Here is a 118103-nt window from a genome sequence, read left to right on the forward strand (position 1 = left end):
AAGAAAGTCAGTGAAAGTTTTTTTGAAGAAACAGAAAAAAAATCTAAATTGGCATCCATGAATAAAGTTATTATCTCTAAATTTTGACTTAATATCTCAAAATTAGAGTAAGGGGCTTGAAAATGTGTCCTACGGATGGCAAATTTTTATCTATTTTTTTCCAGTCCCATGAAAATCAAAACATTCCCACAGGCAGAAAAAGCTTCCATAGACAGTCACATCAAGTGAAAGAGTCAAATGTTTCTGATGTTTGCCGAAAATTATGAATGTAGAGGTGATGCAAACAGTGAAAATCAGAGCATTTCAACTACACTACTTTTTTGATGAGTTCATACTCCGATATGACTGACAGCTGCCAGCAGGTAGATCCAGTCTTGCAACAAGCAAGCAAAGGTTGGTCACCTGTAATAAACAGCACTTGTGATTTTTAGCCCAGTCTGTTCTTTAAAAAATAATGTGTGTGTGACCGAAATATCTATGAACGTCACCTCTCTGAGATGAGATACACAGATTAAAGGAAAAAAAGAGCTTAAACTAATTTAACCCCTTTAAAATTTTAAGCGCAGTCTAGATCAGCAAACCATTTCCCAGGGTCCCTCAATGTTGAGTTTTCACGCACCAACATCAGTAATTATAAATAATTAAACAATCGCACACCACAGCAGGCAAGCATGCATTAGTATGCACCACCATGATGATCTTATGTTTTCCATTTCCTCTGATATTGCCTTGATGACGCTCTTTTATATATATATATATATATATATATATATATATATATATATATATATATATATGTATATGTAAAAATGAAATTGAAAACAAAATAAAATCTATCATAAGAAGAAAAATGTAAGTGTGCTTTATTTAACAAAAAGTAATAGATTGTAACAGCACCAGCAGTCTGTAACATACTGAAGAATCTGAAGTACTCGGAGCATTGCAGTGCCTCGTACACGAACACTGTGTCTTTGTATAGCTGGCTGTGGCTTCTTTTACTGAGGTAAGAAATGTCCAAGTTTGTTACGGATCCGAGGAACCAAGTGAACAAGACACAGCTGAATCCTTTCTTCAAGGTTAAGCAGCCTGATTGGGGTCAGAGTTGGTGAATACATCAAATGCTGACAAGCAGCTGGTTAATAGAGGACATGGCTAGCTAAAAAGGCCTGTTAGTTGACTTTACAACCCCATCACTAGACGGAGGCTTTGTTTGCTTTAAAATCACATCTAAATATACACAGTTTTACATCTCTACGTTTACACATGCATGTAAATCTGGCAGGTCTTGATGCATGCACAATCATCCAGCTCCGTAAATCCCAAAAGGTTGATTCAGTTCATGTGGACGTAACGTTTTCACGTATCCAGTGACTACAGTCCGAGACAGATTAAGTCACACTTGAACGAGTACCGAAATCTTTCTCCCACTGAAAACGCTACGGCCACATGAACTCAATCAACCTTTTGGGAAAAATCTGGCATGTTTTTATGTGGGCTCAAATATTTCATTTAAACTGTGCAAAAGTTTGACTTTTTCCTATACGTCTATCTACCTAAATGTCTCATTTCTATGGGATTATTGTCCATCTCTCAGGTTAGAGATGACTCTAGGTTATTCTCAGTAAATCATCTTATTCAATTCTAACATGAAACTAGTTTTCCAAGTCTTTAAACTCTGCTCAGAAAACCTATTTGTCAAATTTAAAATGATTGTTACTTTTTTGGCTTTAAGCTGCCAACTTTCCTTTAAATTTAAGTTTACGGGGCAGTTAATTGAACCGTTTGCTTGTGTAGACAAGTTGAAACATGAATCACTACTGTTCGTTAACATTTTACCTATTTAAGTTAACCTTTAAATGTCTCATGTTAGGCCATCCCTCTCCCCGAGGCATCCCCACCAAACTCTAAACTGATCTAAACTGTGCTTTCAACTGCATCAACATATGGAAAGTAGGTCTTTACTTAAAAGCAGTCGTGAGGCGTCTGTGTAGCCTTTTTTTTTTTTTTTTTTTTTTTTGCAGGGATGCTGTTTTCATCACGCTCTGATGGCCGTCAAATGTTTAGACTTGCAGTGACAGCTTCGCCCTGAGACCAGCGTGACCTCTGACCTTTGAGGAATGGACAAGCCTGGTAACAAAAACAGAAGCCTTTTGTGTGGGTCAAAGGGAAAACATCTGCTGTGCTGAAGACACAGAGAGAAGGAGGGGAGGGGGATTAACTCCCAGGTATTCATCATTTGGTCTTTTCAGTCACCTCAGATGAGAGGTGCTTGGTGGGAACGTGCAGAAAGCCACTGTACATTCCATCATTACAAGCGAAACCCCCCCCTTCCTCCCGATAATTTCCCGTCTGCCTCATGGCTCAGCAGGAAAAAAGTGATTAAAAAACATAGATAAATACAATATATATGAGGGGGAAATTTCTTTGATATGAATGCTCCAGTCTTTCTTATCACATAACCGCAGGAGGTGCTGGCCACAGCTATTCTTTCATTTTTTATTTTTTTTTCTAAATTAAATTTGAGCCAGAATAAATGATCTGAGAGGATGGCACATCACAGGGCCTGTTGAGAAAATTCATTTCAGCAATTCTGTCTTTGATATCATCGCGCATTGTCGTGATAAATGAACGTCTGAATTTTTTAACCCCGCCGACGCGGTGCAGTGCCATTTAAATTCAGCTCAAGCTGGAGCGCAGACAACAAGAGCAGGTATTTCCACTTTCTTTGTGCACAAACTCTGCACATGCCGTTATTTAGCACCACCTTGTTTATTTGCCTTTCCGCGGTCTGATGATTGACGAAGGCATGTACCACCTCTTTCCTTAAGTAAGCCACCCAATACTGCACATGTTCAACATAACTGCGCAATGTGCACATGAAACATCTCAAATCCTATGGTGTGATTCTGGGTGTCATCCAGGAGTTTTTATTAGGAAATAAGTTTGGGGTTTTTTTGGGGTTTTTTTTTGTTGGGGCAGATAAAACAGTATGCCAGGTAGGTGGTCCAGGAAGCACTGGAGTAAAAAAGAAACATGTAAATTAGATGCCTTTCCAAATATTTGGTATTAAAGTGAAAGCTGGACATTTTAGGGAATTATCGAGCAGTTGCCAGGCAACCAGCGGAGCCTCCAGGAAGTTAGTGCTCCCAGCCGACACATAACACAAACCCCCTCCTGGTAAAACTGCAAATTGTTTATACACTTTGGTGTGTATGCATTAGAAAAATGAGATGTAGCAATTTAATTTGTGACTGTTGAGAGCTGAGATGAGAACAGCCGTCGAAGTTTCATATCTGTCACATGAAGGCACAGACAGGGCAATGTTAGCCTAGCTTAGCATAAAAGCTGAAATCAGATCTGGATGTTCACAGGGACCAGCACGAAGACAGGAAGCTACTTCAGAAGTAGCTTTGTTTACATTTTTACATTTTATCTTTATCACATCTCTTCACTGGGCAGAAGAAAATCCATCAACACAATTAAAAAGAAAATTAACCGCTCGTACACTGAACCCACTTTATTTCTGTGGCATTTAAGTAGAAAGTAGATTATGTTGAAAGTGAGCCTTTTTTGCTATTGGCTGGATTATGTTACCTGTGGTCATAAGCAAGCCAACTTGTATCAAGACTATATGCTACACAAGAAAGCAAATCAGATTATTTTTCAGATTTTGCCTTGAACTTAAGAAAGTGTGAGGGAACAAGCATTTGCAACATTAAAACTATCTGCCTAAAGTTGTGCACATTTTTCCTGTGCTACAAGATGGTTCTGACACACGTGAACATGGACACGGGACCTCTTGGGGTGTTCTGTGGTGTGTGGATCCTCTGTGTTTGCGCTGGGAATTCCAGTCTGCTCTCAAGTGAAACTGGAGATGGAAATTTTGATTTGGGTGGGATATGGAGAATGTGGAGGCCAGCTCATCATCACAGACAGAATAAAAGATGACATAGCTTCTAGGTTTGAAAAAAAAGTCAGTGTGCCTTAAAAGCCTTAAACCTGCATTCTCTCCAATGGCCAGCAGGAGGCGATTCCTTTGGATGCAAGTCAAATTCCGCTTGTATAAGAGTCTTTGGCCCTCACCTTTTTTTGGTCTATGACATTATTAAACATTTCCTTGATGGGTTATGAGCTGAATATTCTATTCAACATGATGTCAAACTAACAGTTAAGTCAATTTTGTGAATTTGGATCATTCTACGAGTCAGAATGAATGATAATCAGAGCACTTTGAATCATAAGCATAGAGTGTCCTCAGTCTGTATTTCAAATCACATTCAGTTTCAAAACACTGACAACAAAAATCCCCAGCTTGAGGCTTAATAACAGTACTTCACACATCAGCTGGTAACATCAGGACAGCAGTCATAAAACCATTTTTAGACAGGTGCTATGAAACTAAGTAACATCTCCATCAGTGATACACACAGCTGCTACACATTCAGATGTTCACATTTTTTTGGAGCACATTTTAAAAATTCAGCAGCACGTGCTGTATGAAAGAGTCAGTCCATCAAATATTAACTAAAAATCTGATCTAAATAACAAAAGCTGTTAATTAGTAAAACACAAATTTGTCCACAGCATTACAAAGAATTTATAATTCTGTGTTCAGCTCTTTAAATTGTCCTCATGTGTTGCAGTATTTTCACTGCTTTACTGTTCACGTCTGTTTTCTTCTCATCCACCTCTGATTTTGTGGCTAAATTTTGGACATATGTTTTGCTGTGAAATTGCAGCTTTTCAAATACTTTTTTTTTGTATATATGGAATGCTTTTTAAGAAATATCCATCCATTCGCTTCCGCTTATCCTTCTCAAGGTCACGGGGGGTGCTGGAGCCGATCCCAGCTGTCATAGGGCGAGATGCACCCTGGACAGGTCGCCAGTCTGTTGCAGGGCTAACACTGCAATCAATTAATCAATTAACCTATCCTTGCATGTCTTTGGATGGTGGGAGAAAGCCGGAGTACCCCACGCAAACACAGGGAGAACATGCAAACTCCACACAGAAAGACCCCATGCCTGATGGTGGAATTGAACACAGGACCTTCTTGCTGTGCGGCAACAGTGCGAACCACCGTGCCACCGTGCTGCCCTTTATAAGAAATATATCTTTTTATAAGCAGCCAGTCTGCCCACTTTCAGAATTATTTTTTTTTGCACGTTAAAATCTGCAGCAATATTTGAACATGAATATCTCAAAACCTATTAAAGATAAAAGACTGAAATTTTTATTGTCCGTTCTTACCATAAAAATGACTCAGGACCTGTAATCTGGAATAGACAAAAGAATATCTGTGTTTGGGCAAAGTAAATATAAAATAAATAAATAAATAAATCAAGCCATCCTGTAAAATCCCATATTTGAGCACACATTGATATAAAAAAAAAAATCACTAGTGTCAACTTCAGGACGTTATATTGTTGTATGTCACAAAAATACTGAAGGAAACATGCAGAATACTTTTAAACATGTTAGTCAAAAAATGAAAAAACATGCAATTTTTATCAAAATGTTAGGCTATATTGAGCAAATATGACAAGTTGTGACAAGATAGTCCTGCCTGGACAGAACAACATTCTCAAAGTTTTCTATTGGCACTCCAATTACAGCCAAGAAAATAATTTTGTTAAATAGGTGCATATTTTTCATTCATGCACATTGCCTTAGAGGAGTATAATAATCCAGGCAAAGCTTAAAAAGACTTTCCTGACGCTTGGAGCTGCTACACACACATGCATTCAGCCACTACATTTCCAAGTAGATCTGTGGCTGTAGTAGTGTTTATGTTCCTCTAAGTGGCAGTGTGTCCCATGACGATTACTGTATGTGACTGTCTTCTTGCTGCGCCATCAGGACAAACGTTACCTAAATGATTATCTCTTAAGATATGTCATTACTGATTACCAGCCTGCTGCAGGTAAATGTATTAGAAATCTGTCAGTTTTGGTACATTGTACACTGTAGAGGCCTGTGCTTAATGTTACTGTTTAATACATGAGCTGATTTCTTGACTTGACAAATTTGATATGTTTTAAAAATATGTAGGAAACTATAAAAGAATCCCATAATGGTAAACTGTGTGTAATATTTCACCCACACTAAAACGAAACTTTCACATTCATAAGATCTAAAGAATGTTTTCTTTATATATGTGTAAGAATTATTTATATGTGCTCATATTGTAGCACCAAGGTTTACTTTAACCACTTCCAAATGTTTTGTTGCTCATTTGCAGAAGCAGTAATTCTGCATTTTAAGCGAACATGCAAGCAGCCCTCAGTGGATTTTGTGTGGGTGTATGCCCTCTCCAGTTTCAAGAAACACGAGCATAATGGAGGTCTTCGAGTTTCAAGGAAAATAAAAAGCACAATGCAATACCTTCTCTTTGGTCTCTCCAAACACCCCCTCCTGCCACATCAATTTGAAAGAAAAAACCGCTGGTGAATGACAGCGTGCAGCTTTTTTATAGTGTCTGGCTGAATTCTGATATTTTTATTTTTCAATAAAATAACTAAAAAATCCTGTTGAAGGGAAATATTTTCTTCCCGCCACAAGCCTGAAGTGTAATCTGGCACAAACATTTCAAGCTCTGTGTTTCTGTTAAAGGTGCTTAACCTCAGCTGCAGGAGCAGATGCTGCACACCTACATTAGCTGCTGCTGTGTGGGAGGGGTACACATTTGGCTTGTTCTCACATGAGGTGCTAGAAATTGCGGCTGTTTCACACTCACATGGGCAGCTGTTGATGACAGTTTTGAGGCTGAGAAATAAACAGAATTTGGTTTAAATAAACTGTTTTTGCAGTAACGTCTGCATTTTCTAACAAAAAGACCTTAAGTGGCCTCTTAAAATCATCGTTAATCATGACTTTAAACTTTTTTTTTTAAATCATGCAGTCAAGTGAAATATAATTGTTATGCTTAGATGGCAGGTCTCTCTTGGAAAATGAGGAAATGAGAATTTTTAATCTCAATGAGATTTTTTACCTGTATAAACAAAAGACTAATAATAATTTTAAAAAAAGATTGCTCAGTTATGTCAAAAAGGTTTTTCTTGGTTGTTGTTATTTTTACAACTGCATGAAGATCCAAATGTCTACCATGTTCTGAGACAATTCAATTAAAATACTTCTTTTTTAAATTACCAATATTAATGGCATAAAATCTCTCAGATAGATAAGGACTTTATTAAGTGCACACTGCAGATAAAATGGTCTTTATTATAAATATAACATTATCTACAAGAAATATTTTCTTGATTGTTAACGGTCAACTCAAACACTTAATATTTGATTTATAGTCTTTGTGATGGGAGTCCTGCTGGGAAAGACGCACCCAAAGCAAAGAAATCACACAAAACTGGACCCTATGAGCCCTTCCTGTTATTTATGTCACAAAGGAACCTGAAATTCACATGCAAGGAGATTTGCTCATGTTCAGTGGCAAAAAATGGTGTTGAACCACATTTTAGTGGCTCATCACCATCACCACTGGAGTCCGACTTCACTCCGGGCTTCACGTGTTTAGCGTACGCTGGAAGTAAGATAAGATAAGATAAGATAGAACTTTATTAATCCCTCGGGTGGGTTCCTCTGGGAAATTCGATTTCCAAAAAAGCACAGCACCGACAGAAGTTACAGAGTTATACACACACACATATATATAAATACAGAGACAATATAAATAAAATATACGAAGGGGATAAATAGAATAAATAGGAATAAAAATAAAAATACAAGTGAATTGCACATTTCAAGTATTGAGTCTATTGCACCGTTGACTATTTACAAAAGTATTGCACAAGGTATTGTACAGTGAGGTGAAGAGGCACTACAGCTTAGTTGTTCCCCCCTCCTTTGTCCTCCTGTTTCCCCTCCCTCTCCCCTCCAGAGAGGAGTTAAACAGTCTGATGGTGTGTGGGACAAAGGAGTTTTTAAGTCTGTTAGTTCTTGTCTTTGGGAGAAGCAACCTGTCACTGAACAGACTCTTCTGGTTGTTAATGGCCGTGTGCAGAGGATGCCTGGCATTGTCCATAATGTCCATAAAACATAGCTCTCTGTGCTGCTCGACCAGGTCGGCATCACCATGATTCCAAAAATAAAAATAAAATGGAAACCGGACCCACCATCTAGATATTACAAAAAACAAGCAAACCACTTCAACCTCAATTAAAACACCCTTATTATTTGTGTAATCTGTATCCTGTGTTTGTTGAGTCTTTTCTGTAGATTCTTGGCAGCTTTGGACATCAGCAATTCCTCTGCAGTGTGCCACTTCCTGTCAACCATGTCAACAATAGCGTTCAGGACAAAAGTTGGGATTCTCACTCTTACATTTCATTTTAAATCGCGCGTGTGTGTGTGCCTTAGTGCATGTTTGTGTTATGACAGAGGGAAGTGTGCTGACGTCATTGTGTTGGACTGAGACTCGAAGCATCAAAGAGCCACAGAATAAGACTCTTAGAGGAGCATCAGGAGCCATTGTCCTCCTTGTCAGCTGCGTGATGGAAATCACTGTTTATGATCCCATGAAAGATGGATTTGGCAGATTTACAGGGAAGCTCCACACATTCAGTCCAGTGAGGTCCTCGGAGCCCATTGGTATTTGGGGTTTTTCAGCAGGCCTTAAATTCTGACTCAACCAATTGCAATGAGGTGCAGTTCGCAAATTACAGTAAGAGAATTTATTTAGTTTTTCCCAAGAAAACATCTGGCTCATAAAGCATGCAGAGAGGTCATCGTGTGTTTGATAAACTCTGCATAGGTGTGGGCGGCCAACGGAGGGAGGAGACTGGGAACAGGACCATTCCCATTATAGGAAATGTGTGGCCAAAGGTGTTTATAAACCCTTGCCCAAGTTTACAACCAGCACACAATCGTTTCTATTCTCTTGTAGCACAACTGCAAAGAGGAATCTGGTCAGGATCTGCAGCATATTGGGCTTCACTGGAAGACTTTACAAGAAATGGGGTGTGAAATCAGCCGGACAGTCTGAAATAATTCAGCATTATCATCTGTCTCCTGGTAACTCTCAGATCTTGGACTTGCTTTAAGCCCTTCGTTTTGTTTTGTTTTTGGTTTTTGTTTTGATTTTTTTTACTCTGTTTTAGAGCACCCATGTACAGCAGCGGCTATTCCCAGGTCTCCAAGCACAGCCCACAGGCTAAAAAAAAGATGCAGTACCGCTCCAGCAGCAAGAGTTGCGGCTACTACATGCGCATCGTCTTCTTCTTCTCCTCGCTCATTCAGTCTCTTATCATAGTTAGCCTCGTGCTCTTTCTTGTCTATGGTAAGACGCAGGACTCTACATGCCAAGAACGCACGCAGGACCTTGAGGAGCGCTTCAGTCAGATATCCTTGGAGAATGTGGCTCTCAAGAAGCAGAGGACAAACTTGACCAATTTCCTCAATGTCACCCTGACTGCGAAGGCTCGGCTCGACTCTGACCTGACAATACTGCGTCAGTACACCAATATGTCAATTCTGTATTTCCACGAATGCGATCAGAAGCAGGTGAGGAACTGAGCTTTTTACAATACCGATATCTTTCTTCTATGTCTACCTTCTTATGTGTTATCTAATTTAATTTATGAAGCTTTCATCTTTTTAATAAGTAAAATTACAGATGACAGGAAAAGATGATCAATACGCCTGCAATACTTTAGCCAAGTTGATGCAAAATAATAATATACTTAATAATATTTCATTTGTGCTTCACAGCTTGATGAACTGCACATTAACAATAAATCCACAGGTTCAAACATACAAACTGTCAAATATACGGTCTTACATTCACTCCTGCATGCATGCTTACGCACACACATCAGAAAAACAAGAATAAAAAAAGCTATAAAAATGAGCTTTCATCATTCATTCAAAGCAAACCACATATTCAGCCAGGCTGAGGATGGCTGTTCCAGAGTCTAGGAGCCACAACTTCGAATGGCTTTGTACCAGCTGAGCATTGTTTAAATGCAACAGCTTACCTAAGTATTGCTGACCATTTCCATCTCTTTATGGCCAAGCTGTACCTATCTTCTGATGGTCAAATCAGAGCTCTACATTGATATTAATGAAATTTGAAAATTAATTCTGAATTTCTCAGTGAATGGCAGCAAGATTAAATGTAATATTTGAGTGCTGGCGAGTTTTTTGTTTGCACCAGTTGGAGACAGGCTAAGGAGGACACAGAGGTGTACATTCAGTGATTTACGATAATCTGGACAGGGGGCGGCACGACAGAATGACTGACCTCCTCAGAGAAGCTGTCAGGTCCAAACACCAGAACCTCAATTTTGCTGGCATTAGGATGCAAGAAATCGAAAGATATCAAATTAGTAATGGCAGTGAGGTATTTACCCAAGGTGGTTATACACGTTAAAAGGTGAAAGTCTATGATAGTTGTACCTGTATTTGAGTTTATGGGCCATGCTGAGGGTTAGATAAATGTTTGTAGATAAATTATATGAACCCCAGTGGTTAGGGTGAAGATGGTCCTGGTAAAAAAAAGCTCCAAGAAGTTACGCATAAATTTGTCCACAAAGGGAATGTGTCCATTCCTGCTGTATAAAAGTTGGCAGAGACCGCTGAACTTCACACCACCAAAACTGGAGATGAATCAAAATGATCATAGATCCATAGAACTTTAGCTCAAATATTTCTTGCGACTGGCAAACCTGAAGTTTTAAAAATGTGTTTTTTCACTCTGTTTTAGAACAAATCCCTAACACTCTGTTTTGTTTTGTTTGTATTAATGTCAACAGCTACAGCTCAATACTGAGCTGCTCTCATGCAGACTCTTACGATCCTCCCCATGCCCCATGTCAAGAGGTAAATATGATACGTCTTCAGTGCAAGCCCCAAAATAAATACATTAATGCATTTCATGCAGCTGTGACTTACTTTGTATGTTGTTTTTCTTTTCTATTTTTTTAAAGCTACAGATTTTAATACTTGTAACTGTGGGGTGATGGTCGAAGAACTGAAAGCTAGGTTTCAGCTTGTGAGTTCCAACTTCACCCAGTCAGTGCAAGCCATGAAGATGGAAATGGAGGAGATTGCCAAAGAAAGGGACAACCTCAACTTGGAGACCATCAAGCTGAGGAGGGATATCGCCACAAAAGAAAAGCAGCTGCAGATCTACGAGAAAACATCCAAAGATGAGTTTTCCCAGTCCTTGGGTTCGGTCTACAATGTTTCCAGGGCTTTTCTGCACAAGATCGATTCGCTCTTCCCTGCACACATTGCCTTCCAGATCACCTGTCCGAAACAGAGGGAACACCTGGAACAGATCCGCTCCAACTGCACCAACCTGTCCAGAGAGGTGGAAGACAAGCTCCAGCGTTACATGAACACCGTGGGAAATCATGTGGCAGGCATCCAGCATGAGAACATCCGCTTGAAGGCTGAAAACTGGCGATTCTCTGAAGACTACCGCTCGTGCAGCAAGGAGCGCGCAGGCATGGTTGAGCAACACAAACAGAACCTAGACAAACTTCAGCAGAAGCACGATCAGGACCAGGAGAGACTCCTGAGGGAAAAGAAGAGGCTAAGCGGAGAGAAAGAGGTCTTAGAAAGCACCGTCAATTATAAAACTAAAGAGATTGAGAGCCTTATGCAGCAAATCGAAATTCTCAACAAGTCCAAGGTAAGAAAAAACACTCAAGACTGATCGATATGCTACACAAGCCCCGCATTTTGAGCTTTTTTGTGTTCTTAAATATCCAAGTTATGTAAAAACTTGGATATTTCAGGAAAAAAAAAACCCACTTAGTCATCAAAAACCTAATTTAATTTTCAACTGAGTCCTTCATCCTTCCAAAGCTTTTCTCAGGGGTACTCAATGACAACTGCAGACAGAGATTCATGCTATTATGAAAAGTGATCCCATGCAATTTGTCTTTGTCTGTATATTTTGTTGTAGATTTTCCTATAAAACTATTGATAAGTGCAATGATCTGCATTTATTGATACAGCAACTAGCTGATTTTGTGCAAAAACGTTAGCACTGCTGTTAATGACAGCCTCTGCAGTACAGAGCAAGTGCAGGAATGCTAACATAGAAAAAAGCCCATGCCTCACCTCTTTGAGATAATGAGGTGTTATATAAGGTGGATGAGATCAAAGCAGCATGACTGGTTGTTGGAAATGATCCAGCCTCAACTCCAGCAAGTGCAGAAGATGAGGGGGGAGCAGGGTATTGTCCGCCAGTAAAAAACTAGAGGGCAAAGAGGTGAAAGCAGGCAAATGTTTCTGCCTTTCGTGTTAAGTGTCTGCTATGGTCTGAGGAGAAAATTTGAACCTAGATGTGAAGCTTAGTGCAGTTTTGTGATTACTGAGGAAAAATTGAGTTTTTTCTTAAAGCAGAACTTGATTTCATTGTTTTGATATTTTCTCTTGATTCACGTGTTTTGTTGTGTTATACATGAATGAAAATTGAAGGCTCTATTTTCTCTCATGTTTAAACGGACCATTTTTTATTTTTCAGACAGGGTTTGGATTTCCAGTACAGAATCGCTGGGGTGTCGGCTCTAATTCTCCAAGCTCTACCAGTTTCGGTCAGCAGGGTAAGACAGGGTCAACTGGACTGTTAGGCCAAGGTTCTAGCTCACTTGGATCATTCAATAAACCTGCATCAACTCTACTGGGTGCAACTGGAGCAAGCTCCTCAAATACACCCTTGTCCACTGGGTCAAGAGTCAGCTCTCCTGGGTCAGGACTTAACAATCCAAATCTTAGCTCAGGTGGAATAGGCTCAAATAACCCATTATTGAGTGGGAGAGGCTCTTCTTCCATCGGGTCTTCCTCTGGGTCATCAGTGTCTACTCCTAACCTCAGCTCAAATTCGTTTTCCTTGAATAAGCAAACTTCAAATACAAGAAGCTCTGGCTTAGGATTAGGTTCATCATCCTCCTCTTCCTCCTCCTCCTCCTCCTCATCATCATCAACAAGTAAAACTACCTTTGGGCTTCCTTGGTTTGGGAGCAGTAACTCAGGTCAAAGTAAAACACCAAGTATACCAGGGAAAGGAACATCAAGTGGTACCAGTACTGGAGCTGGATCGCCATTTGGTGCAGGAAAACCCAATGGAATGACAGGTACACCCCTTGAGCATAAATAAATACATTTGTTTTACTCTTATTTATTATTCTCACTGTCAAACATCTAAATTTATATGATTAATAACTCATGGCGAGGTCATGATAAATCACTATTTTCTTATCTTTTAACAAATAGGCAACATCGCTCAGCACATACAAAATCTACAACGCCTGATCAACCCGCCTGGCCCACAGTAAGTATTGTATTTATTCTCTGAGGATTATGAATTATTGCAAGTGTTGTAAGTTGCTGATTGCTGAGTCCTCCTACATGACCAGGAGGTGAGCAACCAAGATGGCGCACGGGTTCATCTTGAGCCCCTGAAGGTTCTTACCGATGTTGCTAAGTGAACGCCTAGCAACAGGCTAAAATGACCTCATTTAAGCATTTCTCCACCTATCTATCTGCGTCTGCATCCACAAAAGCTGAATGGCACATGATATATTATTGCATCATCGTGTTACCTAGCAACCACGTAGAAATAGGTTAAAATGACCCTTTTTATGCATTTATAAACATTATAAAAGCATTGCATCATTTTCCTTTCACGGTCAGCAGGCCAAATAATACTGTAGAATAGGCATGTACTGGTATTGTTATTATACTAATGTTCAAAAAAAAGAAAAGTGCAGGTTCTTAAAGAAAGGCGCAGGGCAATAAAATATGACACTAAATGATGTAAATGACCATTATTAATGCAGGATTATTTAAAAAAAATAGTTAAAATCAACATCAGCCATCACTTATGTTTTACTTAATGCTGAAAAGTGTGCTGATTAAAGAAGCAATGACTTTGACTAGTTGAATGTCAGCCTTTTGGGTTTGATTATAGAATCATAAAGACATACAACAGGGTATAATACTCTGTTCACAAACCTGTCTAGCTCTTACTAAATTAAGTTGCCAGCTGAAGACCTGCAAGTCACGTGCGTGAATGAGGCAACAACCTGTGTGGGTTTAAGTCTGCTAAAATAGCCAAGGTAGAGCATTTTTTTAAGCAAATGTGCTGCTTCTTTAATCAGCATGACAGATTTCAGCCTCTGCTAATGTGATTAATTGGCCTTTTTAGACAAACCAGTTTTTTTTAGGTAACACAATGTTCGATGGAACACCTTACCAAAAAAATTGGATTTTGGTAAGCGGTGGGGTAAATACATAAATGTTTTAAAATAGCTTTATAGGTTATTTCTAAATAGTTTATATCAAAATTTTCTAGAAGACCCTTGTGTATTACACAGATTATCACCAAAGTTATCCTTTAACAAAATGTTGCAGGTTTGATGCACTTCCACTTTATATACAATTACCAAATTTTTGTCTTTCTTTCTTTCTTTCTTTCTTTCTTTCTTTCTTTCTTTCTTTCTTTCTTTCTTTCTTTCTTTCTTTCTTTCTTTCTTTCTTTCTTTCTTTCTTTCTTTCTTTCTTTCTTTCAACAGAGAGAAACAAGAAGTCTCCAGAATGCTGGGTTAACCATATCATTTTTATAATCTGTTGTTATCTGTTACACATGGCTTCTCATATTGAGTTCTCACATTGTCTATACATAAAAGTACTGTATAATACGCTCTGCTTACGACAGGTAATGTTTCAGTATGCATGTATGAAATACATTCCAATAACTTGCACTTTTACATTTAAAATGTGAAGCTTTGTCATGCGTGTATGAATAATGGCATCTAGTATTTAGTATATAGTATTTTTACACTGTAAATACAAAGATAAAAATAAAGGTTTTGTTTAAGCCTAAGCATGTAAACTGTGCCTCTAGTCTCCATTTCTCTGTCTCCTTGTCTTGTTCTTTATAAACAAAGCTATTTAAAATATTATCCCATTCAGATCCGGAAAGAACTGTTTGTTTCTGTGTGCGTCACCTATTGTGTAACTAATTGTCTGCAGCTGACTCCCAAGCCCCTCCTGTGACAGCTTATTGGCAACACGGTTTAATCCTTCCAACATGTTTATGTTTACCTGCCAACTTGTTAGTATGGAGGCAGAGAAAAATGGTAGGAATCTTTTGACAAGCACTTAAAAACAGTGCGTAACCTCCTTACGGCAGAGAACACGGATATCCATAATCTAAATAAGATCTTAAAATACCTCTCATTGAAAAAGAAAAAAAACAGGTGGGAAAAGACGGAGCAATCGCTACATGATGAGTGGTCTGACCACACCTTAAACAACCTTAGACATAGCAATCAGATTTTATCTTCTTTCTCCGATCACAGCCTGAATATTAATACAACAGCTTTAATACAGACAAAAAGATAAACAAAGCTACTGGTCTTGGATTCGTTTCATACAAAGGTTCATTTTATTTGGACCCCAACAGTGTGGAGCCAACATGGTCCAGTGGGGAAAAAACATCTTGAGAACAGACAAACATCCTGTTCAAAGAACTGTGAAAGGATGGGGACATGCTGTTAATTCAAGAATCAAAAGGGTATTTGTATTGGTGCCAATTAAATACAGCACTTAGGCTTGGGCGAGAGGGATAGGATATCCTTTGTTTAACAGTAGTGTTTTCCACATTTAGGATGTGAAATGCAGGAGCGCCAATCAGGGTATTAAAGGTCAGATGGTTGGATGCTACTGGGAGTCTCTTTATTGGATGCGATGGGACACAGGATGTGTTAAAACTACTTACTGGAAAATTATCTTGATGATGCTGGTCTGAGCAAGTCTGTTTCCTGTCATGTCATCTCATTTTCCTGCCCCGTACATCATTTGTGTATTCTATGTGCACAGTTCACCACTGAGCATTGTCTGACTGACACAGTGGTCAATAACAACAATTGTTATGCACTTTCTATAATTTCTCATCCAGTTCAGGCTTGTCATAGGGCAAGATGTGGGGCAGACTCTGAACAGACTACGAGGCTACAGGCATAGTTTGAACTTTCCCACCTTACATTCTTTAAATTTAATTTATGCTCGAACAACTCCCTGAAGGTTATTGTATTTATATCATTCCTTTTAACAGAGCTCAAAACAAAGTATTATAAATATGTTAACATGTCATAAAGTGAACAGACCAATAGGACATACGAGATATACTTACATTCGAGCAATGCATGTCACTTTTTTTTCAAGTTTTCTGTCACTTTGCCAAAACTGGACACAGTTTGAAATAAAGTGTAAGCAGCCTATCCATACATGTCCTGTTTTTTTTGTTTGTTCTTTTCAGTTGTTTAGGTTTTTAAAAATCTTTTAAAGCCTGAAACATGACATAGTTGCCAGGAAAGTTTTAGTGAACCATCTGACCATTTGTTTAAAAAAAGAATTACATTTAATGCTACATCTGGCAATTTTTTAATTGCTTGTCTCAAAAAGTCACAAAAGACATGTATCAAATACGATACACTGGGTGTTTAAGCAGGTCATTATTAAGGCCAGATGTACGTCTGGGTAAAAGCTAATCCAGCACATGGTCAGGTTAAGACTAGATAACATTCACACACTCAGTGCTGGCTGTTGACTGAGGATCTTGACCCTAAGAACTCTGGTCATTACTTACAAAAATATGAGGCATTTGTGGCACAGTCTGAAGGACCACCTCCCTCTACTTCCTAAAAGGCAGGAAATTGTAAGGGTGGTTATGATTACGACCTCCTTCCTCACCTGGGGCTTCAGGACTGTGACTCTTTTGTCTGTGCATGCTAATGTCCCCTTTTTTACTGTGACTTCTAATTGCATTTCCTGTCTGTTGGGCTGTAGCTGCCGTCACACGGCTGCCCAGGATGGAAAAGACATCATGAAGCAAAACCCCTTTTTTTGTCCATCAACACTGCAGAGACTAGAGGGGATTATGAGGCTTTTTCTTTTTCTTTTTTTTTTACATCCTTCAGAGCAACCCTGACCTTCACCTTGACTTCTTTCAGCAGAAATGTTATTGGAAGAAAGGCGAAGATTGTTTTGTTGTTAAAGACAACAGTTTGCTTTCATATAATCTTTGTTTTAACAGCTAGACCTTTATGTTTTTTGAAGAAACATGAAGTTCAAATGGTAACGTCAATATAATAAAATGTTCCACCTACAACTTTCCTTTAATTTACTGCCCCAACACAAAGAGCACAATAATACCTTACATTAAACTTTATATAGTAAATTATGTACAGACGTGTCTGTGTGTGTCTCTTAATTTAATGAAAGTACTAAGGCTGTCAGATTGTAAGTTCTGTATTTTTGTTTAATGTCATAGGCCTGTCATAAATCTGTAGTCTTCTACTAATTGGCAGGTTGATGGTTTGATCCCTTGTTTCTTCAGTCTGCATCCAAAACTATCCTTGGGCAAGATACTAAACCCCGAGTTTCTCTGTGATGTTAGATACAAAGCACTAAGGCATAGAAAGAAGAGTTTGTATCAACAGATGAATTTTTTTTTTATTTACTGGCTTTTGTTATCCAGTTGAAAAGCTCATGGTCAGGTTCAGCTTGAATTGCTGGACAGATGGAATTTCATCATGACTGATATCACTGAACTAACTGCTGAATCAATCGTTACCAAATGTTTGAAGCAAAACCGTAGCAGTTTCACTACTCTACATCCCAGAGATTGATTTCTCTGTCGAGTGCATATCAATTTAAACACATGTACAGTAGTTTTGCTCTAATGTTCTTTACGAACACCCTGGAAGTCAAATTTGTGCAGTTATTCACAGGCAGACTTCGACACTTTGTACTTTCAGAACAACACTTACCTCAAGATCCTGTGATGACATCTCCTTTTTTCCATCAAACAGTCTTATAATAACTGTTAGTTTCCAAAATCTATTTGGGTTAATGAATTGCACTGAAACTAAAATTAAAACGTTGCAAGTTGCAGTCTGAATTGTCCTAAAAGTGAATGGCAGCAAATCACATATGGCCCAAGGTAAAAGCTAACATCAATTTGCAAAAATGCTCAACATGGAAAAGCTAAAGATTTTGTAGCTGAGATTAATGAAAAAAACATTTATCCTGCATTTGATTGGCTAATGAATCAAAGTGAAACGTAGACTTGATGATAATAAAATAACAATATATCAATGTGTAGTGAAAACGTGAAGCAGTTTGTTGACTGTCTTGTTGAGAGGCAAAATAACTCAACAGAAAGTGCTGCATAGCAGAAACATTTAATGTTGTCGGCTAGTGCATCTGCAATATGTAACAAAGGGAAGCCGTACAAACAAGAAACAAAAAGCAGGCCCACTCAAACCTGTTTACAAGAGGGTGCTGTTGATCTAATCAATTATCCCTCACATCCTGAGAACTCTATTCTACAGCAGGGAATATAGAGAAGGTTATTGATCATCCAGTCTGCTAAGGGTAACAGTAGGTGCTGTATACATTACACACCTTAGAGAGGACATCACTCATCACACAAAGCTCTTGAAGTTATCATATCTGTTTAGTTTGAGCAAAGCAGAAAATAATTAAGAAAAATTGGTGAACGCTGGGAAAAATACCCTCTTTCAGATGTCACCGATAATATCTTAAATTCATATGGGTACTTTTCAAAGGTCATGTCACTCCTGGAGTTCCCCATTTAAATCATAAAAAGTTATGACAGAGGTCTAGTGCTACAACCCGGTGCAACACGCTGATAACAAAATTGGTCTGATAAGAAACTCTGCCTCTCAGTCCGTGACAATGACAGCCCCTTCCTTACTTTTGCTTAATAAGTAAGGAAGTGCTTTTGTTTATCTCAGTGTGTCATAGACCTGTAGTGTCTTTCTTTCAATGCGATAAAAGGGTTACAGGTTCACATATTAACTTTGCAGCAGAGCCATCCTTCATGACGCTAACCTGTGTACTGCTTCCATCTAGTGTCTATGCCAGTGTATTGCTATACTACAGGGTGGGCCATTTATATGGATACACCGTATAACATGGGAATGGTTGGTGATATTAAAGTCCTGTTTGTGGCACATTAGTATATGTGAGGGGGAAACTCCTCAAGATGGGTGGTGACCATGGTGGCTATTTAGAAGTCGGCCATCTTGGATACAACTTTTGTTTTTTCAATAGGAAGAGGGCCATGTGACACATCAAACTTATTGGTAATGTCACAAGAAAAACAATGGTGTGCTTGGTTTCAACGTAACTTTATTCTTTCATGAGTTATTTACAAGTTTCTCTTTGTTCACAGCCATTGACATGTCGAAGAGGTTAACACGTGAGGAGCGAATCGAAATCGCAGTAACCGGGTCATTGCAGCAGATTTCAATGCAAGACACCCTACGAAACCACCCATCTCCCATGCTACAGTTAGCAAACTGCTTGCTAAGTTTCGTGAAACTGGTTCAGTGTTGGATTTGCCAAAATTTGGACACAAGAAAACTGTCACTGATGAAGAAACATCAGTTTCAACAAATAACTCATGAAAGAATAAAGTTACGTTGAAACCAAGCACACCATTGTTTTTCTTGTGACATTACCAATAAGTTTGATGTGTCACATGGCCCTCTTCCTGTTGGAAAAACAAAAGTTGTATCCAAGATGGCCGACTTCTAAATGGCCACCATGGTCACCACCCATCTTGAGGAGTTTGCCCCCTCACATATACTAATGTGCCACAAACAGGACTTTAATATCACCAACCATTCCCATGTTATTACGGTGTATCCATATAAATGGTCCACCCTGTAGAACACAAGGGTGTCATGAATGCCCGTTTATCTTTCTTTTGATTGTTTCATTTTTACCTGCCTGGAGGGTACACCAATTTACAAAGCAGGAAGTTAATGCAATTTATAAAACCTGAGGTTTGGTTTATTTTTTACCAAGTAGTAGCCTATACTGGCATACAAAGTCAAGAACAGAAAAATAATCAACAGTACTCCATTTTTATCTCTAAATTCAACTTACTTTGTCAGCGCTCAGCCGTGCTTACCTTTCGCTGCTGCTCACGTTGCACAGCCTGCTGAAAGGCAGACACAAGATCTCTTTCTGAGCTGAGGGACAATTTGTCAGGTCCATGTGCTGACATGACAGTGAAAACTGTGGTAGGCAAACAGCTGTGCCTTTGTGTGACAACAAAAGCAGAAGGTGTAAATGAATAATAGATTCAAATAGCTCTAATTATTGTATCGCTATCCGGCTGAATGCTTTCTTTTATACTGCTCGTGAAAAACGATGCACACATATTTAAATACAACGCCATATGCTATTATTAAAACCTTAATTATGACATTATTAATGCTTCATATTGTTTTTCTTCATAAAAAAAATAAGAACATTTACTGGGCTTGTTGATTGACTCACCATAAACCTTATAAGTTACGCCTTTATTCTATGCTATTATTGCCTTAATTCTTTGTGGTTTGGGTTCAACAAGGAGCTGGAAACTTTTCTCAGAGGATTTTGCTCCATATTGACATGATAGTGTTACACAGTTGCTGCAGATTCATCGGCTGCACATCCATGATGCAAATCTCTTCTTCCAACCACATTCCAAAGACACTCTGTTAGACTGAGATCAGGTGACAGTGGGACGGTTTGAGTTTAGATAACTCGTTGTCATGTTCGAGATGATCTCAGCTTTGTGACACTGTGCGTTATCATACTGAATGCAACCATCAGGAGAGGGCTACACTGCCGTCATAAAGGCCTGAACATGGTCAGCGATAGTACTCGGGCAAACTGTGGTGCTTAACTGATCCTCAAAACAGGCTCAAAGCGTGCCAGGAAAATATCCCCATGCATTTACACCCAGAGTTGTTACACCACCATCATCCTGAACTGCTGACACAAGGCAGGTAGATCCATGCTTTTGTACTGTTTATGTTAAATTCTGACCAAACCTTCAGGGGCACATATGCATGACTCTTTGTGGGCCCTCTTCCATTCTTGATCCATATCTTACATGATTTTATTTCATTTTATTTCAACAAATAATTTAGTTCATAACTGTACACAATAATCTGTAGTGTAGCCATTCATGAGCTGCCTTTAAAAACACATAAGACCAAAAGTCTGTTTAGTTTGAAATATCCCCACATTTCTACAATTATATTAGGTTTCAATGAGTTTAGCTTGGAGTATCCAACTTAGGGGTGTATTATTTTCTTCATTTATATTTCAGTATTTATTATTTTCTTGGCATAAAAAAGCTTAAAGTGCAATCTTAGCTTTCTAACATGCTCTGTCCTCTCCGCGTCCTTCCCATCACCCCAGGGTAACCTTCATTTTGCTCTCTCTTTTCACTTCCATCATCTTTTATCGCATTCAGGACTGATTGCAGCCCCTTAACCTTACAGCATCATGCTGCTTTCAACCTGTTTGGCACAAAGGCACATCAGAGGTCAAACCAGATCATCACGGCAAACCAGAATAACTATAAATGTACTTGTCTTGATCATTGTGTGTAAAAAGTGTAAATAAGTATCCATATTTACTTGTTTCCATGAAAGTCTAATGACAGTATTGTACAGGTCTAACAGCAGTGTGTTTACGATATGTGCGATGATGTAACAGCCGCCATCTGTTAGTGTTCCTTTGATGCTATCAAACATAAAAGTTATACAGCAGTTTTTTGGTCCTGACTGGATGATTTAGCAGAACATGAAACTGTGAGCGTCTACGTGGATATGTTGGTGCTTCATAAGAACTAACCAAAGGTAAATAAATGCGTCCATCGCCATATAAGTGACTACTTACATACTTTTTTTTAATATTAATTAAGGAGCATTGTATTATTTTAAAGTACTATTTCATCAGCCTTAAAAAACACTTGCTTAAAAATGCCTTGTTTACATCACGGCCTCACTGGTCCAACATAAGCTGAAGCTGAAGCTGCTATTGATAGAAAAGACTAGAATAACTTTAAACTGCTGCTACATGTGCTCACCTAGTATCACATAATCTAGAGAGGGACCTGCTGCTGCTTCAGTCTCTGGCTGTTTCTGAAATGAATATTCATGTGTTAATGAGTTAAGTCGTGCTGGCTAACTCTGATAGAACCACTGGCTCACTGTCTTTAGCAAACGCTCTTAGCTAAACCATTCTTAACCTGTTAGTTGTGCTCTGCTCACCTTTATTTTGAAAGAAGTCTGTTAATGGCTCATTTGCCTCACTTTGCTTTCTTTCCCTTTCCTTTCTTTTGATTCCTTGGTTAGAGAGATGACTTCAGGTATGCATTATCAGTCAACTGTAAAGTCGAGTCCAAGTGTGGGGTGAATGAAATGATTTCGTGTCAGGAGATTTATTCAAGTACTGCAAACAAAAACAAACTTGTCATTCCTGTAGTTGGGGCTCTGGGGAATCTGTCCAACTTCTTACTCTGCTACAACATCCATGCTACCATCCGAATGTCACAGACTCATCAGCCTTGCCAACGTTTGTCCAATTCTCTAGTTTTGGTGAATGTGTGTCAACTGTAGCTTCAGTTTCCTGTTGTTAACTGACAGGAATGACACATGGTGTGGTCTTTTGCTGCTGTAGCCCATCTGCTGCAACGTTCAATTTGCTGTGCTTTGAGAGATTCAAAGTCTCTTAAATCACATTTTTTCCTGATTCTAATACTCAGAAATGTGTCACCAGAGGGTGGTCAGAAAATACCAGCATGCACATTTATTTATGTTGATCTGAGCAGCAGAAAGTTCACAGAAGCAGTGGACCTGTGAGCTCATGAGAAATAAACGTGAATTTTGTTTTCTTCCTTCTTTAGTTTTATTAAAATTGTATTTGAGAATTGACTTTGTGCTTACTTAAATGTATGCAATGATGTCTTGGGAAATATTCATGTGCACTTCTATCGAACAGGGAAATGGTTAGTGTGGCTTGACCTAATTAAAATGTGACATCATTTTTTTTGGTTTTGTTTGTCTTGTTTTGTACATGAACAAACGTGTAAAACTCAACTTCATTATGACCAAATACATGACCCTTCCTAAAACCAACTTGTTAGTTGTGTCTAACCATAGTCGCATTTGCTCGCTATATTTTTAGTTGAGTGAGCAAATTTGGAATATGTAACTAGGCCAGCAAGTCACACAGAAAAAAAATACAGTGAAATGAAAAGGCTTCCATATGCAGTCCAGAGCCACATTTTATAGATGCCAAAATAATGAGATATGACTCAGGGATTATTAAAAACATGACCATGTCAGACTGTCAGGTTTCTTAATTTACTGCTGTGTAATAAGCAAACTACTGAGTGTCACGTGCATACAGACTTGTATAGAAGCTGCTGTCACCACTAGACCCCTGGTAAGCCATGGTAACCACTTCCTCGGCTGCATTCTCCTGCTTGCAACCTCAGAAGATGATTTAAAAAGCAAACTAGTCTGAATTAATTTTTTTAATTCGCAAAAGACTCCGATGATATCCTGGGCAGAAAGAAGATTGATTTAAAAACCATTGGTTACGAGTTTACAATCAAAAGTATATTAGTTACAGATACAGGCCATTAAGTCCTGGTGATAACAGGCTATTAAGCTTGAGCACTGACTTAATTTAATATGCGAGAACTTCCAATCCTGAAGGGACTCAATACAATCCTGTTCACTTTGTAGATTTTCAATAAATATATTTTTTCAAAAAAACCAAAACATAAAGTGCACCTTCATACCGCCAGTGGACCTGCAGTCTGCTAGGTGTTCCCCTAAAACTCTGTCGTCACACAGTCACGACTGGTGCGCGTAACGTGTACATGCCATGATCATGTTCCTCCTCCTCTTCCTCCTCCTCCTCCTCCTCATCTATTCACATACATTAGGGTTTCCCTTTGCACGCAACAGCCATGAAATAAACGAAAAAATCAGAGTCCTCCGTGCGGTGCGGTCTTCCAGCCAATTCACCAACTGGAGTATTTGTGCACCACCATGCAAGCGGCGGGCACCGCGGCAGCTGATGCCGATGCTACTGTAAACAGTGGCAGCAGCAGCAGCGCCGCAGCCATAAGCGACAGAGACGGGGCAGGGGAGAGGATGGAGAGGACGGTGCCAAGCGAACAGCAGCAGGACAGGACCAACAACCAGCAGCAGCATCAACAGACGTCCTCAACCCCGTCTGGAGTGTTGAGTGAGTATCGCAGAGAAAGATTGAGGGGGTGGGGAGAGGGGTGAACTGCAAAATGTGTGTGTGGACTCGCTTTCTCTGTGGTCACAGAAAGCGAGTGTTTGTGTGCCTTTACCAAGAAAAAAGAAAAAAGAAAAAAAGAAATGAGTGAGAGAATGGGGATAATGCACAAACGATATGGTGCAGTCACTGGTGCTGAACAGACTTTACTGAATGACTCACTGGGGAGACAGGAGGGATCCGTCTGTGACTGGGTTGAGGTTTCCGTGTCCTTTAATTTCGCCGCTACACGGTGCGCATTCCGATTCAGGCAGGCCCGGGAAGAGTCCGAGGCAGGCTTTCTGGTCCACAGGTGCATGAAGGGCTGATATGCAACGGAGGTGTGTGTCCCGGCGGGCTGTCGGATACTGTGCGCTATACTCCGAAGACACTAAATAATGCGCTGCGAGCTCAGATGTCAGCTGTGACTTTACACGGAGAAATAGCATGCTACAGTAGTGAGTAAGCAAGAGGTGGATGGATGGATGGATGGATGGATGGATGGATTATGAAGATTATAAAAAGCAGTGAGAACTATATGCGCTGTCATCTTTTACTCCACTCTTCTGTGACAATTCATGGGGGTTTGCTCTGTGGTGGCATGTTTCAGGACGCATAGATACCTTGCCTTTATTAAAGACTCGGGTAATAGTCTGGGCCTCTTACTGTATAACCCTTACAGTCCAGGCCTGAACAGTGTCACGATAGCTACTGCTTTCATTTACGATCTGACTTCAACCAGCCAGCGTAAACCACACTGGGGGGAACTTTGGTGTCACATAATATATATACATACATAAAAAAGAACTTTAAACTTTCAAAGGTTTGGAAAGATATCCTACCATTTCCCATTGCTCTGTCAATCTGGAGGCTACAGCAGATTATCAAAGCTTCCGCCTTTCTGGTTTGTGTGTAGCCTGTTTGTTGAAGACTTTGCACTTCATGGATTCTTGCCTGCTGTTTGACCATTGCATGCTGGGAAACCACCCCATCCCAACTTGACTTGGCAACAGAGTATGTAAACAATATTTAGGCTTACTCCTGAATAAATATTTAAATTAGTAGTAAAATCAAACGGAAAAAACATGTTGAGAAGTAACTTTCTAAAAGCATTCTTGAGCTATAACTTGCTGTCTGATGAATCCCAACAAAAATATGACACAGAGTAAACTAAGACACAGTCTCATATTTGATCTAATATTTAATATTTACTGTTAGACTTGTTTTTTAGAGTCCCATTGCGCTTGATAAATATCATCATTCTCATTCGTTATGTGAAACCTCTCACGTTTGTATCAGTAAACTAGATGTTAAAATCACAATTAATGATCAGAAAAGCAAAACAAACTGCAAAACCTGGACTGATATAAAAACGCAGCTGTGAAAAAAAATATCCGATAGCCAGTGCTTAGTAAGTGTAATTTTGTTTGTCATGTTATGTATTAATTTATCTATAATTAATATGATAATTATGTCTCATGGTGTGCACCTGCTCCATTGCATTCTTATAGGCTATTAAATAAGCTCATCATTTAAAGATAATTTGACCCTAATTTGATAAAATGCTTCTTCCCGGGAGAGAAATTTGCATGTCAGACACACGTTCATGGCTTTAATGAGCATTTCTGTCATGGGGAACCAGCAAGAACATCGGTGTGCAGTACTCTGAAACACACAGAGCATGGAGTAGAACCGGCCAGTGTCTGTAGCTTGGCTTGGATCGCATCATTATGTCATACAAAACGTCAGATCTTTATGAATTTATTCATCGCATTTCTGGTTAGGTGTGATTGATGTTGGAGTTTATTAGTTATGTATTGAATGCAGTGAGCCACAAAATACTGTAACACAGAAGATGACAGCAGCACCGAAGGCCCTCAGAAAGAGGGCTAATACGTGCTGTAAGTAGGTGATGTGATATTGCAGAATGTGACATCCAGAAGACAGGCACACACTGAAAGAGTGTTACAGTATAATTCAGTGAACTATGAAGCGATTCGCCCATCACCGTGGCTGTCGCTCCTGAGCGTGAGCCACTGAAAACCAACGTGTGAAAGGCACAGCAATAAAAATGATGACTTCAGACTTCAGCGTGTCGTTATAATGCACAAGTGGGATGACGCTGCTGAGTACAACCGAGGCCTGTTGGTTTGTCAGCACTTAATTTTTATCTAGAGAGGCTTGAAAAAGTAGCTTGTTAGTGAGTATTTACTCACCGACCAGTTTGCAGATGGTTTGTTTGTTTGCCTCTCAGAACATTTGCTCAGTCACAGCACTATTAACCTTCACTGGAGATGACTCATTATTTTCTACATTTCAGTCCCTATGTCACCATGACAGAGCAAACAGTTAATAGTGAATGGAAAATGTTGTGATTAAACTGATATCAATGAAAAACTGGTCAGTTGTGGTTAGCATCTGTCTTTTTTCTCCTTAAACTTTGTTAACCCCAGTTTGACCCAGTCTCATCCTTTCTCTATATTACCTGTCTTTCTTAGATAAACTGTTTGGGAAGCGACTTCTACAGGCCAGGCACTTTATTATGTCACGGAAGTCCTGGTTAAAGATGGTTCCCACAGAGAACTGTGATATACTGATGACATTCCCAGGTACAGTAAGCTCAGACGTGTCCTGTTTGTTTTGTCTGTCCTGTGCTGAAGCCCTTGCTGCAGAGAGAACAGTGTTCATTTAATATCAGTGATGATCAGCCACCCACTTAGTCAGATGATTGTGACTATCAGATGGGCTCTGGGGACAATTAGAAATCTTCCATTTACTGTGCTTGTATTTGCACACCATCCCCTTCTGCAGTGTATTTTAATGAAGCTGTGAATTCGTTGGCCAAACCTTCACATATACAACACGAAAGTCCCATCCTATACATTATGTTGCATTTTAACATGACACCGTTTGTGTGGGGTCTATGTTAGACTGCTTTTGTAAATAATCTTTGGTGACATGAAATCCTGCAGCATATATGTTCAGTTTACTGCATCTGTCTGGTATTTCTACTCTTCATTTTCAAGACAGTGTGTCCTGGTTTTGAGGTGTACATTTTGCGACCTGAATTCCCAAAAAGGTGGGATGCTGTGTAAAAACAGAATACAATTATTTGCTGATCTCATAAATACATATTGTACTTACAGTGGAATACGGAAAACATCAAATGTTTAAAGTGAGACATTTGACCAAGACTGCAGGGGGACTCCTAATCCTCCAACCAGTGTAAAATCTTAACCAAATCAAACATGTGCATCATAAAGAATGAGATAACCATGTCCGGTCAGGGCCTGGGTTAACAAGGACTGCATCGGGTGCCGTTGGCCAACAGGGTGCTGGAGGAATCTGTGCTACTGTTGTTGAAAGATAAAGAAAGAGGAAAGGGGAAGGCATGTTTGAAGGTAAGGAGAGAGAAGGAAAGGCAGGGGAAAGTAGCAAATCTAGGGACTATAACTGGTAAAGAAAGAGAGCTGGCTGATATGATGGAGAGAAGGAAACTAAATATATTACGTGTGCAGGAGACCAGGTAGAATGGAACATTGTAGGTGGATTCAAGCTGTTTTACCATGCTGTAAGTAGGAAGAGAAATGAAGTAGGGGTAATCTTGTTGGAAGAGTGTGTGAACAGTGTTACTGAGGTGAAGAGATTTTCAAAGTGCCCAAAAGGGTAGATGTGAATAAAAAGAGAAAGAGGAACTCTGGAGTAAGTTGGATGACATGCAAGAGAGTGTCTGAAGGGGGAAGAGGGTGGTGATTGGAGCAGACGTCAATGGACATTTGCGCGACAGAAACAGAGGTGTTAAGTGGGTATGGTGTTAAGGAGAGAAACACAGAAGGACAGATGGGGGTGGATTTTTGCCAAAACTATAGAAATGGCTTTGGTAGGGAGGTAAGAGGGAGGACCACGGCATGACATATAAGATTGGAGGAAGGTGCACACAGGTGGATGACATCTTGTGCAGAACGTGCAGTCTTAAAGAGATAGGAGGCAGTAAGGTGGTGTCAGGAATGTAGTTATAGGGAACATCAGATGTCTGTAGGATAAGTGAAGGCAGATATAAGGATTAAATAATGCAACAGTCAAAGGACAATAAAGGTGAAGAAGAGAGTCCAGGCAGGACACGGTTGTCAAGGGTGAACTCTGACAGAAGAATGGCACCAAGAGTGAAAGGGATGGTAGTGAGACCTGCTATGATGTATGATTTGTAAATGGTGGCAGGAATTTGACAAAATTCCTCTCCCAAATTTCCAGTAACTGCTCTCCTCAGTCACCGGATTTTTACAGGCTGCTGTTAAAAGGAGAGGGGATGTTACACGGTGGTTTACACGACCCTGTCCCAACCTTTTTATGAGACATGTAATCATTATAAAATGGTACATTTTCTCAGCTTAAGTATTTAATATGTATTTGAAATGTCTTCTTGTCAATAAAATGTGTTTATGCAATTTTATTATCCTCATTATTAAGAACTGAGGTTATATATATATATAACCTCAGTTCTTATATATATATATAATGTCTCATATATATAATGTCTTATATATATAATGTAAAATGAATTTCATTTAACTTAATTAGAGTAAAGGGATGGTTGAGACTGTTAAGATGTTTAGTGGTAAAACAGGAATTGAAATGTAAACTCTTCGACATTGGATCTTACGATTACTGTGAAGATTTTTTATGATTAAGAAAACAAATCTGAAGAATGCGCGTCTGGTTTTTATGACCACTCTGAAAAATCTTTTCACTGCACACACTTCCTTTTGAGCCGACCTTCAGCAGAAACATCGGCTGCTTTGATTGTTTAGAGTTCAACTGTTTCCACCTATTTACGCTTTGATGTTTTAAGTCATTCATCTGAAAGTGCACACATGACGCACAGAATTGCACCTTAACTGTCTTATCTTGCGTACCTGCAGTTTTTAATCAAGGCAGGCACGCTTGAATTTTAACCAGAAAATGTAGTCTTATCGAGTCAGCTGAAGCAGTTTTTAATCAACCATAAATGGCTCAGTATGAGTTTATTCTAAGCAATCAAAGACAGCAGCTGTTACAAAATTGTAACTCAACAATGTGCAACAGTCAGAGCTGAATCTGATAGAAAGAAACACAGACGGCACATGTTTATATATAAATTGCACCTGTTTTAAAGCGTTTCCACGTTAGATGAACTTAACGTTGTAAATGCTTTTCAGTGTGATGTTTAGTGTTAGTAAGGTCTATAACAGTTTCATTACTGGTTCAAATTTTTCATAGTCAGCTGAAAAAGATTGATTGGTTACAGTCCTTCCTCAATAGCTTTTAAAAAAATCTTTGTGGTAAATGGAGACAAGTATTTAACTGGAAAGGCCTGTTACTGCCGCCTCCACCTCCCACCTACCTCCCTGCTTCATGACACTTCAGTCAGAGCTGTGAAAAACTGGCTTTGGTTCAGCCTCCTTACACAGCATCAAACATGTAATTTCCTTATAATTTTGATAAACGAGACTCTAAACCTGCCAAGTTAATGTAGACTGTAATAAAACTACATGTAAATGACATTAATGCGATTGATAAAAAATGTCAACATTTTCCCCTACAGACACAATAGATGACCACACTCTGCTGTGGCTTCTTAATCAGATTCGGGTTGGAATCCCACAAGTCAGCATCCAGGTTCGACAGCATAAACACACCCAGGCAAACGCCTTCTTCATCACAACAACGTTTGAGAAGTAGGTAACTCAAACTCTGTCTGTGTGTTAGGCCATTTTGACATTTTATACCATTATTGATTTACACCTGCTTCATCTTAGCCACAAACAAATACCCGGACTTAGTGTTGGGTCGTGGCAAATAAATGTGTTTTGGTATGAAAGAACTGTGTGTTTACAGCTCCGATTCAGTTAGGTGCAGTTAGATACAAAAATGTGAAGTATTAATTTTACATATATGATTAGATGGTTTTGGCATATACAGTTAGGCCCATAACTGTCTACTGTTTGTAGACAGTTATTTTTGTTTTTCCGTTACGTGATCTTGTGTGCACCGTCACAGTGGATTTTAAGATTAAAGCCCAGAGTTTCAGCTTTAATTAAAGAGTTTTTAAAAAAAAAGTTGTTTTTTTTTTTAAACTAACATCATTTTAAATACGAGGACTGTTTTTAATATTTGAAAATCCTTTGTAATCAATGACTGCCTCAGGTCTTGAACTCATGGACATTACCAAAGGCTTTGAATGCTGTGTTTGCACTTTGTCCCACATAGCAAAAAATGGTCTGAATCTGGCCCACACAATGTGCTTAGACATGGCCCGCATACCGCAAAGAATGACAGCCCTTTGGTGGCCAGGATCTGGTTTGCCAAAGGTGGCCCACACATGGGCCAGCACAAGGCCAATTGCAGACACACTGGTGGTCCTTTGCTGGCCCATGTGTGGATTACCTATGTGGGCCATGTGTAAGTTGTGTGTAGAGGCGGTTCTAGCCTGTTTGGCGCCCTGGGCAAACACTCCCTCTGGGGCATCTCTCTATATACTGGACTGTATGCAGCGGAGATGACAAGAAAGTTTACTTTGACTTCAGCAGCGAGCAGGCGCACCAAGGGCTCTCGCGCTCACTTTTCGCGTATAGAATTTCGAAAAAACATCGGTGCAAATTATAAGTCTGTATCATGATGTCTGGTGTTTTCGTGTTTGTTGTTTTGTTTTTATTTTGTTTTATTTTGCGAGTTGGTTATTAGATGCTACTCCAGCCAGCCAGAGAATCCCCCGCTGCCCCACCCTCTTCTCCCTGTACTGCAGTCAGCAGGCGCACCTCACAAACAGAGGGCACCCTTACTCCCAGCAAATAGAAAACCGATCAGTGCCTCTGCCATTCCCAATATGCGCTGGCATGACGTCGGGGCCGCATCAGAACGAGCATTTTTTATTTTTATTTTTTGCCGATGCCTATGATGCCGCCCCCCACCACGATGCCGCCCCGGGTAACCGCCCGTGTCGCCTGTATCAAAAACTGCTACTGGTTGAGTGCAGCCACGGGCCAGTTACAGACACACTACTGGCCCTGTGCTGGCCCAGAACAGTTTCAGCTCTGGCCCCAGATGTCAGCCTAATGTGTACCTTAATTAAGCCATGTAATAAGAACATGTGCATAATAGTGCAGATGTCGGCATGATACATTGCCGGCTTAATACCAGATCTGGGCCAGACCTCCTTGCAATTTGGGATAGCTCTGTCTGATCAGTTTGCACCATTTAATTTGTCTGAGTCAGAGCTGTACACATCACAGTTCATCCTGCTGCTTCTATCAGCATCATCATCATCGATAAACATGCCAGTCATACATGCCCATGCCATAACACTACCTCCACCATGTTTGACAGATGATGTGGTGTACTTTATTTCATCAACTGTTTCGATTTTTCTTCAGACTTTTCTCTTCCCATCATTCTGATATAAGCTCATCTTGGTTTCATCTCTTCTTTTTCAAGAACTGTGGAGGCTTTTTAGATGTTTTCTGGCAAAGTTTAATCTGATCTTCTAGTTCTTGAGTTTAACTGGTGGTTTTCTCTCCTTATTTACACTCATGAAGATGTCTGTTGATTGGAGATCTTGACAATGATACCTCCTCCAAAGTGTTCTTGACTTGGTCTGAAGTGTTTTTGTTAACCAAGGAAAAAAATTCACAATTCATCCGCTTTAGTTGTCCTCTGTGGTCTTTTTTTTTTTTAATTGGTGTTGAAGATCTAGCAAGTACATTCATTCATTTTAACAATGTACCAAGGTGGAGTGGGTGGAGGTGAGAATTAGGGTTGATTTGTGACTCTAGAATTGCAGCAAGAGTGAAAGACGGGTGAGACCTGCTATGATTTATGTTTTGGATACAGTGGCATGAACACAAAGACAGGAGGTAGTAGAGTTGAAGATGTTAAGATTTTCATTGGGAGGGACCAGAGTGGAAAAGATTAGAAATTAGTACATTAGAGGAACAGCTCAGGTTTAGTGGTATGGAGACAAAGTTAGAGAAGCAAGGAGATGATTTGGACATGTGCAGAGAACGTAGTGGATATATTGGAAAAAGACTGTGCCAGCTGCCAGGAAGAAGGAAAAGATGAAGACCACAAACGAGATTCATGGATGTGAAGGAGGACATGCAGTAATTTGGTGTGACAGAGGACGATGCCTGAGAGAAAGGGAGTCAGAGGCAGATGACCAGCTGTGTTACAAAAGACCAGGTCTTACCCAGCCCAAAAAAATTGGTATTTAGTCAATTGTTCCAATAATAATTTTGTGGAGTACTAAGTGTAAAATGTCACAGTCAATGAACAAACTCTAAGCAAGAAATGTAATTAGAGTATTAGAGTAAAATTATTTTGAACACATGTGACAAGTCATCCTCCACCTCCACTTGTATTCACTGCAGTTTGATATTCACCGGCCCTTAATGTACCTAAATAATGAAACATTTTCAGTGCCGCGTCTGTGCAGTGTCAGTTCTCCATCAGGGTTTATGCTGCTGTTCATTCACCCTCAGCTTACTGCAAGGAGCGGAGCAGATGGGCATGCACAAGAACGTTAAACCACAGTTTGGTGGTGGCATGCGGCGCTTTTCCTGTGAGGAGGACAACATCTATGAGAACATTGAGAGCGAGCTCTGCTTTTTTACCTCTCAGGTTAGAAGCCAAACCCTGGGTCATGTTTGAATATCTTAAACAGTATAAACGGATTAAAATGTATGTGTTCCTTCTTTTTCCTGCTTCGTGTTCGTGGTTTTGTTCAGGAGCGCCAGAGCATCATTAAGTACTGGCTCGATAACCTGCGAGCCAAGCACGGGGAGGTGCTTCACAACATTCACTTCCTGGAGGGACAGCCAATCAGTATGCTGGGGGTTTTTTATGAGCACTTTATATTGAGGCATTCCTTAAACACTCCACAAATTCATTTGCTTTTAAATGCAATATTTCATATTTTATCCGAAGTACAAATAGATGCCAAGTTCATCATGAACATCTGTTGTTCTAACACAAGAACCCTCACTGAAAACTATCAGGACATCCACTGTTAGAGTTTTACTTGTTTCACTAAGATAAACTTAATGTATTGTTTTTTTGCTTGATTACATGAGATTTTAGAATCCATGTTTTTCCAAACTTGATGTGTCTCTTTAGTTCCAGAGCTGATAGCTCGGGGGGTGATCCAGCAAATGTTTCCTCTTCATGAGCAGAGGATACTCAACCAGCTGATGACATCTTGGGTCCAGGCTGTATGTGAGAGGCAGCCCCTCGGTAGGAACATTTACTTTGGAGGGCAGTAAACAGAAGGCCTCCATTAGGCCTACATACAGTTATAAGGAATATTAAATGACACTGTAAAACATTATGTGATGCCTTCAAATCCTAAACCCTCAACATTTTCAATTTTTCTACTTTGTAGATGACATCTGTGACTACTTTGGGGTGAAGATTGCCATGTATTTTTCTTGGCTGGGTTTCTACACCAACTCCATGCTTTATCCTGCTGTCATTGGTTTTCTCCTCTGGATGCTAGCAGAGGCTGACCAGGTACTTGGACCATTTTTTTTCTTTCTTGAAAACATTTGTAATTTTTGGACACAGATTTTTGACAGTAAATTTGCCTCTGTACACAACCACAGTGGGTTTCAAATACTCAGAAGTAACTGGACAATTGACTACAAACAGAAAAAGCACGTTCCCTCATTATTTCTTGATTAATTAGGAAAAGATCAAAGCTCTAGAGCTGATTCCAAGTGTTCAGCTTGTATTTGGTATTTCTTCTGTTCTCACTATGAGGTCCAAATAGATGTTGATGCAAATGCAGGTCATCATTAATTAGAAAAAAAGAGTGTTTGATGAAAAAATTATTTCCAGGAAACACAACTTCACAACATGTAGCCAAGTCAAAAACACCCTTGAGGATGTAGGCATGTCATTGTCAACAATCGGTAATGTACAGAATTTAAACAACTCTACATCAAGTCTACAATCAACAGTTGCCTTCATGTGTGGAAGGGTTTGTAAACACTGTATTTCCTTGTTCCTCTTGTATTTCCTTGTTGTAACAAGGTGCAAAACACTGGATACACTCAGTAACAAGGAGGCCAGATTATGCTTCCCCAGACAACACCTACAGTGGGGCAAAAAAGTATTTAGTCAGCCACCGATTGTGCAAGTTCTCCCACCTAAAATGATGACAGAGGTCAGTAATTTGCACCAGAGGTACACTTCAACTGTGAGAGACAGAATGTGAAAAAAAAATCCATGAATCCACATGGTAGGATTTGTAAAGAATTTATTCGTAAATCAGGGTGGAAAATAAGTATTTGGTCAATAACAAAAATACAACTCAATACTTTGTAACATAACCTTTGTTGGCAATAACAGAGGTCAAACGTTTACTATAGGTCTTTACCAGGTTTGCACACACAGTAGCTGGTATTTTGGCCCATTCCTCCATGCAGATCTTCTCGAGAGCAGTGATGTTTTGGGGCTGTCGCCGAGCAACACGGACTTTCAACTCCCACCACAGATTTTCTATGGGGTTGAGGTCTGGAGACTGGCTAGGCCACTCCAGGACTTTCAAATGCTTCTTACGGAGCCACTCCTTTGTTGCCCGGGCGGTGTGTTTTGGATCATTGTCATGTTGGAAGACCCAGCCTCGTTTCATCTTCAAAGTTCTCACTGATGGAAGGAGGTTTTGGCTCAAAATCTCACGATACATGGCCCCATTCATTCTGTCCTTAACACGGATCAGTCGTCCTGTCCCCTTGGCAGAAAAACAGCCCCATAGCATGATGTTTCCACCCCCATGCTTCACAGTAGGTATGGTGTTCTTGGGATGCAACTCAGTATTCTTCTTCCTCCAAACACGACGAGTTGAGTTTATACCAAAAAGTTCTACTTTGGTTTCATCTGACCACATGACATTCTCCCAATCCTCTGCTGTATCATCCATGTGCTCTCTGGCAAACTTCAGACGGGCCTGGACATGCGCTGGCTTCAGCAGCGGGACACGTCTGGCACTGCGGGATTTGATTCCCTGCCGTTGTAGTGTGTTACTGATGGTGACCTTTGTTACTTTGGTCCCAGCTCTCTGCAGGTCATTCACCAGGTCCCCCCGTGTGGTTCTGGGATCTTTGCTCACCGTTCTCATGATCATTTTGACCCCACGGGATGAGATCTTGCGTGGAGCCCCAGATCGAGGGAGATTATCAGTGGTCTTGTATGTCTTCCATTTTCTAATGATTGCTCCCACAGTTGATTTTTTCACACCAAGCTGCTTGCCTATTGTAGATTCACTCTTCCCAGTCTGGTGCAGGTCTACAATACTTTTCCTGGTGTCCTTCGAAAGCTCTTTGGTCTTGGCCATGGCGGAGTTTGGAGTCTGACTGTTTGAGGCTGTGGACAGGTGTCTTTTATACAGATGATGAGTTCAAACAGGTGCCATTCATACAGGTAACGAGTGGGGGACAGAAAAGCTTCTTACAGAAGACATTACAGGTCTGTGAGAGCCAGAGATTTTCCTTGTTTGAGGTGACCAAATACTTATTTTCCACCCTGATTTACGAATAAATTCTTTACAAATCCTACCATGTGAATTCATGGATTTTTTTTTCACATTCTGTCTCTCACAGTTGAAGTGTACCTCTGGTGCAAATTACTGACCTCTGTCATCATTTTAAGTGGGGGAACTTGCACAATCGGTGGCTGACTAAATACTTTTTTGCCCCACTGTATAACACAAAAGCCTGCACAGTTCTGAACAGGTGAAACCAAAATTAACGAGTGAAAAGAAAAGCAAGAAGAAGTAGAGAAACAGCTCATGAAGCATGCCACATTATCTATTAAAACATGTTGGTGGCAGCGTCATGGTATGACTGCAGTGGAACCGGTTCACTAGTGTTTTCTGATAGAAGTAATGGGATGAATTGGAAGTGTACAAGGCTATACTCTCTACTCAGCCTCAGACAAATATTACAAAACTGATCAGACATTGCTTCACGGTGCATTTACAAAGCAAAGAAATCGGATATACTTCACTGGCTGGGTCTGTCATCCAACAGAGCATGCTTTTCAGGTATTAAATACAAAACTGAATGTAGAGACCCACAAACAAGCAGCAACTGAACACAGATCCTGGACAGCCTGAAAGGATTTTCAGGATTTAAAAATAAATAAATAAAAAATCTTTACAATTAAAATTATGCCAGTTTGTCCAATTTCCTTTGAAATGGATGCCTGTGTATAAAACCAGCTTTAATTTCAAAGCAGGTCAAGCCAAACCTTTGTAAAAGGCCTTAAATTAAACATGAAAGTCTGCACTTCAGTCACACCTTCATTGATTTAAAATCCACTGTGGTGGTGTACAGGGGCAAAATAACAACAACAAAAAAAAAGCATATTAATCTCAGGAAAATATTAAATTTTTTCTTTAGCTTGTTGTGGAAATTGAAAAAAATGTATTTGTATAAAGCAAATTCAGAGTATTATGTCATCAAACATATGGCTGTGGACCACTAAATATTCAAATAGATGATAGTTGATCTACACGGAAATAATCGTATTCGTTTCAGCGTATCGTTTTCTGGTTTGGCTCTCCTGACACTATAAATACTCTGGCACAGAGGCTTTTAATTTGAATGTGTGAGATTGAAAAGATAGCAGTCCCCGACAGGAAGTAGGCAGCTTTGATTTATGGTCAAGCTGACGTGCTGGCACGGTGAAAGCCGAACAGACAAAAATCCCTCTTCACGATCGCACAGTCGCTATGTAACATGTAAGGAGTAAACACTGGGGTAGTATGCATGAAAGTAAATATGAAATTTCCACTGAATTGCCTCTAATGTTTTTCATAAAATGCTTAAACTGTTTATAAGTTAAAGCAACACATGATACAAACTAAATAATCTAATCAGTGGCACTGCATGGTATAACTTTATCATCACATGTTACAGCATTTTGTCTTTGGTTCTCTAATGCTCCTGCTCAGACCAGTCAGGATATCTGCTGTGTGGTTTTTGCCCTCTTCAACGTTGTGTGGGCGACTTTGTTTCTGGAGCGCTGGAAGAGGCGAGAGGCAGAGCTGGCTTACAGGTGGGGCACTCTGGATACCCCCACAGAGTCCTTAGAGGAGCCCAGACCTCAGTTCAGGGTGAGCACTGTTTCAGATCTTATACCACCAAGAATTTTTCAGTGATAATGATAATAAACTTCTAAAGCTTTTTTTTTTTAATTAATGGATTTACACGCAGACTTTGAATTCTTTTATTCAGCATTTCCATTTTTATCAAAGTAAAAAGCTATATCGCTGTCTTTGCATGATGCAAGGGATCAGTTACTCAGTTCTGCAGCAACTCAGTTGCGTCACAATTCCAGGAAATGTGATCAACGTGTTTCTAAGAGTATTGTGTGAGTGTGAGTGTGTCTGCGCGGGGGGTGGAGGTGTCCAACTCACTGTGTCCTGCTGTGAGGAATGAATAGAAAACTGCAAGGGGGGGGGGGGTTAATGCCTCAAAAGGGGAGTGTGGGAACTCCTCAGCACAAGCCCGGCTAGCTCAGTCGGTAGAGCATGAGACTCTTAATCTCAGGGTCGTGGGTTCGAGCCCCACGTTGGGCGTGATAGCTTTTAAAGAAGCTATTAGGAAGATCTGACTTCTTGGCAGGCAATGTTGCAAATTTTACTGATGGCACGAGTTTCATGTAACAAATTATATAGAGAGAATTAGCTGTTTGCTGTGATAAGACACCTCATTTCATTTTTACACTTCGAATGATGACAAAAATCCCAAAATAGCCTCCAATCTCATATTCAGCCTGCCCCGTGTGTTCCCTCCGCCTCTGCTGTCTCTGCAGGGAGTGAAGCGTTGCAGTCCTATAACTGGCTGTGAGGAGTTCTACTACCCACCCTGGAAGAGAGCTCTGTTCAGATGGCTGGTCAGCCTGCCCATCTGCCTCCTCTGTCTCTGCTTCGTCTTCCTTGCTATGCTCCTCTGCCTAGAACTGCAGGTTTGACACCCAGAACAACCGTGTGCAGGTTCAGTGAGACAAAATGAATTTAATATAGTCATGGAGATTATGTATATCTGTGTTTAATTCTACTCTTAATGAAATAAATACAGTATATAAGGAGTTTAACAAGAGAGGTAAAAAGTGAGAACAAATTTGCTTCAGACCAATAAAGTCTATCTTTACTCTGTCATAACGTTACCATGTTTTGTTTTGTTTTTTTAATAAAAGCTATGAAGAATGTAAGATCCATGTCAACTGGTAGTCCTGAGTAATGTGTTATTTTCTAAAACAGGTTAAACAGACCATAATCAACTACACCTCCTACCTGCTCACATTCATTTAATGGCCTTTTAAAAATAGCCCAGGGATTTGAGACATGAATGAACAGGCCATTAAAAATGTATCATACTTCTATTTCACTTTGCAGGAAGTGGTGATGGAGATTCAGGAGCTGCCTAGTATTACAAGATTCATTCCGAAGATACTTCTGGCCATGACAGTAACTGTATGTGATGAAGTGTATAAGAAGATCGCCTACTGGCTCAATGACATGGGTAAGAAGAAATTAAATTTAATGAAGCGTACTTGCCCATGACTGTGATTTAGATTATGTAACTCTTTGGTATGTAGAAGGCTGTCCTATGTCCTAGTCTGCATTTTTACTTTTTGTTAGAGGAAAAACTCCTGCACACTGAATAACACTATTCTTATTTGCATTTCTTTGCCTAGAAAACTACAGACTCCAGAGTGCCTATGAGAATAATCTCATCATCAAGATGGTTTTTGTAAGTCATTATTTCCCCTCATTTGGGGATAAAAACAGTTTACCATGAACGAGTGAGTGAGTGAGCGTTTGCATTTCTGCAATGCTTTCTTCTTGTTTTGCAGTTTGAATTCATCAATTCTTACCTTAGCCTTTTCTACATTGGATTCTACCTCAAGGACATGGAGAGACTAAAGGAGGTAACCACAGTTTTATTTATTAAAAGTAATTTTATCTTCAAATGCCCAAATGTCACTTTGCTGAACACTGGGCACCGTGGCCCAAAGTAGCGACTCTACACCTGAAACTTGGCAGTTTGCAGTACTAACCTTGTTGTTGTCTGCAATTTTATCAACCAAACTGATTAACCAAAGGATTTTTTTCAGCTGCAGACAGCTTGGTTATTAAGTTAAAATGAGCGCCATATTTTATTTAGTATTTGGGGGCTTTTCACATGAGTTCATTTCCATTCAAGTCAGGAAGTGGAAATAAAACATTACATTAATGGTTGTTGATATTAACTTTATATCTAATTCAGGTTCAGCTACAAAGACATAAACTAACAACCTCAAACCATATGATCACATGACAAAAATGACTTGAATATTCAAATTCATAAGGTCCCTATTATATGTGTGTGTGTGTGTATATATATATATATATATATATATATATATATATATATATATATATATATATATATATATATATATATATATACTGTGTGATGTCAACAGCTAAGCAACTTGAATTTTTATTGTTGTTTCCTTTTGAAGGGGTGTTTTTCCCAACTGGAAACTAATTATGCCAACAGCACATGAATGCAGCATTAGTAGAAATACTTATTTTTTATTAAAAAAGCACTACACACCCAAAAAAGGTATTTTATCCCCAAAATTCTTATAAATACAATATGACAATAGTATGCTATGTTATATTATAGTAAATATTACTGCTGTCTTATAGGTGAACCATTTTTTCAAATGTGCAAAGGTTACATTAAGGCAGGTATTTTGTTTGAGTCTACAAATTCTGAGTGAGTGAACATAGAGTCACGTGGCAAAGTGTAAGGCTACAATCCAATGTCACTGTTTAGGTGAGAGATTTAATGTTAGTTGTGTAATACCGTATAAAGGTCTTCAGCTATCCCTCATTTTTTTGTATTTTGCCAATACAATAGATGCTGTGATTTCTTTAAACTTGCAAACAACAATGAAAGTACAGTAGATGAAGCAAAAACCAGTTTGTTCCAACAACCTCAAAAGTCAATATTTGATATGACCACTTTATTTTTCAGTACAGCCTGAACTCTCCTAAGAAAGCTTTCTTCAAGCAGTCATCAGGAGTAGTTCTCCAGGCTTCTTGAAGGACCTTCAAAGATCTTCTGATGTAGGGTGCCTTTTGTTCCATTATCTGTCAAAATGATAATGATTCTGAAACGGTCTGTCTGCAGTAGATTGTTTTTAAGCCTGCAACTTGGCACACAAAAAGAAATTGGTCAGGTACAAGGACTGAGTGAAAAAGCAGCCAATGTCTAAAGAAAAGCTTTGGAAGACCTTTAGAAAGCCTGGAGAACTACTGATCCACACCAGTTTAAAACAAAAATTAGAAACAAGTCTATTCCATTCTGAGTCCCAGAGGGATCCCTGTCAGTCACAGTGCAAACGATGCACGGTGCAGAAGTAAATTTAAAGAATTGAGGGTTGCTCAAGACTATTGCACAGCATGGCATAATAATGAAACACTGCATTTGTTGCCCTAAACTTTAAATCATACAAGATCAAAGCTTTAACAGCAACACCCACAATTTCTTGAACTAAGCACCAGTTTATTATGAATCCCAGAGTCTGTTTTTTCTTTTACTCAACAATCACTGGGTCTTGCTTTGATGTCATTCTTACATTCAGCATAGTAACAGATCCCGTCCTTCTCTTCACAGATGCTAGCTACTCTACTGATTTTCCGCCAGTTCTTACAGAACATCAAAGAGGTCCTTCAGCCTTACCTGTATGAGCAAAACAAGCTCGGTGTGTTCACTCCAAAGGTGCTGTGGGAGCTTCTCCAAGCCATCGTGCTCAAATATGGCCGCCTGGCTCTGGGAAAGGCTCAAGCTTCAATGACATCCTATTCCTTTCTGAGTCCCAGAGGAATTCCTGTGAGTCACAGTGCAAACGGTAACCCAGAGCCAAAGAGAAGAGGAGATCTGAAAGCAGGATTCAGGCTGACAGAGGAAGAGTGGGACATGACAGACAGTGCCATGAAGCAACGTAAAGTCAGCTTCACCGAGAAGGTCGACTACCAGGATGTCACAATGGACACGCAGGCAGCGGATGACAGCTCCCTAGAGGACAGTCCCACGCTGGTGGAGGAGGGCATGGATCCTTCCAGTATTTTTGATAGCTGCGATGAGGACAGTGATTGTGAAGTGCTGCCTCAAGTATGTGGTTTTCTTAATTGAACTGTGTATCAGATTCTATTGCTGCTTCGTATTCTTGCCGTATGTCTTTAAGATGCAAAATTGACGTCCTTTGCTTTAATAGGTATCAAAGGTCTCAATATTACACTGTGCTGTTTGAGAGTCATTTATCTCACAATATCACAACTAAAGTATGCAATGCAAAGCTATAGAATTAAAGCTCCTGTTACTACATTAGCAGTCTAATATTTACTTTAGCAGGACACCAAAGACAATACCACCTCTGTCTGTCAGAGAAGAAGGAATGTGGGGGAGGGCAATGATGACAAGAAATCATGGATCGATCCACCGGAAGAGCCAAAAACTGTCACTCTGACCCAGGCCGAGATTGAGAGTTGTATGCAGACATACGAGGTAGGACTACACTTAAATTGAAAATAATTTAACATTTAATAGAAATTTTGTTGCTTAACGACAACTTGACCCTGACAGGACACACTTCAGGACTACCAGGAGATGTTCATTCAGTTTGGCTATGTGGTGCTTTTCTCTTCTGCGTTTCCGCTGGCGGCCATGTGCGCCCTTATCAACAACATCATCGAAATACGCAGCGATGCCCTGAAGCTCTGTACCGGCCTGCAGAGACCGTTTGGGCAGAGGGTGGAGAACATAGGACAATGGCAGGTCAGTGTGTGTCATGCTTTGAAAAATGTCAGAAAAGCCTCCAGGCTCCAGTGTGCACAGCAGGGGCATCTGATAATATGTAAATATCTCTCCCTGTGTGTCACCAGACTGCGATGGAGGCCATGGGCTTGATAGCCATTATAGTTAACTGCTACCTTATTGGTCAGTGCGGGCAGCTTCAACGTCTGTTCCCCTGGCTTAGTCCTGAAATGACCATCATCTCCATCGTCCTATTGGAGGTATTTGCAGTCGTGTAAATTTGGCAGGGAAGACCTTTGTTTGTTTTCTGTAAATGTGGAAAATGATATTTTCTTATATTTATTGTGATTTTTGGTATTTGTATGACATGTTCAATAGAAATATTAAAGACAGGCGGGAGTGGGAGAATGCCATTGTGCCTTGGTGGAACTGTGTGTTGAGAGTGTCCCTTTGTGGTCTTGGTGGTTTACAGCACTTTGCAATCCTCCTAAAGTACATCATCCATGTTGCCATCCCTGATATCCCTGGCTGGGTAGCAGAAGAGATGGCCAAGCTAGAGTACCGACGAAGGGAAGCTTTCAAGGTATAACTGTGATAGCTTGAAAGACCTTCGGCCAACGTAAGGCTTGCTGTTGGCTGCATACTGTGTCATGTCTTTGTATATCTCTACATTTGTGCCCCTTGGTGCCTCATGGTGTGCATTATCCAACAATGCACACCAGTGAAGCCTTTTCTGATTGTAATGAAGAAGTAACTGTTTGTGTTTGTCTGTATAGTCTTGTTGGCATCTTGTCGTGATGATAAGTCTCATTATAGAGATAGCAACACAACTATGAGCCAAAATGGAAAAAAATCTAGATATTTGTATTTATGTTTGCATTTCATCACTGTTAGTATATATATATTTTAAATGGATAATATTTCAATGTATATTTCTATATGTATTTATCCCTCATCTTCTCTCTTTAATGTCAAACTTCTCCTTCTTTAGAAGCATGAGCTGCAGGCCCAACAACACTTCCAGCAGCAGCTCAGGCGCCGGCGTGAAGAAGAAGAGCTTCAGCGTCATGCTGAGCTGCAGGCCGAAGCCCGTCAGGAGAGTGACTGCCATAAGGCAGACACCCAGCACCAGCATCACCATGACAAAACACAAGTAAGCAAGCCAGGGGACAAGCCCAAGAGACCAAGCTCTCTGCTGGGAAACAACAATGTGATGAAGCTTAAGCAGATCATTCCTCTTCAGGGGAAGTTCTCCTCCGGCACGTCACGCTCACCGGCTCAGTCCCCAACGGGAGGCGAAGCAAAGCTCCCGGGATTTCTGAAGTTCTTGAAGTCACCTGAGGTGAAAAAAGAGCCAGCAGTGGCAGTTGGAGCCACGCAGGGGTCAACAGTGACCTCTTCAGTTCCCCCTAGTGGCCAGGAGAGGTCACAATCCCCCAACCGGACATTCAGTCCTGGGAAGCTGTTCAGCTTCAGCAAGTCAGAGGGTACTGTGGTGTGCGCAAATGGGACACAGCTGACCACCCAGGCTGCTAACACTCAACCCAGTAGGGTTGAGTTAAACACATCCTCAGAGGAATTACCCTCGAATGAGTCAGATAAAGCTGAATCGAAACAACTGACTGATTTAGAAAGCTCCAACTCAAAGACTTAATAAATGATCAGCCAAACCAGTGTATTATTATAAAGTGGAGAGCAGAATACAAGTGACATTGATGCACCTGCACTGCAGAATATTAGTCATGAGGACCACATGTAAAGTCAGCGAGGATTAGACTTTCACACTTCATGCAACTTACTTCTCACAAAACATTAAACTGTATCTATTAACACTCGACTATCTAACTTCCATGTAAAAATGTACAGTAAGCATAACTCCTTGAATGGAGCTTGAGTAACCTTTAATGAAGGTTCAATTACTGCATGAGTGGTTTTCAACAGCACCAAACACTGTATTGATGTGAACGATAGCTCCCCCCCTCAATTTCCAGGACTTTATCACCAATGAGCCCTTTTGTCAGAGGTCACGAGCAGCAACTTGCCATTCTGTGTTTATTTCTCCTTCATTTTGATGCCTGTATAAAATGCATGTTGCATTATGTGCATGCATTACTTCTCCATTATGTCTTTTTAGTTGTGAAGCACTTTCAAAGCCATTGTATTCCTCCGCAATAGGTCAGATTTATTCACTGTGACCATAAAAAAATATTCTATTTTTCTTAACTTTGATTTTCTATGAATTATTTTACTACATAAATTAGTGAATGTACTTCCTTGATGCAAATAAATCTCACTTTAATAAACGCCCATCGAGAAATAAAACACTCACTGTATGACTGACCGCGCTGCTGGATCAATTTCTTTGCTGGATGTAGGGCTTGAATTAAAACGCTCATATACATTCAGAGGCCAGTTTATTAGGTATATCTGTTCAACTGCTTGTTTAGCCATGCAGACATAGTCCAGATGAACTGCTGTAGTTCAAACTGAGCATCAGAACGGGAAAAGAAGGAACACATGGTTGTTGGTGCTAGAGAGGTTGGTCTTAAGTATTTTGGAAACTGAGCTGATAGGTAGGCAATAGTAACTCAAATTATCAGGATCTCTGAATGCACAACATATCAAACCTTGAAGCTGATGGGCTACACAGCAGAAGACCAAAGCAGGTGTGATTGTTGTCAAGAAAAGAACAGGAAAGTGAGGCTACAATTTGCAAAGGTTAACCAAAACTGGACAATAGAAAATTTGAGCAATTTCCATTTTGCAATAATTGTGTGATCCTATCATGTCAATATGGACCAAAACCTCTGAAATATGCTTCCAGCCCTTGGTTGGATCTATGCTGTGGAGAATTCAGGCATTTCTGAGGGTACAAGTGGGTCCAACCAATTATTAAAAGAACTGTACTTAAGTGGTCATTGGTGTATTCTCTTATATAAACATGGTATTAAAGCTTTCAGGTGCCAAGCTATAAAAAAATAAACAAGTGTTTAAAGTGTTGTATATTACCTGCATATTTGCACATGCAATCAGAAAGAAGGATCTTTCTTCAGTTTCACCCAAAGACTGGCTGCTGATTACAGAGTCATCTTTACTGCATGTCACAGAGCAATCTATACAAGAACATCCAAAACTGACAATACAGCTATACAATCAACTCAAAGCAAAACAACAAACTTAATCAAGTGATGGAATACAAACCATAAGACATCAGGAGAAATGGGTGACTCTTATATGAAGCTAAAGAAAATACACTGCCTCTTTCAGGTTTAAAGTAGTACTTGTGAAATCTACGTGTACTCTCATTCCACTGACCTGCACAAGCGACGAAAGTGAACATTCATGAGTCAGACACACTGATAAAACCTCTGAAAGATGAAATACACAAGTCTATCACCCACTTTCTCTTAAATAAAGTGGGCGTTTAAACAAAGTACATAAGTGGACTAAGGACAGCACTTGCTTCTGGCCAAACATCAAACTGCCCAGGAACAGCTCAACCAACACAAAGAGCCCAAAGCACTGACCCATCCCTTAAATTCCACACACTCAAAGCTCTTGCACGAGGGGGGATCGACATGACATAAGGTCAGTTTTAATTTGTGGCTGGCTCGTGTACACTGTAGCAGGTTAAACTTTTCAAAAGGTATTTCTTACCTAAGGTGCAAAAACTCAGCAAATTAGTTAAATGCTTTTGTTTCATTTACAGAAACTCCCTACAGCATAAAAGTTGTCTTAACAATTTGAGGATAACTACAGCTAGCTTGGGAAAGACAAAATTGGAGTGAGTCTTGTTACCTGATAAAAAGGTGAGGGCAATCACAATACACATACTGTACAAATATACAAGATTCGCAGAGCCATGGGAGCAGCTTCACTCTTCGCAATGTATGTACTGAACCTTGTTGATCCAAATATATTTCCTCAACATGGCTCAAATGACTGACGTGTTTAAGCACATGAGAACAGCACATTTACATCTAGGATGCTCAGTAGTCCCTCAAAACAACAGTATGGCTAAAGTGTAAATTTACACATATTCAGTCAAATACTGTGCTGATGGTGCCATTACAAAGATCCAACTGCTGAAGTATTAAGAAGCTGAGATTTTAGCTACAAAATATGTACAAGTAAAAATTGCATCCTCTAGTATAAATATTGGCTTGGATGTTTTCTTACACCAAAGTCCATCCAATTCTGCAGTGCTTAATCTTCCTGAAACACAATGTAAACCAAGGGGCACCCTAAGACGCAAGTGGAAACACACTCACTTCCACATAAGGCAATAAATCATTATAGTTATTATTCATCGGGAGAAAACAAACATTTCTTCAATCACTCGTCTTGTTTCTGCAACACAGCTCATAAAAAACAAACCCTGAATCTAACGCTAAACCTGAACCACTATTAAAATAATTATTTCCACTTATTGTAATAGCAGTAATCTTTAAAAAGATTACCTAAAATGACATAAGTAACAACAGAAATTGTTCATAATTCAAAAATGTAAGTTCCTGATTGAAAAATATCCACAAGGTCATCTCACAGCACATGCACATTTCAGATATGTGTGAATTACTGCAACTGTAAACCTTTAAAGGGTCAGCCCAAAAGTTTTGTTTTTCTTATAAATCCCTGGCATCTTTAAATAAAAACTACATGGGTGTAAGTGGAATAAAACCACAGGGACTGAGCAATAAGGAGGTAGATGTTTGATCATTTTAAGACTACTATGAAAAGAAAAAACAAACCTCTGAAGTAGAAGTATGGCCTCCTCAAAGTGAAGAAAACAATGCATGAAAGCAGTGAATAAACTGAGGAAAAGGGTATTTGGTTAAGGAGGAGCTCTAAAGTCAAGTCCAAACATTAAGAACAACTTGACAGCTGTGGTCTGAAATCAAACTGCTTGTGCAGCTGTGGCAAACTTGTTTGCAAACATGTATTTTGCAGCGGCTCGTGCATTTTGTCTGAGTGGGTCAGTCTCTACTCAGAGAATCGATGGCGCAGCAGTTTATGAAGCTTCATTCGGCTCTCTGTTGTCTGTTCTTGCAATTTTTCGTGGAGGTGCCGTGTTCTCCCCTTCTGTTGGTTCCTGTTCTCGCTTTTTTGCCGCATTCTGATGGAGTAAGGAAAAGGATGTTAACCATTGAACTACAACATAATGGAGACGTGCCATCATAGACAATATAGTTAGCAGAAACTGCTTCCTCCATTAGATGAACGATATTTAAAAGCCTTTACCTTCTTATCCCACTGTTGATGTAGATAACGTAATAAGATGTTTGTCTTCTCTGTGACTATGACTGAGGAACAAAAACAGAGATGATCTGATCATGAGAAACACAAAAGCACACAATGCAAAAAGAGAAAACAAATGTAGAAATGCATAATAGATGCAGAGTGTTTATGTAGAGTGACTTTTGGTGAAGATGCAGACATCAATGTTTAGGGAATAAAAAGAATTGTGATATCAATGAATCAGCCAATAATCTCTAAATGCATAAATAGGTAGACAATATATTTGAGTCAAAGTGAACATGTTAAATGATGAGCCATCTCCAACCATATAGAGCATTTTATAAATGATTTTACTTGACTGCACACATCTAATGCCTACTGCTGAGAGTAACAATATGAGACATCATATACAGTGATGTGAAAATGTATTTGCCAGCTTCCTGATTTCTTTGTTTGTTTGTTTGTTTTTCCCCCCGTGTTTGTCAAACTTACATGTTTTGGATCAAACAAATTTTAATGTTAGACAGAGACAACCTGACTAACTGCCTGTTTTTAAAATTATGATTTCATTTTTTAAGGAAAAAAGCTATCCAAAAACACCTTTCCCTGTCTTGATGCATGCTCAATCATCCAGGTAAGTACATCCCAAAAGGTTGATTCTGTTCATCTGGACGTAGCATTTTCAATGAGAGAACGTTTCGTCACTTGGATGAGTGACCTCCTCAGTCTCAGCTGTGTTCAGCAAGAACTACAATCAAATCTCTGTGACAATTGGTAATGAGTCTTTCACATTGCTGTGAACTTGCTGAGTAATTTGGCCCACTCTTCTTTGCAGAATTGTTTTAATTCAGCCATATTGAAGGGGTTTCTACCATGAACGACCTGTTTAACATCATGCCAAAGCATCTCAACTGGATTTACAGTAAGTCTAGACTTTGACTAGTCCACTCCACTCCAACACCTTTTTTTGAGCCTTTCAGAGGTGTATGTTTTGGATCATTGTCCTGCTGTATAAATCAAGTAAGCTTGAGCTTCAGAACAAAGTTATAGCAGGACATTATCCTTCAGCGTTTTCTGGTATAGAGCAGAATTCATGTTCCATCTGTTACAGCAAGTTGTCCTGAAGAAGCAAAGCAACATCAGACCGTGACACTACCACAACCATGTTTGACTGCCGGTATGATGCTGCTTTTATTAAATGCTGTGTTAGTTTTATGCCATACGTAATGGGACACTCCTGGGAAGGTTCACCACTGTTTTCCCAAATTGTGGACAATGGCTGTCATTGTGGTTCAGTGGAGTCCCAGCCTTAGAAACAGCTTGTAACCAAAGACTGATAGAGGTCAGTGACTTTGTTTCTCTGCTGTTTCTTTAGATTGTTTTATAATGTGTTCCTTTTTGAGATTTTTATGCCTGCACAGGGGTTGGGGCAATTACTTTTTCCACACAGGGCTAAGCAGGCGTCCCCTGACAAATGATCAGTTAATTAAGTGGATATTGTATTTACTCAGTCATTTACTTTGACTAATATTAACATTAGTTTAATGATCTGAAACATGAAAGTGTGCCAAATATGCAAAAAGAAAGAATATGAAACAAAGAAGGGGCAAATGCTTTTTCACAACACTGTAAGGTGATAATGATAAGCCTATGACAAGTTGACATCAGTCCAAAGTTTAGCAATCTGTGAGAAAGAACGTAAAAGCCTAGAGGCCATTCACTGGGTGTGTACTTACTCTGCTCTGAGGGATAATCCCGAGTTGGAAGATACACAGATGGTCGACGGTTCTACCAAAAGAAAAAGAAAGAATAAGACAGAGGCCCAAGTTAGTCTATTATTGTTTAAACTGCTTCAGACATCAATAAAGGCATCACAACATGACAAAACGTTCTTGAGCTCAGATTAGAAATGAAAACATCTGAGCATGATGAGAAACACAAGCATCACTCACTGAGGCTTTGCACACCGAGTCTGCATGGAACCTGCTGAAGTTGTTTTTGTTGTAGACGGGCAGTCCCTTCAAGAAATCTCTCTGTATACACAACAGAAAAATAAGACGATAAACACTTAAGTGTAACTACAGCTGCGACACACATACACTACCAGATGTAAAACACACTCAGGCAGGTTGCACAAACAACTCCTGCCCTTCACATTTATCAAGGTGACGTATTTGTAACGTGACAGACTATTTACAGCACGTCGCACTTGCTACAACAAGCAATTCGACGCAATAGCAACTTAAACAGTTCAGGAATGAAGTATCTATGAACCAACCTTCTCCATTTCTGCCCGGGTCGTGCTCTTCGTCTCTTATTGAGCAAAGCACGGTGAGGGTGAAAACCAGCAAATGCTACTGCTTTAGCTAGCTAGCTACTAAGCCTTGTTTTTGTCGAAGCCAAGATACCGAACTGTTTACCCGTTCAACGGCGCCTGCTACAAAACATAAACTACGTTTGATATGATTGCATCGCGTCACTTCAGTCAGGTAGAAAACTACCACTCGTGTAACTACAAAAACGCCGAGTTTTAGGGTCTTTTTGGCCGCCAACTTGCTACTATTTTAAAACTCCATATTTGTTGTTCGTCTCTTATGGGCGGCTATCTTCTAATACCCAGCCTATCTCATTGGCTGAGCAGTGACAGGTCTGGGAAAAGAGAGAAAGAGCAAGAAGCCGATTGGCCAGAAAGTCATGACGTAGAAGACAAATTCCCCAATACGACGCAGGTTATGGACGAGGGTGCTCATAAAAACAACACTACTTTCTCCACTATTCCTCCCGCACGTACACCGTTTATCAGCTTCTGGGGATCTGCACACAGAGGGAGGGAGTGTTAAAAACGCAGATTATACAGCAGCATAAAACAAGCTATAATAATAATAACATTAATTTAGTGATCGGACTGATTCCTGTCGTGTATATTCAGTTAAAATGAATTACAATAATGGTTTAAGAATATTGCAAGGGTGTTAAACTGTAAATGTTCAGCCCCCCCCCCCCCAAAAAAAAAAAAAACAAGACAAAGCCTACCTTTAAACTCATATTTGAAGAGCTACAACACAATTTAATTGATTTAAAACATTTAAACATTTGAATTCATTTCAGTTTTCTTTTAAATAGCACTAATTCACAATAATAGTCGCCTCAATATGTTTTATATTAGAATATTAGAAAGAAACCCTAACAATCAGATATCCCCCTAAGAGCAAGCACTTCATGGAAGAACTCTTTTTTACAGGAAGAAACCTCTGACAGAACCAGGTTCAGGAAGGGCCAGCCATCTGCCAAGACCAGTTAAGTGTAAGTGGAAAGAGAAGAAAGCAGAGAGACAGGACAAAAGACACACTATGGGAGAAAGAGCCAGAGTTTAATAATAACTAATGATTAAATACAGTAGTGGACAATAAACATACAGACTATTTGGGATTAAATGAAGGCTTTTCAGGGAGTTTTTAGGACAGCCTGAGAATAATGTATGACAGTCCAGCCTACCTTGGGATGTTCTGCTAGGTCTTGGCTGCAGCCACCTTCAGTTGCCACTTATTTGTGGGTCTCTCTGCCAACAGTTTTGTATATAATAACTGAAAGCATGCTCTGTTGGGTTGACTATTGAATAATACCACATCATTTTCTTTTGAGGAACTCTTTGGCTCATTATTCATTTGCACTGTGAAGCGCTGTCTTCATAAATGTATGAAGTGATTCTCAAAGTTTGGGCTGGGGACCCCTGGTGGGCTGCGAAGGTACTGCAGGTGGTCGGCAGCAATAACAAGTTCAGTTTGAAATTAAATCACTACCTACAGCTTCATATTTACAGTATTGGGGAGTAACGGAATACATGTACCGCCGTTACGTATTTAAAATACGAGTAACTGTATTCCGTTACAGTTACCGTTTAAAAAGGTGGTATTCAGAATACAGTTACTTTGTTGAAATAAATGGATTACACTGCGGTACTTTCCTGTTTCATTTTGTCGCGGGTCAGGACTGTTTGGGTTTTGTTTGACAGCTACGTTCTGTTGTTCCAGGCGGCAGCGCTACGGTTGCCATGGTTACAGGGCGACGCTCTCTCTCTCTCTGCGACTGTGTGTTTCCTGGGTGAGAGAGCGCCTTTTCGTTGTTGTTGTGCTAAGCTAACAGGCAGAATGCTACAAGCATAGCTCTAAAGAATGTAGCATCATGGCCAGTGTAGACCGTGTTGCAGGGAGAATGGACTGCCATACACATTATGGGTCTGTGAGCGCGAGGAGGGAGAGAGAAAAAGGGGAGTGGAAAGGTTGGAGTTGTCATCGAGGAAAAACGGGAGCTGGAAGCATGTAAATATAATAATAACCACTTCAGCCAAGAAGAGTGCCTGACGAGCCCAGTTGTAAGTAAGCTATTAAGACTCGACTGTACACCGTGTTCGTGTTTTCCTCCGAAAACAATAAGTTCCGTTGGAGCAGCCTTTCAACGCCTCTCTCTGTCTCTCGCAAGAAAAGTTGACCCACACAACAAAGTAAAGTCAGAGGTCCCTTTACTACAGTTCGGAGTCGCGGACCTTCAGTAATAGTAATAAATCACACAGCAATAGTACATTCACATTGTTGTAAAAAGCATGATAATCTATTAAGTAATCCAAAGTATTCAGAATACGTTACTGTCATTGAGTAACGTAACGGAATACGTTACAGAATACATTTTGGGGCATGTATTCTGTATTCTGTAATGGAATACATTTTAAAAGTAACCTTCCCAACACTGCATATTTATATTTAGTATGAATTAAAATTGGTAATGGTACATAGTTAGTTTGTGACATTAGTCATTAACTTCTATCGCTGCACCATCGAGAGCATCCTGACCAACTGTATAACAGTCTGGTACGGGAACTGCTCTGCCTCGGACCGGAAGGCGTTGCAGAGGGTCGTGAAAACTGCCCAGCGCATCGCCGGAGCACCACTTCCTGCCATAAAAGACATCTACAGGAAGCGGTGTCTGAAAAGGGCTGGGAAAATCATCAAAGACCCCAGTCACCCATCACATGGACTCTTCACCCTCCTGCCCTCTGGGAGGCGCCACAGGAGCCTCCGGACTAAGACCACCAGGTACCGGAACAGCTTCTTCCCCACAGCTGTCAGACTCCTGAACTCTGCCTCCTGACATCTGACCCACGTTAAACTCATGGACTGAACATACACACACCCACAATGGACAACTGTACCCTCAAACACAATAATAACATGGACTGAACCACCACTCACAACCACTAGCACTTTATATAGCCTCTGTAGAAACTATCTACACCCTCACTTATCTTAACTGCACTACTGTATAGCTCTGTGTAAATAATCATTCTGTACATTCGATAATTTTTAATCCTACAACTGTTTACAACTTGCATAGTTCCCATTTCTGTATAGCTGTATATCCCAGATTCTGTAAAGTTATTTATTTCATATTCTGTATAGTTTTTCATATTTATATTCATATCCTGTACATAGCTTGTACTCACTACAGCCTGTACATACTTATAGTTATAGAATATTCACAACATACTTCATACCGTGTACATTATAACATACCATAATAGACCCATTTCTGTAATATACTCACATATCTATATTATTGCTAATATATATTGTAATATATCTATATCACTAAAGCACTTCTGGATGGATGCAAACTGCATTTCGTTGCCCTGTACCTGTGCATGTGCAATGACAATAAAGTTGAATTCTATTCTATTCTATTCTATTACTCTGACATTTACTGCTCTTGTATTGAAGTTTGTGTCCCAGTGGCAAGTGGGTCACGCACTGGCCTTAACACTTTGCATGTGACTGGGTAGCATTAACAATTTATAACCAACAGTCTGTGTTGGTCATGAATGTTTTTTGATTGCATTTTTCAAGGAAATAAATGACCTTCTCTTATATTTTGATTAGTGTAATGATTTAAGATTGGGTGGAGCCTAATGGGATTTTCTGGATTTTAAGTGATATGTAGCAATCTTGATTTTGAAAATGGTTGAACTTGTTTTAGTGTCACTCTGACAAAAGATTTTTCTAATTTTAGAGATGTTGCACAAATGAATGAAGGCAGTCCTATATATTTGTTTGATGCGCTCACTCTAGAACATGTTGTGGTCAAAAATGAAACCACCTTGTTACTGGAGGCCAAGGTAATGCCATCCAGAGTAGGTATCTGATAACAGACCATATTTCTAAGATTTTTAGGGCCAAGTACTACAACCTCAGTTTTATCTGCATTTAGAAGCAGGAAATCAGAAATCATCCAGACCTTTATGTCTTTAACTAGAATCGTGTCATCTAGCTCTGTTGCTTAAAGCTGAGTGTCATCTGTATATGAATGAAAATATGGACACTTTTGCAGTGTTTTCTAATAATGTTGCCTAGGGGAAGCATGTACAATGTAAAAAGTACTGGTCAATGTTATACATGATTAACTTGTGTGTGAAGACTCCCCATTTACATAACCAAACTGTAGTCTATCAGTGCAGTGTAAAAGCAACAGTGTGTAGTAAAATCTCTCTGTAGTAAAATACTGAGGTCTAATAGGAAAACATAGAAATAAAGTTCCCTGCCAGAGGCCAGAAAATCATTCATAACTTTCACTAGTGCTGTGCTATGATGCACTAAATCTTGGCACAAACTCTAACTCTGCAGCAAGCTCTTTAACAACTACTGTTTCAAGAGGGGTCAACAGATTGATGGTTAAGGGGAAGACATTATTGAAGTAAACTAAGATATATCAGCAGTTGCTGTTCTTAAAAATGCATCTGTGGCATGGCTGTGACTATTTTTGTAATGGTTACATTTTTATTTGTAAATAACTCATGAAGTCATTACTAGTTAAGGTTAAGGGAAATGTTTGAACAGAGCTTGGATTCTGTTCGCCTGAATGCAGTGCTGAAGAGAAACCTAGGGTTGTTCTTATTTGATAAATAGTAAGATGTCCTAGCTTTAGGGAGGACTTTTTTAGAGCAACAAACTATTTGTACAGCCTAAATGAAGACCTTCTAAATTAGATGCATGTTTGAGAGTTATACCAAGGAGTACAAAAGAGTAAAGTACTTCTGGTTCTGATTTGTTGGGATGTTCTGCTAGGTCTTGATGGCAGCCGCCTTCAGTTGCCACTTGTTTGTGGGTCTCCCTGCCTTTGGTTTTGTATATAATAACTGAAAGCATGCTCTGTCGGGTTGGCCATTAAAGAATACCACACTGTTTCCTTTTGACAAACTCTTGCCTTGCTTTTGCAGTATGCTTTGGGTCATTATTCATTTGCACTGAAGTGTTATCTGATCACTTTTTAGTGATTTTGTCACGGACTAATGACGAAACAGGGCCAATCTGGCCACAAAACTGATTGTTAGTCAATCGTCCAGTTAATTCTGAGCCTCTGTATCTGTCAAATATCAAAAAAGGAGCTTTTTGGTACAAACCAAAGGGCAATCTTTAGTTTTTTTAGGCCACTGTTGTGATGTTTCATTTACTCAAGCACAATACACATTTATCAGATATGCAGAATAAATAATGTATATACCTTTTTGTGTCAACTAAGGTAACACAGACTTATTTTTTTGCTGCAAATGAACTGATCATGCTCATGAGCACAGCGACTCTACAAAAGCCATTCTAAACAGGACAAAACTAACAGAAGTGAAGGTGGTATTTTCATTTTCAGGCCAACCATGCTGATTCTGGAAAATAATTTTATTATAGGAACATTTTTCTTTAAGTCAACAATGCTTACTCAAAAAGAAAAAGAAATGAAGTCACACAAATGTGCTAACACCTAATGACTTTGACCAAAACCGCCCTGACCAGAGAGGGTGGGCAAAACTACAGGGCACATTTACACTCTCAAGACCAATACTGTGGAACTGCCAGACCCAGACCACACCCAGTATCACACCAGTTAACCCAATACACAAGTTCTTTGCTGCATGCTGAGCACCTTCAGCATATAAGAACCAAGGTCTGTTTCTTTAAAGTCAAATCTTCCATTGGGAACTTTCAGTGTGTGAGCGATTTCCGTCCTTTCAACATCCGCCGCAGAATCACTTCGATGCCTCCTTGTGAGCTGATCCTTTTGATCCAGCCGTGGGTTCTCTTTCGTTTGATGTTTTTGGGCTGATACTCGGTGCCTCTTTTCCGGGTCCGTACCTGCTGGTACTGCCAGGGAACCTGCTGAAACACTCCTGAACCTTCAGCTTGTGAAGAAATTGTATCTGAAGCTTTGAAAACCTGTGTTCTAGCAGCTGCTCCAGGACCAATCCAGCTGCTGAACGATCTAAGGTAAGAGGTTCCAGTTAGGTCTGCTGTGGGAATGCTGTTGGAAGAACAAAGATTAAAATGTTGTTGAAATATGTTACTCTAATTTCAAAATTATGCCACAATAATACAGTAACGTCGTGCAAGTTGTAAATCCATTTATCATAATGAAGTTTATGTGTACGATTTCATTTTTTCACAACAGCATTATATCAGTTGTACTGCTTCAATATTTACAATAAAGGGGCTAATTAAGAATTTGCAAACAAAATTTAGTGCAGGTTGTCTTAAAGAGTGGTGGACCGGGGGCAATTATAACATCTTTTACATTTTCCTTGATAGCTCACAGACTACGTGAAATATACTGGTCATATTTTCATAAAAGAAACACACACACTCGTGTGTGTGTGTGTGTTATTGTAGAGTATACATTCAAGACATCCATTTCTGTTTTTCCAGAAACTTTACAACAGTTCTAGCTTCTACAAAATAGGTTTTAAGTCTTTGTGTTGAGTTATAAGTGCATTTTACTTGAATACGATATTTACCTGGGACAATAAAAAGGTTCCATGTTAAAATCTTGCATTATAGCAAACAACACCTATATTTAGAGTAGGCTGATCAACCATAATGAGCATGATCAAAGAAAGTTGGTCCCGCTTTGAATAACAGATCGCTACAACTGGCCCCGGTCTCCTCTACATAACATATGCAAGCAGAATACTGTACGGATAAAATAACTTGTGCAAAAATTAGAGCAGAAAAGTGTTTCAGTCACCCCCCAAAACTGTTTTTCAAAAGTTCTTTATAGCAAACATTATTACTCTGTGTTTTTCCCCATGCCCACACTGCTTATTAGCAATTAAACGTAACATCGCCTATAAATGTAAATCAGTAGTGTTTGGTTTAGCCATTGCTTGACTAAATAGAAGTTCCCATGAGTATCTATCCAGGTTAACTGCAACTAGCCATGCTGCTAACTGATTACCAAGCTAGCTTTTCAATGTTAGCCTCATAAAGAAACACTGTTTGCTTCGGGGTTAACCTCGCGTGCAAATAACTTAAGTCGCTTACCTACGCACGTGAGTTAGACCACGCAGTCGGGAAAATGAGGACAGCATAATGTTCATTTTGAGATATTTAGGAATGTACAGATGACACCGACATGAGAGCAGTGAATGTCACAGGCAGGTCTGCTTCTTCTTCTTTGGTTTTGTTGAAAGACTGCAAAAGTGAATGCTGCCACCTACTGATCCCAGCGTGTAAGATCCACAGAAATGGTTACATTAAAATGAGGTATTTTTGGATATTACTCTGAGTCACGGTACAACTGCTTTTGGTCCCGTTGGACTGACTTTTTTTTTTTAAAGTTTTTACACAACATTTACGTTGGTGTAAGGTATTTAGCATTTGTATATTCTAACTGCTCTAATAGGGTGAATGACCCACCAGACATGTTATGAGTTTTACATTGCTTGTGCCAGGTTAAACCCCCTATCGCCTTAATTCAGCCTTAATTCTTCATGGCATAAATTCAACAAGGTGTTGGAAACATTTTTCTGGTCCATGTTGGCATGCGCATTACACAGTTGCTGCATATCTGTTGTTTTCACATCCATGATCCTAATCTCCTGTTCTACCACATCTCAAAGATGCTCTTTTGGATTGAGATGTGGTGATTATGGAGTACAGTGAACACACTGTCATGTTCAAGAAAGCCATTTGAGATTATTTGACTTTAGGGTGTATTATTCTGCTGGGTGCAGCCTGAAGATGGATACACAGTGGTCATAGCAATGAGATGGGCATAGTGATCAACAACAGTCATCTAGGCTGTGTGCTCAGTTCTTACTAAGCAGCATAAAATGTGCCCAGAAAACACCATCGTACCAACACCAGCCTGAATTGTTGATACCAGGCAGGGTGGATCCATGCTTTGGTCAAGATTTGGTAACATGTGTAAACTATGTCCTCATTTTCCTGTTCTTAGCTGAATCTGCAGTCTTCTGTAGCTTAACTGCTTCAAATCTTGGCATATTGTGCATTCAATAGTGCTCTCCTTCATACCTTGGTTATAAAGAGTAGGGATTTGAGTTACCATTGCCTTCCAATTAGCTCAAAGCAGTTCAGCCATTCTCCCCTGACCTCTCACATCAACAAAGCATTTTCTCTAAGAGAGCTGCCGCTTATTAGATATTTTTTCATTTTCAGGCCATTCTTCCATGTTTTGGAAATCCCAGTAGATCAGCAGTTTCTGAAATACTCTGTCTGACAATAGCAACCATTCTACTTTCAAAGTCACTTAAATGACCTTTCTTCCTCACTCTAACGCTCAGTTTGAGCTTGTGAGCTTTAGATGTGAGAAGATGTTTTTATAATAAAGTTTCTGTATAGTCTATCCTGGCATGCTGACTGAGGACTCCTTGAGCTGGAAGTGTAATTGCTGTTGAGTGCTCTGGTGGCCATCTAGAATGTTATATGTGTAATTCACCTGCATTTTGGAGGGTCTGCTTTTTGCATTGTTGCTATATTTTAATCTAAAACTTTAGTCATTTAACATTAACTTCAGGCTAGCCTTTGATGTAAAAGACCACCCTGTGATAGACAATACACACAGAAGCAGAGATGTGCAAACACAAATTCTGAAGGTCTCTCTACTGACAGTCGGTTTCAGTACTTTTCCATAACCAAGCTGTTGCTTAAAGTCATCCCTTTGTGCAGTACATTATGATTACAGTGATGATGTTTCGTGAATAATCTGCACACGGTAGGAATCCTGAAAAGAACTGACGCACGTTTTGTTTTTAGGCCGGTATCAGTGATAAAGGCCTAATTTTTTAAAATTGAATTTTAATTGTCCAAAACACAGATACAAACAGATAAACCAATGATTATTTACGCCAAGCAATAAAACAAAGCACCCAGTTGGCTCACGGGCTCTCCGCCCAATAAACGTCACAGATTGCTTTCCAGTGACTGGCACTGGACTGTCACAGCAGCAGGCCTACCAATTTGCTATGTGAGTTCAAGAAGGGGGCACTGCTCGAAATGTGTTAGATTAAAACTGAAAGGTCACGTCTGTCCTTGGTGGTGAGGCAACAATAACTCGTTCTCAGGTGACACTTTATGATCATAGTCCGCAATCAGATGTGGGATTTGAAATAAGACCCCACGCAGAGCCCCGACTGTGGTCACGTGCCAGCCCAATTAATTTAGATAAATTAGCCGGACAGTCATTTTTATCATTTGTCTCCTTTTCAGCGCCCAGGCAGGACCACACAGTCTTTCCCCTTTTTTTTCTTTCTTTTTTTGCTGGCCTGTCAGCCCTAGCAACAAGCAAACAGGCGCCTCTCATTGGCCTCCTCAATATACAACTGCTTTCTATTCGCCCTCCCCACCGCCACTCAGCAGCGAAAATACCCGAAGATTGCTGCTGGTGCTGCGGATTCAAGGGCAGCAGGGCTGGGTAGGGTCTGGCCCGAGTGCGCAGTGGATGCAGAGGAAGCGAGAAAAACACGGGCGTCTGTTTTCGTAATGGGTATATCATTAAACTACCAGTGGCACTCTTTTATGGATGCATGCTTTATCTTCACTCCATGCCCCCCTGCGGTCTGTAATGACGGTCTAATTGGGCCAATAAGGAGCTTTTACTGTTTTGCAGCATCTCTAGCGTAGACAAATTGTTGCGCCAGATGCAACGCCGTTCTCGATACTGTGTGGTCGGCCCTTGACTGTCATCTTTGGGTGCAGGTTTCTCATCACCTTAATCATCAGTACTTCTGCAGGTAATGCAAATCTTTTGGTTTTGGTTTTGTTTTAGCTTTTTTTGTATTGCTCTGTGGCATCTGGATACCTGATGTTTACTGTGCAGCATATCAGCGCCAATAAACGGCTGCACGCATGATGCATGCATGCATTTCGCCTGAGACAGGATTAAAATAATAACAGATTATGAATAATACAAGCAGTATCATTCAAAGCGCACTATTTGTGAAGCCTAAAGCTGTTATATATATAAATATTTATATAAACATTTTTGGTGCGTATATTTGTGAGTATTTGAATCTTATTGCGATGTATAAATTGTTTAAAATAATAATAATAATGTGTTGTTGTAGGAGCCAAGCCGCTAAATGTTTGTGAATCAGGCGTTTTTAACATAACGGTCTCATGTTGAAAATATAGGCCACTCACTTCACGTGCATCTTGACAGACTGCGCCTCACTCTGCTAGACTCTTGTTATGGAAATGCAGCAGCACACAGTGTACCGAATGTGTGTTACTGTAAGAGTTGGCAGGCCTGTCAACCTAAATATTCTGCAATGCAGACACACAAAACAAACAACTTCAACATGGCTGAGTAACCTTCAGCCCTGACTTTGGTCGAGGTTGGATGTCGCGGAAACCATTACATTGCTCCCCACAGCCATGTTCCAGACCTGCTGGTGGGATTGGAGAATTGTAGGTCAGGAAGAGAAGCCCAGATTTAAGTGGGAGGACTGTTGGGTTTGTGCTGCTGTAGTTTGTTTTGTGCCGATCTGTTGATTGTCGGTGGCCATGTAGAATATTTTTTATCTATGTGTTTTTGGGTTTTTTGTTTTGTTTTATTTTATTTTTGCAGACTAGCATGGTAATAACCTTGCTCTTTGGGGAGGATTTTGCTTCTTGTGTTGATGTTCTGTTTTAATGTAAGGTGAAAAACTGGCACGTGCACAATATACAAAAATATACCTAAAGGATTTGTTTTTGTCAGATTTCCACAGACATCCACCAACAAATAATCATTCCCACTATTTACATTTTGTTTTTATATTTCTTTAAACCTGTCAAGGTACCAATCATTAAATATACTAAGCACCCAGCATGATTGGAAGACAATAAAGATGTAAACAACATGTACTATTTTGTACTTCTCAGTATACTTTGCCAAAACGCACAATAATATAGGGGAATGCACAAATATCCTACAATAATGCTAAATGGTGATGAGTTGCGAATGCAGCTCAACTCAAATGTTACAAGGGTTTTCAATTTGTGTGTAAAAATAAGGGTTCATTTTGCATCCAGTGAGATCACTTTGCATTCACACAAAAGTGTGCTGAATGATAGTGCAGATAATGCATACATAGTGCATAGACACAACAGCAGTTCCTTAAACAAGGAAACAAACAAGTAAACAATAAAGTCTCACCAGCTACTGAAGATGTGACTCAGCCTTGTGTGTTTCCTAGAGATAACTGTGTTTTGTATCAAAAGTGGGGACACTAACGTGTGTGTTTGTGCTGCTGACAGCAGACTGTCAAGCAGTGGCTGGACCTGAACGGAAACATAGAAACCAGCTCTCATCTCCCGCTGGAAAGAACGCAGTTCGGAAAACTGCTATCACGTTGTCGTGAGACACACAGTCCGCAGACATGTGTACAGTCATGCCCTCTGACTGGAGTTCTCTATTTATATATATCCTGATTCTGACCTTGTGAAATGGAGGGGTTATTAATAGCAGACATCTAGCTTGGCCTAGGTTTTTTACATGGTGTGTGGTGCAAATACTGCTTTGCAGTTGTTTGTTGAATGCATCAGAATGTCAAGCCAGGTGAGTCACTGAGGTGAGTGTGTTAGTAGAGACTTCAACAGCTCTGTTGGATATAATATGGCTATTGATTTTGAAATCAGAATCAGGATCAGAAAGGGTTTTATTGCCAAATGTTGAGCAGGTTTACAACATTAGGAAATTGCTGCGGTGCTTCAGTGCAAACATACTGTCATAAATTGCGCTTAAATAGACATGAAAAAATAAAAGTAAGAATAAGAATTAAAAGTGCTACGTAGAAAGATATATGCATGAGTGCAGGTGGTGATCAGTGCCAAACATGGAATGATGTAGTGAACACAGCGTAGGGTCATGTGTTAGTGGTGGGAACAGTCGTACGTTTATTGTTCATGTGTCCAACAGCAGAGGGGAAGAAACTGTTCTTATGGCGAGAGGTTCTGGTGCGAATGGACCGGAGCGGAAATGTGTTAAAGTACCCTTTATTTTGGCGTACTTTCTTTCTGGCTCTGGACTGATGAAGGATAAAGAAAGCCTTTTCATTGTGTCTCTGTTGCTAGGAAACAGCTTGGGTTCAGTTTTGTAGGAATCAAGCTGGGTCCAATTTCTTGCAGTGCAGCCAATGCCATTGGCAAAGCACTGCAAATGGAACAAGTTAGAATGCTTGAATGTTTGAAACTGTGACACTAAATGAGCTGTGAAAAGTAGGGCAAGACATGAAAAATATTTTTTTCCCACATTTCAAAGGAAGCATCAGAGTACTGATATGTTTTATTTGTGTCTGTGTGATGTTGTTCCTGCAGGGAAACACCATGCTGACTAGCATCACTGAAGGGATACTGTGCTGCCTGACTGGGAAGACTGCCAATCTAGTCTTGCCCCTGGAGTCATCAGAACCCTCTGATGGTTTTGAGTATGTGGAGGTGAAACCTGGGAGAGTCCTGAGAGTGCGGCATATCGTCCCCGAGCGCCAACCCATAGAAACAGAAAAACAAGTTGCTGAAAAGAACAATGCAGATGTTGACTGTTATGATAAAGATTCTCCCATATCTAATAATGACGGCGACAGTGGCAGCATTGTCCACTGCAAGAGGAAGATCACAGTCTACCGAAATGGCCAGCTGGTGATCGAAAATCTCGGGGATGTTTTGCACTCTGAGATTCTGCAGTGTCAGGATGGGGATTTAGAGCCTTGCAGCACTGTAGAGGTGGAGCTTGCTGACTACAAAGACATAGCCTCTTCTCCAGACCCCAACCCTGTTCCTCCTCCAGTTCCTCCACCACCTGGGGAACATAAACCTGCTCCGCCTCCACGCCGCCGCCGTCGCAAACCCAAGCGCACAGTTTTAATAGACTCCAAGAGGATGATCTCGAGCTGCAAAGGAACGCACTCGGATGTAGCACTGTTCTTCGTGCATGGCGTCGGAGGATCTCTTGACATCTGGAGCAGCCAGCTGGACTTCTTCTCCCGCCTGGGCTACGAGGTCATTGCGCCAGATTTGGCAGGTCACGGAGCAAGCACAGCGCCACAGATTGCAGCAGCTTATACCTTTTATGCCCTCGCGGAGGACCTGCGAGCCATCTTCAAGAGATATGCTCGTAAACGCAACATTCTTATTGGCCACTCATATGGGTGAGGATTTGTGAGATGCTTGTGTTACGGGTCAGCTTAGAAAAGTCAGTGGCGTACAGTGATTAACATGCTGTACCTACCCCATTATATCTCTTCCAGAGTGTCATTTTGTACCTTCCTGGCGCACGAATATCCCGATCTGGTCCATAAGGTAGTAATGATCAATGGAGGGGGTCCCACAGCTCTGGAGCCCAGCCTCTGCTCCATCTTCCAACTGCCATCTTGTGTCCTTCACTGTCTGTCACCTTGTCTGGCCTGGAGCTTCCTCAAGTAAGATGCTGTGATGCTGCAAACAGTAGTGACACACTGTGACAGACAGATGTAATAGATAAATAATAGCTTGCTTAAAATGTTAACTATCTTTAAAATGTACAGGAAAGAGATTTTGGTAAAGTTTTTTTCTTTCTTTTTCTAATCTTCAGAGCTGGATTTGCCCGTCAGGGTGCCAAAGAAAAGCAGCTTTTGAAGCAGGGCAATGCCTTCAATGTGTCTCCGTTCGTTTTGCGAGCCATGATGAGCGGTCAGTACTGGCCCGAGGGGGACGAGGTATACCATGCCGAGCTCACTGTGCCCATTCTTCTGGTTCATGGCATGTGTGACAAGTTTGTGCCCATGGATGAGGACCAGCGGATGGCAGAGGTATATCACACCTTTATCCAAACAAGAGCTATTTTGTTTCATTTATTAGTTATTGTCTCATAGCTTTGGATTCGGATCTGTTGTAAGATTATCCATTTTGGCTCTGGTTTTTAGATCCTCCTGTTCGCTTTCTTAAAAGTAATCGAAGAGGGAAGTCACATGGTCATGATGGAGTGTCCTGAAACTGTCAACACCCTCCTGCATGAGTTCTTTCTATGGGAGCCTGACATGTCAAGAAAAGGCAGCAGCAAGACAGACACAGAGAAGGCGATCGCTGCCAGTGACACTCTTCACACGCTGAAAAACAGTAAACCTGTGAACAAATAACCATCAAGGCATAAAGTTTTATTAAAGAGCAAAGGAGAAGGCCTATTCTTCGGCAGTTGGCATGTATTCCTAAGGCTCCCAGGCTGAGAGCTGTTTAAAACAGGGTCACATCTTATGGATGTAGATGACCACTGGTGCTCCGAGATGAAGCGGGAAAGGACATATGATGAGAGGGGCGGACGCCGATACACAGTCAGTTTCTGCTACGCTTTTTGATACCAGTTTGTCCTCCATCTCACCATGTTTGCAAACCAACACAAAGTCTGGAGGTAAAAGGCACCATGATTTGTGTATGAAATGTTTGTGGTGAAGAACTGACCGACGAGGCATAAAAGGCGTGAAACGCTGTTGGAATCGTCTCGCCTCCATCATATATATTCTGTAAAGTACTGCAGAAAAGAGCTCCTGTTCTACCTTAATAAAATGGCTAATTTATCCATTTTAACTCTGCTTTCAGTGGAAGAGAAGAAAAAAAAAACATCAAACATAGTCAACCGAGGAATCAGGGAGGGTGAAGAGCAATTTATAACAGAATAATTGTGTTTGATTAAATGCAGACAGTGGAAAAATAGATTAAATGCATTAAATATACTACACTGTCCATGTAAAATGTGGATAATAACTGTGTCACATGCTTACATAAATGACAATATGATTGAAGGAGAAACACACACATACAAAAATATTTGTACCATATTGTTTTGGAACCACATTCACACAATATGCAGTGTACAGCATCTCAGACACACAATCTGACTGATTAACAAATGACAGAAGCAAGTAACTTTCCTTGCACTAAACTCAAAATCAAAAATGCTATGCGTCAGTATTAAAGTGTAACGATTTCATAGTTAATATTAAAACATAAAACAAACATCAAAGCCGAGAGAGATTCTCTTCCAGATTAACAGCCATTGCCTCGATACCATACATATATACACACATATATATATATATTATCCTAAGGATAAAAAGTACTGAGAGCCTGCATGAGTTCAGAGTATGGAAAGATATATACACAAGGGTTGTTTCAGACAGTTGCAATATATTGCCATAAATTCCCAGCACAATTGTCTTTTAATGAAATGGTTCCTCTCAGTGTGTAAGTATTATTATTGTTTATTTATTTCTGTTTTTATCTTGGTGTTACAGCAGCAAACTGATAAAATGTTGTCTTAAGCTAATAACTGATCGCGAAACACGTGTGCGTTACCTAACCCTGCTGCTCCCCGTCCACCCTACACTGTATATCTACTCATGTCGGACTGAAGGAATGAGCAGGACGTGCTGCTCGCTGTTAGACATTCATTCGTGAATGTTGCTTTGTCTCATAGTGGGACAGTAAAGTGTGAATAAAAGCACAGTCTGATTCTCCCTGACAGTGCTTATCTGTTGACTGGATAGATTACTGTTATGTGTAACAGAGGATGTAAGTCAGAGGAAGCCCAAATATGAATCTGCCAAAGGCGAAAAATCCCCTTAACCTCCTAAGACCTGAACTCTTCCACGGCATGCATTTTTAGTTTCTCTTTGATATTTGGACATATTGGGGCCCGATGAACGTAAAAACAAAGAATTACTAGATTTATTTTTTTTTACCTTATTTTTGTTTTTAAGAAAAATAAGAGCCACATATGAGCACATTCATTTAAAATTTTCTCGTAAGTGGATATCAGGACCTTGTAAAGCAAAATTGAGTATTTTGGTCTAAATAACCCAAAATGTGATGTCCACATATGTGGATGCAGGGTCCTAGGAGGTTAAGAAAAAAAACAACAAAAAAAGGGACTTTTGTGCTCTTCATGCTGGTCTGTTATATATGCATTTTAAGAGAGAGTGCAGATGCGAGATGACTGGATTTATGCAACAGGAACAAATGAACAGAAATAGTTTGGGAATAAATGGAACCGGCTCTAAAACATTATATATTCTCTATGGACTTTATAAAAACCAACAAGTGCTGCTGATGCAAAGTACTGTATGTCTCTTTTGGTGTAAAAGGTCAGTAAAACTGTATGGACTACAGGGTGCACATGTACTTCTCCTTATGCTAAAAGTGTGCATATATAAATTGTCAGTGCTCATATGTGCTATATCTTTTTGTGGTTAACAAAATATGTTAATGTTATTGTGGCATTTATTCAAGGGAATCATATTATATGCACTGCCTGAATGTAGATGCATATAACATTATATAGCCTATTAAAACAATTGAATTCAGTGTATGAATGTGCCTTTCCTGGCATGAAATAAATCAGATGTTCCCAGTTAAAAGGTGTTTGTTTTCTCTGTTGAGTGCTGGATATGATTCTTCCTTCTCATCTTCTTCTTCTTTTTCCTGCAGCGCCCTTTAGGGGTCACTGAACATCTGACTACACCTCACCCTCTGCTTAGTATCCTCCTCTGTCACACCAAACCCTCTGCATTTCCTCCACATGACCTTGCAAACCGCCTCTTTAGCTCTTGCTGTGATCCTTTTGTCTCAAATGACTCCTAAACTCGTCTCCACCCTGCCTGCACACTCTTCTTCATTTCTCTTTGGCACTGTCCATCACTTTGAATTGTTGACGCCAGGAATTTAAACTCATCCACCTCTACTGTACTTTTTTAATCTTTTCAACCTTTCTACTTTGCTCAATCACAAACTTGTCCTATAAGGATTCATTACAAATTCGAAAATGGAAGTGGGCAATTTGCATTTTACTGAAGAAAAAATCATGTTTTTTTTCTTGATGAAAAAAAATTATATTTTTTTCATCAAGTTTATTAAATAGGGGCCTGCAAATATTCCTAAGGCAATATACTGAATGGACACATATTAGCTCAATCCTATTCTTTTTCTTAAATGACCATAGAAATGCATTTCTTATCTCTGGACAGCACTTTTTATAAGCAGTCATGAAAAAAATCTTATTTTAAAATGTTTTGTCGCTCCTCTGGTGTTTCTGTCACTTTTGTGAAACTGCAGACTGGCATCAAAATGAAAAAATTATTTTCTATTTTTCAAGCAAAAACAATCTTTAATTTAACAAAATTTCATACACTGGGTCTCAGCTTCTTCTTTTTTTGACAGTTAATCGTATCAAATTTACTTGCGCCTCTTTGGCTCAACTGCTTTATCTGAATGGGGTGAAACTTTATGCAACTCATTTGCTACAAGAGCAGGAAAAACTATTTGAATTAGGAAGAAAAGGCAGTCGCTTCCTTTTATTTCCTATTTGCATAGGTTAGGAACAGTTTTCTGGACGAGCTGATTTGCATCACTGAGAGGTCAAAGCAGGGTAGGTGCCAGCTCCAGCTGGATAACGGCAGCAGTCTTGAATTCTGAGCTATTCAGATACTACATTTACAACTCTGATTCACTAAAAAAAAAAAACAACAACAACAACAGCACAAAAAAATCAAACATAAACTAGTTTTCTGCACCAAATATTCTGATAATATTCTAAAAACTTTCTCCATCTTTTTTTCTGAGAGACACAGCCTCTCTGGGCTGCTCTGCACATAACCAGTTAGGTTATACACCAGTTATTTTCACCATGTGGTCTTGTCTTTTATTTCTGCAAATATGCAGGTACTTGCTGGCTGAGATGGAACAGTGGGGCAGAATTACATAGATAGTTAATTTGGGTGCAGTTAGAGCCATTCCCAGAATCTTTCAGGCTAGCTTGTCCTGCAGCATTGTCTGTTAAGCAGCTGTAAAGGATTTTATTACACATTTTTACATCATACAATTTTATGCTTTCTATACAAGACAGCAGGCATGTTCTAATTCAGAACAAAAGTATGGGGGTTTTCCCACTTCAGGAAGCGTAAGCACTCCCCACTGAGATGGTGTGAAAACATGTTAATCCTGTCAGGGTGATACAAAAGAAAGCTCAGTCAACCATGGCATTTACAATTTCAAAAAAGGAGACACTAAACTAAACAGATGATACAGTCTGAATATAACTTTTGAGTTACTATCTACTGAAAAAAGTGGCAATTTTCTAACATTAGAAAGGAACTCACTTGAGTTTAAATAAGGTGAGGCCATGTCCTGTTTCTCTGAGTTGCTGTTGTTGAATTGAGGAACATTATTTTAAAACTTTTTTTAACCTATTCAGCTTTTGTTTGCTGCTATTTCAACTTGTGAAATAGACGGCTGACACAAAAAAAAATTTTCAGCACTTCGTATGATGTCTTTGCTGTATTGTCGTTGACTATAGGATTTAAATTGCAGAGAAAAACATTAAAATGTTTCACTAGAAATACCTCTGATCATCAGATGTTGCAACTGGCCCTGTCCTTGCTGTCCAGAGGTCAGTGTGGAACTTTCTCCACTGTTCTGTACTGTAATGCACTCTTGTACACTGTTCACCAGGTTACAGTATAGTTTTCTGTCGTAATAAATGTGTATTTATTCGTAGTATTTATGTATTAGTGCTTTTATTAGCATTTATTGTATGTTTAGCATGTTTGTGGATACTGCAGAAATCTGTCTACCTGCATTTGAAGAGCTGGACCCCTTTAACAAAACTTTCTATAACCTACTGAATGAATAGCCTACCTTTTTCTATATTATCTTGAGCTGAAACGTTAAAGAATAAAAACTGTAATATGAACATCTTAGCAACATGTGTTAAAAAATAAAATACAATGATATCCATCGTTTATAGGTAAAAAGTGAACTATTCCCTTGACCGATACTGTCAAGTCAAATCTTATGGTTACAGAAAGACGGTTTTTGCGGTCTTATGACGTGACTCAGAGTGGCTTTATGATTGGCTAAGCGTCTCCCATGCGTGTTGTGGTAAACAAAATCCGAGGAGCGTGTACATGCGTAGAGCTGGTAATGGAGGATACTGGTCTACTCACAGAGGGCTTAGTTAGCAAGCTGTGTTTTGTCTGTTATGTTCCAGGTGGCCGCTTGTATTGATTACGACGATATCAACAACGCGAGGGACTGCTTCTGAGAGAATTAAGCAGCGGTGGTAGGTACGTGCATGTCGAGCTGTCTTCGTCGTAGAATGTGAACTTCTGAACTTACGATGCTAATATGTAGAGGGCGATGCTAGCCCTTTCAGGGTGCAGTCTATTTCCTGACAAAACATCATTGACTTGACAAATGGTAGTTTCACTTTTATTGTTGTCTGTGTAATTCAACCCGAATAGTCATTTCAAACGATGCTTTTTGGAATAATTTTATATACCTGTGATGTAAGAACTCAAGCTACCGCTGTGCAAGTTTGCAAAGAGGACACTATACGAATTCGCTGGATAGTGTATACTAGCATTGGTTGAAATTGTAATACGGAGCATAGTCTCAACCCATGTCGGTGTTAACGTGAACTAAGGTTAGGTTAGTTAACGAAAGCCTTCTCGAATCTGTTGCCTGTCACTTTGGAATTAAGGTTTAGTCACACAGTTCACTTTCAGTACTATGTCCTAGTTTGCAGTGTTGCGGACGTCACCAGAGCTAAATCGGACACCAGTGCTATGCTATCATAGTGGCTAATGCTAACATTAAGTGCCGTTACATGAATCGTTTCCTGTTTGTTTAGCAAGTTTGTAAATGAGCAAATATTTGTTTCGTGGACTTCATCTGCGAGTCCGAATTAAAGAGACGGATAAATGGCCGCAGGTTTTTCGGGGGCGGTCACAGTACTTAACAGGCTAGCTTGTTCCACGTTAATGCAATGCTGAAACTTACAAGTGTGCAAGTGCGAACAGACAACAAGGACATTTAAGGACAATTTCGCATTAAATAAGGTTATGTTTTCTGTGCAAGACCGTGGGAGCGTTTTAATTCAATGGTAAACGTTTACGTGGTGTGCGCCCACTACAGGACGTATTGAGTACTGAGGCGCTGTGACGGTCTTGACGGTGTTGTGGCAAAAACTGATTGCTCATATTTAAACTGCTATAAGTAACTTGTTGGGCTATAATATGGTAAACATATGTCAAATGCATCCCTTATGGATGACATAAAGTCATCTTGAGCCACAAACAACATTCGTGTAACAAGGTAGAAGCCGCAATCAGTTTTTGGCAGTGACTTTTATATAACCTTTATTTATGCAGTTAAAAAATGTCATTAACATTAAAAATGTCTTTTGTAAGAGTAAGCTGGCCAACAGCACAGCAGAAATTCCAGCAAATATTACAATAGTTCTGTAAAAATATTTTAAGTGGGGATAAAGGACCGGATTGGTTATAATGTAAGTACAATAACACAGAATTGTAAAGATACTTGAAAAACAGATAATTTTTTAAATTCTATATGTAACCCCTTTGTAAACCCTGTTCACCGAAGTCTGTTTACGAACGTACATAAAGATATTACACATAAAAAAATACACAGAAACATTGGAAATCACTTTTTGGCAGGCAATCACTTTTTGGCACAACAACTGAAACTACTAGTATTTATAACACTATATTTTGACGGCGGCTTACTGCAGCGTAAAGATTTAGTTGAGTTGCACTATGAATAATATCAATAAAATCATAAATATAAATCAAATACTGTGCATAAGTCTTGAGCCACTACTTGTTTCTATATATTTCGCTTCCAAGGAGCCAGACTTATCATTTTTAAAATTGGTCTCAAGCAATAATTTCTGACTGTTTTTTGAAGGTCTTTCATAGTTTTTCTTTAGACATTGGCTGCTTTTTCACTTATTTTCAGTCCAGTTCTTTTACCTGCACATTTTCAGAGGGTTTGATTTGTTAAGTAAGTAATTTGTTCCAATAGAGCTCGACAGACCACGTGACTTTCGCGCATTGCGTTGTAGATACGTGTGGCAGCAAAATCAAAACACTGCATTAAGCGCTAGCATTTCCAGCACCGGTAATCATTAATTCTGCGGTTTTAATCCCTACTTACATTTTATTTGCCCCAAAAACAGTTATGTACAAAATGAAGGAGAACACGGCAGGTCCGTACAAAGACAGACTTGACGAAAAGGGCAAAAAAACCAAAAAAGTACGAGGAAAAAAATCAAAGGAGTGAAAGGGTTTCCAATAGAAATAAAACAAGTGTTTCATAATTCATTCAATTTATTGTCTTTGTTTATAACTGGCATCATTGTTTCATTCTATTATAGAATCCTACAGGAAGGAGGCAAAACTGTATTCCATTGTGCTTTATTAGCTACTTCAGTGAGAAACAAATCAACATACTGTAAAACAGTTATTCATCACTTGATTGCTTCAATACAAGGTTCAAGGTAACTTTGAACCTTGAACCTTGAACCACTTGATTGCTTCAATACAACGCTTGGGCACATATGTGCAGGACTTTTCGTGGCTGTTTTGATTTCGCGCTCCCTTTTAACCGATCAAATCTCGCTGTGGTAGCAGCTTTAAACTCTGTATGACCCATGTTGATAGAAGGTGCCCAGTTTGGATTGCATTTCAGCATTTTGTAGGCTGGTTTTCCTACAAAGCAACAGCAAACAAAGCAGCACAGCGCAGCGAATTCAATTCAAATCAATATAAGACTTATTTGTAACCTACATCAACAATTATGTTATGATAAATTATGTAATAACTACAACAAAAGACTCACCTTTGTGGAAATGCCTGGAGCAGACTAACATGTAAGCTGTAGTGTTCTGGAACGTTATATTTTGTCTTCGAATCACTGCAATCCAGGCCATCAGTCGGCTCTTTGTTACTTCGGAAACACGGCTTGAACAATTTTTCTTCCACGGCGGAATCCGATAAAAACCGATCTTTTTACCCGTCGGCTTCCTGTGGCTGTCATGGGACCGGGTATTGCAGTTAATAATGCAACAGCTTCTTGCCATTCTTTGTGCTTCTTTTTATCACTGTGTGACTGTTTTCTTGTGAAAGCCTGCGTGCACTAGTACCACTTGCCACTCGTACCTACAATCCTTTGCGGTTTTGACGTCAAATTTTCGAGCTCTATTTGTTTTGGTGAATCCATAAAAAAGCCTAAATGTAGCACAGATTGACATGTATATTACAGTATTTTCACACCAACAAGCTTACTTATATCTATGTTATATCTACGTATATCTTAGTGTGGTCTATAGTGTGTATGAACACTGGAGGACTGAAGAAGTGGCAGACCCAAAAGAAAAACAAACAAACAATCTACACAGATGAACACTATCTCAAAAGTCATATCCCTTAAGTAGATCCATCTATTGTTCACTGAAGCCTTATCAGAAATGGTCTCAATGAACAATGGCTGTGAAGAAGCCATTCTTAAGGAAGAGGAATGGGGAGGAAAGGCTGAGGTATGCCAGACTAGCCAAGAACTGGTCTGAAAATCAGTGTCAACAGGTTTTATCGAGTAGAAATTGTTTTTTGAAAGTTTTAGCTCAAATCATCATCAAAAAAAACATAAAGTGCTTGTGTGACTGGGTGAATGAGACAAGTTGTGTAAAGCACTGAGTGCTCAGAGTAGAAAAGCGCTATATAAGAACCAGCCCAAGGCTGAGTCACAAGAGAATAACAATGAAGACATTATATAAATATAAAGAAATTATAAGAAGACTTGGCTAAGAGAGTTCAGGCTGTGTTGATGGATAAAGGTGGTCAAATATTGACTGTCAGACTCTTTTTGCCTTCTACTGTATTTCCATGTATGTTTGCAGATCTTTCTCATTTTCCTAGCAAAAAAATATTATATAAAAGCTGTGGCTCAAGACGTTTGCACAGTACCTTACTTTACATTGAAAAAAATAAAATTATTTGTTTACTCTTTATGTGTGAAGAGCGACATGTAAGTTCCACTTAAATGTGTTTCGTTTTGCATGCCACAAAATACTTTGACCATTTACATTTGCAGGCGCTGCCATCAAGTTTTGGAAATGGCTTCGGACGCTTCCAAAGGGATTATGACTTTTTATCCCACTGCTGAGGAATTCAAGGATTTCAGGCGCTATGTTGCATATATGGAGTCGAAGGGAGCACATAAAGCAGGCCTGGCTAAAGTAAGTGCTAACACAACATATGCTAACACTTGGGCCATTATTTGATATTTTTATCTAGCCATTTTCAAAGCTTCACTGTCTAATGTCTTCTTCCAAGATTGTCCCACCAAAAGAATGGAAGCCCAGACATTCTTATGACGACATAGATGACTTGGTGATACCTGCACCCATTCAGCAGGTTGTGACAGGTGTGTCAGGTCTCTTCACGCAGTACAACATACAGAGGAGATCCATGACGGTGAGAGAGTTTCGCAGGGTTGCCAACAGCAACAGGTGAGAAGCGCAAAATTAAAGAGGTTGAAGATTTTTATTTTCTGATGTGTCTTGAGTACTAATACTAACATATTCAATATTTTCATGCTTTAAATCTGTGTACGGGGTCAATGTTAATAAACTGGTTTTTTTTTTCTTTTTCTTCTTTTACAGGTACTGTAGTCCACATTATGATAACTTTGAGGAGCTGGAAAGGAAGTACTGGAAGAACGTGACCTTTAATGCTCCTTTATATGGGGCAGATGTTAATGGAACATTGTATGATCCAGTGAGTTAGCATTATTTCACCCGGCACACAAGCTGATGACATCACTGATCATACTGTACTGACTGATTCTGTTTCTGAGTCTCATTTTAAAAAAATATCTTGTTTCCTTTCTGTTTACTGGTAGGATGTCAGGGAGTGGAATATTTGCCACCTGGACACCATTTTGGATACTGTGGAGCGTGACAACGGCATCACTATTGAGGGTGTTAATACACCCTACTTGTATTTTGGCATGTGGAAGACCACCTTTCCATGGCACACAGAGGACATGGACCTCTACAGTATCAATTATTTGCACTTTGGAGAACCTAAATCATGGTAAAGATGCATGCTAGTTAGTTAATTGATTTACAACTGTAATTTGTTTTATCTAATGGTAACTTGCACATAGTGTTGTTTTTGTTGTTGTTGTTCTGTTAAATAGTGGTTTCTCATGTCTGCTTGAAACTTGGGGGTTGCGGGTTGGGCATGAGTGCTGTTTCATGCGTGGCTGCTGAGGCCTTTGATGGTTTTCATTTACATTAGACAGTTTTGTCTCTCAAGGTGTTAAAGAAGAGGCAGAAAAAGCAGTTAACTGTTATGTGTGTACACAGTGTTAAAACGAAAGAAAGCATTCAACTTAACTTGTGCATAGAAACCAGGCTGAAAAGATCTAGGGCAGATGGATACATGCACAAAGTAATTTTCAGCATTTGACTGTCTGCAGGTATTGTATTCCTCCAGAGCACGGGAAAAGATTTGAGCGTCTGGCTCAAGGTAGGTGGCCAGTAGGATATTTTCTGTAGATATGTGTTATATAGCTATACAATGAATACATCACAGTCATGGATTCTTGTACTGTAATATTTCATATTTCACAAGAGATTTGATCTCTTTCCTTCTAGGCTTCTTTCCCAATAGCGCTCAGAATTGTGATGCCTTTCTAAGGCACAAGATGACACTGATCTCTCCTTTTGTACTAAAGAAATACAGCATTCCATTCGAAAGGGTAACTTTTTTGTAACAATTTATTGTATTTTTAGCCACGACACAGGCTAAATGCAAGAACTGCACTTGCTTATTGTTTTATTATCTGTTCATTAGATTACTCAGGAGGCTGGGGAGTTCATGATCACTTTCCCCTATTCCTATCATGCTGGTTTCAACCACGGCTTCAACTGTGCAGAGTCCACCAACTTTGCTACAGAGAGATGGATTGAATATGGCAAGCAGGCAGTTTTGGTGAGGAGAGTCATTCAGTGTCGGAGAACCAATTTGATTCTTATCTTAGTGGAAAGAAATACGTTTTATTATTACTTAAAAGAGAGTCTGTGTATGCATTTTTCCCTTTTAGTGCTCATGCCGTAGAGACATGGTGAAGATTTCCATGGATGTCTTTGTGAAAAAATACCAGCCAGATCGCTACGAACAGTGGCTGGAAGGCCGAGACCTGGTGCCCATTGACCATTCACGACCCACCCCAGAAGCTAAGGAGTTCTTGGATGAGTCATTTAATGACATCACCAGCAGCAGTGAGACTAGCTCCATCAAGAGCTGTGGGGAGGACGGACAGTGGAAGAGGTGGGCCATTTACTGTACAAATGAATCTCCTCGTGAAAATGAACTTTTCCTCTATGAAGACAACGAGCATCAAATTGACATTATAGGTGTATCTACTAACAATCTTGGACGAGTTTTGGTCTCGGTGACCTCTGACCTTTGGGTTCAAACTCGTCATGTGATAGCTTGAGAACAATGCGACATAGAATTTTGAAATTGATACCATGTGACCTCTGACCTTTGGGTTCAAACTCGTCATGTGATAGCTTGAGAACAATGCGACATAGAATTTTGAAATTGATACCATGGCTGTAGCTATGGGGGGGCTTAGGGGTACCAGTGGCTGCTGCCAGTATTTTTACACGTGGTTTCACTTTATCTCATTGTATGTCATAACTTTACTCTTGTCCACGGCTGGCTATAAGAGTACAAGCAAGAGTGGTTCATAGACTGGTTCTAATACATACTTTGTACACTGCCTCTGTTTGGCAACAGTGCACACTGTAGGAAGATGGGCAGTCGCTGGAGTTGAGCTGACAGCGGGGGTGCCACCTATTGTGGGACCATAAAACCAGCTTTAGCAGAATATTAAGATATTTAGTTCCTTTCCCCTTTTGTAACAGTAGCAATTAAGTACTTCACAAGTGTGCTTTATTAGCAAATTTACCTTAAGGTATCAAAAGTATTCATTCTGCATGTTCTTCACATGTGTTTTACTGTTACATATGGTGTTCATGGGTTAATCTCACTGATGTAATAATAGGTATCTTGTTTTTTACAACATATGTTTAGAATATGTCTTCACATTACTTCAAATTAAATGGTAGAAAAACATTGATGAAACTGGGCAAATCTGATATAGTATTCACAAATCCCACATCTGTTTTGTTGAATCTCAGCACTAAACAAAGAATAGAGACCAAAAGACACCGGGTGTGTCTGGAAGTGCCCGAAGAAGTTGTGCCTCAGGTTGAAGATGAAGACGATGAAGAGCAGTATGGAAAGCGTCCTAGACTCAGTCTTATACCTCCACGGGCTGTGGCACAAGATGGCAAAAGAAATAAAGGTATTAATACCGTCTCACTGATTCCTGTATGGCAACCAAGAGTCCAATAACAATTACTGCTTGATGGTGGAGTTAAACAGTGTAGCAAAACTTATTTTCTGTTTCATTTAATTTACAGGCCCACCAAAGTTGGTTGTCACTCCAACCAAGCTCACGCTAATGGATCCATTTCATAGGGGCCTGTCTCAAAGTAAGGGTGACAGTGGCTGCCCTCCTCATTATACCAAGACTCGTGCACCTGCAATCTCATCTCAGTCCAGGTCCAGAAACGGGCATCTCTCAGTCTCAGCAGCCTCTATGTGGACAGAAGTTGGAACTCAGCCTGCCCGCAAAATGGGTGTTGCCAGTCTGCTATTCCACAGGACTCTGAGTCCTAAAGATATTCTTCAGGTGCAGAGCTACAGTCAAGAGACGCAGCGGCAACCCACCACACAGCTACATGTGCACAGCTATGCCAGAGAGCACCAGGCCCGCCATCTCCAGCACAAAACCTTAACGCCGGTTCCATCTTCATCTCAGGTGCCGCACTGTGAGCAAATGAAGGCACGGCCTCAATTTGAAATCACTATGACCAAAGTAGCACAGAATGAACAAGAAGCACAAAATATTGTGGTGACGGAGAAAGAAGAACATGAACCCAAAACGTCCGTGCCTGTCGAAGCTCTGGCTGAAGTCAAGAAGCCTCAAGTTGAGCCCATAAGCAATCCTGCTTCCCCGCTGGTTCACACACAGCCACAAGATGTGAACAAAGTGGAAACTGAGGCTCCCAAGAGTAACAAGAGAAAGGTTTGACTTTGTTTTTATATTTCTTTATTATGAAAATTACAAAAATTGTGTTTTTATAATAGACAAATACATTAAAGATGTAATGGGAGAAAGATGTCAGTTGTTATATTTGTTCATTTGGTCAGTGTTGTGTTGTATGCATGTTTGAACACGGGCCACAGTGCATGCATTGTTATCTTTGTCTAGGTACCAGCAGGCTGGCCAAAGCAGCTTTTAATCACATCTTTGCTCTCTAGTACTGACGCCTGTTCCTAGAAAGCAGATGTGACAACTCAAAACATAAGTTTCCCTCTGAGTAGACTAACCCCAGCATGAGAAATGATGATTCATGGATTAGTGCAGATCCTCCCTCAGATTATATTAAACTGACAGGCAAAAATCTGCGCTATGGCTGATTTATTTCAATTAATTTATTTTTCTTCCTCTTCAGGCCTTCTCTGCTTGTTCACTCATATAAGAACACAGACATGTATCTTCACTGTAGCACTGTATATAGTCATATGGCAAAAACGGCTGTTCATAAACGCCAAACAAACTAATAATAAAAACATATTTATTAGTGCTGTCAATAGATTTAAAAAAATTAACTAATTAATCTCACATTTTTCTATAATTAATCGCAGTTAGTTGATCGCTAGCCTGGTTGCAATTACATTTTTTGCAACTTCATATTTAAGTTTGTAACTGACATTTATGCAATATAATGAAGTAAATGGCGAATAAATACAAATAATGTATTCAAAGAGAGTTTGAATAGTTTTCTTCAATCTTTTAGCACAGGTTCTCTCCTGTGAAATACAACTTTTTAAAAAACCTATATACTAATTGGTAAGTGTACACTAACATATAATATATATTAGTTCTGTCAAACAATTACAATGTTTAATCAGATTCATCACAGGGTTACTGTCGATTAATCATGATTAAATATCATCCATTTTCATTCTATATTAATCGCATTTCATTTTGCATGAGCAAACAGACTCGAGGAAAAAAGGGAAAATATATGCACTTAAAATGTTTATTGAACATCTTGAACATTTATGTTCACAAAAACCTTTGTAAACATTGAACGAGGATAAGACAGAAGTTATATTTTTTGATAATCGCACCCCACTGGAACAACTAACTGATGCCTTAGGGCCCCTTGCCAGCCATCTCTCGCTCACTGTTATAAACCTTGGTGTTTTCTTGCACAGCTTTTTTTAAACTTGAGAAACAGATCTCCTCTGTGGTAAAAAAACAGTTTCTACCAGCTGCGTCAGATATCTAAAGCAAAGCCATAACTCCCTTTGAAGGACCTTGAAAAGCTCATTCACGCTCTTATCACTTCCAAATTAGACTTCTGTAATTCCCTGTACTCTGACCTCCCATCTTCCTCTATTCACTGGCTCCAGTTAGTTCAAAACGCAGCTGTGCGTCTCTTAACTGGTACTAGAAATTATGCCCACATCACACCGGTTTTAGCCAACCTACATTGGCTCCTTGTTGAATATCGTATCAATTTCAAAATTCTCTTGCTTACCTTTACAATTTTAAACAATTTGGCTCCCAGCTATCTATGCAAACTCCTCCATTTGTATATCCCTAATAAGACACTTAGATCTTCCAATCAAAAGCTCCTGATGCAACCGAGGTCTCGTCAGAAGTCCAGAGGTGATCGGGCCTTTGCTGTCGTAGCTCCCAGATTCTGGAATAGCCTCCCTCCTTTTATTCGTTCCTCCGAGTCATCCAGTCTTTTAAATTGCGTCTTAAAACGTATTATTTTAATCTGGCTTTTGATTCAAGCTAGTTATGTTTTGGCTTTTTTTGTTTGTTTTACCCATATTGTTCATATTGTTTCTTTTAACTGTTTCTTTTTATTCTTTCTTATGCTATTGCTCTGACTAACTGTGAAGCACTTTAGTCAACTTTGTTGTATTATTATGTGCTATAGAAATACATTTTGATTTGATTTGAAACATTTATCCACTCTGTCACTCTTGGTGAGGCACTTCAAGTCCTTGAAACGAGGAACTAAAGCTATGTAAAGCGCGTGTTCTTAACGATATTAATACATATGCATATGCATTTTGTTGCAATCCACTTGGCAATTATGTCAGTTAATATTTCTGAGGTAGACTTACTGAGTCCCCGATGCTCCGTGAGTGGTTTGTCGCAAGCTGGGTGACGCACTACCCAAAGTCCTACCAGCATCCCCGACTAACGTATGCTTCATCAAACTGCCCGAATTGCGTTGACAGAAACATTTCAGGGATTTTGAGTCATTCTGCACTCCAGATGCGTTAATTGCGTTAAAAAAAACTTTAATCGCGGATTAATTTGCGTTAACGCGTTAATTTTGACAGCACTAATATTTATTGTTTTTCTTATTTGCAAGTAATTAATTACAGGCACTATTAGCTTGATGAACACTTATTTACAGATGTGGCTAACAGGACATTTTAACTACCCCAGAGTGTCACTGCATGAAAAATTGTTGAGCAAAATGTATTTAATAAAAAAAAGCAGCAATGTAAATGTGCAAGTTATGTCAATAGCGTACACGTAACACAGGCATGCTGTTGCAGTTTGTTTTGAGATGAGTTAAATATAATTTGTCAGGATCTGAGTGTTGTAAAATAACTCAGAAAAGCTCTCCAGATGTTGGTAATCCTGATTGTAGTGGAAATTGGGTCTAGCTTGATCACCAGATGATGCATGCAATGCAATGTTACGATATTGTTTAGATTTATTTAATAGCAGTTTTGGTAAAAATTAATTTTTATTACATGAACAAAAGTTAGCTAGCGGAAGGGCACACATCTTTAACTCTAAGACATTCATGCAGATTGATTAACAAATTTAGGAAGTGATGGGGAACGGGCGTATATTTGTAGGCTAACAAACTAACATCCAAAAAGGGAATTGTCTCACCGTGCGATGAACAATCTTAGGTTTCACTAAAAGCGCTTGCTTTGGTAATACGCATGTGAGTGTCCAAACTAAAACAGCCACAGGACTGTCTGGTTGCTCTGTACTGGTGCATCTTTCTGTGTATGATGTTTGCACACTAATCTCTATTAACATCATAGTCTTTTTATAATCTCTCTCGTTGGCGTGTTGAATTTTAATAGCCATTATTCTAAAATCTGAGATGTTCAATGTAATTCATGCTGTTTAAACTACAGAATATCCAATCCCCCCTCGTGGATAATGGCATTGTCATCCTGAAAGACACCATTCCTGTCATGAAACCAGTGCGCGATGAGCTGAAGGTGATTCCTCAGATTCATCATGTAAGTATTTAATACCTGAGACCAGAAGCTTAAAGGCACGGTTGGATCAGATTTTTATCTGGAAAAGTGTGCATATCAGTACAGAGCTTCCATTATGCCTGATTGTAGGGAGACCTCACTGCAAATTAATTTTGTATGTGTTTATTACAACATGCATTATGTGTCCTTTAGTTATGTCTTGCTATGCACTTCTTTCTACAGCAGGTGTCAGACGAGCAGTCGTACTGCAAGCCTGTCAAGAACCAGCAGGAAGCACAGCTGTGTAAGCTGCCTCGTCATCATCCTCTGTTCAGGGAGGCACACAGTGATGATGGTACGTAGTATTTTAGATCCTCTGTGTAATTGTGTGGTGTGTAGTTTGCCAGATTACCAAGTACTGTGTTTACCACAATGATTTTATGTCTTGTTTTAGGCTTAAATTTTTTTTCCATATCTTTTTCTTGCTATATCTGCTAATAAATGAACTCAAGTTTTGTAAATTTCTAAGACTAAGGTGGTTAATGTTTTTGTTTTATCACTTCACCTTGTCTTCCTAAAACATAATGGATTCACCATCTCCTTCCTTCATTTATGCCACACCTGTTATCCATAGATTTATATGTAGATGTGCAGGTCATCCAAGAGGAGAAAGAGGAGTGGGCAAAGCCACTAACCCAGTTATGGCAGTGTCTGCCATTTAGCCCTGCTGCAGAGAGGGAATATAACAAACGCATGGGCCAACAGGCTCCCTACTGCTCTATCTGCCTGCTCTTCTACACTCACCATCAGGTAGGAACTAAGGGCCTAAATTAACAAAACCATGTGTAGTCTATGTAGGTGTGGTTAGTTTTACAAGTGGTTCACAAAAGTTCTTGTTTTCTAAACACAGACACACTCAGTTCATTTAAATGTCAAGGAGGAAAAAAGACATGTTTTTTTGCTGTTAGGTATTGTCACAGTTAGCAGTGAACTGTGTGTCGCAAACATTAGTAAATCGGTTTGTCTTGTATTCATCTATATTATATCCTTGCTTCTGTTGTAGAAAGAGCAACTATGCATTTGCAAATAATATAATGTGTTAGATATATTAATATACCTCTTTAAATAAAGATTGCAATAAATATGCTGCATGTTTCCTACAGTTACCATAGTACTGGATTAATCAGAATTTGAGGAGAACAATGATGCTAACAAACCTCTAAACTTTTTCTCTTTTAAGTCTGAATCCAATACTGGGAGTTCTAGTGTGACACTGGTGAACCGTCCAGGGAGCCAACAGTGGTCTAAACCACTGATCCCTGAAATGTGTTTTAACACCCAGTCCAGTAAGATTACTGACAGCGGGGAGGGGCAGCTGTCTAACCCTAATGTAGCTGAGGATGGTACCAGCCGCCTGGTGAGCTGCACTCAGTGCTGCGTACGTGTACATACAAGTAAGCCTATTTTCTCTGATGCATCTATTAAAATAGTTAGAAGAAGGCTGAGGGATTATTAAATTAAATCGTAATTACATTTAGTACATCCAGACCTGTTTGTTTTTCTTTAGGAAACTAGCACTCAGCTGCTTTTTTTCTTAAGCTACTTTAATAAACCATAATTCAGGCACAACAAAGATGAATACATAAACACCCCTTTGACGCTTAAAACGATTCAGCCAGTTCCTCTAGCAGCTGCTGCACAAAGTCTCAAGTGAATGGTTTTGCTGAATGACGTGCTAGAGTTATTTGCTTCACAGAGAACATAAATGGGGAGTAATGAAAGTGGAAAATTTGCTGCAAACAGTAGCCCTCAGTTTGGTTTTTTAAATACCTTCTGCACTGCTAACAGTTGATGGTTTAAAAATATTATACTTAGAAAAGCAAAATAAGAATAAGCAAAAAGTTGATTTTAGCATCTCTGCCCTTTTAAGCTTTGAAATGTCTGAGTTTGTTTATTTTTGTTTTAGGTTGCTATGGCATTTCCAGGGATGATGCAGAGCTAGATGAATGGCTGTGTGCCCGCTGTGAGGCTGACGCCATCACTGAGGTTAGTTAATGAAGGCATGTCCTTCGTTTTTTTTTTTAAATAAGTCTTTAGCCCTGCTTAGTTGTAAACTTGTATCTAAATGAATAATTTAGTACATGTATTTAGTCTAAATGGCATCACATCCATTAGTGTTAGCTTGTGTATGTTGATTATGTTACAGTAAAATCAAGTGTTTAGCAGTGTAGCCTGCTGCTTGGAAAGGCTCATAAATGGAAGCAGCTTACCACTGGAATCTTAATGGGCCCCATTTGTGTCACTCTTTCATAGCGGTTCTGTTGTCTGCTAAAAGAAACGGAGGAATGTCTGTTAAAACACACAAAAAACATGTGTGTATGTCTTTAATTAAGTGTTAAATGTAAAGTAAAATTAGATGAGGTAAGATGTAAACAAAGCTACTGTATTACAGGCCAAGAATAAATTTGTGCTGAGCCACATTCACCATATAGGATGGTAACACACACTGTGGGGCCATTGGCATTGAAATATCAGTTTCTGCGGTTGCATTGAAACCAATACATGTACTCCTTACTTAAAATATATAAACATGGGGTGGTTATACCCACACAAAAAGATGTGAACAGCTCGCTACCTGAAAGTACCTGAAACAAAAAATCGGAAGGTAACATAAAAGGATTACCAGTAAAGACATGCTGTGTTCACGGCTACCTTCCTCAGAGGAATGAATCATTGGTACTGTTCCCCAATAACTAGAATTTCAGAACTTGTATAACAGATAAACTTCAATTGTGAATTTAATTGACTGAAGTTGAAATGATTTGCAGCTCCGACTGCAAAAAATCTCTTGGCAATTTTTGTGAGTGTGAAGATACTTTTTTTTTTTTTTTTTTTTTAAAACAAAGGTGTCTGCATATGTGCACATGCCAGCTCTTTCTCTCTGTCAAAACATTGTACTACTACTGATAATAATAATAATAATAATAATAATAATAATAATAATAACGACAACATATTTCATGATACAGAATAAGGCATAACTGTTCACGTCAGCACTACAGAATTGGCTTGTTGTTTTTTGGGGGGTAAACAGAACTGAGAGCCGCATCATTAAAACTTGGCTCTGTATGACGTCGCTTCCTCTCTGCAGAGATAGCGTTAGTGGCCCCTTCCTCTTGGTGGACATGTATTTTTTTTCCACCTTTTGTTTTAAAAGATTATCTGAAAATTTCCTTTGCTCTCAGCATTCCCATCAGCTCAAAACAATAGGGAACTATTCTGGGAATGTCTCCTGAAGATAGTCTAAATCCCTCTGACCACTAGTGGGCAGTGCTCCACTGTACACTTCATTAAGCCTGAGACGATGTTATGTAGTTTTGTGTTTATGTGTTTTTTACTTGTGGAAGTTTTCGGTCTTATCTAACTTGATGTCATGGTTTACGTAGACTAAAAAGGTTTTTTTTGTTTTTTTTTTGGTAGGTTTACTTAAAATGTTATTGCTACAGATTTCCTTGTTCTGTTTTTAGCGAATTTTAGGGCTTTAATCAGGATTCAGGGTGTCCACATTAAGCTGTTACTTCCCCATGATTCACAGATCTTGTGTCAGTGCTTTTCTGGTTTATATCTTGTATAAAGGTTTCTAAAAAAGGTGTATAGAAAGTGTATAGAAAGCTATTAAAAATAGCTTGCAATAATTTTTATATTTATTCACAGAAAAGTAAATATTAACAAGATAATAAAATGTGAATATTACTGCCTAGCATAGCTTTAAATGGCTTTAAGAGACTTGATACATTCAAGTCTTTTTGTCCAAATTTTTAGAAGCAAAATAAACAGAATTTTTTTTCCTGCATGTGATTCTTTCATGAATGTTGTGCAGCTTTTTGTTTATTGGCGACACTCAGCGGTTTATTTACTTGAAACATGCAGAAGTGGTTTTTCGTGTTCTAGCACATGTCTGTTGGGTTTGTAGGACAAACAAATGATCAGACAAGATTAAGCTTCATATGATTGATTTTTTTTTTTTTCATGCAAATCTTTTACATAATTGTGGTTTTCCTCCAGTGTAGACTAAGAACAACATACTGTCCTAATCAAAACATTCAGTTTGGTGTAATAAGAGAAATGAATCATATACTACAGCTAAAAATATATGATGCATGTTTCTTTTTGCAGGACTGCTGCCTGTGTTCCCTGAGAGGAGGAGCTTTACAGAGAGCCAACAATGACAAGTAAGAAGTACTGAAATAAACAAGTGATGATATTCTAAGCACAACTTTGTCATTTACACACAGTAATGTTGAGGTTGAAACTGGGGCTCTGCCTCCACCTTTGTTCACTTGTTTGAAGTTGTAAGAACTTCAGTCAGGAAAACATTTCCCTGCTTCTTGGATTCAGTCAATCATGCTCAGTCGTGACATTATGTCATAAAATTGTTGTCATTCTCTTTGACTGCTGTAATTTTTGCTTCCTTTAACCTCTTACCTCTGAAATCATCTCATCCATTAGACCTTTAAACTAATCAAATTTTTCAAATTCATATGTGTGTTGTGCAAACAAACAAACATCTGTGGTTACCCAAATAGAAAAGATTGACTATCTTGACTATATTGACTACATGCATTCTCACACGCACCCGAGTCCAGGAGCTGTACTGAATTTATGTTGAGAGCGCCTGAAGGCAAAATCCTTTAGCCCAGATGATGTTAGTCACACCCTGTTTGAGAGTAGAGCGTTCTCAGTGTGCTGAAGTTCAAATAGCAGATTTTCCTCACACTGTCAAAGTGATATCATTCAAAAGTCATCTTGAGTTCAGCCCAACTGGAGAAACTAGTTTATCTTTAGATTTTTGAAAATACATGATTTAATTTTTTTTACAGTTTCATTCATTTATTTAGTATTGAATATGTGTAGACAATAACATGTATCCCTAAGGCTTTGTCTACACTAATCCGGATAAAGTTGAAAACGGCGTTTTCGTCTAAAAACGCTCCGCGTCCACACTATCGTTTTCAATCGTTTCAGAACAGTTTTTCATCCACTGAAACGCCTGAAAACACTTTTCTGCGCATGTGTGAATCGTGAGACAATTCGACCTGCATAATTTCTGTCTGCTGTTTATTTACTTTCCGGCTCTTTGAAACATCACGGCAAAAGGAAAAGCACCGAGTTTTTTAAATGGATTAACAATGAGGAGTTCTTGCTGCATGTAACACAAAAGTACAAAGTTGCAAAAGCGAGTGAGAATTAAAGAATTTGTAGAAACGCTATCTGGAGCATGTACAAACTGATATTAATCTTTAATAGGGCTGTCAAAATTGAGCGCAAACAAAACAACTGCTGTATAATGCCCTCTGGGTGTAACATACTCTTTCTGTGAAATCCAATTCATGTTGCCTTTCACACAGGTGGGTTCATGTGTTGTGTGCCATAACTGTGCTGGAAGCTCGCTTTGTCAACATCACTGAGCGGAGCCCCGTTGACCTCTCTGCCATCCCACTGCCACGTTTCAGACTGGTAAGTCAGTACAGCTGTGTACTGTAGGGTTACACATGTACTGTAGGGTTACACATGTACTGTAGGGTTACACATGAGTGCGGTGACCCACACAAGGCCACGCGTTTTGTAGATTTGGGGATATTCCTGTGAATGTGGAATGCATCTGCCGTGGAATGCAAATGACACAGTAAGGTGTGTGTGTGTGTGTGTGTGTGTGTGTGTGTGTGTGTGTGTGTGTGTGTGTGTGTTTTCCACTTCCGAGCACAAGGGCACTTGGAATGTCATGAGTTCACACATCACTTCTGTTTAACTACTGTGGTGCCTGTTGTACTGTCACCACAGTTTTACTTCTTGTTTTTGTATGTTCTAAAAATAAAGAAAAAGTACTGCACACACACACACACACACACACACTTTTTTAGCTTCCTGTCAGCTCACCGAAGTAAATTTCAAAATAATGTAAAAGGATTGCACTATCCTTATCTTGTAGTTTGTTTGAGATCTAAGCATTCTGAAGGAAACAATGCAGGAATTCAGTTACGACAGTTGGCCTTGTTGGCATTGTTACGCGTCTGTAACACAAAGGAACCTTTGTCAAAGGATCTACTTTTACGTGTGTTTAAATAAGATATATGTCACTAAATTGTCAACAGGAAGCTGTGTAATTTCCTCCAGCATGTCTGCATCTCAGTTTGTGTGCCTTTTATAATTCATTTCTGACTTCCTTCCTCTCATCCTCCCTGCTTGGCTTAGACGATTTCTTTTCTCCTTCTTTGCTTCTCATGTTTTTCCTTTTCCTAGCCTCCCACTTACAATATGGAACACTTAATTTCACCCCCTTATTTCACTCTTTTGTCTTTGTTTCTCCCGTAGAAATGTGTGTACTGCAGGAAACGGATAAAGAGGGAAGTGAAAGGCTGCTGTGTTCAGTGCTCCCATGGGCGTTGCTCCACGGCATTTCACCCCACATGTGCTCAGGCAGCTGGTGTCCTCATGCACCCAGATGACTGGCCATTTATTGTCTTCATCACTTGCCACAGGCATAGAGCACCAGCCATACCTGAGGTAATCGTGGAGAGTCCCAGTCCGGCCAGTAATAATTTCTGAAGACACTGTCCTGTGAAGATGTGTTTAAGGTGTAAAACAGATTACCAGTGAAAGGAAACGACAAACAAATTTGCCTTTTTCTCAGCATGAGCTTACACTGCTTTTTCTGTGAATTTTGTCTTAAAATTGTTTCAGAGAAACGTTTTCAGTTCCTCACTGTAAAGAAGTGTTAGTTCCACATTATCAGCAAGCTTTAAAATGACCCTGAATAGCTGTCTGGGACTTTGATTTAAAGAGCAATTAAGTTTGATGTGCAGGTTAATGAATACTGTTAAATTAATTATTTTTTTCATGCGCTTCCAGCTGAATGTATAGAGATACTGGGTCATAATAAGAACATAATGCCATCCCATGGTCTCCTTACACCTTCAACACATCTTTTTTTCCGTCTCATCCCTGTGATACATTCTAAGTTCAGGTGTAAAGTTGCAGTCTAGCAACATGTCTAAACATCGTACTGTTAGAGACACTTACTCATCACATCCTAAACCACACATCAGATTTGTTGCTGAATTGAAGAAAAATATGTACTAGGCAGTTGGAAGCTAAGCTGCTAATTTGCAGTGGTGTTTACAGTTTACAGTGATGTGCTGTGTTGGACTGGTGCAGGTGAAGCTGTGGTCATGTTTGGTTTCATTAAGGGTAGCAGACGTCAATATAAATTCAAGGTTATGATTTCGTTTAGCTTCACACATTAAATTCTACCTTTTGTACTAGCTTCATAATGTTTAGAGGGTTGGAAATCAGCCATATAGCCCTCTGCCTGTATCTTGTGGAATTCAGTTTGCTAGATCCACAAAAGAGCGGTAAATATCAGAGTAGGCGCACAGGTCAGCTGATCACAGCCTGTACACAAAGAAAATTCAGCCAGAGTGCTCAATAGAAATGATGAAATGACTTCTTTAATGTAACTCTTTGCCCCACGCTGCACCGCTGCTTAAGTGGTTCAGTCTCCAGCTCATTGTGTCCATATACCCATTAAAATAGTTGATGTTGTTTACACTACTGTTGGGAACTGTGGCATGAGTTGTGTAGCATTTAAAATTCCTCTCTTTTTTTTTCTTTTTTTTTGGTTTATGTTATCAGTTGATGAAGTGTCTTTGCAACAAGATGCTTTTATAAAGTGAGGACTGTCTTGCCTCCCGTTGTAGCTTCCAGCACAAGCTTAGTCAGCTGTGCAGCACCATAACAGCTGGAAGCTACCACAGGGATTTCTGCTTTTGCACGTTGAAGCTTTGATTCACTAACTGGAGAAGAATAACACAATAAACCTGCTCTGACAGTCTCCATGGTATTGTTGTGACTACCAGTTTGTGTTGGTTCTCATGTGTAGTGTTCATATCTTTTTTTGAACAATGGGGCAGGGATAGTGTTTAAACATTGCTGTAACCTGCTAATCCATTTCTCTGAGTTATCTTTATTGCACTACAGCCACCGTCTTACCCTTTATCTTGGGACTATGGGAAAAAATTTACTTTAAAGTAATAACATTTGATTAACACTCAGTATGTTTGTCTTCCACAGCGCAGCAAAGCTGCCATGCAGGAACTGGTAGTGGGCCAAAAGGTGATCTGTAAATACAAGAATGGCCGTTACTACCAGAGCGAATTGCTGGAGCTAACCACGGCTACGTTTTATGAAGTGGTGTTTGACGACGGCTCATTCAGCGACAACCTCTTCCCTGAGGATATTGAGGTTAATAAACCTCTCAGATAGCTAAAGCTGATCTCAAATTTTCCATTTCTAAATGCCCTCCCTTTTCAGATGGCCTGAGGTCAATATTTGTTTAAATGTGTTTGTAGAACCGGGACTGCGTCCGCCTCGGCCCACCTGCCAAAGGTGACGCTGTTCAAGTTCGATGGACAGATGGGTTGATATATGGAGCCAAGTTTGTAGCTTCCCACTCCATCCCCATGTACCTGGTAAACATGCATTTATCCCTCTGATCCTCATCAGCTTCAACTCTGTTTGATTAGACTCCATCAACACATAAAATGCTGGGTTAGGATGATTGTAAAGTCTTGGTTGTCTGGTTTAAAAATTAACATTTTGTCATGTTAAACAGATGGTTGCTAACCAGTTTTGTAATACTTTAAGATGAAGGGTCTTTATCAGTCATGTTTTTTAAGTTCTAAACAGAAAATAGGAGCCTTTATGCGAGTGTTGATGGTAGATCAGTTTGTCGCATTCTCATGAATCCAGTGTGTTTGAATATCTTTAAAGAATTTCTTGGCACAAAGAAGAATCACATAAAAATTTGTCAAGCTTAATGTAGATAAAATGTTTTTCTTTAATACAATTATACTTTTAAAACAAGAATTAATGTGGTCGTGATGAGAAAAATTCACTTTAATATCCAACAGGATAAAATATCAGAGCGAGGACATTTAATGCCTGAGGGAGGCGAACTTTCCTTTTACATCAGTCAGGAGCAGAGTCAGACATTTCACTTTTTGTTACACTTACTTGATGATGTTAATCTTTGTTGCCCTAGGTGGGAATAAATGGGAATTCTACTCTGGCTATGAAGAAAATTATTATGTGACACATACAATACAGTATGAGGAGTAGAAATATTCAAATACGCTTTAATTTAAGCACTTCCTCTGTGTGTGTGTGTGTGTGTGTGTGTGTGTGTGTGTGTGTGTGTGTGTGTGTGTGTGTGTGTAGGTGGAATTTGAGGATGGCTCGCAAATCTCTGTCAAGCGGGAAGACATCTACACTCTAGATGAGGATCTGCCTAAACGGGTCAAGTCAAGGATGGTGAGCTAAAAGTCTCAATGCTTTATGTTATGTGGAAATAAATATGACACCAGTTGTTGGGGATGCTGTGTAAAATGTAACTAAAAACAGTGGAATGAATAACTTAAACTCATATTTTATTTACAATAGAACATAGAAAGCACACACGCCCAAGCCTCAACTCTCGCGGCCTGGTACTAAACGACTCATGGACCAGTATGGCCCGGGGGTTGGGAACCGCTTATCTACGGTACATAATACCAACAGATTCAGGGAATCTGGAGAAATGGTCTTCAGACCTTTTCCCAATTTCCAGGAGAAAAGGTTCAAAATCAGTATTGGATGCCTGGGATCTTCAGACCGTCAGGCAGCACTGCATTAAAATCACTCCATGGGCTCAGGAAAACTTCCAGAAATCACTGTCTGTGAACACTGTTGACCGTGCCATCCACAAATGCAGGTTATAGCAAAAGAAGCCATCATCACTGCTCTCTTCTCTGAGCCAGAGCTCATTTAAAATTGGCTGACACATACTGGGAAACAGTTCTGTGGTTAAAATTTGAAATTCTTTTTGGAAAACATGAACATTACACCCTCCAGACTGAAGAGGAGCTTATAATCAGCACTCCGCTGGTATGGGAGGTGCATGTGTCATATCGTGTCGTGTTGTGTTATATGTAGTGCCGACGTAGGACAGTTTTTCCAATTTCATTGTACTACTGTACTATGTATGACTGTGCAATGACAATAAAGAGTTATCTATCTTATAAGTGCACGTGGAATTGACAGTTTGCATATTTGGAAAGGTAGCGTGACAACTGAAAGGTATTACAGGTGTTAGAGCAACAAGTGCCCCATCCAGATGACACCTTTTCAGGGAAGACTTTGTATATTTCCACTAAATAATGCAAATCCACGTACTGCAGCTATTGCAACAGCGTGGTTTCATACATAAAGAATCTGGCCTTCACCAACTGAAAACATTGAGTATCATGAAGTGAAAAGTTCAACAAAGAGCCGAGACTGTTGAGCAACTAGAATCCTTTGTCAGACAAGAACAGGACAGCAGTCAGTTCTCAAAGTGTAGACCGTTGGTAATTTATGAGGGGACGATTAATCTTTAACTATTTATCTGTTCTGTTATGAGTAATAACGGGTTTATGAGCTTTGCAGAACTTTGCAGTCTGCTTTTATTACCTCTCAGCTCTAAAAGGCTAATAGGGTATTATCATCACCCTGCTTGGTGGATGACATGGACACCAAACTTTGTGAACACGATAGCTTGAGAATGAGGTGACGTAGGATTTTCAAATTGGTCCCATAGGTGCATCTACTTTGAAGGCTGCAGGGTGGGACTGGTGACCGTATTCTTTTTTACTTCTTTTCTTCACAGCTAGCCAACTTTGTTGTGCAATTGCAGCTGTATGTTTGCATCACAACTGTAGAACTAAGCAGTAACTTTTGTATCTCCTTTTCGGTTTTCAGTCGGTGGCATCAGACATGCGTTTCGAGCTCTTCGCGCAAAACGATGTCAAGCAGAACACCAAAAGGCAGCGGGTCATCAATTCTCGATATAGAGAGGACTACATTGAGCCGGTCATCTATCGAGCCATCATGGAGTGACATCCTTTTCTTTCTGAGGGTACTGCTTAAAGGATTGACCGCCCCTCCTGCTCTTCCACGGCCTGTCAGGCTCCATATTTATAAACTACGGCTGGGACTTTAACTGACTCTTGTGTGCTTTGAATAATATTCATCGACATTCATGTCCCATTGCAGTCTGGAGATTGTTTGCTTTCCCCCATTTCATCGTTTTTTTCTTTCCTTCAGGAAGAAGCCATTAATGAATTAAATGTGAAAAAGATTTGATATTTTCTTTGTTCTCTGCCACCCTGATTAGCAACTGTTGACTAAAAAACTACATGTTCTACAGCAGAAACATATTTCTCATTTAAATCACAATTCACTGATTCAGACTGATGTTTTCACAATTTTTGCCATACAGAAACTTGTTGATGGAGGTTTTCTCAACTCTGTTTTCTCCACTGATGCAGACACACTGTAGCCGTTGACTGTTGACAGTTTGAGTTATGAAGAATTGTGTCAAATCATAAACCCCAAAGAACTAAAATTCTCTGTCACCGTTTTAACAACGGTTGATCTTGTTGCTTATTGCGTTACATTTTGTGGTTGAGAAATACGTATACGAGTATGTAGTTCACCCATACATAGTTGTCATTGTGCATCTACTGTGAAGACAGAGGACGTTTGACATGTTTTACAGGCCCAAGCCTTACACTTCAGAGGGCCTACAATACCTTGGTTTATTATAATTATTGTAATTAATGTTATTACTATACTTTTATTTATGCAAGTGCATCAAGTTTGAAAACAAAGCTATTTTTGTCATGTCCTTTTCACAGTCTGTAGAAAACCTCAGATGTATTTATATTTATTATATTGACTGGTTTTCAGACATGCTGTTTAAACTGAGGCTCGCGTTTGCTCTGCAGTGAATTCGGGAGGTAAAGATTATTATTGCTAAAGTTGTTCAAATAGCTTATTGTTATCTTCTTTCTGAGCATTTTTTTTTGGTGTTTTTTATTTTATTTTTTTATTTTCGTTTTGTTTTCGACTTATTGCCTCAACCAAGTGGAGTTTTTGTGTTTCTGATAAATGCTAGCTTTAGAGATTGTAGTTTCAGATGATAGTTCAATCCCTGATGACAACAAACTCCACGACAGCTCATTTTTGGATTTAAGTGAGTTTGCTTTCATTTGCAGTTCCTTGAACCTGCTTTAAAACAGACTTGTGCAGAGAATTACGAACCTCTGTAGGATGACCTTTGCAGATACTTTTTAGCTATGATCTTGGCTACTGTTGGGTTTCCTTTGGGTCTGTCTCCACAGCAGCATTAAGTCTGTGCACTCTTTGTAAACACCAACTGTTTGAGTAAAGTTTTGAATACGAAAAATACCCTTGTGTAATTTATTTTCTCTACAAAATCCTGGCATGTACTAGCATGTAGCAACTATAAATCAAACTTTTCTTTCTTTAAAGGAAAACAGAAAATCATTACATGAATAAGTCTGCTCTGCTTGGCTTGCCCACTCCTGCTGTCAGATAGTGGTAATAGCTGTATTCAAAATGCAAAATATATGTATACATCTCTGTAAGTTAAATCATATCACATGTTAGAAAAATTTAACAACCGGTACCAGCACTGGGGTAAATATATGTACAGATAGATAATTCTATTTGCATATATCTTCTCGGACAACATAAATAATCACACTAGAGCTGGGCGATATATCGAGTTTTTAAAACATATCGATATATTTTTATACGAGATATAAGATGTGACAATATCCTTTATATCGATATAGTCTATGTTACGTTATAATTATAGTTGTGGAGCCGCAAGTTTGCCTCTCTTTCGTCCACTTTTGTCTCTACGCAACGTTACTCCGCCTCGCCTTCACTGAAGACAACTCCCCCTCCTCCCCCATCGCTTCACATGCAGGCAGCGACAAGACGGACACGGCAAATCTCCGTTAACGAGTTACTGCGCATCGCCCCATGCGTGGGGCTGGACGGCGTCAACGTGCTAACGAGCTAAACATGCTAACGAGCTAACAGCGCTAACCCTAAAATCCTTTCATTCTCTCAAAAGTTGACAGCGCGCCTTATGTATGAATTCTGGTTGTGCTTGATGGCCGCGAACTGATTTTATGTGGTACACGGCGCTCAGCAATCTGTCAAAAATGTTTGAGTACGACTTTGGTAAGCTACGGAGCTGCACCGCTTGATAGATTGTCGGCGCATTACGGCTACCGAGGAGCTTCGCGGAGTGATATGTACTGTGCATCAACGTAATATTACCGTATTGTGTGTGTATAAGGACCATAAATGGCACCTGTAAGAGACGTGGTTATGAAGCGGATTTCAAACTCCAGGCTATCAGTCACACAGTAAAACTTGGGAACAGAGCAGCTGTGAAATCTGTCTGTCTTTGTTATTACGCTCAGCGTCTTTTAGTTTACATTTTGACTGCACAATTGTGAGCTCTTTGTTTAGCACAAAAACAACCTTGTTTTCTTTTATTTATGGAGCATTATTATTTAATGAATGCTCATAATTTAATTTTGAGTAATTTTTCATGTACATCTGTGCTGTATGTTAATAAAAGTGCCTGTGTGACATCTGGGACACAGCTTTGACTAAGAACTCTCTTTTTGTTCTTACTTTATGGCTTAAAAAAAAATCGAAATATATATCTTATATCGCCATCCAGCTAAAAAATATCGAGATATGAATTTTGGGTCATATCGCCCAGCCCTAAATCACACTATAGTTAACAATAAGCTGTGAGTTGACCGTAAGTGAAGTGTTAATTTTAGTAAACAAGTGCACATGATTACAATCTCTTTTAAAATCAGCATATTTGCAATTCTAATATGCACATTGCAGAAAAACAGCTTATTCTCAAGAACTTATCCCCACTTTGAATTGTGATTGTTCACATTGCATTATCATACTGACATTAATATTGGCAAAATTATTTGGAGGGGGTGATGGTGCATTTTACTATTTAAGAAAAGAAATTGTGTAAGATTTGATTCTGTTTTGTTTATAGAGTAATAATTACAACAGCACTTTATACTGTAAGGCAAAGACCCTACAATAATACAGAGAAAATAATTACATGACCCCCCCTATGAGCAAGCACTTGGTGATAGTGGGAAGGAAAAACTCCCTTTTAACAGAAACCTCCCAAAACCAGACTCGGGGAGAGGCAGCCAATCTGTGGTGACCAGTTGGAGGTGAGGGGAGGGAAACAGGACAAAACATAGACTGTAGAAGGGAGCCGGAGATTAGTAATAACTAATGATTAAATGCAAAGTGGTGTAAACACATAGTGAGTGAAAAGAGGTGAGAGAAGGAGTAACACTTAGTGCATTAGCACCTTAGGCCTACTGCAGCATAACTAAAGGAGGATTCAGAGTCACCTGATCCAGCCCATGTAAGGAAAAGGATTTAACAGAGAGCCAATGAAGGGAAGCCAGTCTGAGAGAAATATGAATCTCTCTTTCGGTCCCCGTCAGTACTCTCGCTACAGCATTTTGTGATCAACAGAAGGCTTTTCAGGGAGTTTTTAGAACAACCTGCAATAGTCCAGCCTAGAAGTGATAAATACACAAACTAGCTTTTTAGCATCACATGACAGGATGTTTCTAATTTTAGAGATAATGATCAAATGCAAGAAAACAGTACATATTTGTTTAATATGTGCACTGAAACATGTGCCTAGTCAAAAATAACTCCCAAGATTCCTTACAGGGTTACTGAATGCCAAGGTAATGCCATCTGGAGTAAGCACCTGGTTGGACATCATGTGTCTACGATGTTTTTAGGGCTGAGTACAATAACCTCAGCTTTATCTCAATTTAGATACAGGAAGTTAGAGTGCAAACTAGAACTCAGACATAGCTTATAAAATCAACAAGTGTTCAAAAAAACTGATTTTTTTAAAGAAAATACAAATCCTATAAAGTACGGACCCGTGCTGCTCATCTGTTATCTGCATTGTGAAATTTCATAGTTAACTTTGTCAATCACCAACATTAAAGATCCTTTACCTAAACTGGTTGCTCAGTAAAGGGTGCCCAAGGTCTTTGAATCTCTTTTATAATCTACGACACACTGCACCCCAGACCAGGCACAACACATCAGATGTATTGAACTGCCTGAGAGAATCTGATGCAACTGCATAGCAGAGCATACCGGTACAAAATTTTTTTTTAATTGCTTCATTTTATCTACTCCCAGCATACGTCATTTTGTTCACCACAGTCCCCACCAGAAGAAGAATCTATGTGGATTTAATGCTACTGAACCTTTTCCTATAAATAACTGAAACACCTGGGAAATATTAGCAAATGGTTTATAAAATACTAATATAGAGCTGTAAGACCTGTGTTTTTATGTACAATTTTGTACATGTCTGTAATAGTACCCAGTTTTCATGAACACACCTGATGACACAGGCTGGTGTGTATTAGCACAAAGCTGAGTACCTACCCTGCTGTGACACAGACACACCCTAAGGTTTCCATCACATGTTTCTGGGAATTTTATAGTCTGATTCAGTGTTTGGTTTACTTACTAATCAAGGAGTACTATTTGACTTCTTGTTAGGTGAATTCCTGATGACGTGAGTGAGACCATAAAACTCCGCTTACGTTTCAATGAAAGACGGGCAAGATGTGGTTATCCACGTATAGGCTGAATACCAACATCCTGCCTATTTCACTTTTGTGCTGTGCTTTCCCTACTGTTTTTTTATCTAAAAGACACGTAACAAGAAACCCCTCTTTGGTTTCAGGACTTTCTGAGGTGGCACCTTTGGTTTTGTTACATCATACTCATGCATCGCTTTCTATCGTCATTAAGGAAGTCAAGATAATCATAGCTTCCTCTGTTGTATTGCTTCTTTTCTAAATTGGTGATTTCCAAATCTTTCTGTTTGCACCAGGGTGAAATTATTTCCAGATCATCAGAAACACTATTTATTGCTGGAATCTATGGTAAGCTACCTGGTAATAGCATTGTCATACTATACCTGATAAAATATTTGTCATTCATTGTTCCCAGATACACAATCCTGATGACAAGATACTTTGTCTTTTCCGCTAGCTAAGGGGAAGGGGTGTCGAAGGGTGTCCGATTTGACCCAGAGGATTTCTTTTCAAAAAATGTTTTTCACTATTTCTTTTGATTTCTTTTGATTTTTTGTTGTCAAGGGGAAAAAACGATTTGACAAAAATTTTCAGTTTTATAATTACAAGACAGTCTGTCTTGAAAAAGTTATTTCTTACAATTCGAGCCCAAAAAGTCATGCTCACAGCTTGTTTTTGTTTTTGTTTTGTTTTTTTGTTTAAATCACTACAACAGTATTTCTTTATCATGTAGAAAAACTGAGATGTACAGTTAAAATTGCACATGTTGGGTTTTCTGGTAAGCTATTTCACAGATTAAATATGTGGTCAAACTTCTTTACAATAAAAGAGAGGGGAACTTTGCTGGCCACACCTTGACGTCACAGTTGCGATTTGGTGCCAAATAAAAAAAGCCGGATTTCGTCTGATCCAGGTAATCTCAGAGTTAACACTGAGGTTTCTGTTGTAGAAACGTGGTTCACGTATAACGCCATGGTAACTTATGCTGGCTGACAACACAACAAATGCTGGTGACTTATGTAACTTACTTACTATTCCTGGGAAACATCTCAAACCTGTGTAACCAGATTATTCCAATAGGGTAAACGGGCGATTGATTGTCACACTTTTGCCTCTATGTTGTGCTGTGTGTTGTCTTCCTTTATTGCAATAATTGCATAATTGCAACAAAAAAGTAATTAACTATCAATAAGACTCTTAGACAACTAAAGGTAGTTATCAATGGGTTTAAAAAGTAGTAAACATCAGTAATGTTTGTAATAGACACCACCTAATGCCTAGTGTATTTAACACCAGCGATCATTTTTGTGAATGATTCTACATGTGAGCAGTGAAATTCAGGACTTTACATGGTAAATGGTAAATGGTCTGTATTTGTATAGCGCTTTTTTTCCAGTCCCTAAGGACCCCAAAGCGCTTTACACAACCTGTCATCCACCCATTCACACACACATTCACACACTGGTGATGGCAAGCTACATTGTAGCCACAGCCACTCTGGGGCGCACTGACAGAGGTGAGGCTGCCGGACGCTGGCACCACCAGTAGGCAACGGGTGAAGTGTCTTGCCCAAGGACACAACGACAGAGACTGTCCAAGCCGGGTTCGAACCCGCAACCTTCCGATTACAAGGCAAACTCCCAACTCTTGAGCCACGATCGTCCCATACTTTAATAATGTATCCTGTTTTAAAGCCATAAAAGAAGTGAGATTCCCATGACTGTATTTTGAACTGAGTTACTGATGTCATTAAAGGCCAGAATTTCACTGTATCTTTTACTATTTTCCAACAAGTAATTCGTGCAGTAGTGAGCAAGTCTATGTAAACACGTGAGAAGAAAAATGAACTACAGTCATATCAACCTGACTCTGAACTGTCAGTTTGAAAGTCTCTGGGATCTTCCTTTTTAAGGTTGCTAGCCTTGATTTAGCAACCCTCTAACTTATTCACAGTAACACACATCACTTATGACAAATGTATAACCTTGGATTGCCAGCAGTAGGGTAGACTGGAGTTGGTCATCACAAAATGTCAGCGTGTCATTGATGGTTCATTACTTTTTGTTAAAAAAAGGAAACCAATCGTATGGCAGCACCTTAAACCTCGATTTAATGAAGCAGTTGTTGTTGAAAGACCCTTCACTGATCAGCAATTCATGCAAGAGTACAGTGTGAGAACCAAACTTGCTCTATCCTACTATTTCTGAGATCAGTTTTGGCAGATAACACATGAAGCCATATTTCCTTTGTCAGAAGAGCAATGCTTTTAGATTACCTAGATGCAAAAATATTTCTTATACTAGAGATTTGTGTAGTCCTTTTTACTTGAACTGCAATTACACAGAGCACACCAAAAATACAATGTTCAAATTCATTTCACTTGTATCTGCCGGCATACCAAAGCTATTTTCACATCTCCTTTATCAGGCTGTGGGACTGTAAGCTTTCATTTTTAAATGAAACCGGTTTACTGTCACCTAAGAAATAAAAAACAGCTCTGAGAGCGCACTCAGTGATTAAACTAATCTTGAATAAGGTTGTGACTACAGTTCTGTGTGCTAAATCACGATATAGATTTATTTATTTATTTTAATTGCAGGATTAATTGTGTGTCCTTTTTGCAAATGTTTTTTAATTTATTTTAGATTTTTAATCATCGTGTCTGATAAAGTCTCTGGAGTAGGGGGCAATGATAACAATAATTCTGTGAAAGAAGAGTCACGTGACATGTGAAACTTCCCTTTTAGATGAGTCAAATGCTGCTAACACCATGTCTTTCATGAAAAGGAAACACTGAGTTAACTTGGTTGATTTATGTAACTGCTTATCTCAGCTGTAAATGTTGGGATAAGTGAATCCAGATAGCAGAAAGGTATTCTGGTTGAACTTGCTTTGTGGTGTAGGGATCAGATCGGAGCTCTATTTTTAACATAAAATGGTTTGTCTTTAAATGGTTGACTTACTCTACATGGCGTAAGTATGATTGATTATGAGATAACGACACACTTTAGATTTAGTTCTCACGGGTTTCTGAAGGTTATTGACTGCTGTTCAATCATTTTAAGTCCAGTCCTTGTACCTGACACATTTTCGGGATTTTTTTTTTAATTATTTGTTTTTGCTTGAGCCACTTAATACTGACTTGAAGTATTCAAACATAAAAAGGCATCGAACTCAAGTTAAGCTGTTTATCATTTGTTCTCGTGTCTTTAGCTGAATCTACGAAAGGCCAAAGATAAAGTTTGAAAAGCATAAAATGCTGTATTTGCACTAACAAAGAGCTATTAGCTGAAAGTGTGGCATATCATAGCATGGTGTGTGGTGTCCTTAAAAAATCTAAGGAAAGAGGACAGTGGAGAAAAGAAGCAATGTGAGGCCTAAATTATCCACAGCAGATGAACAGTATCTGAAAGTTAAGACGTTAACCTCGTAGGACCTGGCGTTCACATACTGTATGTGGGTTGTCTAGACCACAATACTAAATTTTACAAACATGTTCTCACTGGGGGGAAAAAGTTGAAGTAGCAGTTTTGGAGTGAAACGTTTTGTGTTTCATGCGATGTTCAGAAATCTTTTACTTTTTTTGTACTTTGTTGCAGACATACGTCTTCCTGCAACTCTTAGCAGCACTTCAAATGAGCCATATTGCTCAAAGGGGCACAATTGTTGTTTCCCATTTTGGTTTTGTACTTGGGAAAATGCTGCTGTGTTCAGACACCAGATAAAGATGAGTTGCACATCATTACTCAATTGTGACTTTATGGTGTTCTACTGAAATTTAAAAATGAATGTCCACATATGTGGATATCTTTTTTCTCAGAAACCAAAGAGCAAAGAGAAATAAAATAAAAAATGCTGGGTATGAAAGAGTTCGGGTCTTGTCAGAGACAAAATGGTTTTAATGGGAGGCTGACTGTAAAGAAACCATTCTTAAGGATGGGAAATGCAGAGAAAGGGGTGAGGTATGCTGAACTACACAAGAACTGGAATGAAAGATCAGAGAAAAACAAAGGTCTGGGAAGATTAATCTAAAAATTGGAATTTTTTGTTTCAAATCTTCAATATGTAAGTAGGACAGGAGAGGGATATAGCAGTGAGACTGCACAGCCATCTGTAAAACACAGTGGAGGCCAACGTTCCCTCTAAGCTGCGCGCGTGCGCAATTGCGCACTGCTGGCACGGTCTCTGCGCACAAAAAATCTGTGTTGCGCACAAAAAAAATCCAACCTGAATTGAAATTAAAATCAATACTTTAACAATTCTGTTTTGCAGTGTTAGTCAGTAAGTGACTGGCTGCTCCCGTATGGGATTAGAACGATGCCACCTTATCCCATAGTCCAGCCAATAACGCGATTCACATTTGTATATACGCAGCTAATCAACGTGGTTGACAGGCTATGACAGCGTCCTTATATGCCGACACCTGTGTTTTAGCTAGCCAAGCGGCGTGCGGAGTGAAGCCACGTTAATGACAACGTGTACAAACTCCAAACTCCAAAACACATGCGAACTCCAAAACACTTGCAAACCCCAAAACACATGCAAATTCCAAAACACAATGGAAGTGCTCCAGGACGCTAGGGGCAGTGTTGAGCTTTTGTTACCTAGTAACTACACAAGCCAGGAAGTACCAAGGACCGGATTTGGGCTGCAGCCTTAAAGGCCGCCAATGGCGTGTCCAGCGGGGTGGCCTGGGGGGGCACAGGCCACCCCCCCAACCAGACTGGCCACCCCAGGTGCCACCCCAAAGGCAAAACAATAAAATTCAATCAAATATCAAATGTCCGATTATGTTTTCACGGTGACGCTCAGATATCCGAGTGTAGGTGAATGCAGCATCGGCTTCTGCGCTATGTGCATCACGTTAGCAAAGGTAGGAGAGCCAAGCACGAAAGACGTCACTGCAGGAAACAATTTTTCGGTGAAAGAAAATGAGGACAGAATAAATGTCCCGGTAAGTAATATCAAGTTTGTTGAGTTTAGTAAACTTCGGTGAAATTAGAATACCAAGGAAAAAATAACACTTAAAGAATTATTGCAGCTGTGGAATCAGAGGTGTGGACTCGAGTCACATGACTTGGACTCGAGTCAGACTCGAGTCATTAATTTTATGACTTTAGACTTGACTTGAAAAAATGTTCTAAGACTTGTGACTTGACTTGGACTTTTACACCAATGACTTGGGACTTGAATTGGACTTGAACCGGTTTACTTGAAAAGACTTGATATTTTACCCCAAATATAAAATTTAACATGCATATTATATGGAGATTGAAAATGTGACGTCATTCACGGGTAGAACCGCAAAGGATTCTGGGAACTCGTGGCAAGCGGTACTAGCGCACGCAGGCTTTCAATTAAAATCAGTCACACAGCGATAAAAAGAAACACAAAAATGTCAAGAAGCTGTTGTATTATTAACTGCAATAGCCGGTCGCATGACAGCCACGGGAAGCCGACGGGTAAAGAGATCGGTTGTTATCGGATTACGTCGTTGAAGAGAAATTGTTCGAGCCATGTTTCCGAAGTAACAAAGAGGCGACTGGATTGCAGCCATTCAAAGATCAAATATAACGTCCTAGAACACTCCAGCTCACAGGTTAGTCTGCTCCAAGCATTTACACAAAGGTCAGTCTGCTGTTGTAGTTAATGCGTCATTTTTCTTAACATAATTGGTGATATAGGTTACAAGCAAGTCTGGCGCTGAACAGAAATTGTCGCGCTATGCTCCTTTGTTTATTGTGCATAAATAGTGAATTATCCTGACACAATATTGCGTTTCGCTTCTGTTATTATGGTACATTGACAAAAACACATACTTTTATTCACAGGATAAAACAGTTGTTTTGTATCACTAATTGCCCAGTACGATTACAACATACAATATTATTGTCACTGCTACATTTCTGTGATGCTACCAGAAATTATTTCCACTACTAATTAATTACCGTTGAGCTCAAAGGTTATATTAATAAACGGTTAAGGAATGTGTATTTATGACGACGATTTGTGAGACTGGTAAACTTATGATACGTACGATGGTCTTTCGTTCTACACGGTGCATTTCAAGGTCCTGCACCCATCCGTCGGTAAACTGTACCTGGGCTTGTTGCAGTGACCGGAAGTTACTAAACTTCATGAGTGTATGCACTCACTCCAAGAACCGTATAATTATAAATATGCATATAAATATGCTAAGATGAGATAGCTGACTTCATCTAACTAGCAAATGTTGTCCAGGCTACGTTGGTGATACAGTTTTTTTTAATGTGTATGATATTTTTGTCATGCGATTTTAAAGCTGGTCCTACAACCGCATCCAAGAATAACATGCAGCGTATCTCAGAACTGTCGGTGAAAATTATTCTTGGAGCTAGGTTTAATTGAGCTGCATTTTAAAGAGGTGCAATTTCACAATTTGTGTATATTTTCTAAGTTCACTATTTTGTATGTGTTGAGAAAAACACAGATTTTAAAATTACATGGTCTAATATTTACATTTAGCATAACTGCAACATGCTTTTTTTCGGGGGGTTTTTAAAGACTCGAAAGGACTTGAAATTCAAAGTTTCAGACTTGTGACTTGACTCGGACTTTTACACCAGTGACTTGAGACTCGACTCTGACTTGCCTGACATTACTTGAGACTTGACTTGAGACTTGAGGATAAAGACTTGAGACTTACTTGAGACTTGCAAAACAATGACTTGGTCCCACCTCTGCGTGGAATATTTCAGACAGTATGCTACAGAGGGCAGCTAACATAAGAGTTATGAGTTATAAGATGTAATCTAAGTCGTAACATTGCTGTATGGAGCTGCAGATTTGGTTGCAGGTTAACATAGCTGGACTGGCCATCGGGCTTATTTGACTTTTTTTTTTTTTTTTTTGTAACGGCATGAACAATGAGAGGTGGTGGATTGGCCAGATGCAGGTCGATGTGTAGAAATAACTCCGTTGTTTGGTGGTGGCTATGGCGGGGCTTCCACAGAGGCAGCAGGTGGATGAGGGAAGGGGAGGCAGGAGGAGAGACCCGAGGCAGCCGCCAGTCCGAGTGTCAGGTGAACTGAACTTCAGGTAAGAAGTTATGACCTGCAGTCTATCTGGGTCAGATATAAACTAAGTTTAGGTGCAGTTTATTTTCGTTGTGCTGACTTTTTACTGTCAGTTGCAATAACTCATACTGCGTTCTAGCCAGCTTGGAGTTTTTATACAGCTGTTCGGTTGCTATGATGTTACTGATAGTGAACTTTATTTTATTCATAAGGTTAGTTAGTAGAGTTGCCAACGGCTCCTTAAAAAAATGGAATGGTCCCTCAATCAGAGAAAATATTACACGTTTCGTATTGAGCTGAGAAGAGACGCAGTTTGTCCCGAACTTCAGCTAGAATGGAAAAAGACACAAAGCTGGATTTATTCTGTCTTTACGCTGCACAGCTGCCTCTTCTCTCATCCTGCCTCTCCTGTTGCTACTTCAATCATGAAACTGATCGATGATCAGCTGATCGGCTTTTCTCTCTTGTTTGTTTATCGCCCACTTTGCGCCAGAAAGACGAAACCAGCAGATGTTGCGCTAAACAACAGCAGCACGTTTAAGCTTGATCAGCTGTTGTTAGAATGTATTTAATATTAATTTCTAGTATCAGCTGATGTTTGCTGGAGCCACAGCTGTAAAGCTGCTGGTCATGATGTCGGTTTGGATATCTGGTGAGAGGGAAACGTGAAGACCACCCACCAGGATCCTTTTTTATGTAGCTGACAGCTGGTAACTGTGCAGGGGCGGGTCTAGCAAAGTTTTGCCAGGGGGCCAGGTAGGGCATTAACAGGGAAAGGGGGCACAAAGAAATACTTTTCTTTCTTATTCTCATTTAAAATATCTAGCTTTTATTAAATAATTATCTGAATCTTACAACCAAAGTTTTTATCTGACGTAAAATGTATAGAAATCATACATATACCAAAAAGACTGTACATCACTGTCACAACAGGGTTTGTTTTCATTCAAAGGCTTTATGGCTTTAATACCTGGTGGGTTGGTCTGTAGTCAAAATGCCCGATTTTCTGTCCCAGTCCAGCCCTGCAGGTTATACTGGCAGTGTCACCATGCCAGCTGACTGTATTTCATCATCAGCCAGTGTTGTTCTTTATCAATATTACCAAAGTTTACCATAAGGCAGCATAGAAAGTATTTACTTGCTTTCAGGTTTTATTCAAATATTAGTCTTTTCAGTTGTTTCTCCACTTTTTTCCTGTTTCAAAATCAAACACCAGTTTGTGAGAAGATTATCTTCTTTTTTTAACAGGCAGAGAAAGTTTTACATTGGAACTGGCTAATTTGTCAATTGTTTGCTACAAATGTTCGTATTTTAATATTCAAAAATGTTTTTGCCCAAAACATATGTGCAGTATATGTCAGTAAAAATACTATGCAAATATTGCTGTCCTTGAATGCTGAGTAAACACTGACAAAGCACTGATTGTATCTCTTGTACTTTATCAACGCAGTATCTAAAAACTTTGCACCGTAGTGGTTAAAATCTCATTCTAATAAGAGTTAAAAGCGCATTTGGTTATTAGGTTTATAGGATTATTGAATTATGGTTAAGGGTTGGTAGAATTTTTTTTTTTAAACATTATCTGCCAATTAAATCTGCCACCCTTCTCCAAATCTGTGCCCCTACCTGGCCCCCCCAACAAAAATTTTCTAGACACGCCACTGAAGGCCGCATTTTAAGGCCGATTACGTCACAGCGACACGACGAAGGCTGTCCCAATTCAAAGGCTGCTCGAAATGCGGCCCTCAAATGCGTCCTTAATTTCCCTGAATTTTAAGGATGGGTCGGTGTAGCCTTCATGGCCCAACATATCCCAGATTTCATAGCGCGGCGGTGGTGTGGATAATTTTGCCGGAAAAAAAGGCGGAAGCAGAGCCGCCGAAGAGTAAACTTTCAGAAGTACTGAATATTATGTCACTTATTTATGCGCAAATGTTTTTATAATGAAGAACATTAAAACATTACTGTTGGCCACATGTCGGGAAAGTTATGTGACATTAGCGATGTTTGTACTAACTTGGTTTTAAAGCCTTTACTTCAAAATATACGCCGTTCAATAGTTGACTTTAATCTTACAGAGAATGTGATGATTTTATGGATAATTAAAGTCAGTCATATATCCACAAACACAACAAGCTGAAAGTTAGTGATGCTGCTCGGTTTGCAGTCCTGAATATCACAGCACAAGCAGGATTCACTGCACTGTTAATGTTAGCTATGTTATATTGCTGCCTCTGTTCGGTGGTGTCGAGCCAAACGGACTTTAACGTGTGTTTGAACGAGCTGACGGTTCACTCGTTAAGCTGAAAGAAAGATGCTTTAATCACAGGAGTCACACGTGTCCACTGTACCATCTGGGAACTCTTCTTGTTTCGTAATAACACAATCCTCCTTCTTTTGTGCTGTTTTGTAGCAGTGTATACGCCTGAGACTGTCACCTGTCTGTCTGTCCTGCACTCTCTCTCTTTTTCTTTCTCTCTGATTGTGTAATAAAAGTATGAACATTCATTTATAAGTCACACTTGTGTTTGAATCCTGCAGCTTATCACACATTTGATTTCCATGTGTGACAACTGCAAGTGTCCAGAGTGAGGACAGACTGAGGGACCCACTGCTGCACATCATCTGTGAGGCTTTGCACCCCTCACACAGAACATGACATCGTGGTTCGGGAACAGCTGTGTGAAGGACCAAAAAGCTTTCCAGAGAGTGATCCGTACAGCAGAACGCTGCTGCAGGATTGCTCTCCCCCCGCTTCAGGACACCTACACCAGGAGATGCCGGACTAGAGCAGCGCAGATACTGAAGGACCCGTCCCATCCTGGCAACAAACTGTTCCAACTTCTGCAATCTGGTAGAAGGTTCCGCATCTTCCGGGCAAGGACAGAGAGACTCAAGAGGAGCTTCTATCCCCAAGCCATCCGTGCCCTAAACACACACACCCGCCCTCTCACATCATCTATAATCTATAATTGACTGAGACAGGACTCTTCCAGACACTAAACCAAGGCACAATGTCCATTTCAATTCCTTTAATTTTAAATATGTTTATATTGACTATCCTGTAAAATAGTCAGATATCTATTCATATTAATGTACAGAATTCACCTGCTTGCTGCTACTACTGCACATTCACCCAGTGTATATACTATATGTGTGTGTGTATATTATATATATATATATATATATATATATATATATATATATATATATATATATATATATATATATATATATATAATGTTCTTCCTCTACATTTGTCTCTTATATATGATACACCTATATATGCACTGTCAAAGATACTTGTCTTTGAGTGAAGATTTAAGTTGATAAGACATATAAATAACTGCAACTTGAATCTGTACTGAGGCTCAGTATTTGACACATAGTTCATGTTCACTGTTGTAATAGCTAATAATGATTAATATAATAACTATAATATTGGCCATATTATATTTACATTACCAAAGTGATATGACTTTAGTCTCAGAGGGAAGCGCGACGGAGACTAGACCGTCCCATACAAGACAAACTTGCCATTTATTTTGCAAATCGAGCTCAACACTGCCCCTAGCGTCCTGGAGCACTTCCGTTGTGTTTTGGGGTTTGCATGTGCTTTGGAGTTTGCAAGTGTTTTGGAGTTTGCAAGTGTTTTGGATTTTGCAAGTGCTTTGAAGTTTGCAAGTGTTTTGGAGTTTGCAAGTGCTTTGGAGTTTGCAAGTGTTTTGGAGTTTGCAAGTGTTTTGGATTTTGCAAGTGTTTTGGAGTTTGCAAGTGCTTTGGAGTTTGCAAGTGTTTTGGAGTTTGCAAGTGTTTTGGAGTTTGCAAGTGTTTTGGATTTTGCAAGTACCTGAGGGTACTTCATGTAATCTTGGTCTGCTAGATGATGTTAATGCAGTACTACGGACGATACCTACAGCCACGATTACCGATTCTGCTGAAAAGGGGTGAAGAAGCTGATATTTGTGTTGAGAAAAGTTTAAAAAAAAAGTTTAAGTGTTAGCTGAAAAAATCTGATAAAAACTGCAGAAGTAGTTCCACGGCGAAGAAAAAAATGGAGCAACTAGAATAAAGTATAAAGAATAAAGAGATACAGGAACAGGAACTCAATAGTGTGAATGCCTTCACACAATAAATTTCCATATTTTGAAACGAGTTTAATCTTTAATGACTTCCTGTTCTGATTATATTTACTTCATGTGGTTCATGATTTGTCACGTTATAGGGCTTTACCCACATCCATCAAGTTTTTCTATCTTAAATGAAGATTTACTTTTTTAAATGATTAAAAGTGGCTTTGTAGTTGATATGTATTTCATACTGACCTTATTTTTAAGTGTCCCTACTGCATTATTTGATTATGTACAACTTCTAACTTAATGTGTTTCACATAAAGGCAGCTAAACTTATCACCTGCTACACAAAAGAAATGCACAACCCACGAGTGAGCGGCCCTTTTTTGCCTTGACTTTTACATTTTTATACGGCATTAGTTTTCAAGTGTGACAACCATGTCAACCATCAACCCAAACTATCGTGAATGAAAAGACTCCACTTCTACACTACTTGCAGTACAATTTGTCTCCTTTCCTATAAAATACTTGCGATACCCAAAACTTATACTTACATACTTATTAAAATTACCTACAGTGTAATTCTTTCTTGGCTAAATTAAGTAGGTAAATTGTTTTGCGTTTTAATTTCAGGTAAAATACATGGAAACTCAATATTAAACTAGGCCAAGTACACCACTAGTTATCTTATAAAGTGTCATATTAGTGTTACCAATTTTTTAGATTTTAAAGGTATGGCCATCTTTTAAATAGCATGTATGGCTGAGAAGTAACAAATGCACATAAATGCAGTAGATCATTTTCGTCTCTTATAGAGGGTGAAGAGACTGCTGTGTCTGTGAGATGTGAGATTCTGTAGTCAGCATTTGTGCGTTTAAAAAATGTATTATAAATGTCGTGCTGTAATATTCCAATCCCAGATCACAATCATGGCACTTTCTGATAAAGTGAATGGTGCAGGGCCATTAGATCAGGGAAAGAAGATTAAACCCTTTCACTATAAAGGATTAAAAACAAGACGCTAGTTGGTTTTAGTGGGATTTCTTTGTCCACCAATAAAGGGGTAAAATTCAGGATTATCTTGGAGCTAGCATCCGGACAGCTAGCCTAAAAGATGGAAAAGAGGATTAGCCTAATGACCACCAGCATACTTCAACACATTCATCTTACCAATCTCTATCATGTGGATGTATGAAAGAATGAAGAACACCAAAAAAAGGCTGTGAACGATAAATAGTTTGAATTTATTTTGCTGACCTACTCTAGCTACCGTTAAAAGTACAAATATAAAGTTTCATAATTCGTTATGCACGCTATTTCTACCATTTGATTGGCTGCTTGGCTTAGTGTTCCAATCAGTTTTGTTTGTGGCTGTTGTCTTTTCCAACTGTGTCTAACTATTTAATACTTCTCCTTGCTCTGTTTTCCCTTCTATGCGTAGATCGCACAATAATAGACACAGAGAAAAACCCAACAATCATATGACCCTCTATGAGCAAGCACTTTGGCGACAGTGGGAAGGAAAAACTCCTTTTTAACAGAAAGAAACCTCCAGCAGAACCAGGCTCAGGGAGGGGCGGCCATCTGCTGCGACCGGTTGGGGTGAGAGAAGGAAAACAGGATAAAGCCATGCTGTGGAAGAGAGACAGAGATTAATAACAGGTATGATTCAATGCAGAGAGGTCTATTAACACATAGTGAGTGAGAAAGTTGACTGGAAAGGAAAAACTCAATGCATCATGGGAATCCCCCGGCAGCCTACGTCTCTTGCAGCATAACTAAGGGAGGATTCAGGGTCACCTGGTCCAGCCCTAACTATATGCTTTAGCAAAAAGGAAAGTTTTAAGCCTAATCTTAAAAGTAGAGATAGTGTCTGTCTCCCGAATCTAAACTGGAAGCTGGTTCCACAGAAGAGGGGCCTGAAAACTGAAGGCTCTGCCTCCCATTCTACTTTTAAATACTCTAGGAACAACAAGTAGGCCTGCAGAGCGAGAGCGAAGTGCTCTAATAGGGTGATATGGTACTACAAGGTCCTTATGATAAGATGGGGCCTGATTATTTAAGACCTTGTATGTGAGGAGCAGGATTTTGAATTCAATTCTGGATTTAACAGGAAGCCAATGAAGGGAAGCCAAAACAGGAGAAATCTGCTCTCTCTTTCTAGTCCCTGTCAGGACTCTTGCTGCAGCATTTTGGATTAGCTGAAGGCTTTTCAGCGAGTTTTTAGGACATCCTGATAATAATGAATTACAGTCGTCCAGCCTGGAAGTAATAAATGCATGAACTAGTTTTTCAGCGTCACTCTGAGACAGGATATTTCTAACCTTAGAGATGTTGCGCAAATGGAAGAAAGCAGTCTTACATATTTGTTTAATATGTGCATTGAAGGACATGTCCTGGTCAAAAATGACTCCAAGGTTCCTCACAGTGTTACTGGAGGCCAAGGTAATGCCATCCAGAGTAAGAATCTGGTTAGATACCATATTTCTAAGATTTTCAGGGCCGAGTACAATAACCTCAGTTTTATCTGAATTCAGAAGCAGAAAGTTAGCGGCCATCCAGGTCTTTATGTCTTTAAGACATTCCTGCAGTTTAATTGATTGGTGTGTGTTATCTGGCTTCATAGATGTCATCTGCATGGCAGTGAAAATGTATGCTATGTCTTCTAATGATACTGCCTAAGGGAAGCATGTATAATGTAAACAGAATTGGTCCTAGCACTGAACCCTGTGAAACTCCATAATTAACCTCAGTGTGTGAAGAGGACTCTCCATTTACATGCACAAATTGGAGTCTATTAGATAGATATGATACAAACCACTGCAGCACAGTACCTGTAATACCTACAGCATGTTCTAATTGCTTTAAAAGGATATTATGGTCAACAGTATCGAACGCAGCACTAAGGTCTAGCAGGACAAGCACAGAGATGAGTCCACTGTCAGAGGCCATAAGAAGATCATTTGTAACCTTCACTGAAGCTGTTTCTGTGCTGTGATGAGCTCTGAAACCTGACTGAAACTCTTCAAATAAACCATTCCTCTGCAGATGATCTGTTAGCTGTTTGACAACTACTCTTTCAAGGATTTTGATATGAAAGGAAGGTTGGAGATTGGCCTATAATTAGCTAAGACTGCTGGGTCTAGAGATGCTTTTTGAGTAAAGATTTAACTACAGCCAGCTTGAAGGCCTGTGGTACATAGCCGATCATTAGAGATAGGTTGATCATATTTAAGATCGAAGAATTAATTAATGGCAGAACTTCTTTGAGCAGTTTTGTAGGAATGGGGTCTAAAAGATTATAAGATTAAAAGATTAATATTACATCTGTGGGATGATTATTGGTAATTTTTTCTCTAATGATAAAAATTTTATTTGTGAAGAAGTTCATGAAGTCATTACTAGTTAACGTTAAAGGGATTGTTGGCTCAGTAGAGCTCTGACTTTTTGTCAGCCTGGCTACAGTGCTGAAGAGAAACCTGGGGTTGTTCTTATTTTCTTCAATCAGTGATGAATAGTAAGATGTTCTGGCTTTGTGGAGGGCTTTCTTATAAAGCAACAAACTATTTCTCCAGGGTAAATGGTGATCCTCTAAATTTGTGATACGCCATTTCCTCTCCAGCTTACGAGTCATCTGCTTTAGGGTACGTGTTTGAGAATTATACCACGGATTCAGGTACTTCTGATTTGAGGCCTTAGTTTTCACTGGAGCTACAGTATCCAGAGTCGTACGTAGTGAGGAGGTAAAATTACACTCAACAAAAATATAAACGCAACACTTTTGTTTTTGCTCCCATTCCCCATGGGATGGACGTAGAGACCTAAAATTCATTCCAGATACACAATATAACCATCCCTCCCAAACAGTGGTCACAAATCAGTCCAAATGTGTGGTAGTGGGCACATCTGCTATATTGAGATAATCCATCCCACCTCACAGGTGTGCCACATCAGGATGCTGATCTGACATCATGAGTAGTGCACAGGTGTACCTCAGACTGCCCACAACAAAAGGCCACCCTGGAATGTGCAGTTTTGTCTCACAGCAAAATGCCACAGATGCCACAAGCAATGAGGGAGCGTGCAATTGGCATGCTGACAGCAGGAATGTCAACCAGATCTGTCGCCCGTGCATTGAATGTTCATTTCTCAACCATAAGCCGTCTCCACAGGCGTTTCAGAGAATATGGCAGCACATCCAACCGGCCTCACAACCGCAGACCTCGTGTAACCACACCAGCCCAGGACCTCCACATCCACCAGGTTCACCTCCAAGATCGTCTGAGACCAGCCACCCAGACAGCTGCTGGAACAATTGGTTTGCACAACCAAACAATTTCTGCACAAACTGTCAGAAACCGTCTCAGGGACGCTCAACTGCATGCCCGTCGTCCTCATCGGGGTCTTGACCTGACTCCAGCTCGTCGCCGTAACAGACTTGTGTGGGCAAATGCTCACATTCGATGGCGTCTGGCACGTTGGAGAGGTGTGCGCTTCACGGATGAATCATGGTTCACATTGTTCAGGGCAGATGGCAGCTGAGAATGTCCCAGTTCTTGCATGGCCAGCATGCTCACCGGACATGTCACCCATTGAGCATGTTCGGGATGTGCTTGACCGGCGTATACGACAGCGTGTACCAGTTCCCACGAATATCCAACAACCTCGCACAGCCATTGAAGTGGAGTGGACCAACATTCCACAGGCCACAATTGACAATCTGGTAGACTCCATGCGACGATGTGTTGCACTGCATGAGGCAAATGGTGGTCACACCAGATACTGACCGGTTCTGGGTCCCCAGACCCCCAATAGCGCAAAAAAACTGCACATTCCAGGGTGGCCTTTTGTTGTGGGCAGTCTGAGGTACACCTGTGCACTACTCATGATGTCAGATCAGCATCCTGATGTGGCACACCTGTGAGGTGGGATGGATTATCTCAATATAGCAGATGTGCCCACTACCACACATTTGGACTGATTTGTGACCACTGTTTGGGAGGGATGGTTATATTGTGTATCTGGAACGAATTTTAGGTCTCTACGTCCATCCCATGGGGAATGGGAGCAGTAACAAAGGTGTTGCGTTTATATTTTTGTTGAGTGTATTAACAAGATAATCGACCTCTGTTGGAGTAGCGTTCAGGTAGCTGCTCTGCTCTATGTTGGTACAGGGCATTGAAGATGATAACAGTGGGTGGATTATGTTCTTAAACTTAGTTACAGCGCTTTCAGAAAGACATCTACTTTGATAAAGTCTACTCTCCACTGCTGTGCAATCAATTATTGTAAATGTAAATGTTATCAGGAAATGATCAGACATGAGAGGGTTTTCAGGAAACACTGTTAAATGTTCAGTTTCTATGCCATATGTTAAAACAAGATCTAGAGTGTGATTAAAGTGGTGGGTGGGTTCTTTTACATTTTGAGAGAAGCCAATTGAGTCTAATAACAGATTAAATGCCATGTTGAGGCTGTCATTTTTAGCATCTACATGGATGTTAAAATCACCCACAATAATTATTTTATCTGAGCTCAGAACTAAATTAGATATAAAGTCTGAGAAATCAGACAGAAACTCTATGTAAGGCCCAGGTGGACGATAGATGATAACAAGTAAGACTGGTTTCTGAGTTTTACTGCTGGGGTGGACGAGGCTAAGCATCAGGCTTTCAAATGAATTAAAAGTCTGTCTTGGTCTTTCATTAATTAATAGGCTGGTGTGAAAAATTGCTGCCACACCGCCCCCTTGGCCTGTGCTTCGAGATTTCTGGTAGTTAGAATGACTCGGGGGTGTTGATTCATTTAAACTAACATAATCATCCTGCTGCAACCAGGTTTCTGTAAGGCAGAGTAAATCAATTTGTTGATCAATTATTAAGTCATGTACTAACAGAGACTTGGAGGAGAGAGACCTAATATTTAATAATCCACATTTCACTGTTTTACTCTTTGGTTAGGATGTAGATACTGTATTGATCTTTCTTTGTGATTGTTTATGTTTAAGTTGTTTGTTGCTGGTTTTTAGTTTGTTTTTTGTCTTTTTGGAAGCTGACACAGTCTCTATGGAGATGGGTTTTTGGGGGGGTAGCAGGAGGAGAGAAGCTGCAGAGAGGCGTGTAAGACTGCAACTCTGCTTCGTGGTCCCAACTCTGGATAGTCATATTTTGGGGGGTTTAATAAATTTGTCCATATTTCTAGAAATGAGAGCTGCTCCATCCAAAGTGGGATGGATGCCGTCTCTCCTAACAAGACCAGGTTTGCTCCAGAAGGTTTGCCAATTATCTATGAAGCCCACCTCGTTTCTGGGACACCACTCAGACAGCCAGCAATTTAAGGAGAACATGCGGCTAAACATGTCACTCCTGGTCTGATTGGGGAGGGGACCAGAGAAAACTACAGAGTCCGACATTGTTTTGGCAAAGTTACACACCGATTCAATATTGATTTTAGTGACCTCCGATTGGCGTAACCGGGTGTCATTACTGCCAACGTGAATTATGATTTTACTGAATTTACGTTTACCCTTAGCCAGCAGTTTTAAATTTCCTTCAATGTCGCCTGCTCTGGCCCCTGGAAGACAATTGACTATGGTTGCCGGTGTCTCTAGCTTCACACGTCTGAGAACAGACACACCTCATAAAAATAGCTTTAGCACTGTCACAGGATATATTGCACAAACAGGAAACCTTATTCTTCCTCTCTGAAACTGTTTGAAGGTAGGATGCTCTTTACTGTGAGTTAACTTTAAATTAAGAATTCTCTTGCACAACTTGTAATTAAATGCCTCTGTAAAACCCTGTAATGCCAACTGTATCATATTTGACACAGGTTTTTGTTGGTGTTTGTTTGTTTGTTGTTGGGGGGGGGGGGGGGATCTCTACAGTGGTCTTATCTTTTCAAACCAGTCATTGCGGCAATTATTCAATAGTTCATGCTTTATAGGGAGAGGAAAATGTTTTACTCAGAAATGGCACCTTGTTGTATTTGGCGTGATATACTATATTGGTCCTGCTTAATGTTCAGCATTTTATTTCTGGACACTGACACAGTTTTTTTGTTTGTTTGTTTTTTTTTTTTACCTGTTTACAGAAACATATTCCAATTATAGTTATATAATGGACATGGACATAATGTATAGTGTCTTAGTTTTCATTTGAGGGCATCCACATTCAAATTAGATGAAGGGTTTAGGAGTCTCAGCTTCTAATTGTATGCCACCCTCTTTTTAAATGAAAAGTAATTGGACAATTGACTCAAATGCTATGTCGTGAGGAGACGTGTGCAATTCCTTTGTTATTGTCATTATCAGTTAAGTAGATAAAAGGCGTGGAGATGAGTTGAGGTGTGGTGCTTGTATTTGGAAGATTTTGCTGTGAACAGACAACATGCAGTGAAATGAGCTCTATATGCAGGTGAAACAAATCATCCTTAAGCTGTGAAAACAGATCGTAACCCAACTGTGCATGCATTTTAACTGTTGCAGACTAAACTTCAGACAGAAAGACCCACAAACAAATAGCAACTGAAAGCCGCTGTATAAAAGGCCTGGCAGAGCATTAAAAAGGAGGAAACCCAGCATCTGTGATGTCAACGAGTTCAAGAGTTAAAGAGTTCAGGCAAAGGGTTTTCAACCAAGTTACACTAAACGCCTTTCACGCGTTTAGTGTTTTAAAGCTAAACTGCAGGTGGCTTCACATGGTTACTAAAAATATGAGTCAGTGTCTTGTTTTCTTTCTGAATAGTTGCCTGCATGTCTGTATCAGACATGCACCATTTGGATTAAAGTATCACTTCCTTTTTTTTTTTTTTAACTCAAGGGTTTTCAGTCCCATTACACAAGTCTATAAGAGCAAGCATTGTTTTCTTGTGGCTTTAGAGGTACAGTGAACTCACTGTCATATTCAAGAAAGTAGTTTGAGGTGATTTGAGTTTTGCAACTTGGTGCGTTATCCTGCTGGAGGTACACATCAGAAGATGGGCCCACTGTGCTTATAAAAGGATGGACATGATCATCAACACTGCTGTCCTCCACGTCGTTACACAACAAGCAGCCTGAACTGTCGATGTTGATGTTGTTTACACCACATTCGGAGCCTACCACGAGAATCTCTCAGCAGAAATCGAGACTCTGTTTCTTGTTCTCATCTGACACGAATGGTCTTCTGCTGTTGTTGCCTGTCTACTAGTGATGTGCGATACCACTGATTTCCTTTCCGATCCGATACCAAGTAATATTCAGGGTGGTATCGACGATACTGATCCGATACCGATACTTTGTACAAAACGGATTTTATTTATTGTATCTCAAATTATAGCGTCATAATGATTACAGGACATCAGAATACCTTCTTCTTATCACTTAATAATGCAGAGTTCATCATATAGAAATAAAAAAACCAAAGTTGTGTGCTATTTGAACACCTTGCCTGCCTGGAGGACTAAAGGACTCCGTGAGAGACTCTCACCCTAGCAGCACCTGTCCCTCTCCTCCTCTTCAGTTCGCCTCAACATACGCTCGTCATATTTTGTGATATGATTTACTCTGAGGTGTTTGACAAGGTTAGTGATGTTGCCACAACCATACATGCCAACCCTCCCGATTTTTCCGGGAGAATCCCACCTTTCTCCAGATTTTCCACCCGGACAACAAAGTTGAAAAACCATATCGCAGAATTCATAGCGCGGCCCAGCCAATTCCAGTTTCCAACAATGACGGCAGCGACTTAGTTTTAATATCACTCTTATTTCTCTTTCTGGGTCGCAAAAAAACTTTTAACATATTTTCAGGTGAGAATGTAGCTGTGTAAACTTCAAATATCTGAGCCGACCGACACATCGTCTTCAAACCCCCGCGGTCTTTCACCACTCGGGTTAAACATGATGTACAAGTCACTTTGATAACTTAAAAATGTTCTTGTTTGGCTTTTTCAGTGTTTTATTTGTTCGTGAGTAAATCGGTTTGGCTGAGATTAAAGTTATTAGATTAGATTAAATTAAACTTTATTATTCCCTCGGGAGGGTTCCTCCGGGGTTTTCACACAGCTGAATAAACGTCAAACAGAAAACTGATTAAACAGAAGAGTTTACGTCAGTGTCCGGTTATATTTTAGACAGCAAGGAGCAGACGGCAGAGTTTCACTCCACCGAGGGAGCTCGTGACGTACTACCCGGCTTTCTTTAGACCGCGAAGGCCGGTCCTCAGGTGGAAGCAGCCTCTGAATTTGGACACCCCCGCTGTTTCCGGGCCGGCCAATAATAACGGTGACATTTAACGTATTTTATCCGATAAATAAACCCTGTAAAATATATTTATCCGCCCAAACAGCCCTTTTGAATGTCTCCCTAATTCTGAGGTCTCAAGGTTGGCAAGTATGGCCACAACACCTCACTTTTTTTACCACATTTATTGCAAACCACGGCTCAGCTGTTTGTGGAGGTAAAATACATCCGCACAATTACGCTCAGCCATTGTTGTGAGTGCGCACGCCAAGGGGCTGCGAGACATTTATACAGCCGTATTTCGCACATGACTATGAAAGGCGGAAGAGGAAGTAGTTCCTTTGAATGTAGGCAATCCGAATGTTATAGTTTCTTTCCACTGTGTTCCTGTTAATGACAAACTACAAATTTACTCTAAATTACTAAAATATCGATATTTTAATGTGAGAATCGATTCTAGAACATAAATGATTGGTATCGGAGGAATCGATATTTCAGGATCGATCCGCACATCACTACTGTCTACTTCATGGTTCAAAGTGTTGTGCATTCAGATATGCTTTTCTGCAAACCTTGGTTGTAACAAGTGATCTGTGGCATCAACGATGCATTTTCATTCAGCACGGCCACTCACTGAACCATAGAGGTGTTAGTGTGGGAAACTCCCAGTACATCAGCAGTACCTGAAATATTCAGACCAACCCATCTGGCAGCAACAACCATGACACATTTCTTTCCCACTGATGCTCTGTTTCAACATTTAGGAACTTTTCTGTGAGAAGCCTACGTGCCATAATGCTCCAAGTTTCTGAACTGAAACAATGCCAAGCAAAACATGATCCGATCAGGTCCTTTGTCTTACAAGTACATCATGTTCAGTCCTTGCCACAACTTGCCCAATGTTGCCATTTTATATTTTTTCAAACTCCCTCACAGAAAAAGCTTAGCTGCATTTCTGCAGCTGCAGAGCAGGGGACCAGAAATATCACGTATGTGGTTGTGTACTCAGAAACGGGGTGGGGATAGGAGGATACCAGAGACAGAAAGTCTAGATTTCATATGTATGTAAGCATGTGTAAGTCCCATTACAGGATGTGAAAGTGGCCGTCTATCTGACAACTAGTTTTGTGAACGAAGCTGCTAGAGAACAAAACAGGGAGCCATGGGTTAATTTTGACTTCCAATACTAAATATTTTTAAATGGTTTTAAATGGTTTTCAAGTATACAAAAGTATACAAATTGTTTATGGTTCTTGTTATTTTGGCTTTATTACAGATATTAAATCATATTGAGATTATATGCTGTTACGGTGATCCTCTACAGCAGTTTTTCTGTTTCATTCTTCTTCCAGTTGGTGCCTCATCACTATGCAGCAAACTGCAGCATAGTGGTTTCTCCAAGGGTCTACTTTGTCCGAGTCACTTTATCACATGACAGATCAATCCCCTAATCACCTGAGCAATCTTGTGTATGCACAGTGCATACACGTGCCAACATTCTGAGTTCGAGCCCCCAGCTCTGGACGTCCATGCTGAGTAAATGCTATCTTAATGGTGTATATATGTACTTAAAAGTAAATGCTTGTTGCCTCAAAAAAATAAAGTTCAATGATTCAGTGATTTATTTTATAATTTTATCCCCTGGCTTCCAATTAAATACGACATTGATTTAAATATCCTGCTGCTTACCTATAAAATCATAAATAATATCGCACCTTGCTACCTTATTGATCTCCTTAGCGTGTATACTCCCAGTAGAACACTGAGATCGTCTGACAAATTGCTCTTGGTGCAACCTAGGTCACGGCTGAAAACCAGAGGTGACAGTGCCTTAGCTTCAGTCGCACCTAACCTCTGGAATAACCTCCTTCATACTATTCGCGCATCTGACTCGATCCAGACCCTCAAGTCTCGATTGAAAACCCACCTTTTTAGCTTAGTCTTCCCGGCCTCCTAGAGCATGCCTTTTAAGTGTACTTTCTCGCCCTCCCCTTTTCTTCTCTTTTGTTTAGATTGTTTTATGGATTTTATCTTTAAATCTTACTTGCTCATCTACGTTCTTGTATGCTTGGTTAATCAATGCCTCCCACCTGCTAGCTTATCTGCTTTTGTACTTTGCTACTGTTTTACTGGCTACCTCTGGTTTTAAATGTGCTATACAAATAAAGTTGTATTGTATTGTATTGTATTATAAGCTTATTGGTGTGACCCTCTACAATAATTCCAGTTTCACATGTACGCCTTGGGAACATTAATTGCCATAGTCTGAATTAGACTTCTTTCTACCATAGCATTTCAGTCATGTTAAAGTCTGGACCAATGACTTTCAATAATATATGAATGATACATATAATATATAATATGTTTTTACAGTCATTGGTCTGGACTTTTGACTGGGC

General features: G+C 39.6%; 6 protein-coding genes and 1 non-coding gene across 12 annotated transcripts; 5 read left to right on the forward strand and 2 right to left on the reverse strand.

Annotated features, from left to right (window-relative positions):
• Positions 1–8824: 8824 nt before the first annotated feature.
• plvapa (plasmalemma vesicle associated protein a) lies at positions 8825–14860 on the forward strand. The gene is made up of 7 exons (XM_086272527.1): positions 8825–9027; positions 9114–9516; positions 10767–10833; positions 10941–11650; positions 12491–13100; positions 13240–13297; positions 14541–14860. Exons 2-7 carry the CDS (start codon positions 9121–9123, stop codon positions 14572–14574), a joined length of 1875 nt encoding a protein of 624 aa, XP_086128653.1. The 5' UTR covers positions 8825–9027; positions 9114–9120; the 3' UTR covers positions 14575–14860.
• Positions 14861–23745: 8885 nt separating this feature from the next.
• On the forward strand, positions 23746–44938 carry ano8a (anoctamin 8a). 4 transcript variants are annotated; one of them, XM_086270834.1, is made up of 18 exons: positions 23747–24105; positions 26640–26750; positions 29723–29855; positions 32655–32793; positions 32901–32997; positions 33289–33405; positions 33554–33681; positions 37127–37288; positions 37990–38142; positions 38573–38699; positions 38875–38930; positions 39034–39108; positions 40848–41345; positions 41586–41738; positions 41817–42008; positions 42116–42247; positions 42460–42570; positions 42979–44938. In XM_086270834.1, exons 1-18 carry the CDS (start codon positions 23907–23909, stop codon positions 43639–43641), a joined length of 3246 nt encoding a protein of 1081 aa, XP_086126960.1. In that variant the 5' UTR covers positions 23747–23906; the 3' UTR covers positions 43642–44938. The 4 variants fall into 4 exon arrangements, with proteins under 4 accessions (XP_086126961.1, XP_086126960.1, XP_086126958.1 ...); XM_086270832.1 differs by having other exon boundaries at positions 41583–41738; positions 42979–44937; XM_086270836.1 differs by lacking the exon at positions 23747–24105 and adding an exon at positions 24152–24603 and having other exon boundaries at positions 41583–41738; positions 42979–44937.
• trnak-cuu (transfer RNA lysine (anticodon CUU)) lies at positions 37681–37753 on the forward strand. Its single transcript has one exon. It is a non-coding gene; the product is annotated as a tRNA-Lys (tRNA).
• Positions 44939–45058: 120 nt separating the features above from the next.
• LOC147308659 (DET1- and DDB1-associated protein 1-like) lies at positions 45059–49993 on the reverse strand. Its single transcript, XM_086270837.1, has 5 exons — positions 49504–49993; positions 49178–49258; positions 48962–49013; positions 47229–47290; positions 45059–47103 (listed from the first exon to the last, which is right to left on the reverse strand). The coding sequence occupies exons 1-5, from the start codon at positions 49510–49512 to the stop codon at positions 46999–47001; spliced, it is 309 nt and encodes a 102-aa protein (XP_086126963.1). The 5' UTR covers positions 49513–49993; the 3' UTR covers positions 45059–46998.
• A 4931-nt stretch (positions 49994–54924) lies between these two features.
• On the reverse strand, positions 54925–56733 carry mrpl34 (mitochondrial ribosomal protein L34). The gene is made up of 2 exons (XM_086272090.1): positions 56579–56733; positions 54925–55562 (listed from the first exon to the last, which is right to left on the reverse strand). The coding sequence occupies exons 1-2, from the start codon at positions 56632–56634 to the stop codon at positions 55247–55249; spliced, it is 372 nt and encodes a 123-aa protein (XP_086128216.1). The 5' UTR covers positions 56635–56733; the 3' UTR covers positions 54925–55246.
• A 2157-nt stretch (positions 56734–58890) lies between these two features.
• On the forward strand, positions 58891–65917 carry LOC147308661 (protein ABHD8-like). The gene is made up of 5 exons (XM_086272464.1): positions 58891–59289; positions 61856–62685; positions 62785–62955; positions 63108–63324; positions 63439–65917. Exons 2-5 carry the CDS (start codon positions 61865–61867, stop codon positions 63649–63651), a joined length of 1422 nt encoding a protein of 473 aa, XP_086128590.1. The 5' UTR covers positions 58891–59289; positions 61856–61864; the 3' UTR covers positions 63652–65917.
• A 2551-nt stretch (positions 65918–68468) lies between these two features.
• On the forward strand, positions 68469–92104 carry kdm4ab (lysine (K)-specific demethylase 4A, genome duplicate b). Of its 3 annotated transcripts, none has more exons than XM_086271316.1 (23): positions 68469–68628; positions 72455–72599; positions 72697–72872; positions 73026–73140; positions 73265–73458; positions 73847–73896; positions 74025–74128; positions 74224–74361; positions 74474–74700; positions 75579–75745; positions 75864–76531; positions 79702–79809; positions 80011–80122; positions 80402–80577; positions 81008–81221; positions 81734–81813; positions 83944–83999; positions 85176–85284; positions 86140–86331; positions 87898–88068; positions 88176–88295; positions 89044–89136; positions 90601–92104. In XM_086271316.1, the coding sequence occupies exons 2-23, from the start codon at positions 72477–72479 to the stop codon at positions 90736–90738; spliced, it is 3531 nt and encodes a 1176-aa protein (XP_086127442.1). In that variant the 5' UTR covers positions 68469–68628; positions 72455–72476; the 3' UTR covers positions 90739–92104. The 3 variants fall into 3 exon arrangements, with proteins under 3 accessions (XP_086127442.1, XP_086127443.1, XP_086127444.1); XM_086271317.1 differs by having other exon boundaries at positions 68469–68624; XM_086271318.1 differs by lacking the exon at positions 79702–79809.
• The last annotated feature ends 25999 nt before the right edge of the window (positions 92105–118103 follow it).

Source organism: Aulonocara sp. 'chitande type north' Nkhata Bay, linkage group LG18, assembly GCF_057382095.1.
Source record: "Aulonocara sp. 'chitande type north' Nkhata Bay isolate Kocher_YH1m ecotype deep benthic linkage group LG18, A_spYH_male_GT1.1, whole genome shotgun sequence".
Lineage (NCBI taxonomy): Eukaryota > Metazoa > Chordata > Actinopteri > Cichliformes > Cichlidae > Aulonocara > Aulonocara sp. 'chitande type north' Nkhata Bay.

What these genes read in the sequence shown, in the direction of transcription:
- mrpl34 (XM_086272090.1), bottom strand. Translation starts at nt 56,634, where the DNA reads ATGAACATTATGCTGTCCTCATTTTCCCGACTGCGTGGTCTAACTCAC. An exon ending in GGTCTAACTCACGTGCGTAG is followed by an intron (nt 55,563 to 56,578) that starts GTAAGCGACTTA and finishes TTCTTCCAACAG; the next exon opens with CATTCCCACAGCAGACCTAA.
- ano8a (XM_086270832.1), top strand. Translation starts at nt 23,907, where the DNA reads ATGCAAGCGGCGGGCACCGCGGCAGCTGATGCCGATGCTACTGTAAAC. An exon ending in TATACTGATGACATTCCCAG is followed by an intron (nt 26,751 to 29,722) that starts GTACAGTAAGCT and finishes TTTCCCCTACAG; the next exon opens with ACACAATAGATGACCACACT. An exon ending in GACGAAGGGAAGCTTTCAAG is followed by an intron (nt 42,571 to 42,978) that starts GTATAACTGTGA and finishes CTCCTTCTTTAG; the next exon opens with AAGCATGAGCTGCAGGCCCA.
- kdm4ab (XM_086271316.1), top strand. Translation starts at nt 72,477, where the DNA reads ATGGCTTCGGACGCTTCCAAAGGGATTATGACTTTTTATCCCACTGCT. An exon ending in ATGGCAAGCAGGCAGTTTTG is followed by an intron (nt 74,362 to 74,473) that starts GTGAGGAGAGTC and finishes TTTCCCTTTTAG; the next exon opens with TGCTCATGCCGTAGAGACAT. An exon ending in GGAGGCACACAGTGATGATG is followed by an intron (nt 80,123 to 80,401) that starts GTACGTAGTATT and finishes TGTTATCCATAG; the next exon opens with ATTTATATGTAGATGTGCAG.
- plvapa (XM_086272527.1), top strand. Translation starts at nt 9,121, where the DNA reads ATGTACAGCAGCGGCTATTCCCAGGTCTCCAAGCACAGCCCACAGGCT. An exon ending in AAATTCTCAACAAGTCCAAG is followed by an intron (nt 11,651 to 12,490) that starts GTAAGAAAAAAC and finishes TTTATTTTTCAG; the next exon opens with ACAGGGTTTGGATTTCCAGT. An exon ending in AAAACCCAATGGAATGACAG is followed by an intron (nt 13,101 to 13,239) that starts GTACACCCCTTG and finishes TTTAACAAATAG; the next exon opens with GCAACATCGCTCAGCACATA.
- LOC147308661 (XM_086272464.1), top strand. Translation starts at nt 61,865, where the DNA reads ATGCTGACTAGCATCACTGAAGGGATACTGTGCTGCCTGACTGGGAAG. An exon ending in CTTATTGGCCACTCATATGG is followed by an intron (nt 62,686 to 62,784) that starts GTGAGGATTTGT and finishes TATCTCTTCCAG; the next exon opens with AGTGTCATTTTGTACCTTCC. An exon ending in CTGGCCTGGAGCTTCCTCAA is followed by an intron (nt 62,956 to 63,107) that starts GTAAGATGCTGT and finishes TCTAATCTTCAG; the next exon opens with AGCTGGATTTGCCCGTCAGG.
- LOC147308659 (XM_086270837.1), bottom strand. An exon ending in ACTCGGTGTGCAAAGCCTCA is followed by an intron (nt 49,014 to 49,177) that starts GTGAGTGATGCT and finishes TTCTTTTGGTAG; the next exon opens with AACCGTCGACCATCTGTGTA. An exon ending in GGATTATCCCTCAGAGCAGA is followed by an intron (nt 47,291 to 48,961) that starts GTAAGTACACAC and finishes TTTGTTCCTCAG; the next exon opens with TCATAGTCACAGAGAAGACA.